Consider the following 143,230-nt stretch of genomic DNA (forward strand, 5'->3'; position numbering starts at 1 on the left):
GAGGTGGCTTCTTTTGTTGTGGAGCACGGGCTCTAGGCGCGTGGGCTTCAGTAGTTGTGGCACGCAGGCTTCAGTAGTTGTGGCTCACGGGCTCTAGAGCGCAGGCTCAGTAGTTGCGGTACATGGGCTTAGCTGCTCCACGGCATGTGGGATCTTCCCGGACCAGGGCTAGAACCCGTGTCCCCTGCATTGGCAGGCAGATTCTTAACCACGGCGCCACCAGGGAAGCCCCTCTTTTTTTTTTTTTAAATAAGTTTATTTATTTTATTTTTGGCTGCGTTGGATCTTTGTTGCTGTGCATGGGCTTTTCTCTAGTTGCAGTGAGCGGGGGCTAATCTTCATTGTGGAACATGGGCTCTAGGCATGCGGGCTCAGTAGTTGTGTCTTGAGGGCTCTAGAGCGCAGGCTCAGTAGTTGTGGCACACGGGCTTAGTTGCTCCGCGGCATGTGGGATCGTCCTGGACCAGGGCTCGAACCCGTGTCCCCTGCACTGGCAGGCGGATTCTTAACCACTGCGCCACCAGGGAAGTCCAATTTTAACTCTTAATATGGCTCCAGATCAGGGTTTAAATTTAACTTCTTTAGGGATGCCTTCTGGTTTAGCAGATTTACAATGTAATTGCATCTTTTCTAAAGAAAACTCTGAAAAAAGGGTGTTTCATACAGAAGGTTGGAGAACCTTTTAGGCCTCAGCATACTAATCAAAGAAGCTAACTACTGACTCTTTAGATTTCTGGGGTTCCTCTTAAATGTATTAATTTATTTGGGGGTTCCTCAAATGAATTAATTTATTGATTTTGATATGTCAAAAGTTCCCTCATGTTGACCATCGTTATTCTAAACTCAAAGTTTTTGCGCTTTATCAAAGTAAGTGCAAGAACTGGGATTATAGTGCAACAGGAAGCAGGAGTTCTTCCAAGAGGTGTTTGCAGATTTGATGTAAAAGAACCCAAGAAAGACAAGAAAGGCTACTTAGTAAGAATGTGTGCCTGTGAATGGTATCTTGGGTTCCCTTCCTATGCAAAAGTTAGGAAAGGGCCATGTAATCAATGACCTGACAATCTTTGACCTCAGAATACAGACTAAAAGTGACCTTCTTTTACACCTTGGTGAGATAGATAGAGAGCGCTCTCAAGAAAATTTTAAGGAGACCCAAAGCCAAGTTTGATCATTTACCTTTTCCTGAATCGGTCACCAATCTAATGGAACTCCAACTGTTGTCCCCTAGGACCAGCTTGGATTGGATTGTTGACTTATTGGGCCATTCCATATGGAACACTTCTTTATTTGTGTATCAGAAATAAGGCATTTCAGTACAAAACAAAAACATATAAAATAAAACTTTATAGTGTAGATAAACAAAAGCAAAAGCAAAGTGAGCAGCAGGGGATTAGCAGTTTAATGGCAAATACAGTTATCAAATGGTATGCCTCCAAAAAAAGAGTCTAATGAACTTAAACAAGACCTATGTCTAATTACTCAATAGTATACCTCCCAGACAAAATGTCTAATGACCATATACAAAGGCCTAGGTATAATTATTTACCAGAATGTACATCTGTAAACTAAAATTTCTATTTACTTTACACAAAGACTGAGATCTAATGATTTTATACAAAGACATACTTGGTTAGAAATTTTAGAAGCCGTGAGAACTCAGTGAAACTCATCAGATTCAGATTACAGTTGAGACTGACTTATCTGGCAGCAGATCTGAAGGACAAATAGAGTCTGAACACAAGGAACCTGGTAAGTATATCTTTTGGTTTTGGGAAAGCAGGAAGTTCAGAGTTTGGTGTACTTTCCTGGTCATAAGTGTGCTGATATCTGTAGAAGCATATTTATTTGTTGATTGGTTGGCACTCTGAAATATATTTATGGGGGTGAGTCACTTCATGGTTAAATGACCCTTAGAAGTGAGGGAGTGCTACTGATTGGTTGGCTTGTAAAAGTGTGTTACCTGAGGAGAGTTGTGATTGATTGAGCCAATGGATTTAAAACTGGTTCTGGTTACCATGATTACACAACAATCAAACTTTTCCTAAGAAAGTGTGAAACTTTTAAATGTTCTCACAGTTGATACCTAGTATCTGTTTTCACTAGAAAGTAGTACAAGTTCACATCTGATATAGCACAAAATGATGTGTATATATTTATTTATGTTAATAGATCAGAGTTTTGTGGTGTTTTGTAAAGAGCAAGGTGACTAATAAGTGAGCTACCTTGGTGGTGCAGTGGTTGGGAATCCACCTGCCAATGCAGGGGTCACGGGTTCGAGCCCTGGTCTGGGAAGATCCTACATGCCACGGAGCGGCTGGGCCCGTGCGCCACGACTACTGAGCCAGTGCTCTAGAGCCTGTGAGCCACAACGGCTGAAGCCCGGGCGCCACGACTACTGAAGCCCATGCACCTAGATGCTGTGCTCCACCACAAGAGAGGCCACCGCAGTGAGAGGTCTGCGCACCACAACGAAGAGTAGCCCCCGCTCGCCGCAACTAGAGAAAGCCCGTGCACAGCAGCGAAGACCCAACACAGCCAAAATAAAGTTAATTAATTAACTAAAAAAGAAAAAAAAGGTGACTTATATGTGTTTCACTATGACTAACTGTGAGGACCATTTGGTTCAACTATGAAGTTAAGGTATTTTCTGAGAGACAAGCGCATGAGTTAAGTAAACTTAATCAGGAAATAGTTTATTTTTAAATTAAGTGAACTTAATCAGGAAATCGTTTATTTTTAAGTTACTTCTAATAGTCACCGAGCAAGAAGGAAAATATTTGTCAACATGCTAAGAAAAAGAACAAAGAAGCATTGAAAACATAGAGAAGGAGGGTGGGTTCTAGAGAAGCAGGCTGGAATGGGAAATACATTCTCTATTTGGTGGTTATATTAAACAGAATCCTAGCATCATGTAATTGGATGGGACCTCAGAAATCATATAACTAACCTCCCTCCAAGTTCAGAAATCTCCTCTCCAGTTTATCCCATCCCTGGCATCCTTTGCTTGGGCATTTTTAGTAATGGGGAGCTTACTATGTATCACAAGGCAACTCATTATGTTTTGAATTACTCTGATTTCTTAATGACCTATGATCTGCTTCCTTGTACTCCTAGTTGCTAGTTCTAGTTCTGCATTTTTCAAGCCACATAAATTAAGTGTATTTTAGTGGACTTTGTTGGACCAATATGGCAGCCCTTCAACTATTTGGAGGCAATTGTTATGTGACACTACTGTATTTTATCTTCTCTAGATCCATTCAATTGTTCTGTATATGGCAGGAGTTCTGGACTTTTATCTGCCCAAGTTACTCTGATCTAAGCAGGTTTTTGTTTGTCAAGGTCTCTCTAGAAATGTAACAACAACTATCTTTGGCTGAAAGCTTACTATTTGCCAGGTACCACTGTAAACACTTTATGTGCATTATCTCATTTAATCTGCAAAGTTATCTCATGTGGAAGGTACTATTTTATAGATGAGGAAAGAATTGAAGTAACTTGAGGCAGAGAGTTTACAAGTAACTGGTCCAAGGTCTTAGAGCTAGCAAATAGAGGAGTCAAACCCAAGCAAATCCAGGCAGTCTGACTTAACTTCTTTGGTTTCCCACCTGCCAGACTGCAAAGTAAAACAAAACCACCTCTTCTTCCCTTTTTCTGGTCATTCTACTTCTACTAATAAGGTGTTAGTTTATTTTAGTAGCGCTATCACAAAACACTTGTTGGGTTATACTGAGCTTGTAATCAGTGAAAATACCTAGGTCTTTTTCACATGATATGCTGCTAGAATAAGTCTAATTTTGTGGTCATGCAACTGATTTTTGGACCTGAATTCTGTGCTGTATCTTCTTCCGTGTTCGGTGTCAGTTGGTTAGCCTCAGTGCATGGTTCTAGCCTGTTGAGTTGTTCTGAATCCTGACTCTATCTCAGCTCTGCATCATCAAACAGAACTGCTAAGTATAAATTCTGTCACTTCTCCTAGGTTGCTGATAAAAATTGCCAAATAGGATAGGGCCAAGGACCATTTTTGTCCCTGTGTTGAGAGAGGGACTTTTGTTTGATCACAATCAGACATAGTCTTTCGAGACCACCTCAAAACCTGGATTCTGAAACAATTAAGCAAACCCTTTTTCTTTACTTTCCTTTAACCCAGGGTTTCTCAATCTCAGCCATATTGAAATTTTGGACTGGAGAATTCTTTATTGTGAGTGGCAGCCCTGTGCATTATGAGATATTTAATGGCATCCTTAGCTTCAACCCATTAGATGCCAGCAGGAGTGCCCCTCTTTCACTACCAGAGAAGCAGAAATGTCTCCAGACATTTTCCAATGTCTCCTGGAGGACAAAACTGCTCCCCTTCCCATTGAGAGCCACTGCTCTAAAGTTATAAGTAGATTAATTGAGAAATCAAGTATATATTAAGAATCTACTATTTGCCTAGGACTTGTTAATTTCCTTCAACACTAAAGAGAAAGACATCAAGAAGATTATACTCTGAGAGAGATGGTCACCTCCATAAAACAACTGGGACAAAAAAGTCCATTACTGCGTGATCCAGTATGAGACCCAGACTGAATGTCCTGTAGGAATTCAGAGAAGTGAAAAGATCAGTGAGGACAGAACAGATTTCGATAGCTTGGATTTGATTGGGTTGGGGAGTTTGTACACGTATAGGTAAAAGGCATACCCTTCGAAACTAAAAATACATAGGCATTTCCTATATATTTAGGCAAATATGTAAAATATATGTAGTTTTACATATAGGCAAACCAAAAAATATAGGCATTACCTTCTAAACCAATAATTGGAGTACATGATTTGATATACAGTTTGACAAGAGGCAGAATATTTGAAATCATCCTTCTCTTGGAGAAGGTCTATGGCTGAGGTCTATGGCTTCAGAAGGTGTGGCGATTGTGGGTGGGCAGGCATTCAGGTGGGAAGAGTAATGTGAACAAAGGTGTGAAAGACCAGAGGGACTAGGAAGGTCCTGGGTTCATGCGGAACATCAGGTGGGAGGGCTGAGATGCAAGCAGATTACGGAGACACTGGGAAATCTGGACAGGAGTCTCAGGCGCTGACATTTTTGAGGGAGGAGCAGCAGGATGACGGAAGGTCACAATCCCCAGTCTGGCAGTGGATGTTTTGGAGTGAATGTGCTAGAGGGTGCAGGAGGTGGTTTGAGATGCTGACAGCTGGACCAGAGGGTGGCTTCATGGGTGGAAGAATAATAGACATAATAGGAGAGGCACTTGGGAAGGAAAACTGAAGAATAAGATGGGGTGAATTCCTGAGAAGTTTTTTGGACATTTAAGGTGAGGTTATGTCACCTTAATATAGGGTCAAGTTTCCCATTTTGGAAACTGCGAGAACAGTGGTTCCACTGATATTCTTCTTTTCCTTTAAATACGTGTCTTTTCCCTTGATTAATCTCACCCCATTCTGACTGCTCTCTTGTTTGGAGTGATAAGAATAGATATCAGAGATGGCACTTGATCAGGGCCAGGAACACTGGGTAGGATTTGAGTTGGCAGAAATAAAATGGAAGGGTGTGTGTGAGGGAAGAGGGTGGTGGTGGAGAGAGAGTCTGGTCAGAGGCGATGGCACGAGCCTTGCTATGTTTGGCAAAAATGCATAGCCATGGATGGAGAGAGGGAAATGTCTGTACCTGGTTAGGGCAGGAGACGTATTAAAATCACTAGGGGAGTGGCATCAGGCCTATGCCCCTAACTACTTCTTTAAGAGCCATTGTTTAAAATTCCCTATGCTGAGCCCTATAGAGCCACTGGACTAGCTATTACCACAGAGCAAGTTCTGTCCCTGGAGGAAGATGACTCAGGACTGTGACAACTGGTCTTTCCCCCTCCTAACCTAGAACTTCTTACTGTGATTCAGTTTGTGAGGAGAAAGGCTTGGTAGAGGTAGACATCCAATTAAATGTTCTTGGGAGACTGCCTTCCCTCTTTTCCTACCAGCTAGCTAGTTTCCTCCCTCCCTCCCTCCCTCCATCCCTCCTTCCCTCTCACTGTCCCCACGCCCCTCCACTAAAATACAGTTAGGAAGAAAGAGGTATCAACCATGAGATCCTCTGGTGCACAGGTGTGAGATGGCAAATAGGCTTTGTGCCCTAGAATTAATCAGTATCTCTCATTCACTTACTCTAGCTCAGAAGTTGATTTATCTTCTCATCTTAAAATGCTGAGTCTGGTGGGACTTAGAAAAGTTTCTCTCTTGCCACTCCTAACACAAAGCAAAAACAAATCCTCAACAGACTTATAAGCATGTAACATCAATACGAGTCCAGAGCCCTGAAGCAAGTGTTGCCTGACCTTCAGGAAACTGCTCTCTCCACTGGGCTCACGTAAGACCCCCCTCCGCCAAAATGCCCGCCCTCCCTGCTGCCCACCCCAGAAAACCGTGCCCCTCAGGAATCAGATGCTAAGATATAGTACAAAACGTTTTTTATTTCAAAATGCAACATGGTGGTCACTGTAATAATAATAATAATAACAATAACAACAATAATAATATAAAAAGCATTTCTCCTCCGTTCACCCTAGTGCAAAATGCTGGATGCAGTCAGATAGCTGGAAGGTTTTGGACATGTCATCCTGCAGTGCTGCACAGCAGCAAAACTCAATCCCAAACCCCTTTTGGTGGATCCACGTGGTAGTTCAGTTCTAAAGTCAGTAGCTTCTCAGAAGCCCAAACAGCACAAGACGCCCACTCGAGCCTGACCTTCGCGCTCTGCCTCACTCTCCTCTCTCTGTGTGTCTCTCTCCCCCTCCCTCCGCCGGCCCCCAGGGTTCCTACGAGGCGTGCAGCCGGTTGGTCTGGGCCCGGCAGCCCTGGACGGCCTCCAGCTGCTTGCTTTTCTCCAGCAGGGCCCGCTCCCGGATGGCCTTTCGCTCCTGGGCGGCCTGCAGCTCGGCCACCGCTGCCTCCCGCTCCCGCAGGCGGCCGGCGGCCGTGAAGGGGCTGCACAAGGTCTCCATCAGGCCGAGCACGGCGCCGAAGAGCGCCAGCACGCCGCCCAGCACGTACAGCCTCACCAGCTTCCGGCTGGGCTTCTGCGCCATCAGCTCCTTGGCCAGAGGAATCAGCTCCTGGACCGTTTCCATCTCGGCTCCGGGCTCTCGGGGTGGGAGTGATCTGCGGGAGAAGCGGAGCAGAAAAGGGGGTTTTTAGCCACCGAAAGACGTTTGCGTCTTCCCGAGCAGCCCTCCCTCACTCGGCTCTCTCGGGGTAGGCCTGCAGAGAGGGGAGCCCACCCGGGAGCCCACCGGGACCCCGCGCCCCGCCGCGCTCTTCCCCGCCGGGCTCACCTAGGGGCGTCGAGCGAGCAGCAGGCAGCGCAAGCCGGATCGGCGATCGCGGTGTGCGTGGCTTCCGCGGCTCTGCGTTCTCCTTCTCCTGCTCCGCCTCCTCCTCCTCCTCCCCTTCTTCGGTAGCCGCGGGTCTTCCGGATGCAGATTCCGCAACTGACACCTGGTCAGCGCCCCGGGGCCACTTATATGTTTTTCTCCGAGCCCCGCCTCCTGGGCTCCTTGGGCTGGGGCCCGTGCTGCACCGGCCAGAGAGTGGAGGGGGCGGGAAGAGGAGGGAGGGGGAGGAGCGGGGCAAGGATACCTTGGGGGAGTCAGCCACGAGCTGTGCACGTCGCCCCGGCCGTGTGAGCCCGGGGTGCGGGGGAGGGCGGGCCTGGATGTACAAGGGTGAGCACCCAGAGCCCAGGGAGGTATCCACGTCCATTTCTGACCTCTTTCTTAATCGTGTGGGTGGGTCACAGCTTCCCTCGTCCGGGGCAGTCTGGAAGGACCCCTTATAAGGACACCTGGGGTTCTACCTAACTGAAACATTAGTTTTTATTCAGGAGGTTTGTCGTCTTCTCACTCGTATAGGGATCCGAGGTAAAAGGCAAGGGGGAGGAATCCGGGTAATGATCAGAACGGGTCTCCAGGCTCTGCATAATGCAGTTTGTGCTTATACTGTTTATTTCTGGTCTGACTGGTTTTATTCATAGGTGCTTGCATTTCGAGGGTCACTTGATAGATAACTATTCATTAAGGGTGCCCTTTATGCACAGATGGGGGCGTGTGTGTGTGTGTGTGTGTGTGTGTGTGTGTGTGTGATGTCAGTCTCTGTGCCTGTAGGTGTTTGTATCTGTACTTTTGTGTATCAGGGAACTGCCATTAAATCCAAATTGTCCCCACTCCCACTTGAGAAGTGAAGTTGGGAGCTAGGGAGAGGTGAACATGGAAGGGGGGACGTTGGTAAAAGTTTGTCTGCTGGTCTGAACTGCAAATATTTCATACTTTCCTCAATAATTATATGCCACTTCCCTGGATCTGGGGGGCAACGCCACCGTACCAGCTCCACTTAGCATAGAAACAGTTTAGGGGCAGAAGAGTGAGAGTAGGCAGCTTGGGTAAGAAGCTAAAGAGTAGAGAGTACTCTAGGAAGCATGAGGAGGGTAGGGTTGATTTCAACTAGGATTAAACTTCATCACCGTTGCGGCGGGTGTTCTGGTTTAGCTTTGGTTATCCATACACCAGAGTTAGTTAGCAAGTAGGGGAAAGGAGAGACATTGGGCTAAAAGCGCTTCAAGCAGAGAAAGGGAGAGGGCAAAGAGAGGAGGGGGAAATTGGACTGGCCAGAAAATTGCAAAAGTCAGTGATGCAATCTTGCAACAGCAAAGTCAGTCAGGCTGAGCCTTGTGGGGAGGGACCAGGAAACGGCTGTTGCAGGGCTCACGTATTTGGGTTGTTGGAAATTTTCACAGTACTCTTTCTTTGGGGTCTGAGGCAATTTCCTAGACAATTAAGTTTAAAAAGGCAACAATTACGTCTACGCTTCACCTTGGCTATTAGTAGTTCAGTTAGTAGGATTTGTGTGTGCAGATTGGGCAAGGATACCTAACAAGCTTATTTGAAATTCTACATTTTAATATGTACACAAGCAGTCAAGGTGACAAAGGGCCAAATAGGGATGATTCCTGGAGGCTTGTGTCCCCTGCTTATTATTCTTTTCACCTCGTGAGGCAGGAAAATTCTGTAATAAGGGGGGATGAATATCAGTCTTGGCATTTTCTTCGAATCTTCCTTATAATTTTGGAGAAGCCTCTAATAACCGGCGGAAATGATCTGTGAGCTTTCTCAAGATCTGTGTGAGTTTCAAATACTACGGCTTCTGAATGAGCGTATGCTGTGCACCTTAATACCAGGGCTTTCACGTGGTTTCTGCTCTGAAGGTGAGTCAGCCCTTTGGAGCTTTGGACCTCAAACTCCGAAATGGACTGTTCAGTGAGCATTCTAGTATTTCTGTAACTCAAAGACGCAAACTGCACGTCTCCCAACGTCAGCAGACTGTAATTTATCTGGGGTTCCCCTTTCTTGTGATTTGCTGTGGTACAGCACGTCACCGTCTCAGATGGGTTCCCCTCTTTCCCCCTCTGATAATCCAACTTTGACCACCGCCCCCAGGCCCTACCAGCTTGCTGGCCAGGGCTGGGGAGAGAGGGTGGCCAGTGCCATGGATTGGGGTCACTGGTGGATTTGGTGTTCCTTGTTTAGGTGGTAGCTGGAGCTCAGTGTGAGATGGTGGGACTAGAAGGCTGAGGAATCCAGGGTCACCACATGCCTAGGAATTTCTGACACAGCTCGTCTGTCTGGGTGGGAAAAAGAACGCAGCTTCTAGGGTAGCAGTTTGGCTCAGGCTTGGGAAACTAAGCACGTGATTTGACTGCGCTGTTGTCTCTTTAGAGATGTAAAGCCTTGTGTTGCATCATGCAGGTCAGACATAGGGTATAGCAGTCAAGGTCATACCAGTTGTAGGGTGACCAACCATCCCACTTTGCCTAGGGCTGAGGGGTTTCTCCAAGATACGGGACTCACAGTGCCGAAACTGGAACCGTTCCGGGCAAACTGGGGCCTATGAGTCTATCCCAACGTTAATTCCTGCCATTTCTAGGAAGGCAGGAGTGGTCAGTTTAAAATTTGTTTATTTTGCTTGCCAAATCCCTTTCTCCCAAACATTAAAACATTCGGAACTATCAGAAGAAGCAATCACAAAGGGGCAACATATGGTCCAAGGAGTCAGTACAGAAGAGGGATAGAGCCATCCCAACAACCGTGCTTAGGGGTTTGAAGGAACAGGGGACAGACATCTTTTGGATGGTTGGTTGTGTATGAGCCTCAATTGTTAGTATTATTATTTTGTTACTAGCTTGCTGCCTATCAAAGTCACTGCCCAATTCCTGAGGTTCCAGGAGGCTGGAGGCTGGGGATCATCACAGGAGATATGATAAAACTATTTGTGTATCTTATACTCCAATTTTTTCAGTCCTTGAGTTACTTTCATTTCATGTAAATTAGTTTTGGAGAGAACGTTCTTATCTCTGAAATAGCAATGGATGATTTTAAAATCTACATGGCTAACCTTTATCTTCCTCTGATCTTGTACATTAGAGTTCTAGTATCCTGACATTTCTGTGTGGATATCCTGCTTTTAACACAACCCTGCCGCACTTGAAACAAGACTCCCCACTTTCTCTGTACTCTTCCAAACTGAGTCACCTTCTCAATATTCTTATTTCTAACGGTGGCATCTCCATTTTGCCTGTTCTCTGGGTTTGAAATATTGTGACATTTCCTTTTAGCGGTCTTCCCTGACCTCTTTATCACACCATTCCCTGCCCAATGCCCTGCTTTATTTTCCTTCATAGCACTTCGTACCTGGCTTTACATTGATGTAATTATTGGTTTGCTTTTGTGTTGTCTTCCACACCCACCTGAGGCTAACCTTTATGAGGGCCAGAGCTTTGTTTTATTCTTCACTGCATCCCCAGGACCCAGTATAATCCTTGGCACATAACAGGTCCTTAATAGGTAACTATGGGATTAATGAATATCTTCCCCTTTGGACTGGCAGGGGATAGACTATGTTTATTAAGTTTGCATGCAGTCAGACTTTTAGTGGATACCCAAGAAGCATTCAGGGTTTATTTGTTTTTGGTTTTGGTTTTTTTGGACAGTTTTTTTTGTTTTTTGTTTTTGCCTTTAGTCCTTTCGTCTCTAATCCATCTCAAACACTACCACCAAATAAATCTTCCTAAAATTAAATTTTTATTCTTAATTGCCTTTTTCAAAGCCCGGATGATTTCTCATTGCCCACGTGACGAACTTTTGGATTCTGCATGTTAAATTTACTTGATCAATATTCTTGGATCCAGGACCTCTATCATCTGATCTTCCCTACTTATCTAACTTCAGATCCCATTCTTCTCCAACAAGAATCCTTTGTTCCACAGATGGGTTTCACACAGCCCAAGAAACAATTCCTTCTCATTGCTGCCGCCTCACCTTTGCTCCCCCTCTTCCTCCTACCCGAAAAGCTCTTCTCTTCTACTCTGTCTTCCTCCTTTCAGGTCATGTGCTCCAAGAAGCCCCCACTGCCTGTGCCAGCACACTCTGCTCTTTCCTTTCTGTGAATTCCAGCTGCCTTTGTGGCTGGGACAGCACAGATTGGCACTGCATTATGTATTGTTTTATACAGCGCTCTCATTGTGTCCTGTGCACTTGCCCTGTCTCTGCAGAAGACCAGGTCTTTGTACCTTTCACGGTGCTAACGTATAATAGGGGTCCAATCAATGCTAATTACATTGACCTAAAAGTCAGAACTGGGATAGTGATTACAAAATGGTCAGTTAAGACTCTCTTGGGAGGTTATTTTAGGCACAGTGGCTTGTGCTTGGCTCAGAGCCTTGGGCTTGAAATTGCCCAAGACCTGGCAACTTGGCTCGATCCCCTCCACTCTGGCTCCCTCACCTTTTACTTCCATTCCCAACTTAGTGTCTGACATTGCAACGACTGGCTTACTCTTCGGAATCCCTCCTACCTGCTCCCGGGACCCCAGGGCCTTGACAAATCAATAGCAAGGGATAGACCCTTCACAGACATTTTGCTTTTGTCCCTCACAGCTTCTGGCCAAGCAGAGCCACTAGCTGCTGGAGCAGGCAGCATAGGCTGGGAGCAGTGGCGCCCTGCTGCCCACATAGCACAAGCCCAGTACTGTCCTTCACAAGTTTGAATCAGTGCAAGGAACTTCCTTCAAGCTCAAGTGCTAGCTGGACTTTAGAGTATGGGGCTCTGGAGTCAAACAGGCTTGGGTTCCTTCAAGTCCTGGCTCCTCTTGCCAGGGTCTGACCTTGGACGAGTGACTTAACTTCTCTAGCCTCCATTTCCTCATCTGTAAAGTGAGGGTGATGCTAACACCTACTAAGGGGTGTGGTGAACCCTGAGCTAGGGCACTGTGAAGGGCTTAGTGGTCTGGCACCAATGAAGCAGTTGATTCAGTTATTCTTTGGTTATGCTTCAGTTGTCTTTGCCTCCTGCTGCATGTCAGCAATTCCCGTGGTCCTTTATCCTAGCCCAAGACATTTGCATTCCCTAGGTGGTATAGGCAGCAATAAGGTCCAGAGCCTTTGTTGAAGCCAGCTGTGTGTCTGATACTATGTCATGTATAGCTATGAAAAAAGCAGAATACAAAGTTCTCCTTGCCCTCAAGTAGCTCATAGTCAAGTAGAGAACACAAACATTAAATAAGTTATGACTATATTGAATACTAGGATAAGCACAATCATAGAACTATATACCAGGTAAACAAATAGAATGAGACATGTATTGATTCAATTTGGGGAGGAGGTGGTCAAAGAAGGCCTAAGAGTGGATAATGTCTGAGCAGCTTAGGGTATTAAAGGATAGATAGTGTTCACTGATTCTGGGAGGGAAAGGAGGGGTTCAGGGTTGGGGATTCAGGAATGAGAGAGGACTTCACATGAAAAGGGGAGGATGCATGAGAATACATTACATGGTCCAAGGGAAGCTAGGCAAGATTGGTGTTAGAGCATAAAGGATGGGTTTGGGGAAATGGCAGAAAATGAGGAGGAAGTAGTATGCAGGAGGCAGGTAATGAACAATTCTGTAAATGATCACGACGTATGCCATGCCTAGGAACTGTTGACCACTCCTAGAAATACATTCTCCTTGGCTTCCATGATATCAGATTCTTTTAGTTTTCCTGCTATCCTATTATGGACACTTCTTAGTTCTTTTTCTCACTTTTGCTTTTTATCTAACCTCTAAATGTCAGCATTTCTGAGGACTAAGTCCCGAAGCCTTTTTTCTTATTCTGCATACTCTCTTTAGGTAATTTAGTTTACTCCCAAGCCTTCCATTACTGCCTCTATGTAGATGACATACAAATCTGAGCTCTAGGCTTGTGTGTCTCCCTGCCTAGTCTACATTTCCATTTGGATATCCTGCAGGTATCAAACTTACCATGTCTAAAGCCAAATTCAATATTTCTACCCCATAAACTTGCACCGTCATCTTTTTTAGTCTAAGCTTTGCTGTTTACCTAGTGGCTCAGATCCTAAGCCTGGGAACCATCCTTTGCTCCTCTCTCTCTGTCACCTCTTATATGCAAACAGTTACCAAGACTTGTCATTCTATCTCTTAAGTATCTCTTGATTTTATTTGCTTTCTATCCCCTCTGCCATCCTCCTAGTCAAAGCCCCTGTCATCTCACCTGGACTATTACTGCGGTCTCATAGCTGATCTCTCTGCTTTGGGTCTTGACCCACCCAATCCAATCCAGTCCAGTCCAGTCCAGTCCAATCCAGTGCAATCTTAAAAAAAAAAAAAAAAAGCAAAACGTGTCACTCTTTTCCTTAAAACCCTTCAATGTATCCCCACATTGCCCTTTGGATTATGTCCCAGATTCTTAGCATGGCTTGTAAGCTCACCCATGATCTTGTCCTTGTCTATTTTCCCAGTTTCATTATATATGTAATTTCCCTCAACCTTTGCTCTCTAGGTGCCAGCCGCACTGTTGTGGTTTTTCACAACTTCAGATCTTATTTCCTAAATCAGCTTCCAGAGTAGTTCAGTTCTAGGGGTATGTATCACAAAATCTGATTTTCTCCCTTCATATCCAGAATCTAGGTCAGAAGCCCTCTTGTGATAAAGTACTCTTTTCTTTTCTTTCTTTCTCTTTCTTCTTTCTTTCTTTCTTTCTTTTTTTCTTTCTTCCTTCCTTCCTTCCTACCTTCATTTTTTCTTTCTTTCTTTTTTTTTTAGTAAAGCCAATACTTTATTCACATTTCCTTAGTTTTTGCCTAATGTCATTTTTCTGTTCCAGGGTCCCATGAGAATATCACAATACATTTAGTCATTATATGTCTTCAGGCTTCTCTAGACTGTGAGAGTTCCTCAAACTTTCCTTGTTTCCATTGACCTTGACAGTGTTGAGAGTACTGGGCAGGTATTTTGTAGAATGTCCTTCAATTTAGGTTTGTCTGATGTTTTTCTCATGGCTAGACTAGGGTTATGGGTTTGGGGGAGGAAGATCACAAAGGTAAGGTGACATTCCCATCACAGCATATCAAGGGTACATGACATCAATGTGACTTATCACTGTTGACATTGACCTTCAGGCCCAGGTAGTGATTGTCAGGTTTCTCCAGTGTACTTGTTAAAAGGAAGTCTCTGTGCATGGCTCACATTTCAGGGGCAGAGAGTTATGTTCCACCTCCTGGAGGGGAGAGTATCTACATTATTTGGGATTCTTCTGTCAGGTTTGTCTGTTCTCTCCCATTTAAAAGGACTCTTTTGTAGTGTGGTAGGCAGAATTCTAAGATGACCCAAAGATTCCTTCCCCTGGTGAACAAGCCCTGTAAAATCTCCAAGACCTGTGAATATGATTGGATAGTCACTCCCATGATTAGGTTATGTTACATGGCACAGCTAATTTTAAGAAAGGGAGATTATCCAGATGGACCTGATCTATCATGTGAGCCCTTAAAAGGAACTGGGCTTTTCCTGAAGAAGAAATTCAAAGTGTGAGAGAGATTCAAAGTGAGGGAGAATCTCCCTTGTTAGCTTTGAAGATGGAGGAGGCAATGTGGCAAGAAATGTGGGTGGCCTCCCAGAGTGGCTCCCAGCTATCAGCCAGTGAGAAAATGAGATGTCTGTCCTACAACCATAAGGAACTGAATTATCCTGCAACTACGTCAACTTGAAAGAAGACCCTGAGCTCCAGATGAGAATGTAGCCCCCTGCATATTAGCCTTGGGAGACCCTGAGCTGCTGTGCCCAGACTTCTGACTTACAGAAGTGAAAGCTTATAATTGAATATTGTTTTAAGCTACTAAGTTTGTGGTAATTTGCTATGCAATAATAGACAACTAATACAAGCAGTATGCTAGGAGCTCCTGCTGGGATGCCAGGAGAAAACCCAATCAAAACTTGATGAGGATTGGGGAAGACTCCCTGGGATGAGGAGAATCTGGCTTTGATTCTATGGTCCATCCTCATAAGCACTTCTTTGAAGACACCTTGTACTTCCTTGTCCTTCTCTGTTTCTTTCATGTTTACCCAGAAAGACTTAACCGTGGTAGAGTCAGCTATCTGCTCTATATCAATCTACACCCAAGAAATTGGAGAAATTTGTCAAACTAGGCTGACTGCTTATTTTCTATAAATTTAAGACCACAAATCTCAAATGAGCAGTTAGCTATAACTTATGTTTTCCCAGGCAATTATTTTTATTATTCTCTAAAAAGACTTTTCCACACTTTCTCCCCACTTCTTAAACAGGCTATATCCTCTTCTTCCCTGATACCTCCTGCCCTGGTAAGATAGAAGGAATCAGCTGGGAGCTACTTCATTTTTCAACCACCAAATCTATCTGCATCAGTACCCACACTCTCTACCTTCTGTCACGTTACCAGGGAGGAAGCATCCTCCGTTCCTTCTATATAGAGGTGCCCCTACATCTCATCCTGATTCATCTATTTAAGGTCTTGGGAATCTACATAAAACTTAGGTTGCTTTGGGTTGCAAGTAAGAATCTAATTCAAAATGATTTAACAATAAGGCAAGTATATTATTTCACAAGACAGGGTTTCCAGGATTAATTCAGTAGTGTAACATTATTAAAAAAAAACAAACCTGGTTCTTTCCATCTTTCTAGTCTGATATCTTCAGCATCTTGTGGAGATTGCCACAGTCTGGCTCACATATGTTTCTAAGATAGCTGCCACTGTTCTAGGCATTGCATTCAATATGATAACATCTAGTGAAAGGAGAGAGACTGCTTTTTTTTGTTTTTTGTTTTTCTTTTATCAGCAAAGAAACCTTTCCTAGAATCTTCCTAGAGACTGCCTTTCATTGGCCAGAACTGCATTAAATGCCCATCCCTAAGACTACTTATGAAGTAAAGGATAACCTTCATGAACTTGGACCGGTGGTTCTCAAAGATTCTTCCTGGGACCAGAGCAGTAACATTACCTGAGAACTTGTGAGAAAAGCAGATTCTTGAGCCCTACTCCAAACCTACTGAATCAGAAATTCTGGATGCAGGACTAGCTGTGTTTTTAAAAGTCCTGTAGGTCATTCTGACACATGCTAAAGTTTGAGAACCACTGGCTAAGGCTAATCTTTGAACTGGGGAAAGGACACCAGCCCTGAAGACTTGAAAAACACTGGGGATCTTTAAGCAAGGAGGAAGGAGGGTAGGGATTTTGGATAGGAAGTCAACTTCCTGCCAGATCCTTCCTCTTTCCTGAATAATCATTTTCTCCTTTATTATAGTATCCCTCAGCATACAAACATACTCTAATATCTGTGTCTTAAAAAACCTAGTCCATGACCCCAAATCACTATCCCGCTGCTGCCAGCATTCCTTGCTCCTTTTCATAACTGAAACTGTTTATTAACAGTTGTCTACAATCACTGTATTTATTTCTTCATTAACCATTCGTTCTTTTACCCACTCCCATCTGGATACCATTAGCACCACCCCAACAAAATCCAATGGGATGCTTATTAAATGAACTGAATTTTAGTATTCAACAGATAGAACCATTTCTTCTTTCTAGAAACACTTTTTTTCTTTTTGCTTCCGGCACACTGAACTCTCTTGTTTTTCATCGTACTGCATTATTTTATTCTTCTTAGCTCTTATTCGTTACACCTTTCTCCTCTATCAATCAGTGGTTCTCAGCCTTGAAGGTCCATTAGAATAAACGGGAGCTTTTAAAGTTTCTGAAAACCAGGCTGCACTCTAGACCAATTAAATCAGAAATCTCTCCAAGCAGGACCCAGGCATTAGTAATATTTAAAGCTCTAAAGGTGATTCCAATGTTCAGCCAAGATTGAGAATCACTGCCTTTAATATCGGGGTACCCTATGGCCCTACCAACATTATTTTCTTAGATCAGTGGTTCTCAGCTCTGGCTCCACTTTAGAATCATCCTGGGAACTTTTAAAAACTACCATTGCCTGGGAGTTCCCAAGACGAATTGATTCTGAATTCCTGGGGTGATTCTAATGTATAGCCAGAATTGTGAACCACTTCATGTATGATTTCCTATAGTTCCATGGATTGAGACTCAGTGCTTTCCTATAGAACTTTCTGCAATGATGGAAATGTTCTGTATCTGCACTGTCCAAGATGGTAGCCACTAGCTTCTTGTGGCTGTTGAGCACTTGAAATGTGACTAAAGTGTCTAATAAATTGAATGTTTAATTTTATTTAATTTTAATTAATCTAAATTTAAATTAAATAACCTTATAATTGTGGCTAATGTCTAGCATATTGGACAGCACAGCACTATATGTTAATGACTCTGAAATTTATTCCTCTCTCCTAAGCTCCAGGATTACATATTAAGCTGTCTAATAGGTATTTCTTCTTGGATATTTAATAGAGTGTCTTTAACTTAATACATAAAAATTAAATTCCTGATTTTCTTCTTCAAAATTTGTTCCTCTCCTTGTCTTCCCAATCTTGGTAAAATGTTACCACGTCAATTGCTAAAGTCCCAAACATGGAAACCATCCTTTATTCCCTTCTTTTCCTCATCTTTGTCAGCCAATTTTCAGCAAGTCCCATTTGTTCTACTTCCAAATATATAATTTGAGTCTGTCTTTTCACCTCCAGAGCCTTCAACCTGGGCCAAGCTGCCATTATCGCTCACATAGAGCAGTCAAAGCTAGAAGTCATTGCATCCTTAATACATGCTTTCTAAGACCGTTGTATGTATTAGCTTGTTAATCCTACAAATAACTCTACAGAGTGGGTAAACTACTGTCCCCATTTTGCTTAAGTAATGTGCTTTGGATCACACAGCTAGTCAGTGGCAGAAATGGGATTCAAAACTAGATTGTCTGATTCTAGGGCCCATATTCTTCACCATTCACTTTTCTGTCTCTCTGACTGTCTATAAGGCCCCATGTCAGTGGTTCTTCATCCTGGCTACAAGTTGGAATCATCCAAGGAACTTTAAAAAATACCAGTTTCACAACCCCACCTCAGACCAGTTAATTCTCTTGGGGTCAGGCCTGGGCATCAGAAATTAAAAAAAAAATCAGGGAATCCTCCTGCATAACCAGTGTTTAAAACCACTTCCTGTTTGAGACCAGGCCCTTGCCCACATGTCCCACCCATTTCAGCTCCCACCTCAATCATACTGTTCCTGTCCCTTCTTCCTACCTCTAGAAGAAGCTAAGCTCTTTCCTGACACAGGACCTTTGCACTTGCTCATTCTTTGCCTGGAACACCCTTTTCACATATCTCCTAGGACTTGAGTAAGACTTCAGAGTTTCTAATCTCTGAAAATATAGAATGCTCTAAATCATAAAGATCAGAGCAGAAATAAATGAAGTAGAAATGAAGAAAACAATAGCAAAGATCAATAAAATTAAAAGCTGATTCTTTGAGAAGATAAACAAAATTGATAAAACTTTAGCCAGACTCATCAAGAAAAAAAGGGAGAGGACTCAAATCAGTAAAATTAGAAATTAGAACAAAGAAGTTACAACTGACATCATAAAAATACAAAGGATCATAAGAGACTACTACAAGCAACTATATGCCAATAAAATGGACAACCTGGATGAAATGGACAAATTCTTAGAAAAGTACAACCTTCCAAGACTGAACCAAGAAGAAATAGAAAATATGAACAGACCAATCACAAGTAATGAAATTGAAACTGTGATTAAAAATCTTCCAACAAACAAAAGTCCATGACCAGATGGTTTCATAGGTGAATTCTATCAAACATTTAGAGGAGAGCAAACACCTATCCTTCTCAAACTCTTCCAAAAAATTGCAGAGGGTGGAATACTCCCAGACTCATTCTACGAGGCTACCATCACCCTGATACCAAAACCAGACAAAGATATCACAAAAAAAGAAAATTACAGGCCAATATCACTGACGAACATAGACGCAAAAATCCTCAACAAAATACTAGCAAACAGAATCCAACAACACATTAAAAGGAACATACACCACGATCAAGTGGGATTTATTCCAGGGATGCAAGGATTCTTCAATATACGCAAACCAATCAATGTGATACACCATACTAATAAATTAAAGAATAAAAACCATCTGATCATCTCAGTAGATGCAGAAAAAGCTTTTGACAAAATTCAACACCGATTTATGATAAAAACTCTCCAGAAAGTGGGCATAGAGGGAACTTACCTCAGCATAAGGTAAGTTTACCTAAGGGAACTTACCTCAGCATAAGGGAACTTACCTCAGCATATATGACAAACCCACAGCACACATTATTCTCAGTGGTGAAAAACTGAAAGCATTTCCTCTAAGATCAGGAACAAGAGAAGGGTGTCCACTCTCGCACCCTTATTCAACATAGTTTTGGAAGTCCTAGCCATGGCAATTAGAGAAGGAAAAGAAATAAAAGGAATCCAAATTGGAAAAGAAGAAGTAAAACTGTCACTGTTTGCAGATGACATGATACTATACATAGAGAATCCTAAAGATGCCACCGGAAACTACTAGAGCTAAAAAATGGAGTTGGTAAAGTTACAGGATACAAAATTAATACACAGAAATCTCTTGCATTCCTATATATTAACAAAGAAAGGGCAAAAAGAGAAATTAAGGAAAAAATTCCACTTACCATTGCAACAAAAAGAATAAAATACCTAGGAATAAACCTATCTAAGGAGGCAAAAGACCTGTACTCAGAAAACTACAAAACACTGATGAAAGAAATCAAAGATTACATAAACAGATGGAGAGATATACCATGTTCTTGGATTGGAAGAATAAATATTGTGAAAGTGACTATATGACCCAAAGCAATCTACAGATTCAACGCAATCCCTATCAAACTACCAATGGCATTTTTCACAGAACTAGAACAAAATTTTTACAATTTGTATGGAAGCACAAAAGACCCTGAATAGCCAAAGCAATCTTGAGAAAGAAAAAAGGAGCTGGAGGAATCAGGCTCCCTGACTTCAGGCTATACTACAAAGTGACAGTAATCAAGACAGTATGGTACTGGCACAAAAACCAGAAATATAGATCAATGGAACAAGATAGAAATCCCAGAGATAAACCCACACACCTATGGTCACCTAATCTATGACAAAGGAGGCAAAAATATACAATGGAGAAAAGACAGCCTCTTCAATAAGTGATGCTGGGAAAACTGGACAGCTACATGTAAAAGAATGAAATTAGAACACTCCCTAATACCATACACAAAAATAAACTCAAAATGGATTAAAGACCTAAATGTAAGACCAGACACTATAAAACTCTCAGAGGAAAACATAGGCAGAACACTCTTGGACATAAACCACAGCAACATCTTTTTTGACCCACCTCCTAGAGTAATGGAAACAAAAACAAAAATAAACAAATGGGACCTAATTAAACTTAAAAGCTTTTGCACAGCAAAGGAGACCATAAGACGAAAAGACAACCCTCAGAATGGGAGAAAATATTTGCAAATGAAGCAACTGACAAAGGATTAAACTCCAAAATATACAAGCAGCTCATACAGCTCAATATCAGAAAAGACAAACAACCCAATCCAAAAATGGGCAGAAAACCTAAATAGACATTTCTCCAAAGAAGACATACAGATGACCAACAAACACATAAAAAGATGCTCAATATCACTAATTATTAGAGAAATGCAAATCAAAACTATAATGAGGTACCACCTCACACCTGTCAGAATGGCCATCATCAAAAAATCTACAAACAATAAATGCTGGAGAGGGGGTGGAGAAAAGGGAACCCTCTTGCACTCTGGGTGGGAATGTAAATTGAACAGCCACTATGGAGAACAGCATGGAGGTTCCTTAAAAAACTAAAAATAGAACTACCATATAACCCAACAATCCCATTACTGAACATATACCCAGAGAAAACCATAATACAAAAAAAAAACATGCACCCCAATGTTCATAGCAGCATTATTTACAATAGCCAGGACATGGAAGCAACCTAAATGTCTATCGACAGAGGAATGGATAAAGAAGATGTGGTATATATATACAATGGAATATTACTCAGCCATAAAAAAGAATGAAATTGGATCATTTTTAGAGACGTGGATGGACCTAGAGAGTGTCATACAAGTGAAGTAAGTCAGAAAGAGAAAAGCAAATATCATGTAATAACATGTATATGTGGAATCTAGAAAAATGTATAGATGATCTTAGTTGCAAAGCAGAAATAGAGACACAGATGTAGAGAACAAATGTATGGATACCAAGGGGGAAAGGAGTGGGGTGGGAGAAATTGGCAGACTGGGATTGACACATATACATTATTGATACTATGTATAAAATGGACCACTGATGGGAACATGCTGTATAGCACAGGGAACTCACCTAGTGCCCTGTGGTAACCTAAATGGGAGGGAAGTCCAAAAGGGAGGGGATATCTGTATGTGTATGGCTGATTCATTTTATTGTGCAATGGAGGCTAACACAACATTGTAAAGCAACCATACTCAATAAAAGTTTATTAAAAAAAGATTGAATGCTCTAATCTGCCCTAGTAAATCAAAATAAAAACGGTATTAAACTTTAAAATATGTGTAAGGGAGACATATAACATTCTAATTCTGCCCAAGGTGTCTATTGCCATGTCTTTTAAAATATATTAGATATAAAATTTTTCAGAAGAAATTTTGTTGCCTCTCCTTTGCTGGTGCCTTAAATACATGTTTAGGCTGCCTTGTAATGTTCAGCCCTAAATCTCTCAGGCTCATCCCAAGGGTCACCTCCTCAGAGAGAATTCTCTTACCCATCCTTTCTAAAGTGGTACTCCCAACATCCTGAGACCCCCATCTATCATGTCATCCTGGTTTTTAAAAATATTTCATAAAAATCATTGAAAGCTGTCATTGTCAGAGTTAGTTTCTAGTTTACTTCTTTGTTGTTTGTCTCCTCCATAAAGGCAGGGTCTATCTAGTCTGTTTTGTTTGCTGCTGTATTTTTTTGTCCTAACCTAGCACAATGCCTGGTATAAAATATATGTTCAGGAATTATTTCTGAAATGAAAGAATGAATGAATGCAGGCTGATGTATGGCAAGTAGCAGTGAGTAGATTAATTGTAAGGTAGATGGGCCATCTTGGGTTGTTACCCTGTAAATGGCTATCTTCATGGGGTGAGATGGGAGAAGTGAGTTCACAGAAAGGGAGTTCTCCTGACTGCTCCCCAGGAGGGAGGACCCTGGTTCCAGCAACCTGGGGAAGGCTTAGAGCTAAGGAGGGAGATGGCAGCAGGAACAGGCTATGATGCTGGACAGATTCTGGAGACAGCAGAAGCTAGTATTTTTTGTTAGGTTGTAATTTCCCTGTGTCATCTTCAAATTTTCAGTAAAATTTCTCAAGCTCAGCAGTTATGTCTTTTGTTCTTAGGAGAACGGAGAAAGGATCATACATTTGTGTTTGGGGCCAAAATAGGCTGGAGAGATCAGGGGCAGCATGGAGAAATGGTAAAAAGGAAGCTAGGATTGTTTGAGGACAAGCAACTACTAGAATGAATTTGCACTATCTGTTAGCATCTCCTTAGAATTCTCAGAATTAGGGTTATTCACATAATAGAGGAAAGAGTGACTTGGATGGCTAAAGAAGTTGAGGTCACTCTGGTTGCATAATTAATGAATTATTTGGCAATTATGTGTTTAATGTCTGTGTTCCATGAGACAGTAGTCTCCCTCTGGACAGGAACATGTCTGACTTGTTTACTACTGGGTCACTGGACGCCTGGCATTGGGTGGGTGCTCAGTAAATATTTATTTTGTGAATGAACGGTTTGGGATGTTTTTGAGTTTCTTGGTCAGAAGTCAGAAGGTTTGCTGAGATGTGAGGAGAAACTGGAAAAAAAGCCCAGGCTCTGAGGATGAGGACCAGGCAGAAGCTGTGGGTGGAGGGGTGTCAATGTGCAGGCTGATTTGCTGGGAGGATTCAGACCTAAGCTCGGGCCTCAAGGACAACTGGAGGGTGAACAGGTCCTGTCAGAGGCCCAGGCAGAAAGGCCAGAAAAGCAGCAGACCAGATACACAGAGGGGTGTAAATGAGAGAAGCCCCTCTCAGTGCTTGTGCCAGCTCCTGGGACACTGCTAATGCCCAATGAATGGACTTAGACAAGCAGATACACCTAGACCCATTTGGCTGTGGGGAGGGTTCTTAGTGTGCCAGGCTTGGCCCTCATTGGCCAAGGGTTGGGGTGGGCCTGAAACTCCTAGCAGGACACATTTTCATTGGCAGCACAAGGACAGGCAAGGACCGACAGACCTTTTGCTACACGTCTCCCGATTATCTGAGAGTGACCAAGAATCCTTGAGCATGTTTAGGAATTCTTGCTTCCCAAGACTCTCTCTCCATTTGTGCCCTCCTCTCCCCTGGACCCACATTTACCCCTTTCCTCACCTCTCAGGCTTCTAAAGGCTGGGGCTTGAACGTCTTGAGGACCTGGATCCGTGACTGACCCCAGAAGTATTTCAGTTCCAAACACCAGAAGTACAGCCAGTTTGATTCCTGGCCTTTCTGTCCCCAAGTACCAGCCACTGTGGATGGAACCGGGAACACAGCCTTGGAAGTCGGCTCATCAGTGGATCAACTTATCATGAATTTTCTCAGGCTCTAATTCTTAAGGGAAATAAAAGGTATTTCTTTTTCTGGATGATTTTCTGTCTATGTTGTCTTGAGAGGGAGTTATAGGTATCAACTCATGGTTGTATAGTATCAACTCATGGCATCGTATGCTTTGAACACTTTTTGGTAGATTTCTCCTTGCCCCAAGGATTCATACTAATAAATCAATATGTGTTTATTGAGCACTTAACTATGTGCAGACAGTGGGTGATGCACTCATTAGCAGATAAAAAGAGTGGCCAAGGGTTGCCCCTGTCCTCAAGGAGTTTGCAATCCAGGTTTGGGAGCAAATCACAAAATAACTAAATGTTGAATAGCTGTAAGTATGTAAATTTGAGGTAGAAGGGATCTACAAGACAGAACAGAACTGGTTGCTACTTGAATTGTATCGGTAAGGTCTGCTGATGGAGTTTGGGAAGAATTTACAGAAAATAACAGAGAAGCCATCACCTATCCAGGAATCTGATCTGAGTCTTGGATTTAGCATTTGGCCAAGTACACAAGGGTGGAAAGGGCGGTGTAGACAGTCAGAGCCAAATGAATCAAGCTTAAGTGTGGTCAAGGGAATGAAATGACAGGATCAGAGCACTTGTACGAAGCGGGGGCTGTGTGAATTAGGGCCAAAAAAGGCAGCTTTTTTTTTCAGCAGGACTCCAAGAGCCTGGCTGTGGACTCTGGACTTTAACCTGGAGATGATGGAGAGTGTATAGGTCAAAGTACTTGCCAAATCCAACTTTGCAAATGGAGTGCTAAGCCAAAATTTACAAGATGAAATGCAATAGGAAAAAGTGCAAAGACATGTGTGTCCTTCTGTGTGTGTGCATTTGTGTGTACATGCATGTCAAGAACAGCACAAATTCAGGACGCCACCAACCTATTTTAATGGCATTTGACTTGAAAAAGATAGAGGTGTTAATGTATCTATAAACTCAATATGAGTCCTTGATGTGATTTGGCTGGGAAAAGCCTCCTGCACATCAGGCTGCAGCAGTAGGAGCAGAGTCATACTCTTTTCTTCCCCCAAGTCCTCGAAGAGGACTACTTTGCTGAGGTGAGCCAATATCCATACAGGAGCTTCCTGAGCTCTTTCCTGTGAGAGAGTTTTATTCTCATGTGCTATTTCCACCCAGGTTTTTCTTGGGCTCAGGGCCAACTTCACTTTCTCAGATCACTGTGCATCTGCACTCAAAGTTTACTGAGCCACTTGAGATGACACCTTCAAAAGTTGTCCGGGCGAAAAAGTATCGATGTACAACCAGGTGACCAAGTATTTGTCTGGGACTGAAGAGTGTCCTGGGAAGTGGAACTTGAAGGGCTAAAGCGAGAAGAGCCCCAGTGAACTAGGCTGGTTGGTCACCTTACAACATACCAGAATCTTCTCCTTGAAGATTTGCTCTCACCACCAGTGGTTTTTCTCTTAAAGACTGGAGTGGTGTATATGTCTCATAGATATTTACCCTCTGGGTACAACTTGCAGAGATCTCACTGTGTTTAAGGTTTTCCATGAGGCAATCTTGTGGTGCTTTAGGCTTTGCAAATTTAAAATATTCACTATGGGCATTTTTCCTACCAGTATCCTTGAGCAGTCATATTCTACACATTATCCTATCATGAAATTTTTTTTTAATGAAAAACAAATTCTCTCAATTTTGGGAGGCCAAATGTTGTAGTGGAAAGAACATAGATTTTGGAAGCTTAAAGATCTGCTGTTGGATTCTGGTTTCACCATATACTAGTTGTGGTGGACAATGCTATGTGTTCACAAAGTCCTACTTCATTTTCCTCTTTTGGGCACGTAGGAAGGTCACTTAGGAGCCCTCTGAGTAGATCTGCCCAGTAGGTTGTAAGCAGCATGACTGTGAACCCTGGAGTAACTGGAGAGAGTTCCTCCGTGCCCCTATAACCTTGCTGCCGAGGCCACTAAGACCATGTGTCCTGGCTGGTGCAGATGCAGGATGGCAGAAGTCCCTGCGTGACTGTGTGGAACAGAGGACCTCTTCCCTCACCGTTGTTCTGCATAGTACTCTGTAGAAGCAACAAATAAGCATTTGTCGGTTGTGTTACGCTGCTGAGATTTTGCAGTTAGTTTTTTACTGCAGCATAGCCTAGCCTAACTTGACTAAAACGCTAGTTCTGTGTCTTCATCACTTCAGGCTGCTCTAACAAAATACCATGGTTGGGTGGCTTAAGCAACAAGACATTCATTTTCACAGCTCTGAAGGCTAGAATTCCAAGATCAAGGTGCCAGTAGTTTGGGCTCCTGGTGAGAACTGGCTTCCTGGCTTGCAGATCACTGCCTTCTGGCTGCGTTCTCACATGATGGAGACAGAGTCCTGGTGTCTCTTCCTCTTCTTATAAGGGCACTAATTCCATTATGAGGGTCCTACCTACATGACCTCATCTAAACCTGATCATCTCTCAAGGCCCCCACCTCCTAAGACCATCACATTGGGTATTAGGGCTTCAACATATGAATTTCTGGGGGTCCATATTCAGTCGATAACACTCGGAAACCTTGAACAAGCTATCAAATAATGCTGAGGCTGCAAAAAAGTTATAATAATAAGTCCTTTCAAAGAGCCACCTTAAAGGGCTGCTGTGATGCTTAAATGAGATATTGTAGATGTGGTGTTTAGAGTGATGCCTTACTTTCTTACACATTTACTGAGGAACTGTGTTAAGTGCTTTCTTGACATAAATCTAACAGCCCCAATAAGCAATACTCCTTAAGAAGGGGAAACCACACCTTACAAAATCTACAATGGTGTAGAAAACTTGTAGAACTCTGGGGCAGTCTGTGGGTTTAGTGGACAGGTTCAGGGTAAAGGAGGGAGCAAAGAGAGGAAGGGTTAATCACTTGTAAGTGGACAAAAATCACTCTCCTCCTCCTGAAACTTTTTGCTTTATTTGTACTGATTATTCTGGTAAAATATCCTCATTGTGGAAGATGAGAGCACACAGAGGAATATAAAGAGATGGGAAATGTAACATTTTGGATATTCTCTCCCTGTCCTCTCTTTGAGTATTATTTTTTTCTTTTTTTTTAAATTGAAGTATAATTGATTTACAATATTGTGTTAGTTTCTGGTGTACAGCAAAGTGTATATACATATATATACATACCTATATATATACGTATATATTTATATTCTTTTTTTGACTCTTTTCCATTATAGTTTATTACAAGATATTGAATATAGTTCCCTGTGCTATTAAGTAAATTCTTGTTGTTTTTCTATTTTATATATAGTAGTGGGCATCTGTTAATCCCATACTCCCAAATTATCCCTCCCCCTTCCTTCCCCTTTGGTAACCATAAGTTTGTTTTCTATGTCTGTGAGTCTGTTTCTGTTTTGTAAATAAATTCATTTGTACTATTTTTTAGATTCCACATATGAGTGATATCCTATAATATTTGTCTTTCTCTGTCTGACTTACTTCACTTAGTATGATAATCTCCGAGTCCATCCACGTTGCTGCAAATGGCAATATTTCATTCTTTTTTCTATGGCTGAGTAATATTCCATTGTATATACATATGACATCTTCTTTATCCATTCATCTGTTGATGGACACGAGTATTATTTTGTCTTTAGAGTTAAGTAGGTTTTATGCACGTTTGTTTTCTTATTTTTTGCCCCCAGGAAACCATATCTCATAAACATTTGCCCAGGCTATTAAAACCTCTTTATCAGTGTTTTAGATCAGAAGAGGGTCAATTTTGAATGACGTTTTAAAGGGAAGGAATTAGATTAGATAAGGTCTCATCACCCTTGTCTGATAGAATATAGACCAGAATTTAATCCGTGTAAGCAGAAGCCCCTGGGAAAGAAAGTGCCTTTTCTCTATAGCCCTCAGACTTGCTGGGCAATTGCCCCGAGGTAAGTAACAAACTGCTGTCCAGACCAGCTTTGACTCCTCTCTTTATCAGGGGTTGGACTCTTGGTTTTGTTAACTCTTGGAAGCCATAAAACAATACGTCTGTCATGCTTCAGCTTGCTCCTCTCCCCTCTGTCCTCTGTAAACACTCCACACCCCGTCTTTCCCTGTCCAGGTAGGCCGGAAGCACCACGCTGCTCTCAAGGAGCTTAGCTTGTCTGGCCCGCCGAGTGCCCCCTCTTCCCTTCTGGTCCAGATCACTGCTCTTCAGGAATTTGCAGCCCTAAGGAACTGATTGGAATGTGGGACCTGGAGCCTCCCTGGGGGAGATGGAGGGGGGCAGCCCAGGTTGGCCCACTGCCTGGTAAGTGAGCTGGATGGAATGGTATTTGCTTTCTGTTAAGCACAGCTGCAAAGACTGCTGCTCATACCCCAACACCTGTGTTCATGTGGTGACAGACGTTTCATAGAGCACGTTTCTATCCAGGTACTTTGCTGAGAGTTATATATGCATTGTCCCCTTTGATCTTTACATGGATCCGTGAGGTAGACTGTTATTACTCCCATTGGATGCAGGTAGCTTTGGCTGTGCAAAGTCATGCGGCTGGTGAGTACAGAACCAAGACTTGGACCTTCATCTCCCTCACTCTAAAGTCTAGGCTTTTAACTGCTGTCCTAAACCACCCCACCCTGAGAGCAGAGCATCCTAAAGCTGGAGGGGGCTTCAGGGGAGCTTTAAAAGCATTTTCAATGTCCCTGCCCCTCTGCCATCCAATTAAATCTCTGGCTGGGACCTGACCTAAGATACTGTAAGTTCTGCAAGTAATTCTGAGGGCAGCTTGGGTTGAGAACCAGTAAAATCCAACACCTTTATTTACAAATGATGAAACTGAGGCTCAGAGGGGGGTTCTCCTAAGTTCATGCTTCTATTGAGAAAGAAAGCTGGAGCTAGGTCTGGGATTTCAGAGCTGTTCAAGTCCATAGAGGCCCTATGTGGCCACAAACATTGCAGGGAGGTGCTGATTCCAAGCCGTTAGGTGGGGTTGATTCCAGACAAGAAGCCAGACTCACCCATGCTTCTTCTCCCTCAAACCACAGGAGGCTCATTTCTCCATACTCAGCCCTCAAATGCCAATTTGAACATTAGGAAATTGAGTTTGTCTCTCGAGTGGCCCTTTTAGGGATGCTATTTGGAAGTTTAAAGTCCCGTGAGGCAGCCCTCCGCTAGCAAGGGGAGCAGACCACCCACCCCCGACCTCCGCCGTCAGGTCCCTCTCAGGCATTCCCAGATGCTCCTGACCTCACCTGTGGCCACAAGTTGCCCCCTTCAGGTGTGTGCCTCTCTCCTCTCAAGCCACATGGCCAGCTCCACGTGGAAAATCTGTGGCCAAAGGTTACGGAGGTTGGACTTAGGTCCCAAGAAGCTAGTTCCCAGAGGCAATGGTAGAGAGGGGGTGTGGTCTGAGCCAGCCTGCCCCCCCAGGAAGGTCGGGAATTTGGGAGGGCAGGGAAAGTAGCAGAATGGTCAAGATATTCCTCCCTCTTTTCTGGGGAGCCACGAGCCAGCGTTTGTTCCCCTCAGGAGGGCGGTGACATTTGGAGGTGCACCCTAGGACCTAGGAGATAGAACAGAAGAAACTGGGGCCCCTGACCCAGAAGTCTGACCTCTGGGGAGGGTATCCCCTTCCTTCAGTGAGGGGGAAGTTGTGTCATCCTGTCATCATGTTCAATCTTTTTTGTTTAATCTTGTCAGCTCTCCGTGGTGTTTGTCTGGTCACCTCCCCTGTCTTCCCACCCCTTGTAGGTTGCTCACATCCTCACTCAGAGCAGCTTCCTGTTGGTATGAAGGGGAAACCCTGCTGGTATGTATGTGCTGGAGTCTCTGAGAAGGGGCATCTGGAGGCCAGCACCGTCTCCATCTGTGCCCACACAAAAGAGGTTGTCTACATGGAAAACAAACAGGAAGGCACCTAATGGTGTCTGTTCTGGAAGTTTCTATAGCATCAGTGTCTCCCCAGGAGTCTCCAGTCAACATTCGTGCTCCAAAAACACCCTTTTTCAGTTATTGGGTCTTGATTAGGTTTGGGAAACGTAAAGTTCAGAGTCTGGTGGACTCTGGTCAAGGATTACCAAGGGTGGAGGCAGGGAGTTTAGGCCATCTTAGGCCCAAAGTAATGGTTAAGAACATAAGTGCCAAGCAAACTGGTCTGGGTTCAAATGACCACTTATTAGCTGGGACCAAGTTCTTGAAAATGTGCCTCATTTTCCTAATCTGCAAAGGAAGGATAATTAAGTGTCTACTGCACAGAGATGTAGTGAGTATTAAATGAGGTAATATGTATAAAGATCTTAGAACAGTGCCTGGCACACTGTGAGCTCTCCAGAGAATGTTAGCTGTGATTAGTTTAGGCTGACTGCCTGATTTCTACCAGACCTCAGGCCCAGGCTGATGTGCACTGCTGTCAGTTGGATGGACATTCAGGATGGGAAGGGGAGGGTGGGGGGAGACGGACTCTATGCAATAGAGTCACCCCATGATGGCAGCCCAGGCTCCCGTTGTCTTTCTCCTGGCTCCCACCCGAGGCTGGGCTCCTGCCTGAGCTCATAAAGCCCCACCTTCTCTCTCTGGTTCTTGGAGAGGTGCACGAAGAGTGACTGCTTGTCTGGGCAGCCGAGCGGTTGTGCTGAAGGAGAGACGTGCCAGCTTTAGTCATGTGACAAATCCCCAGGACCCTTCCTGGAGCCCACCCAGTCCCACAGACGAGGACTCAGCCATGACTCACTGGATCCGGGTGGTGCCCAAGCCTTAGTCACCTGGCGCCCCTTCCTCCAACACCTGGGATTTGGCATCCACAGCCTGGACCAGGTTCTCTTATCATAACTTCTCAACCTCTTTCCTCCTTTCCACCCTCCTTCCCTCCTTTCTTTCCTCCCTATCCCTTGATCTCTCGTTGATCAGATCTTGGCTGATTTCCCTGGCAACATGGATGGTTTGAGCCTGAGAGATGGGTAATGGAGATGGTAGCTTCTCAGGCCACCCTCCCTCCCCCCGTCAGAGATACTGTGAGGGACAACGGACAAGCAGGCAGAGAGGGAGACTGCCTGCACTGACATGGTGCCATTCCTGTAATCTGGGGGTAGGTGTCTCCAAAGAGACCTTCCCCAACCCGCCCTCTGCAGCTGACTGATGCAGGAATTTCCACTATTAGTCATCCATCCTGGTGAGCAAAAGCCCAGACCGTCCCCTTTGAGAATGCAACTATACCTACAGGGCATGAGGAACTCTTTAAATTATATCAATGATTTCCACAGTGCGTGAATCCATTCATTCCACAAGTATTGAGCACCTCCTATGAGCCGGACACTATTTCTAGGTACTCGGAAAACAGTAGTGAACAAAATGGACAAAAATCTCTGCCTTCTTGGATATTACATTCCAGTGGGGGGAGAGAAAATAAACATGATAAATAGATAGATTGTATAGTTGGTTAGAAATTGGTAAGTATTGCAAAGCAAAACAACTCATCCATAATGTAGGGTAGGTGGGGTTGGGAATGCTAGGGGTGGGGGACAGGGACGGGGCAGGGAAGTTTGTTGTCATTTTAAATAGGGTGGTCAGAGTGGGCCTCCTTGAGAGGGTAGCATTTGAAAAAAGAGTTCAAAGAGGTAAGAGAAGTAGCCTTGCCAACGTGGGGGAAGAGTGTTCCAGGCAGAGAGAGCAGCTGGGGCAAAGGCCCTAACTCAGAAGCAACCTGGTAATTTGCAGGCAGAACAAGGAGACCGTGTGGCTGGAGGGAGAGGATTCAGGGGGGAGAGTAGTGATAGAGGTGGAGAAGGAACGGGCAGTGTCAGATCACATGGGGCCTCATGACTCTGACTGAAATGGGAGCTGGTGCAGGGTTCTGAGCAGGGGAGTGACAAGACCTGGTTGTGGGACTAAACAGTTAGGAGTTAGGGGGCTGTGGCAGAAGCCTGGGGTAGACGGGCTCAGGCCAGCAGGATGGAAGTGGATTCAGGTTGCCTTTGGAAAAGGGAGCTAACAGAATTGCCAGATGGATTGATGTAGGTATGAGAGGAACGGGAGTCAAGGATGACCACTTTCCTGAGCACCATTTTCCTTGTTCTAACAAGCCAAGGCTCTGAGGGAAATGAGAGTGGAGAGCTCTGGAGCAGGATGGCGGGCAGCGGGAGAGGAAGGGGACGCGGAGGGGATGGTGTTGGAGCAATGCTCCCACCTTGCCTTTAGCCCTGGCCAGGTCCTACCCTAGCTTCTGTCTCTAGATTAGGCTTCTTGTGTCTGAAAAAACTGGGTTCTGAAGTTCAAACCCTGTGCCCGGGGCCCTGCAGTCCTGGGGGGACTAGATTCCCACTGGGGAGTGCTTAGTGTCCCTGAGGAGTGGGCTGGCTGGGCCCTCCTTGGGGTCTGCAGAAACAACGTCCTGGACTTGGCTGGGAATGTGGGGGTGGGGTGAGGAGCCCACACAGAGCAATTGCCTTTCCCCTCTGTGAAGCCAAACTGCTCTGGGACCTGCCCCAGCCTGTGAAGTCTGAGATAGCTATTTACCTGGGCTCCTGGCCTCATAATGGGAGAGGAGGAGGGGGATTTAAAGGGCCCAGCCTCCCATCACACTCCCGCCCCACCGGTCTGAGGATATGGCATTGCAACGGCTGCTTCTTCTGCTGAGTTAACTATTCATGAGTTCTTTGTCACATCCTCTTCCTGGTGGTGGGCAGAGGATGGACAGCTCCATGAGGGGCAAGCTTCCTGGCAGCCTTGGGTTCAGGGAGTTGGAGAGTTGGAGAGAAAGAGAATAGGTGGGTGGGCTCAAAGCTCGCGGGTGTGAGCAGTAACCTTGCCCTGTCAGGGACTGGAGGGGGTGTGTCTCTGTGTTCTTATTGCAGAGGCAGGGCCCAGGACGGCCAACTACTGATCCCGGTTCATTAAGCCAGATTTCACTGGAATGTTTACAGGGGTCAAGACACTAACATTTATTGGAATGTCCGTTTGCATCCAAACAACTTATTGCCCATTTTCTAATTATAGTATTTTTCCTGCCCATCTAAACTTCTTGGGCTACATTAGAATCTGAGGGTTAGAAATGCCCAGGTTACCGTTTAATCCACAAAATCCTACATTTTCCCCTTAAGCATTCTCAAACCAGTTTCTTGGACTTAACCCTCCAATTGTAGAGAATTTCCTGCTGAGGAGACACTGACAGGCTGGACTGGCTCCTTAAGAGTCTCCTTTAAATAGAAACTTTGAGGCAATAATGTCCAAACAAGGCCAGTGTAGGCTCTCTGGGGCCAAGATCTGAACTGGGTGACCTTCCAGATCTCTCTAAAAGTCCTCTGACCCTAACCTGGGGGGAAGACTGTCCTCCAACAGAAGCTCTCAGCCCAAAGCCCTAAGCCAGGAGCCTGCCCAGGGTCCTACAAAGAAAGCTGTGTTCTCAGGCCTGGCAGGAGGCCAGGGGAAGTTGATCCAGTTATGCCTCAGCCTTCCTTTCCATCCCTTAGGGTCAGGTCTGTTTTCTGGCCCTCCAGGCAGGCATTCTTGCCCGGGGTGGGAGGGGCTAGGAGAGCAGCCCTTCCCGAGCTGAGAGCCATGACTCACAGGTAATTACCTGTCCTTGGGCTCCCTGCCAAGCCTGCGAGAGAGCCTGAGGGGAGACATTTAGAGTTCATTCCTGTTTATTCCTCTTAAGCTTTTCTTGGGTGAGTTGGGCTTTGACCCCTTCCTGATGAACCATAGCGTTTTAATCCCCCAAGAAACAGGGATTTTCCATTTTTTTGTTTTCCCTTGGGAGGGGTCTGGTGCTTTCCAGGGTCCTGGATGTTTGCATCTTCTCCCCTTCCAGCTCAGTGACTGGTCTGGGGCTATAACAACTTATATAGAAGCCCTGACCCTTGTGTTCTCTGCTTGGTCTTCTGTCCAGGGTGGTCCAGGACACCAGAGGAGGCTGACCTCTATGGGCCTTGGGAAAGTACCAAGCGCAGTGCCTGTCACAAATGCCAGTGTCCTTCCCCCCACCACCCCCCTGCCAGGAATCCTGGTCTCCAAAGATCACTAACATTCCCCCCACAAGGCACCCACAGGCAGGCGGGCACTGCTGAGCTTGCTGTGAGGGCTCTGGGACCGACCCACCTGCCCAGTCTTGTCTGGGGGTGAGGGTGAGGGTGCAGTGACTACAGATGGGTGTGCCAGCTGCCAGATTCCTGAGTCCCGCCCTGCAGGGGGTGACGCCCAGCCAGGGCGGCTCCAGAGGTGAGGCCGTTGTTTAAAACCTAGGAGCCAGGAGAGGGGACTCCCACATTCAAGGCGCGCTCTCAGAGAGGCGATCTGGAGAAAGAACCGCGGCAGCACAGAGTGAGGTATGTTACCTGCCTTCACCTGCCTGGTGGGGGCTGGATGCGGGACAAGGGTTGTGTATCTGGGTGTCTGGGGCCTGGTTGCAGGGCCTGATTCATTCCTCTTCCTGGGAGCTCAGCTGAGCCAGCTAAGATCCAAAGGCTAGGTTTAATGTCTGCCACTGTTTGGATTTCTTTTTCACATCTGATAAGCATCTCAGTGACTTAGAAGAAAGCAGGTTCAGAGCTGGGGCTGAACACAAAGAGACGAAGAGAGGGTGGGCTGGCCCGGCTAGAGCTCTTCTAAGGGCTGCCCAGAATGCCTAGTCCCGGGTGTGGGTTTGGTTCCAGCCCCGGGATGGGAGAGCAGAGAGAGCGCTGGAGGAAGCCAGAGGACGGGTCTCCCTCTTAGGCCACAACTGGCTGTGTGACCTCAGGCCACCTGTCTCTTCCCTGGGCCCCTGACTCCTCTGGTGGGGGATTGGAAGGAAAGATTTTGAAGCGTTAGGAGGTAGGATTTAAAGTTGTAGGAGTGTCCCTGGTCCCCCCCTGCCCCTGCCTTGCCAACCCCCCATCCTTCCATCCCGGCCAAAGGAGTTTGTGGCCGTCATTGGAGCAGAGTGAGCAACTGATCCAAGGCAGAGGTGGGCACTGCATGAACAGGGTGGAGCATTTGCCTCTAGGACCCTTCGAGTATCCACCCCTAGCCTCCTTCAGAATCCTTGCTCTGTGGCCTCCCAACCCCCATGTCTCCTGTACAGCCCCAGCCCATCACTGGAGACATTTTGGGTTGCTTCCAGTTCAGATGAAATCCTCACTCACTTTTTTTTTTTTTTATTTTCTTTTTTAAAGACTTTATTAGAGTATAGTTGCTTTATAATGTTGTGTTAGTTTCTACTGTAGAGCAAAGTGAATCAGCTATCCATATACATATATCTCCTCTTTTTTTGATTTCCTTCCCATTTAGGTCCTCACAGAGCACTGAGTAGAGTTCCCTCTGCTATACAGTAGGTTCTTATTAGTTATCTATTTTATACATAGTCTCAATAGTGTATATATGTCAATCCCAATCTCCCAGTTCATCCCACCGCACCCCTTTCCCCTTGGTATCCATACGTTTGTTCTCTACGTCTGTGTCTCTATTTCTGCTTTGTAAATAAATCGTCTATACCAGTTTTTTCAGATTGCACATATATGCGTTAATATACGATATTTGTTTTTTGCTTTCTGACTTACTTCACTCTGTATGACAGTCTCTAGGTCCATCCACATCTCTACAAATGACCCAATTTTGTTCCCTTTTATGGCTGAGTAATATTCCATTGTAGATATGTGCCACATCTTTATCCATTCCTCTGTTTACTCAGTTTTAAAGACTGCTAGGCCTGCCTCTCTTTCCATCATATTCCACTACCTGCTCAGCCCAGAGATGTGGCCACCACAGCCTCACTCTCGGGGTGGCTCTGTGTGGTACTGAAGACCATGCCAATAGCAGGAGAGGGTTCAGCTCCAGGTCCTCAGCCCCTTTGACCCACTCATCGTTGTGCCTGTACGTGGGCCAGGCCCTGAGAAAGGACACTCCTCTTTCCTGGGGAGGCATCAAGGCCCTGGACTTCTCCTGCAAAGGGTCCAGCCCTTTCCTGCTCCCCACGTTGTCCTTCTGACCATGTGGGGTAGGGCAGTGTCGATCCTCCTCCCCTCTATTTCAGAGGGGGAAGCTGGAGTCAGGGAGTGGGTGGCGTTATCCCAGGGCACCCTGGGAGTCACATGCCAGCTGGGACAGGGGGCCAGGTCTCTGGCATTTTCAAAGTTTTTGGCTACAGATGCACCTGCTTCTCAGAAGTGTCCTAGGTCAAGACCCTAGGTAAAGGCTTCTGAGAAAACATGAGGTCCAGAAACAGAAAAGGGCTGGTGCACCCTAGGAGTTTGCATGGTTTCACCCAGGCTGCTTTGTTCTGTCCCAGGTGAGGTCCTGGGTGGGGATCATCCCACTGGCTGAAGATGAGGCCGCTCCTTCTCCTGTATTTTGGTAAGTATCCCTTCCCATCCTTCCAGGCCCTGTCATGTACCAGGGAGGGGACAGCCGTGGGCAGGAGGACAGTCTACCAAAGTGTGAGCATCACCAGTCACCCTGGGGTCTTTAAGTTTGGGACACATGTCTACCGGGATGTCCATGAGGTTTCTCTGTCCTGGGGGCCTTTGAAGAAGATGATCTTGAGAGGCTCCCAAATGTCTTCTTCCTACCTGAGGGTGGTTTGTGGCTCCCCCAGTGCCCTGCATGGTTTATTTCCCATCCTCTCACTCTCAAGCTGGTCCCAGAGCCATCATGGTTTGAGTTCTCGATGTTCAGTGAATTGCAGCTGGGTACTCCCAAAGTGTGGCAGAGTCACCTTTACAGATAAAGGAGCAGACAGAATGCAGGTATCTCCCAGTGTCCCACAAACAGCCAGCAGCCGGCGCTACTCTGGGCTGTTGACAGAGGCCACGCTGCAGGTGAGGAGAGCTGTGGGCCGTGTCCTGGTGGCTGAGCGTGTGTCTGCAGCTCTGTTCTAAAAAGCCACATATGGATGCTACATTTCAGGATCATCCGGGCTTTTTAGCTGCCGGTGTTTCTCCTCCTTTCTTTTTAGATTGGGGGCTACAGACTATAAAATCAGCTTTTTTAGCAAACAGCATCAGGATTGCGATTATTCCCACAACCAGCAGGTGGGAGCATGAAGAAGGTGGAGAAGAGGGTCTAGTCTTGCCGATCGACGTCGGCTTCCCTGGGCACGCTGGGCTGGCCGGCTAGACCCTCTTCTCTCTAGGCTGCACCCCTGTACCCCCTGTGATTTCAGCCCTGCCCAGCGTCCTGTGTGCCCAGCAAGCCTGCTCCCGTGGGGCCTGCTATCCACCCGTTGGGGACCTGCTCATTGGGAGGACCCGGTTTCTCCGAGCTTCATCTACCTGTGGCCTGGCCAAGCCGGAGACCTACTGCGCCCAGTATGGCGAGGTAGGCTCTTCCTCCATGGCCTCCGGGGGCTGGAAGAAGGCGAGCTGGGGTGGGGGTGGGGAAGCCTGCCATCTGTTCACTGAATACTTAGAGTGGACTTGCTATCGGCTTAGATCCATGCGCTGTGGGGAGTGCAAGAAAAGCGTATGACCGGATCTCTGCCTCTAAGGAATTTTCACCTTTGTTGGGCAAGAGAAAACGTACTCAGAACTAGCGAAATAGCTCCCTTCTCTCTTTTGCTTGATAAAGCTGGAGTTTTTCTCAGCCCTTGGGCCTGGGCAGGACAGTTTTCCAAGTCTTGGGAATAAGCAATCGGATAGATAGGGATCCTTTAGGTGTGTGGAGTGTAAGGCGCCATCTCTGGTGGACAGCGTCAAGGCTGGTGGAGCACAGATGCTGGGACGTGTGCAAGGCTTGTGTTCTTGCTGAGGGGGGAACCGAGCTGTGCCATGGCCCCTCTCTTGCTGCCATCTCTTTGGCTAGTGTTGGGGAAAGGGTGTGGCTGGAGCTACCAAATGATTATAGGCTGGAGTTTATCCTTCTATGTTTTGCAGTCGTCACGTACGACTTACCTCTCAGCCTCTGCATGTTTGGTCCACATGTTTTACCACTCTGGAAGAAGTGGGAGACATTTTTTTTTTGCAGAATTTTTTTTAATTAAAAAAAATTTTTTTTTGAAGTATAGTTGACTTACAATGTTGTATTAGTTTCAGGTGTATAGCAAAGTGATTGAGTTACATTCTTTTTTAGATTCTTTTCCATTATAGGTTATTATAAGACATTGAACATAGTTCCTTGTGTTATACAGTAGGTCCTTGTTGGTTATCTATTTTATATATAGCAGTGTGTATCTGTTAATCCCAACCTCCTAATTTATCCCTCCTCCCGGGGAAATATTCAAATTGCTGTTAAAGGACACAGATCAGTGAGACAAAAGAGGAAGTGACTTGAGGTTAGCAAGGAGGTTCAGTGGCTCAGCTGATAAGGAAACGAGCTGAGCAAATCCAGGCACTGGAACTCTTTGACCTACGTCAATTATCATCACCTATTTAGGCAACTGATTTTTTTCAAAGAGCCTTTGTGATTTTTCTTCTACTTTGCCTCTGGACCTTTCTGGTAGGAACTTTGGTTTTCTTTTCTTTTCCCTTCAACAAGGTTGAGGTCTTTCCTTGCTCCTTGTGTTTACCAAGGTGGAAATCACTCAGTGTTTTCTTGTTTCCCAGCTGCCTGTCTCATTTGGCCATTTTTCTGCCCTCAAAACACAGGTATGGACAAAGGGAAGAGTGAGGGAGTGGTTTTCCCTTGAGCCTCTGCATCTCTTGGGGTAAAAAGACAGAGAGAGAAAGGGAGTGATAGAGATTAATGGCCATGAAGGAGGCTTGGGTTGTCTGTGGTTTCCTCTTTCTGGGTGGTCCTTGTCCTCAGGACCATGGAGATGGTATCTGATCCCATCTCCGGCCTCACTGCCTTTCCAGTCCCCAGTGTTCTTTTGGCCACTTTTTAATCATAGGTGGTACTGTATAGTGGCTTTGGAGGTGCTGAGCAGAGATGGCTGTGGTTTCTGCATCTCACCCACTTGGATGTGGGAAAGCCCATTTGACAGTGTTGGGTAAGATGGCCAGCATCAGGCGAGTCCTCCCTGTGAGCCCAGATTACTCCACAAGCATCAGGGGACCTGGCAGTATTGAGCTTTCCAGGCAACAGAATGGTTTTAGTTGCTGCCTTCCCACACATCCTCCAATCTTGTGCCACTGAGCCATGTCTAAAATTTTCAGGGAGTCCTCTGCTGATTCCCTTCCTTGGGCTGATCCGTATTCTGGGATGGGAAGCAAGGAGAGATCGTAGGCCCCTGTGTTGGGATGTTCCTCGGCCACAGCCCTGTCTGGACAGCCTCTTTCCCTCTAGGCTGGGCTTTTGGCTTCATCCTGACCTGCCCTCTGCCTCTCTCAAATGCCCCAGGGAGCCAATTGCTTCCCTTGCTCTTAAGCAGCCCCTTGAGAGAAAAACTGAGTGCTTGCAAAAGAGAAGTCTAGACTTTTGCAAGCATGGGGATGGATAAATCTCAGTTATTTTGGTGCTGTGAAAGTTGAGAAGCATGGTTCTTTTTTTCCTTTTTCTATAAGGGGGAATAAATCCATGTAACCTCTTGCAAGAGTGGAGGATAGGGCATCTTGAGTGCAGTGTGTAGCCCCAGGTCTGCCACTAACTTGTGGTGCGATCGTGGGCAAAATATTACCCCTCTCTAAGTCTTGCTTTCCTCTTTCATGAATGAGTGTTAGAGAAATGGTCTTTAGGGTCGCTCTTTGCTCCAGTTTTCTTTGGGAATGAGCTGCCTGCTGAGAACCAACTTCTCTCCCCCACCTGTCTCCTCTCTGCCTTTTCTGATTTCTCTTTCCTTCTCCCTTCCCTACCTAACCACCTAGAGGCCACTGGTTGCCAGCAGTGAAGATACACGCTAAAGGCACAGATACTCCTCTATACAGGTGTACCCTGAACCCTCACTTGGTGCAGGGGCAGCTGTGTGATGAAAATTAGGAATCCAGATTTAACTCTGATGAGTTCCAATTTCAGTTTTTAAGTTTATTTTATTATTAAATGATATTATAGTAACTATAACTTATTAAGCACATATTATATGTATCAGGCACTATACTAAGAGTTTTATATAAATTATCTCAATTAATTTTCACAATACTCCATGAGGTGGCTCTTATTATCCCCGTGAGCTATTGGGAAAGTTTGGGTGTGTGCTGGGACTCCCAAACTTCTGATGGAAACACATAGGTATTGAGTTTTCTGAGTAGTTAGAGATGGAGGTGCAGTGGCCAGCCCCAGCTGGAAGGGAAGGTGGCATGGTGCAGAGGTGCATTCCTAGGGCCTGCCCCTTCCATCCCCCTGCATCCCTCGCTACCAGCTCCCACCTCCATATACATACCTTCCTTAAGTCATAGCCTCTGGTTACTGCCTCTGTTCTATTTTCATGCAGAGGTGACATGGTGAGCCCTGAGCCCAGTAAAAATCACCCAGCACCTGCTGCCTGCCTGTCTACTGGTATGGCATGAATGTAAGTGCATTAGGGATTTATGACTCTTGGACATTTTAGCATTGCTCGCTGCCCCCTGCCAACCCTGAAGAAACTCAGGAGCAGTGGGGACTCCTTCCTGTTCAAAAATTGTCTCTCCCAGCTCCTGATCTCAGAGTGCGGCTCCTTTCTTGTGGGTCAATCTTAGCCTGTTAGCATGTCACCTCTTCTGCCTAATATTGTCTCACTGGCTCAATCCTATTGTCCTTGAGGCCCGGCTTCTATGGGTTTTGGGTTCATATTGCAGCCTTTACAATGGACATACGACTCAGCCAGCTTTGCCCTGTGCGCCCACCCCAACCCAGCTTTGCCCTTCTGGGCGTACCTGCCTTGACTACTCGTTAACTATCCAGGCTTGAACCCAGGCTGGTCTTTATCAAAATGGCCCGAGGCTGCAGTCCCACCGTGTCCCCTGGCTCTCTCTCTTCCAGCTCCTAGGTAACCTCGGAGTAAACTCACTGCACCATTTTTCCCTAAAACCCAAGGCATGGATGAAAATGTCTGTGATGTCTCTCTGCCCTCATTCTCGTCTGTGCTTCCTCTGAGCCTTAGTTCTTCATTTGAAAAATAGGAGTAATGACAGCACCCACTTCCAACAGTTGTTGTGAGGACTGTATAAAGGAAGGAGCCAAGTGACCACTGGGCTGGTGTCTGGAAGATGCTAAATGTCCCATCCCCCTCTCCCCACCTCCCGGGGACCTGTGTCTGCACGCAGGGGCCTCTGCATCTGTGATTCATGCTCCTGAGTGTTTCTTCCTGGATCAGGACACACACTCGCATACTTATTGAAATCAAACTGCCCTTGGGCCAGCCCACTTCCTGCTTCCAAGGCGACCGCTGCCCATCTGATTTGCAGTGGGCTGCTGGGAAATCTGGAAGTGGTCGTGGTTAACGAAGTCACCCGACTGGGGGTGAAGACTCTCTAGGTCTGGTCCTGGCTCTGACACTTAGAATAGGAACGTGACATCAAGAAGGTCATGGTTTCTGTCTAGACCACCATTTCCCCATTCATGAAATGAAGGAGCTGGGTTAGTCAGCCTTTGTTTGTTCAGCTCTAACATCTCTGCCAACTTCTGGCTGGGCTGTATGTGACCCTGAGGGTTGGCCATCGTCTCTGTCAGGTGGGTGCTGGCAGGGGCTGAGCCATGACCTTCAGTCATCTCCGGGCTGGTGCACGCTCCTTGGGAACCAGTGGGTTTCACCTGGAAGTTTTCCAGCCCTGATTTCTGCTCCTGACAATGTCTTCTCCAATGTTGTGTCTGTTCCCTTAAATGCTTTGTTTATCCCCCAGTCCCTCCCTTTCTGGGGGAAAAACTTAATTACCCAGCTGCCTTAATAACAGTCTTACACAGTGCATTCCTCAGGTTAATTAGCTGTGTAAACCAAACAGCTGTCATTTTTATCTCTTGGAAACAAGCTAAGGAGCAGTAGCCAGTTGACGTCCCCTCCTCCACACACACACACACACACACACACACACACACACACACATGCACAGAAGCACACACCCACAGGCACACACCCCGACAACCCCTGCCTTTCTGTGTTTGAAAGTCATCTGTTTTCTTGACGTTTTGCATGGCTAATGTGTAGGCAGAGGATGTGAGGATGTGAGGATGCATTCATATCCAACCTGAGGTCCTTGTCCTCCGCTCACAGAGGACTTTGAGCCTGTCTCTGACCAAAATATCTGCCCTCCTATTTCCCAGAAGTTCTTAGCATGTATGAAACTTTCAAAGCTCCTACCATTGGGGATTTATTCTTTTGGATGAAGCATCATTGAGCTCTTTGTTTAAAATGCAGACACCCTTGGGAAAGGCATCTTGTTAATCTATCATCATTTATATTTCAGGAAGGGTTTGCTTATCAGAAAATTAGCTGTGGCTTTTGCAAAGGGCCCTAAGAGAATAAGACCCAGAATGAGTACGTTTTGAGAGGATAGAAGAAAATGAAAAGGGACACTTAGAGAAAGAGTTGCTATCAGAGGGGAGCAAAACATGGGGTGTGGAATGTGAGATTTTTGGGTCCTGGTTGTTATGGGTTGGGGATTGTGGCTTGTGGGGTTAAAAGGAGGGAAGAGAGTGGAAAAGTGAGATGGAAACCTGGACACAAATCTGGGTGGCCTCACGACTTTGCTGGCCTGGCTTCTCACCACCTTGCTCCTTGGGTCAGGTCCCTAGAAGCTCTCTGGGCAGTGTCTTGCAGACCTACCTTGCTTCTTTGCTCTCAGGGGCTATAGGAATCATTGTCACTCGTAGAGCTTTCAGAGGTCCAGGAATGCAAACCAACTCTCTGCAATCAGGTCTAGGGGGATAATTCTGTTTCTGTAGAAGTCTGGGCTGAGGGTGAGGCTGCCCTTACTAGGGGAGAAGAGAGGGAACATCCTGAAAACCAACTCTAGTCCCTGCAATTTCCCATGGTTGCCACGTGACTGCTGTGTCCCTTGAAGCAGAGTACGATGAGAAGGTTTGGAGGCAGAGAGCCTGGGAGAGGAATCCCTCCTTCTTCTCTTCCTAGCCCTGTGGATTTGGACACATTTCTTAGCTTCTCTAAGACTTGCTTTCCTAATCTGTCAAATGAGGATGCCCACCATTTAATATAATATACCTACCTCAGAGATTTTGGAAGCATAAAATGAGATAAGGTATGTATAGTGCTCAGGACAGAGCCTGGTGCAGTGTAATTTTGGGGTGTGTGGTATTCATCATCTCTGTCATCAGCTTTAGAATTGAGCTATCTAAATTTAGTTTAGATGGAGATAAGGGCTCTGCTGAGTTAAGGCTTTGGTCAAGATGTTACTTCATGACAGTGACTCCTAGCACTGGGCACCTCCTCCCACCTGGCACCACAACAGGTCTCGATTTTTAAAATTTGCTGGCAGTATCCATTGACATAGAAATGGGAAGGCTTGTGGATCATAGTGCGGTCTAATGGAGGCCTTGCTGACCAAGGTCTGAGGGTCCCCTCTTCCCCTGCCCACTTTGCTGGGAAGAGTGTTTCTCTAGTACAGTGTTTGGCCAATGTCTTATTTTTCTCTTGCTTCTTTTGCATTGTTGTTTGGAGTGTCTTTAACCTCTGAGCAGATAAGCTGGAGTGGGGGAGAATTGTAATAGCATGTTAAAACAAGAAGGAACTTTATTATCTCATCCCACCCCTGCATTTTACCAATGAGGAAGGTGAAGTGGAGGGAATGTCTTTCTTGTAGGCAGCTGCATTTTTTTTTTTTTTTTTTTTTTTTGGTGCTGGCTTTCTTTTGGCCCTGGCTGGCAGCCATGACCCTGACTACAGCTCCTTAGATAGACACAGGCAGTCTCTGACTTTCTTGTGGGAGGGAGTTGGACCACGTATAACCAGAGCCTGTTTTCCTATTTTCCCCCAGAATTAGCTCCATGTTCTGCAAAGGAACAGAGCTTTGATTTGCATTGCTTTCCTTTTTCCATCCTCTCCACTGTGATTCAGGCTCCCACTGGCTCTTGCTCTCTCCTTTGCCTCCCCCATTGCTCTCTGGGAGGGTTTGTCTTCCGGCCAGACTGCCGAGCTTCTAGAAAGCTCCAGGATAAGGGAAAAGGCCCAGTCTTTCCAGACTGAGGGGAGCAGGAGCCAAACTGGCTGGAAGCCTGACAGGCTGAATGGATAATAATGCTGTGTCTCTGAAGTAGCACAGCCAGGGGGATGCTGGCCAAATGACCCCAGAGAGAGAGGCAGCTGCAGCTGGGAGAGACAGAGGAATGTAACACATATGAAAGGAGGAGCCTCATGTTGAGAAACACACACACACACACACACACACACACACACACACACACACTCTTATACACATACTACCTATAGACATACAAGAATAAAATAGGAAGGGAAACTGAGGCCCAGAGAAGAGAGGAAAGAAATTGGCAACTTGCCTTCATGTGGGCTTCTGCCATAAGCCGCACTATTTCAGGCCTCCATCCCTCTAGTTGATTGACAAGCAGAGCTACTTAAAATACCTGTCCCAAGCCTTATGGCTTAGCCTGTCTCTGAGGATTGAGATAATCCCTCCTTTAGCTATGTTACTGTGATAAGCGGCACGTAGATGTTAAGCTCATGAGGCCATCTGATCCCTCCATCATTGTCTGTGCACGTGGAAGGCAGGTGGAGAAGACGTGGGGTACCCCAGACTGACTGTGAAGACAGGGTGGAGGCAGGGTAACAAGCCCATGCTGAGTACCCTGTGCCTTTTTAGTTTGTTTTGCTTTACAATAATGCCTGAATATAAAAGTTAATATATATCCAAGGCATCAAAGTTTAAAATTTTTTATTAAAAAAGAACAAAGAAAAAAAGTTACCCGTAATGCCATTTCCCAGAGATATTAGGTTAAACTGTATGCAGTTGCCATTTTTGTTGGTCAAGATGGCTGAATATCAACCATTTCATTTGGTTCAACCTAATATATTGGTGTATTTCCTTCCACATATTTTCTATTCCTTCAAGAATATATATTTGTGATCATGACATGTATACAAGCTTATGCCCAACTTTTTTTCAGAGAACATGATAATTTTTTTCATAAAACATTATAATGTAAGCATTTCCCCCATGCAATGAAAATCTTTCTTTCAACAGTCTTTTTAATGGTACATAATATTGCATCATTTGGGAATATCAACGGCATTTCCCCAGTCCCAGGTTGAGTTGTTCCAGCTCCTATGTCCCATGGCCCAGGGGGAAAAAGAGAGCCTTGTTTCTGGCATTCTCCTGGCCAGGGAACAGGCTGGGATCAGTTCCCAACAGAGCAAGGGGGTCTCTGGTGACAGGTCGCCAGAAGGCAGCTGGCCCTTGTCAATCTGCAGGACATGTGCTGAGTGCAGATGGAGGTTGGGGAGTGGAAAAGTTTGCCTCTGAGAGGCTGGCCAGAATGGGGAGAAGGGCATGCTTGCTGCCAGGGACCAAAATAGGATTCTGGAGGAGACTCAGATTCCAGCAAGAGGCGTCTTTTGCCCAGACAGGATTATTTTAAGTGCTCAGGTATTTATTTTAGCCACTGACACATCTGCAGTCTCCGAGTTAACTGAACTAGGTTAGCCTGACAAGCCAGCTTGCTTCCCAAAGTGCTTTCTCTGTCTGAGGCTAGGCCATGGTCAGCCTCAGGGTCAGACCAAGCCCTTTGGGTGAGACAAAGATTGTCACCCTTTACCATGTTTCCCACAATGTCTGTGCACCCAGGTGGTTTCCTAGTGGAAATGAGAGGATGACAGAGAAGGAGGGAGGGAGAGAGAAAGAGAAGAGTAAGGAAGGGGTGGGGATGGGAAGGGAGGAGGAGAAGAAGAGAAAGAGGTAAGGAGGGATCCTGTCTGGTGCTGGTGCTGGCACTGGCTATCAATCAACAGGAAAGTCACACAGCCTCTTGGAGCCTCAGCTTTCTCACATGTGAAATGGGAATAATATTACCACGTAGGGTGGTTGTGAGGCTTAAATAGGTTATTGCACAGAAACTTCTGATACAGTACCTGGCACATGGTAAGTGCTCAATCACTTAATACTGATGTTTGTCACCTCCTCACTCCCTCATCCCTCCTTTTAAACTCCCAGGAAGGGAGAGTCTAGTAATAATGTAAATGAAAATGCTAGCATTTACTGAGCATTTACTATTCATTCAAAAAGTATTTATAGAGGGCCTACTAAGTGCTGGGCACTTTGCTAAGCACTGGGATACAGCATAAAGGAAAGTAAGTTCTGCCCTCATGGAGTCTACATTCTCACAGGGGGAGGCAGACAGTAAACAAACACTGTGAGCAAATAAATTGACAGTAAATGAACAATATGTCAAGTGGAGATAGTACTATGAAGAAAAATGTAGCAAGGCAAGGGATGGACAGTGGGTGCTGTTTTATATAAAGCATATGTGCCAGCCATTATAAGAGCATTGAACATCCCCCCAATATTGTTTTTTTATATTTCATAATCATTTTTAATTCTTTTTCGTATTCTTTTCCATTATAGTTTATTATATTTTATTTTTACAAGAGATTGACTCTAGTTCCCTGTGCTGTACAGCAGAACCTTGTTGTTTATCTATTTTATATAGAGTAGTTTGTATCTGCTAATCCCAAACTCCTAATTTATCCCTTCCCCTCCTTCCTCTCCGGTAACCATAAGTTTGTTTTCTATGTCTGAGTCTGTTTCTGTTTCGTAAGTAAGTTCATTTGTATCATACCAAAAATTATTGTTTAATAAAGCACTTTGGGACATGATGAGGACACCTCCAAGTACCAGGAAGGGTGACAATCCTCTTGTTTTTCAGATTGGAGGTGGGAGCTGCAAAGTGGGGTGGGAAGCAGAGGCTCACAGAGCCAGGACTCCTGACTCCCCTCTTGCCTCCTCCACTGTTCCAGGCTTTGTCAACGGTGCAGGGGGAAGAGCGGTGTTGGGTGAGGAGTTTCTATAACTCAAGGCACAGACTCAGCGTGTTAACTTAATCCCTCTGGGACTGAGCTGTCAACTTCACCAGTTCAGCAGACATCACTCGTTCTGAACATCGGCTTCCTTAGCTTAGTGGCTTCCCTGGACAGCGCAGAGGTTCAGGGGCTAGAAGGCCTCAGAGAAGGCTGCCTGAGCTTTCCCCTGGCTCTGGTGGGTGGAGGCTTAGGGGAAAGCAGAGGCAGGAGGTGTGGGGAGGTACACTGGTCCCTACCCAAAGGAACTCACAGGTCAGGGAGGTTCTCGTCCAAGCCTTGCTTTTACATGTGGGTCAATTAGGAGCCCTCTGAACAGTGTTCTTTCTCCTGGGCACAAGGTTTGGGACCATGGTTACTCAGAGAAAATAGGTTTCATGTGTGTTGCATGAGGGACCTGGGGTAAGGTCATGGTGTCTCTGTGAGGTGTGCACGTGTGCGCACGTGCACACACATTTGCGCACATATGTACAAACTGAAAGAACAAGGGCCATGTTCTCTGGTTGTGTTCTTTTTCTTGGTCATCTCTGCCCTGCTCTGGAGCCCATGGGGTTCAGTTCTGTCTCTTGTCTCCCTCCAGAGCATGGGCAGGCCAGGGAAGGTGAGATTTCGAGGAGACTTCCCCAGTGAGGCTGTTTCCTTCTTGGCTGCCCACTTTGACCCAGATCTTCATGGGGAAGAGCCTCTGCCTTCAGCCCCAGGACTGCAGACTTCCTCTGCCCTATGTCTTCTTGGCCTTGGGACACCTACCTACAGAGATCCATCTGTTTGGAGACCCTAGGCTTCTCTCCTGTGGGTAGGGGATGCCAAACCTGGGAAAGATCCTCAAGTCCCTGATGTCAGTGCTGGAAGGCCTTTGAGGTCATCTAACGTTACTAGAATGTTGGCTTCGTGATGGCTGGGTCTTTGTTTTGTTCACTATTATAACTCAACCCAGAGCAGGGTCCAGCATGTAGTATGTGCTCAATAAATATTTGTTGAATGATTGAATGACTCTACTTAAATCTCCACTCAATTTACAGAGGAGAGCTAGGACTGGAACCCCAAATTCCCTTGTTCATTTTTCCTGTCCCCTCTTCCTAACCCTTAGAAACTTGACTTTCCCCAGGCTGCCAGAATTAAGTGAGATGAGCTATAAAACTCTCTAGCCTACACATAGCAGATGTTAAATTAATGTGAGCTTCTCTTTCTTTCTTCTCTTTGCTCTTAGCACCCTTTTCAAATTTCTCTTTGGAGCAATGTCACATACGAAAATTAGTTTTTCTCTACCACCTCATACCACTTTCCCAATCACAACCTCTATTTACTATTTACTTAGCTATGTGTTAAGGGGGGGACCCAAAGGACTTAAATGAAAAGATGAACAGTAACCTTGTTTTGAGAGGTTGATCCTTCCAAGTGTATTAATGAAATCAATGGATCCCCAAGGGTAGCATTTCCATGGAGAGAATGTTCTGGGCTCTCAGGATACAAGGGGGGAATTCTCACTGGTCCCACCACTGAGTCTCTGGCATCTCCTTGTCCCACAGTGGCAGATGAAATGCTGCAAGTGTGACTCAAGGTTGCCTCACAATTACAACAGTCACCGAGTGGAGAATGTGGTCTCGTCCTCGGGCCCCATGCGCTGGTGGCAGTCACAGAATGGTAAGGACCTGCCACAGCCTCCAGGGGCCCAAACATATGGAGGCTCCCACAGGATGGGGAGGGTGCCCGGGAGCCCTTTGGGGTTCCCAGGGCTTTCTTATGGTAGTGGGATGTGGGTGGTTGACAAGCAGAACCTTCTCTCTTTGTATTTGAGGTCTTTCAGATGCTGTAGGTAGAAGAATTTATTGGAGGTTAATGAAAGGGTCAGAAGAGAGAGAAGTGCCTTAATTTCATTCTACTTAGTCACAGTGGGCTTGCTGAAGGAACTGAGCTTTGGGAACAGATTTGTGTTGAACAGAGGAGTTGAAACTCTTTAAGGTTTTAGGGGCATCAAGTGATGGTGGGAAGGAAATTTGGCCAAGAAGAGACAGAATCTTGAATAGGTGATAGTAAGTAGAAACATACTGGTACCACTCCTCTCTGAGAGGGAAATTGGAAAATCAAGGTTAGAGAGTTTCTGATTTCCTAGAGCCTGGAAAGGTAGAAATACTCTGCTCTAAAGTTTCTACGTTTTGTCTTTCCAGATGTGAGCCCTGTCTCTCTGCAGCTGGACCTAGACAGGAAATTCCAGCTTCAAGACCTCATGATGGATTTTAAGGTGTGCTTCCTTGGCATGGCAGTGGTTAGGAGAGGGGGACTCTGGGCTATGTGGGCGTGGACTCATGGGGAGCACAGGGTCCTTGTCTCCTCAGGCTGGAGGTGATGGTACCACATGCTGGGTGGGCCGCCCTTCCCCAGGCTGGGACGACACTTACCCTGAGCCTGTAGCATGGTGACAGCAGAGGTACCACTTACGGGAGAACAGTGGTGCCTCCAAGTTCCCTGTCTTGGCTGTGTAGTGTTTATATATCCTCTCCCTCTTTGCATCCCCCACCCTTAGTCCATCTAATTTATTCAGCTCTGCCAAGACCAATTGTACAAAGCCTGGCCACTTATTATACAGTTGTGTTTTCTTGGTATACTCTGTTTTAATAACTTTGCTGATGAAATTGAATTTAACAAACAGCCAAGAACTGGCCCATCCACATGTAAGATGTGTTTTTGGAGCAATCTGCTCATTCAGTGCTATTACTTCTCAGACTCTGCTTTTAGACTAGCCTTTGGAGATATGCCTTTTGGAGGGAACATTTTCCTTCATTACTGACAGGTCTTTTTTTTTTTCCTTTTCCTTTTCCTAATATCCTATGTGACTGAGGAAGTTGCTCTAAGAACCTTGCCTCAAGAATAGGTCAAAAGTATTTTGAGACATTCTAGTGCCACTTGAACAAATGCCCAGTCTCTAACAGTGACAACTTCTAAGGGCAACATTCATTTGGATGGATACTGGTAGTCTTATTGTTTGTCATCACTCACCCATTCATTTATTTGTCCATTCTTGCTACACACATATTGAACATTGATTATATGCTGTTAAAAAAGATGACTAGAACTAGATCACGATCCTCAAGTTGCTTTGGTATATGTAGGGAAGTCAAAGAACCAGTAGCAAGACAGTGGGTTGTGTGCTCTGATGTTGGTAATAAGAGGTGCTGGGGAGCCCAGGAAGGGGACATCCAGCTTGATCTGTCTTTGGGGGAGTGGATCAGAGAATACACCTGGGGAAGATGAAACTGCCTAGGCCAGTAATATCCAGGTGAAGGTTAAGTTCATTCCAGGCAAAGAGAACAGCAAAGTGCAAAGGCCAGGAGGCAAGAGGCAAGAAGGTATATAATTGGGGGAGGGGGCAAATGAATGCACGTAGGGTCTGGTGGGGCAAATGTGTATACGGTAGTGAGAGGTAGGGATGTGGAAGGTTACAAACTGACGAGAGATGAGTTTACAGATGTAAATGGGGAGGGAGGAAAGTAGGTGAAAGATTCATCTATTCATTCAACAGATGTACTAACTGCCTACTATGTGCTAGATGCTGGGGGTACACTGTGAACAAGATAGACAAGGTGGGGGAATTCCCTGGTGGTCCAGTAGTTAGGACTCTGTGCTTCCGCTGCACCACTGAAGAGGGCACATGTTCAATCCCTGGTTGGGGAACTAAGATCCCGCAAGCTGTGCAGTACGGCCAAGAAAAAAAAAAAACAAAAACAGATAGACAAGGGGGCCTATGGTTTACTGTAGTGCTTCTCAAGCAGGGGATATTTGGCAGTTTATAGACAAATTTTTGGTTGTCACAACTGTCAGTATGCTATTGACATCTAGTGAGAAGAGGCCAGGGTTGCCGCTAAGCATCCTAAAATGACCAGGACTGACCCCATGGCAAGGAATTATTCACCTCCAAATATTAACAGTGTCAAGTTTGGGAAACCCTGGTCTGGTAGGAGGAAAATAAAAAGCAGGAAACCAACAAATAAATAATTGGAAATTGTGTGACATTTACGAAGGAAACAAATGAGATCCTGGAATAGGAAATGATGGAGTGGGGTGGGCAGAGTGTGGGCAGAAGAATGCACATTAGATAGGTATAAAAAGATCTCTGTGAGGAAGTGACATTTAAGCTGAGAACAAAAGATGTGAAGGAACCCACGAGGGGGAGGAGCATTCCAAGCAGAAGAAACAACGTGAACAAAGGCTCTGAAGAGGGAATGTGACTGAGGGCTTGAGGAGATGGAGGTGCACAGTGGCATGAGACGGGGTGAGGGAGCAGGGCCCAAGAGCATGGCCTCTTCAGCCATGGTCAGCAGTTCAGATTTATTCAAGAATAGTGGGCAGAAATTTTGTATCCTGCAACCTTACCAAATTCATTGATTAGCTCTAGTAGTTTTCTGGTGGCACCTTTAAGATTACCTACGTATAGTATCATGTCATCTGCAAACAATGACAGTTTTACTTCTTCTTTTCCAATTTGCATTCTTTTTATTTCTTTTTCTTCTCTGATTTTGGTGGCTAGGACTTCCAAAACTATGTTGAATAAGAGTTGTGAGAGTGGACATCCTTGTCTTGTTCCTGATCTTAGAGGAAATGCTTTCAGCTTGTCACCATTGAGTATTATGCTTGCAGTGGGTTTGTCATATATGGCCCTTATTATGTTGAGGTAGGTTCCCTCTATGACCATTATCTGGAGAGTTTTTATCATAAGTAGATGTTGAATTTTGTCAAAAGCTTTTTCTGCATCTGTTGAGGAAATACTCCCATTTACCACTGCAACAAAAGGAATAAAATACCTAGGAATAAACCTGCCTAAGGAGATGAAAGACTTGTACTCAGAAATCTATAAAACACTGATGAAAGAAATCAAAGATGACACAGACAGATGGAGAGAGGTACCATGTTCTTGGATTGGAAGAATCAATATTGTGAAAATGACTGTACTACCCAAAGCAATCTACAGATTCAATGCAATCCCTATCATCAAACTACCAATGGCATTTTTCACAGAATTAGAACAAAAAATCTTACAGTTTGTATGGAAACACAAAAGACCCCTAATAGCCAAAGCAATCTTGAGAAAGAAAAACGGAGTTGGAGGAATCAGGCTCCCCGACTTCCAACTATACCACAAAGCAACAGTAATCAAGACAGTATGGTACTGGCACAAAAACAGAAATATAGATCAATGGTACAGGATGGAATGCCCAGAGATAAACGCACATACATATAGTCACCTAATTTATGACAAAGGAGGCAAGAACATACAAAAGAGAAAAGATAGTCTCTTCAATAAGTGGTGCTGGGAAAACTGGACAGCTACATGTAAAAGAATGAAATTAGAACACTACCTAACACCATACACAAAAATAAACTCCAAATGGATTAAAGACCTAAATGTAAGACCAGACACTATAAAACTCTTAGAGGAAAACATAGGAAAAACACTCTGACATAAACTACAGCAAGATCTTTTTTGACCCACCTCCTAGAGTAATGGAAATAAAAACAAAAATAAATAAATAGGACTTAATTAAACTTAAAAGCTTTTGCACAACAAAGGAGACCATAAACAGGACAAAAAGACAACCCTCAGAATGGGAGAAAATATTTGCAAATGAAACAACAGACAAAGGATTAATCTCCAAAATATATAAACAGCTCATGGAGCTCAATATCAAGAAAAATATAATCCAATTAAAAAATGGGGGGAAGACCTAAAAAGACATTTCTCCAAAGAAGATATAAAGATTGCCAACAAACACATGAAAGGATGCTCAACATCATTAATCATTAGAGAAATGCAAATCAAAACTACAATGAGGTATCACCTCATGCTGATCAGAAAGGCCATTATCAAAAAATCTAGAAACAATAAATGCTGCAAAGGGTGTGGTGAAAAGGGAACCCTCTTGCACTGTTGGTGAGAATGTAAACTGATACAGCCACTATGGAAAACAGTATGGGGGTTCCTTAGAAAACTAAAAATAGAACTACCACACGACCCAGCAATCCCACTACTGGGCATATACCCTGAGAAAACCATAATTCAAAAAGAGACACATACCACAATGTTCATTGCAGCACTATTTACAATAGTCACGACATGGAAGCAACCTAAGTGTCCATCGACAGATGAATGGATAAAGAAGATGTGGCACATATATACAATGGAATATTACTCAGCCATAAAAAGAAATGAAACTGAGTTATTTGTAGTGAGGTGGATGGACCTAGAGACTGTCATACAGAGTGAAGTAAGTCAGAAAGAGAAAAAATAAATACCATATGCTAACGCATATATATGGAATCTAAAAAAAAAAAAAAAAACAATGGTACTGATGAACCTAGTTGCAGGGCAGGAATAAAGATGTAGACATAGAGAATGGACTTGAGGACACGGGGTGGGAGGGGGAAGCTGGGGCGAAGTGAGAGTAGCATCGACATATATACGCTACCGAATGTAAAACATTTAGCTAGTGGGAAGCAGCAGCATAGCACAGGGAGATCACCTCGGTGCTTTGCGATGACCTAGAGGGGTAGGTTAGGGAGGATGGGAGGGAGGTTCAAGAGGGAGGGGATATGGGGAAATATATATATATATATATATATATATATATATATATATGGCTGATTCACTTTGGTGTACAACAGAAACTAACACAGTATTGTGAAGCAATTATACTCCAGTAAAGATCTATTTAAAAAAAAAATAGTGGGCAGAGGACTTGAATAGGTAATTCTCCAAAGAAGACATACAAAGGGCCAACAGGTACATGAACAGATGCTCAACATCATTAACCATCAGGGAAATGCAAATCAAAACCACAATGAGATGTCATTTCACACCTGTCAGAATAGCCATCATCAAAAAGATAAGGAATTCCCTGGTAGCCTAGTGGTTAGGATTTTGGGCTTTCACTGCTGTGGCCTGGTTTCAATCCCTGGTTGGGGAACATCTTGCAAGTCCCGTGGTGCAGCCAAAAGAAAAAAGATAAGACATAAGTGTTGGTGAGGGTGTGGAGAAAAGAGAACACTTGTGCACCATTAGAAGGAATGTAAATTGGTGCAGCCACTATGGAAAACAGTATGAAGTTTCCTCAGAAAGTTAAAAAAATAAATCTACCGTATGATCCAGCAATCCTACTTCTGGGTATATATTGGAAGGAAATGAAGTCACTTTTTCAAAGAGATATTTTTAACTCCCGTGTTCATTGCAATGTTATTCACAATAGCCAAGATATGAAAACAACCTAAGTGTCAATCAGTGGATGAATGGATAAAGAAGATGTCACACACACACACACACACACACACACACACACACACAGAGGAATATTCAGCCATGAAAAAAGAAGGAGATCCTGCCTTTTGGGTCAACATGAATGGACTTTGAGGGCATTCTGCTAAGTGAAATGAGACAGACAGAAAGACAAATACTGCATGTCTTCACTTATATACACAATCTTAAAAAGCTGAACTCATCAACATAGATCTAGAAAAGGTTGGTGGTTGCCAGGGGCTGGAGGGTGGGGGTAATGGGTGGATGTTGATCAAAGGATATAAACTTCCAGGTTTATAAGACGAATAAGTTCTACAGATCTAATGTACGGCGTGGTGACTATAATTAATAATACTGTACTAGACACCTGAAAGCTGTTAAATGACACACAAAAAGGTCATTATGTAAGCGGATAGAAGTATTAGCTAACCTTATTGCAGTAATCATTTTGTAATATATATGTGTATCAAGTCATCACATTTGATACCCCTTAAACTTACATATGTGATATGTTCATAATATCTCAATAAATCTGGGAAAAAAAAATAGTGGAAAGCCACTGGAAGGTTTTTAGCAGAGGGGAGTCATGGCTCACTTTACATTTTAGAAAGAAAGTTCTCTCTGTGTAGAGGTTGGTTTATGAACCCAAGGAAGTGTTCCAAGCTGGGACCTGTCAGCATAAAGACAACATTTAAAGCCATGAGAAATGGATGAAATCACTGAGAGAAGAAGTAGGGACATGACAGTATGTCATGCTAAGGGGCTTGCATTTTATCTTTAGGCCAACGCAGACCCATGGAAGGGTCTCATGCAGGGAGGGACGTGATCAGATAACCCTGTAGGTGAAGTGGGGAGCGTGGCTTGGAGAGCCTGGACAAAGGCTGGGCTTGAGTTCCAGGCTGTTGCAGGAACCCAGACTCAGTGCAACTGGGACCTGCACTATGGCCACGGCCATGCGAGGAAAAAGAGGAGGGACAGAATTGGGAGCTAGTGGTGTTAAAAAATGGTTGGCTGTGGGAAGTGCAGTGGGTGAATTTTCTGGCCTGGCCACCTGGGTGGTGGGCTGAGCTAGGGATCATGCCTTCTGGAACGCAGATCTGCCTTCTATCACTTTCCACGGCTCCCCTGGGGAAAACCCGCTGGGGCCGGTGGTTTGTCAGGAGAATTGGACCCGAGTACCCCTGAGCCCACTTGTCCCATGCAGCCCCCTTTCTCCCTCCTCACTGTGGTTCTCAGGGGCCACCAGCACCTCTTTAAGAGCCTCTTTCTGTGGTCGCGTCCCCACTGCGGGGTCACTCAGGCCCCAACCCTGTGTGTGTCTCTGCAGGGGCCCATGCCTGCTGGCATGCTGATCGAGCGCTCCTCGGACTTCGGCAAGACCTGGCAGGTGTACCAATACCTAGCTGCCGACTGCACGTCTGCCTTCCCCCGGGTCCGCCAGGGCCAGCCTCAGAGCTGGCAGGATGCTCGGTGCCAGCCTCTGCCCCAGAGGCCTAACAGGCGCCTGGATGGGGCCAAGGTAGGCAGAGGGGACCCTGAAAATGTAGGCACGGGGAGAGGTCTCTCCCATCCCATTGCTCACATGGTCACCAGGCTTTGGAGAATCTAGGAGAACCACCCCCTTCCCCAGGCAGTGAGCCCTGCTGTCTTTCCTGAGCTCCCCAATAATGATCCCTCTGGGCACGTCTTTGCTGCACATCCTCTTTGCTGCCCAGGAAGGATATTTCAGAAACACACTGAGTGTATTGCATAACCCAACCCTGCTCTCTCCTTGAATCTTCCCACCTGGGGTCAAATCCTTTCATTTCTTTCATCACTGCCCCCTCACTCCCACCCACGGGGGCTGTATTTTGTCTCCTTTCTCTGGCTGAGGCTCAGGGGAGCCCTCAGAGCTGCTCGGAGCGCTGCCTTTCCTGTAGGCAGTGCATCTCTTTCCTTCCCTGCAACGACTCCTCCTTGGTTATTGCCGTATCTAGATCCACGTTAGCCACATGCCCCAGACCACACATCAGAACATGGGACTTTTCCCTGATTTGTGGAAGGTTGATGTGAAAACTCTTCCTGGGATATGCAGCTGAACTTACATCCAATGAGTGTTTTTTTTTTTTTTATCAAGTAAGAACAGCATAGTTGAAATTGGGGTTGTCTAGAGTGTGGTGGTCAGCACGTCCATGCATCCTTGGCTCTGGACCCTCTCACTCATCCTGGGTCTTTGGAAAATTAGTATCCCCTAAACCTTCATATGTCTATTATATATCTTACTGTAACTTCTGACCCAAGGAAATCAGGAAATTCTTGGGATAGCTATATTTTCAACTGGAGAGGAGAGGTTGTACACACACACACACACATACATACACACGCACACTCATCTAAGGCCCAGTGATCATCTCCCTCCCCCAGAGTGATTGGCAGACCTCACATCCATGGTCATCTCAGGCTCCAGGTAAGAAAGACCTTAGTATGAGAAGGTCAGGGCATTGAATGGAAAGGAGGACCTCTGGGCTTGGGCCACAGTTCACCTCTACCTCAGGTCTTCCATTTCCCCTCTCTCTGCAGGTCCAACTTAACCTTATGGATTTAGCCTCTGGGATCCCAGCAACTCAAAGTCAAAAAATTCAAGGTCAGTGTGGCTACTCCTCTAGCCTGTGGGACTGTGGATGGGGAGCAAAACATGGTTGCAACCCAGATCATGGACATTTCCTAGTCTTTCCTACCTCTGTCAACACGGTTGGATTGAACACTTGCCCTGCTCAGCCCATAGGGGTATTGTGGTGGCCCCAGAGACTCAGAAGGCCTAAGCCAGAGTGGAATGGGTCTTTTCTGTTGGGGGAAGTTTGAGGAAGACGGAATGGTGCAACCAGAATTCCTTTCCTTGTCATCCTGCCCTAGGAGTCTCTATTTGCCTCTAACTTCCCGTTCTTTATTTTCCCATCTCTACCCCCTCCCTCCTTGTTGTTTGTCCCCCTCAGAGCTGGGGGAGATCACAAACTTGAGAGTCAACTTCACCAGGCTGGCCCCTGTGCCCCAGAGGGGCTATCACCCTCCCAGCACCTACTATGCTGTTTCCCAGCTGCGTCTGCAGGGGAGCTGCTTCTGTCACGGCCATGCTGACCGCTGTGCCCCCAATTCCAGAGCCCCTGCCGGCCCCTCCACCGCTGTGCAGGTGACAGCCCAGGGAGGGGGAAAGGAGAGGGGAGGGGCAAGACCCGGGCAGACTGACGTCTCTGGGGCTCCTATAAAGGAGGGAGGGCACTAAATTTAAGACTCGAGTACTTAATATTTTAGCAATGGTGAAAATGAGTCTAAATTATTGTCATTTCAAAGGTCAGATTTTGCAGCACTTCTTTGGACCTGCTTTATGGTTTGAGATGATTTTTATTCAGTAACATAGAAGTATATGTAAGTATAAGCATACATATAAGTAGAAGTATAAGCATGGGTGTTGGTGGGGGAGCTTAAGGCATTGATTTTCAGCACTGGCTCCACATTGTAATTTCCTGGGGAGCTAAAAAACATTGCCCAGACCCACACCTTCATACACTCCGATTTTATTATTGTTATTTAAAGCCCCGGGTGATTCTAACATCCTGCCAGGGTGGTTCTGACATCCTGCCAGAGAGCCACTGGTTTGGGGACTGTAAAGTCCCATGTAGAGGTGAGATATGGGGCAGGGTGAGAGAACAGAGTCTAACACAGATGCTAAGTCCACCCCAGAGCAGTTGAGTCGGATGCGTCAGGCATGGAAGAGAGAAACTCCAGCTTAACAAGAAACCCAGGGGATTTCGCTGTGAAACCAAGCTTGAGAACCATCAGTAGAGGAGAGAGAGCCTAGGACCAAGAAGCAGAGGGAGTTGTCATTTCACTTCTCTGGGGTTTCGGTTCTTCTATTAACAGATGGGACCATGATATTTGCCCCAGTGATAGAGGCGCACGATGAAATTATGTAAAGTGACCCTTGAGGGAAATACAGGTGACATGAGCATTGGGCAGCTTTATCCTTTCCACTTCTGGGCCAGCGCTTGCCCCAGGCTACAGAGGAAGGCAGAGGGAGACCAGTGCCAGAGATGTGTCATCCATTAGGGTCCATAAACAAAAGACCAGAACACAGGCTGAGCAGGATTGCTGGCATATGAGGATGTAGAGGAGGGCAACGGCCTGCCCAGCCCCTGTGGTTCTCAAATCTGGCTGCACAATGGAATCACCACTTTCTAAAGTACCGATGCCTGGGCCTCGTCCCTGAGATTGGATTGAATTGGGCCTGGGCATTGGTATTTTTTTAAAAGCTCCCCAGATAATTCTGCAGTGCGTGCAGAGTTGAAATCCATGGAATTAGAGGGACAAGGCAAACCTGGTGAAGGACATGCCAGTCTAGCTGGCAGGATTTTGCTGGTGAATAGAGAGTGAGGGGACTTCTAGTCAGGAAGAAAAACATCAGTACAGGCCAAAAGGTGGGGAAAAGTAGGGCTTGTCCTGGGAGCCACTAGTTCAGCTCAGCCGTGCTGTTAGGAGTGAGTAGGGGATGAGGATGGAGCAAACACAATACAAGTCCTAGATGCCAGCCTGAGGGTGGTGAGCTTAATATGGAAGACAATTAGCACACAATTGCTATTCTATTTTTATACCTTAATGAGTCTAGTAACAATTCATCATTGCAGTCTCATTAGCCAAACAACTGCAGTCATAGATTGTTGGAATATAAATCTCCAGAGGGCCCACAAGCTTCTAGAACCACAGTTTACCAACAAGGCTGTCTAAGCACTTTACAGGTGGTGCTTTGGACTGAGCAGCATGGGGATGGCCAAATGCAAGGGCTGAGCTTTTAAGAACCTAACTGGAGGAGCAGTGCAGGTGTGTGTGCATGCACACACACACACACACACACACACACACACACACCACACAAGCCGGCATCTGGGACTGTCATAGGAGCTGAGTGAAGGCTGGAGGAGCTGGGGTCTGAGCTGGACCCTGGGGACAGAGAGGAGAGGGCAAGTCCACCTCTGGGACGCTCCTGTGATAATTATTCATGGTGTCCTATGGCCCCTCTCCTAGGTCCATGAGGTCTGCGTCTGCCAGCACAACACCGCCGGCTCCAACTGTGAACGCTGTGCACCCTTCTACAACAACAGGCCCTGGAAACCCGCAGATGACCAGGACCCCCATGAATGCCAAAGTATGAGCCTGGGATCACCCACCTCCCCTGCAGCAGCTGGGTGGGGTGCTGGCCCATCAGGGACACAAGGAGAATCTAGTCTTTATTATTTAAATCTAAACCTACTTGCATTCTGTAATTTAAGCTCTCCTTGCTCTTTGGGGAAGGAGAGGGTATTTGAGAAAGTATTTGAGTTGCATCTTCCCACAGCTCCTGGCCCTTCTCCTCAGCCAGGCCTGGAGGGACCACGATTTGGTACATGCTTCTGATGCCACGTGCCTTTCGTGCTAACCACAGGTCCTCCTACTTCTGGCCTATCCAGTGTAGGACATACGTGGTTTCCTGTTGTCATTCTTTCTACTTCAGATGTGCATCCAGAGTAGAAATCCATGGAATTAGATTCCTGGAGGCAGGGCCCTTCCCTGCATAAATGAGGGCAACAAAGATCCCAGCCCAGAGAAGGGCAGTGACCCAGCAGGAGACCCAGCAGGTGGCAGTGGGGGAGGGTTGGCATGGGACCATTCAAAGGGCTCTCTCTTTGGCTCAACATGGGTATTATTCTTGGGTTAGTCCCCACGCTGGGAGTCAAGAGGCCTGAGTTCTCTATTTTCCTTTCTTACTGGCTCTATAACCTGAAATAAATTACAAAAGCCTCCCTGGGCCTCAGTTTCCCTGTTTCCCAGACCTGAGCATCTTGCAGAGTTGCTGGGGATGCCAGTGAGTTAGTGTGGAACGTGCTTTGTACATGGCAACGATGCTGGTCAAATGTCAGCCCTAGTAACCTCCTTTTGCAGGGTGTGACTGCAACGGACACTCAGAGACATGTCACTTCGACCCAGCCGTGTTTGCCGCCAGCCAGGGGGCACATGGAGGTGTGTGTGACAACTGCCAGCACCACACTGAGGGCGAGAACTGTGAGCGGTGTCAGCTGCACTATTTCCGGAGCCGGCGGCCTGGTGCTCCCGTTCAGGAGACCTGCCTCCGTGAGTAGGGGCTCCAAGGAGCCAAGCCGTCATCTGTCTGTTAATCCCCATCTGTTCTGGGCTCAACAGAGCACAGGTCCCTAAGGACACACAGGAAGCGTGAAGACTTGGTTGTGTGTCAGGACTTGTGGGCAATTGTTTTCGACTTAGCTGTGCCCTTCTAAGCAAGTCAGTGTGGTTTGCTCTTTATTTTTGTGCTTCCTCCAACATTCAGGACCCCTCCGTGGCAGGGGTTATTCTTGTATCCTTGGGCCCTAGCACAACCACAGACAAATAATTGATGCTTCAGGAATGTTTATTAAATGAACATGTCAGTCACCCAGGAGTGACCCAGGAGGTAAGACTTTCTAGGTGAAGGAAGAGTCTTCATTTTGAAAGCCATGAAAGGGGCTTGGGTTTTGGGGTGGGAGAAAGTTGGTTCACTTCCTGTTGATATTATCTATTTATGGGAAGAGTGAGAAAGTCTTGAGTTTGACTTCTGTTTCCAGCACTCGCTTGCTGTGTGACCTTGCGTATGTTCTTTGAACACCACTGAGCCTCAGTTTCCTCATCTGTGCAATAGGGATAAGCATCCTCACCTCTCAGGGTTATCGTGGGGATTACATAAGGTGAGAGGCAAGAGTGCCCAGCTCCGTGCTGGCCACAGGGTAGCTGTTCAGTCAATAATGCCAACCAAAACTTTTATAGTACTTAACATGTGCCAAGCACTGTTCCACCTGCTTTACACTTACTCATTGATTCCTCGTAAGAAGCCTATGAGTGTTGTATAATTACCCCCATTTTATAGATGAGAAAGCTGAGGCACAGAGGGATTAAATAACTCAACTAAGGTGGTAAGGTTGTAAGCCAGGAAGTGGTGGAACAAGGATTTGAACCAGGAAGCCTGGCTTCTAGAATGTGCTCTCTGCTTTTCTTCTTTGTCCCTCCTGCCGTGGCTGCCTTTGTCTCTCAGCCTGCGAGTGTGATCCAGATGGGGCAGTGCCAGGAGCGCCCTGTGACCCAGTGACCGGGCAGTGTGTGTGCAAGGAGCAAGTGCAGGGGGAACGCTGTGACCTGTGCAAGCCGGGATTTACAGGACTCACCTACGCCAACCCGCAGGGCTGCCACCGTGAGTAGGGGGCCCAGCCTGCCGTGGCGTGGGGCAGGCGGCCTGGGGCCACCAGGTCTGTGACTGGTCCTGCTCACTGAGCTGCGTGCCGGCTGCTTTGCCACTGGCTTCCAGCAGGTGACAGCACAGGCCTGAGGTGGAGGCTGGGACAGAGCCCTCCCGAGGGAGGGCAGGCAGGTGGCCCAGCAGCCAGGTGCGGGCACTGGTGGGAAAGTGTGGTGGCCTTATGAGTCAGCCAGGTTATCTGGAGGGAACGGCCCCGCCTCGTTCTTTTCCCAGGCTGTGCCCCTCCCTGATGCACATCCTCTGGGGGTAAGATTTGGGTGGCCCGGCCCCCAGGCTCAGCAGCCCTCCCTCCCTTGCAGGCTGTGACTGCAGCGTCCTGGGTACCCGGCGGGACATGCCGTGTGATGAGGAGAGTGGACGCTGCCTGTGTCTGCCCCACGTGGTGGGCCCCAAATGTGACCAGTGCGCTCGCTACCACTGGAAGCTGGCCAGTGGCCGGGGCTGTGAGCCATGTGCCTGTGACCTGCACAACTCCCTCAGCCCCCAGTGCCACCAGGTAAATGGCGGGGTGGCCCATGGGCCCCTCAGCAAGGGAGGGCTCCCGCCCACCGGCCTCTGTCTCCCCTCCGCACTGCCCTTCTGGGTCTTTCTAAAGTCAGACTGGGCTGCTTCTGTCCGCCTTCCCCTGGGGAGGCTGCCAAATGTCCCCCCGTCCGTGGCTCTCAGCCTTTGGCAATGCCACATTCGCACACCTTCTGCAGGGCCGTCCCGGGCTTTGACCTCAGAGCTTGTGTCCTCGTGGGAGCCCTTGCTTTGGGGTGCACTGGGGAGTTCTGCTCCCTGACCGGTCTCTCCCCGCACAGTTCACAGGGCAGTGCCCCTGTCAGGAAGGGTTTGGTGGCCTGACCTGCAGCACTGCAGCCGTCCGCCAGTGTCCTGACAGAACCTACGGAGATGCAGCTATGGGATGCCGAGGTGTGCTCACTGAGTGGGGACGCGGAGGGCATGGGGGGGTTGTGTGCTCGGGTGGGCTCGTGGTGGGGACACGTGGGTCTGTGGTGTGGGAGGGCATCCCGTACTGGTGCACGGGGTTGGGGGGGGCCCTGGCAACCCATAGGAGCGCTCGCTCCCCACCGCTGCCCAGGGCTGACACCAGGCCGTCCCCGTGTCCCCATGTGCGCATGACAGGAGGGCTACTTTGCTTCCCACTTCCCTGAGAAACCATTTCCCAGAAGCCATCTGCAGGAAACGTCCTCCTCTCCCTCTTCATAGATGGAGAAAGTGAGTCCTGAGGGGGGTCAGTTTGACGAGTAGTGACAAGGGCATGCAGACCTGAGTCTGTTCTCAGCTCTGTGACCTCGGGACGAGTTGCTCCCCTCTTCAGGCCTCAGTTTCCTCATCTGGGGAAGGGGCACATTGCCTCAGAGGCTTCATCTGTGAAAATGGGAAAACAAGCGTGTTAACTCTGCCACAGAGTGTGTGGTGAGGGTCAGAAGCGTAGGCATGTGCCTGGTGAGTGAGAGGCTCAGAACAGTGCCTGGCACGTCGGAGGTGCTACGTAAGGGCTTGCTGTCGTTACCATGATTTCATTCTGGCCTTGACAGTCTTATTCTAAGTGTGAAATACCCTGAGGTCAGACCTCTTCTTTGGGCTTTCCCCACCAAACACCTGATCTTCCTGCCCCCCCTGCCTCTGACCATCATTTCTCCTGCCTTAGCCTGTGACTGTGACTTCCGGGGAACGGAGGGACCAGGCTGCGACAAGGCCTCGGGCCGCTGTCTCTGCCGCCCTGGCTCGACCGGGCCACGCTGCGACCAGTGCCAGCGAGGCTACTGTGACCGCTACCCGGTGTGTGTGGCCTGCCACCCCTGCTTCCAGACCTACGATGCCGGCCTCCGGGAGCGGGCCCTCCGCCTCAGCAGCCTCCGCAATGCCACCACCAGCCTGTGGCCCGGGCCGGGCCTGGAGGACCGCGGCCTGGCATCCCGGATGCTGGACACAAAGAACAAGCTGGAGCAGATCCAAGCCATCCTCGGCGGTGCCTCGGTCACGGAGCAGGAGGTGGCCCAGGTGGCCAATGCCATCGTCTCCATCAGGTCATTCCCCCTCCCTGCCGAGCCACGTGGCAGAAAAATAACTCCACGTGCGTCCACATGGGGGCGCACTGGTCCTTCCTTACATCGGTTACAGCCCTTTACCGTCTACCAAGGCTTCTCACAGGCCCCTCTCTTTTCACTGTCACAACAGCCCTGGGAGGTTGGCGGAGTTATTCCTTGCGTCTTGCAGATGGGGAAACAGGCGCAGATAGGTGGCGTGATGGAGTCACATGGCCACCGAGGGGCAGAGCGGGGGACCGGGAGCACAAGCACGAGCCCAAGTCCTGAGTTCTCTCAAGTGCCCGGTGCCGCCCGTGGGAGAGTCAGCTCTGCATTAGTCAACCTTGTGGAGGGCATCCGAGAGGCAGGGCTCTAAAAATAACTTGCGTTTGCCTTTGGAATGGGAGCAGTCCCACCCACAGTCCCCTCCTACCAGCAGAGGTGACTTCTCATTGAGGTTTCGTTCTGAAGTTTGTAGGAGTTTGTTTCCCTGAGCACTTGCTGACTGTGAGGGCCTGAGCCACCTAGGTGTGCCATTGACCTCGGTCTCAGAACTGAGTAGGGAGTCCGCAGGCAGTTGGTGGGCTGGGTGTGCAGGCCTGGAGGGGCTTTGCAGAAGGACGGTCCATGCTGAGCAAAGCCTGGCCATGGAGAATGCGAGGCTGGTGGAGGGAATGGTGGTGGGTGGAGCTGCAAAGGGCCTGGGAGGGAGGAATATCTGAAAGCTCAGCCGTGGTGGGTCAGGGCAGGTGACCCCCTTCAGGTGGAGACCACCAGTGGGCAGCAGCTACGGGAGCTCCGTGGGGAGGTGTGGGCTGCAGAAGAGAGGCTCGGGAGCCTGGGGTACAGGTGGTGGCCGATGTCAGCCTGTAGGCAGTGGAGGAGGAGGAGGGGCTCAGGGGATCCTCCTCGTGGAAGCCGACGTGGGGAGGTGGAGGAAAGCTGGGACTGTTAGGGTCACACATGCCAAGGAGGGAGAGATTTTTATGGATCTGCCTGCATAGGGGTGGAGGGAGGTTGTGCTAGCTTTTGCCCAGCAGGATCCTCTCCAGCCTGTGGAGGCTCCCTTCTGTGGCTTTTGCTGATGGCGTCTCTTTTTCCTGACTCGGTAGTGATCTCTCCGAGGGGATGGCTGGCTCTGGGGTGGAAGCCCCCATGCTGTATTTTAGTGGAAGCTTCTCTCCCACTTCAGGCAGACTCTCCAGGGCCTGCAGGTGGATCTGCCCCTCGAGGAGGAGACCTTGTCCCTCCCGGGAGACCTGGAGAATCTGGACAGAAGCTTCAATCGCCTCCTCGTTATGTATCAGAGCAAGAGGGAACAGTTTGAAAAAATAAGCAGTGCCGACCCTTCAGGTGAGGAAGGGTACACAGACGCCACGCCGGGCCAGGCTTCATCTCCGTCTCCAGGCCTCCGGGTCCAGGGCCAGCTTGGTGCCCTCTCTTCTTCCCACAGGAGCCTTCCGGATGCTGACCGCGGCCCACCAGCGGTCGTCCCAGGCTGCTCAGCAGGTCGCGGACAGCTCCCGCTGGCTGCTCCAGCTCAGGGACAGCCGGAGAGAGGCGGAGAGGCTGGAGCAGAAGCTGGGAGGAGGAGGAGGAGCCGGTGGCCCCCAGCTTGCGGCCCTGAGGCTGGAGATGGCTTCCTTGCCTGATCTGACACCCACCGTCAACAAGGTGACTCCTGTCATGGAGCCCTGCTTCCAGAGGCCCCCTGCCCCAGCTTGTCACTCACCAACTGTTGCTCCACATTCCCTCCTGGGGCCACGTGGACCTCCCACACCCCCGCCCATCCCGACCCTTGACCCCACATAGTGTGTTCAGCAGTTACCAAGGAAACAAGTTTCTGGTGCCCAAGTTGCCGTGGAGATGTCTGGCTGCTTGTTTCCCAGGTGTGGGAGGGGAGTGATCACTGAGGAGGCTTGGGGACCCCCTCTGATGCCCCCATCTCTCCACAGCTCTGTGGGGGCTCCAGGGAGATGGCTTGCACCCCGGGAGCATGCCCTGGGGAGCTGTGTCCCCGAGACAACGGCACGGCCTGTGGCTCCCACTGCAGTGGTGCTCTCCCCAGGGCAGGTGGGGCCTTCCGGACGGCAGGGCAGGTGGCCGAGCAGCTGCGGGGCCTCAACGCCCAGCTCCAGCAGACCAGGCAGATGGTAGGTGTGGCTGAGGTGGAGTGGGCCCATGTAGGAGGAGGCAGGGGGGACAGAGCCCCTGAGCAAGGCAGAGCTCCCATTTTGAAGCCAGGAGTCGAAAGCCCAGAGATGTCAGGTGACTTTCCCGTGGCCCTACAGCAAGTGAGAGATGGAGTTTGAGGCCAGTGTTTCTACATCATTTCTTCCGGGGCCAAACCGAGCTAGTTACAAGTGTTTCCTAGGTAGATCTTGGGTAGCAGGTGCCTACAGAACCCTCGGGGGCTGCTGAGAGGCCCTCCTGGGGCTTTAACCACTGCTGACCCGTAGCGTGTGTCAGCAGATCAGGGCAGCCGAGGAAGCCACCTCACAGGTGCAGTCGGATGCTCAGCGCCTGGAGATGCAGGTGAGCACCAGCCGCTCCCAGATGGAGGAGGACGTCACACGCACGCGGCTCCTCATCCAGCAGGTCCGGGACTTCCTCTCAGGTGAGCTGGCCTTCACCTTTCCCTGGGCTGATGTTTTGACTTCTGCCTGTCCTCAGTGCCCCATTCCCTGTCCCTCATCCCATTCATCAGTCAGCTACTTCCTTCCCTGGTCTCCATGCCCCTGGACCAGCCCCCGTCACTCACCTGGATGGCTGCACGGCCTGTAGGTGACCCCCCACCTCCTTCCTGCTCCCTTATAGCCCATTCTCAGCAGAACAGTCTGAAACATCTTTGAAAAATGTGTAAGCGGGGTCACATCCTGCTCATGCCTAAAATCCTTCACTGGCTTTCCCTGGTTCTTGGGATAAACTCTCAGCTCCTTACCATGGCCTCTGTTACCTCCTGGGTATGGCCTGTATCCTCTCCACTTTGCTCACAAACTATCTTTGAACAGGCCAGGCTCTTGCCAGCCTCGGAGGCTCTTGCTGTTTGTTCCTCTGCCTGGGATGCTCTCTCTAAGCCCGCTGATTCTTGCCCTCCAGGTCTGAGTTTAAATATCTCCCTCGAGGGGCCTTTTCTGACCACCGCATCTGGTCATCCCCCTCCCCCGTATTCCCCTCTGGAGTCTGACCTTCACTGCTCTACTCCGAGCCTGTGGTTGTTGAGCTCACCTGTCTACAAGTGTAATGTTTGTCTCCCCACTGGACTCTAAACTCCAAGAGGGCAGGGATGGCTGTCTGTCTTATTCACTGTGTCCCTGGCACTTAGCATAAGTCCAGGCCCAGAAAAGCACCCACTGTTGATTGAATGAATAAATGAACCCGATCTCCTCCCTTGCCACCTGGGGAGTGGGAAGGTCCCTGGACAGGACTCAGGAAATCTGTGGGACTTTGGGCAAGTTGTTTTCCTCTTTGCCTCATCTTTCGCTTCTGCCAACGGGGATGATAGTATTTTACAAGTTTATTCCGGGCGTCAAGCAACTGATGTAAAATGTGTTTTGAAAAATTAAAGATGCCTCAGGAATATGAACTGATATTATTAAATTTCTGGTCCCTGCCAGGGAATTTGCTTGGCTGGGAGCCCAGTTAACATGAGCTGAGGGCCTGGTGTAATGACAGCCATTCTTCCTGCTACTATTGCAGTGCCTTTGCTTCAAGAGGCCAGAGCCCCCTCCTGGGTGCTGGTGGCAGGTTGGAGAGAAGCAGAGACAGGCCAGAGTTTGATGATGGGACTCACAAAGAAGGAAGACTTTCCCTGAGTGAAGCCAAGTAAGGCAGGCTAGGTGGTCCCCCATCCTGCATCAACCCCAGCTAGGGGGTGGTGGGGTAGGAAGCCTGTCCTTGGGGTGCAGTCCGGGCTCCAATGAATAGGCAGGGAGTGGATGGGCTGCGGGGTCCCTGCTGTCCCCTCAGTTATGCTTGTGTCTCAGGTTGAGTCCTTGGACAGGATGAGGGGCAGAGAGAAGGAGCAGGGCCTGAGAGAGGCCTGGCCCCTGGGAGGGACCTGGGACAATTCTTACAGTCTCCATGGCTGTGGATTCTGATGTCCGGAATCCTGCTGCAGGAGGCATGGGTACCAGCTGCTGTGGGCACGCAGGGTCACAGAGAGGGCGGGAGAGTGGAAGCCCAGTGGAGGAGGGAGGAGACACCATCTTTCTCAGGTCATCAAGGGAAGTGACAAAAATAATAGGTCAGGTTTACTGAGTTCTTACTAAGTGCCAGGCACTGTTCTAAGTGCTTCACATTATTTAATCCCGACTGCCTACCACTTTGCCTGTGAGGACTCCAGATACAGGGTGGTTAAGAAACCTGCCTAAAAGCATCCAGCTTGGAGGAAGTACGGGTAGGGTTCACCTCACTCCGGAGTGCACACTCTAGATTATTGCGTTATGAGATGGACCACCTCCCAGCACCCCACCACCCATCTTGCTTCTTTGCCTTCGCTAATGTTTGTCCTCCCCCTGCATTGTCTCCCCTGCCCTGACCCACCCCTCCCAACCTGGCTAATTCCTACACACCCTCTAAGGATCCCCTGGGTATCTCATTCTCCAGGAAGCTTTCCTGGACCTGTCAGACTGGGTTAGGTGCCCCTGTAACAGCCGTCCTAGCACCCTGAGCTTACCCCCGTCACTCAGGGTTGTGCTTCCTTGTCGCACTAGATTTCAAGCTCCATGAGGGCAAGGACCAAGTCCAATCTGACTTGCAGTCTCAGCTCCCCACATCCTGCTGCTCAGAGCAGTGAATGTTTGCTGAGCTCACCCTGAGACTCAGAAGCCCATGAAACTGAGTGTAACTCAGACCAAGCCCACGGGTGCAGCTGAAGTGAAGCAGAACAAAGGAAGGGCAGGTGCTAGGTGAGGGTGTGCTTGCCGTAAGAGGCTTTCTAGGGAAGGCACATACAAGCCGTGTTGAGAGTAGGACTCTGGGTTAGGTGAGAGGATGGTGGTCTCTATGGGGAGGTCCTTGTGAAAGCTTGTAATTGGGGAAAAGCCCACTTCATTCAACTCAGCCGCAATTATGCCTTGCGCTCCTGCGGTGTGCTGCTCTGGCCCCAAAAGGACATAGCAATAAAGAGGCATGGTTTCCACCTTCCAGGAATGTCCTTCCACCTGGCATGGGGAGGGGACTGGGTCTAGGACCTGTGTAGCCAGCTGGTGAGGAAATCTTTGATTGCAGAGTAAGGCTGGGTGGGCCCCAGAGGAGTTAAGTCCCAGGGCAAACTATCTGGGTGGGCGAGTGTCCCCTTCCCTACCATGTCAGTACCAGTGGAATCTGCAAAAGTGACCATGGGGAGGAGATGCCATCTCTGCACTTCTGACCTTACTCTCTGACCCAGAGTTGCATTGTGAAATTCCTGCTAAATTGATTGTGTCATATCATCCCTTGAGGTTGGGCATCGTGATTCCCATTTCACAGATCAGGAAACTGAGCTCAACGAAGCCAGTTGACTTGTCCCAGTTTGCTTGAATAATAAAGAGGAGGCCTGAGACTGGAGCCCTTCAATCATTCATTCAATGTACAAGCAGAGTGCCTCCAAGTGCCACGCACTGTGCTAAGGGCTGGGCTATAGCTGTGGATGAAAGCCAGTCCCTGTCCTCACGTTGTTTACATCCTAGTGAGGATATGACAGAAAACCCAATAAATGAGTTAAGTGTTCAGCACGTGGGTGGTGATAAATGTTAGGGAGAAAGATAAAGCTGAGAAGGAGGATAAGGAGTGTTGGCAGAGGGTGGAGGTTGCGATCCTAGATTGGATGGCCTGGGCTGGCCTCTCTCAGAAGGTGACACGTGAGCAAAGCCCAGGTAATCTTGATCTGCCTTTGCAAAAGCGAGCACTCTGCCCCAGAGGAGGGGCACGTGGAAGGGGTCTTATTGCCAAAGAAGCAGTTGTAGTTCCTGGCTGGTCTCCCCACTTTAGGGCTGATTATATCTGTGCTCCAGGCATTGTTCAGTACCAGCTGCCTGGTACCACCTCCTCCTCCCCAGCCTGCAGCTTCCTGTGGTGCCACTTAGTTGCCACAGCTGTGCCGGCAGCCATCCTCCCGCGGCAGCGAGCCCAGAAATTCTCAGAGCAGGGCGCCTGAGTGTGCCTGGGAGGGAGCAGCAGCTCCTTGGGCAGCCCGGGCAGAGGTGGCATGGAGGTGCTGCCCACGGGGGCTGCTCAGCCTGGAGAGGCCTCTGATCTTCGGGGAGGTGGCTGAGCTCCCCCATTCCGATGGATGGTTTGTCTTCCAGACCCCAACACCGACACAGCCACCATCCAGGAGGTCAGTGAGGCCGTGCTGGCCCTGTGGCTGCCCACAGACTCTGCCAGCGTCCTGCGGAAGATGAATGAGATCCAGGCCATCGCAGCCAGGCTCCCCAACGTGGACCTGGTGCTTTCTCAGACCAAGCAGGACATCGCTCGGGCTCGCAGGCTCCAGGCTGAGGCTGAGCAGGCCAGGTGTGGCCCTGGGCCCTGAACTTCTCCCAGGATCGGGCTGGCGTTTTGCCCCCCAACTCTGTTGCTGGAAGCAAGAAAGGAACGTCTGCAAGTCAGAGGGGTGCAGAGGGCTGGGAGACAGGTGGAGGTGCTTACTGTGGCGGGGGGATGGTGAAGTGATACACAGCATCCAGCTTAAACTTTACTCGGCACGGCCCCGTCTTCCTTATTGGAAACCGTCCCCAAAGGCTGCCTCAGGCAACCTGCTTGGTGGGGTCCTGGGATGGAAAAGCTACTGAGTTAATACTCGGCTTCTTATCTTGGCTGGAAAGGATATTCTCTGGCCTGGGGAGTGAGTTGGACCCACATCTCTTCATTCACTGCGCACCCATTCCACCCACCCTTCCATTCCCCCGGCCCCAGGAGCCGAGCCCACACAGTGGAGGGCCAGGTGGAGGACGTGCTGGGGAACCTGCGACAGGGCACGCTGGCACTGCAGGAGGCCCGGGACACCATGCAAGGCACCCGCCGCTCCCTTCAGCTTATCCAAGACAGGGTTGCTGAGGTAGGCATTACGGCTTCCTTCCCCCACTTGTGGGAATGAACATTCAGACTCAGGCACAAGGCATAGAAGATGCCAGGAAGTGACCTGGGTGGAAACTGAGCTGGGGCCCTAAAGAAGGGAGCCTATGAGCCTTGGGCCTGGCTTCGAACCTTTGGTTTTCTGCTCTTGTGTCCGGTGCGGAAGCCAGGGTGGGCTCTGAGCTGCTGCAGGAGTGGGCGGGGAGGTGGTCAGCTGAGCTGGAGAAGGGGGGGAGGCCTGGATGCCAGGGGGCAGATAGAGGATTGGGATGGTGGTGATAGTGATGTCCTGGTTGTAGAGAGTTTTTGCGGCCTGATGAGTTGGAGGAGAGAAGAATAAAGGTCACTGCCTATGAGACCCACCCCAAACTCCGGGTCTCTTTTTCCACAAAGGTTCAGCAGGTGCTGGGGCCAGCGGAAAGACTGGTGACCGGAATGATGGAGCAGCTGGGTGGCTTCCGTGCACGGATGGAGGAGCTCAGCCGCCGGACCAGGCAGCAGCGGGCACAGGCAGCCCAGGCCCAGCAGTTGGCAGAGGAAGCCAGCGAGCAGGCACTGAGTGCCCAGGAGGTACCTCGAGGGCAGAGTCAGCCCAAGCAAGCATGGCCAGCGGGAGCAGGAGAGGACTCTGTACACTTTATAAGACCATGGGCTGCAAAGCACTTCGAGTAACAGTTATTCTGAAATATCCAGCGGGGGCTTCAGGATTAAGGCACACCTGGCCAGGCATCTGAATTCTCCCTCTGGCTGCCTTTGGTGGAGCTGGTTCAGGGATGCTGGAAAGAGCCAGTCCAATCCCTCTCCTTTCACAGATGAAGTGGTGACTCTGTCCAGACCTAAAGCTCATCTACAAAGGAGGTCTCTTGACACCTGATCCAGAGCTTGTCCCCTGTCATGGTTATCCAGCCCAGACAGAAACTCTTGACTTAGCCCAACCTGAGCCCATCACTGTCAGAATTAGATCAGAGAGAAGGTTGAAGAGCCAGTTTCAGTGTCTCCAGGGTACTGGTGGTCCCGGTACAGTGGCCAAGCTGCCAAGCATACTATTAAGTGACAGCTGTGTACCTGGCCCTGTGCTGGCACTGCAGATGAAGGGAGGGAAATACAGAAGTTAAGGTATGGCTTGTGGCCCAGGGGCTTTTATAGGCAGAATCAACCCATTGGGGATATTAGGAGGCATCTCATCTCTGTGTGCTGATTTGGGTTACATCAAGTCCTTTAGCCAAAGGTCTTCAGGACTTTGGATGATGATGATGTGGAGACTGTTCTTCCTTTTTCAGGGATTTGAGAGAATAAAGCAAAAATATGCCGAGTTGAAGGACCGGCTGGGTCGGAGCCCCATGCTGGGAGAGCAGGGCAGCCGGATCCTGAGCATCAAGACAGAGGCGGAGGAACTGTTTGGGGAAACCATGGAGATGATGGACAGGATGAAAGGTGAGGGAGTGGTCCAGGGGCTTGGACTTCAGGGCATCCCTGAAGGCTGCTCCCAACCCAGGGTTTCTGAGGCCTAAAGTTTGGAGCTAGCAGTGCTAAGGCAGTGAGATCAATTGGGATTTCCTGAGCACCTACTAAGTACAAGGCATATGATGTGGCTTTGAGGCGTGTGGACATGTTCACAAAGACTAGGCCTGCCCTCAAGAGGCTTGCAATCCATTTTTCCTACTGGCCACCAGCTTCATGAAACTGTATTTAATAGCACAAGGAGGACTGTGATAAAAGCCTGAATGATAGGAGCTCTAGGGGCTCAGAGGATAAATAACGTCAGAGAGAAATGTTCAGAGAAGGTAATGTTCAAAAAAGATAAGATTTGAGGTGGGCCTGGGAGGATGTATAAGCCTGGAAGAGGCTGTGCGGAGGAGGAGAGACATCAAGACATGTTCTGAGGATGGAGGCGGGACCACCCAACTGGAGAGGAGGGTTGATGAGGAGAGAACAGGTGGGAGAGAAGTAGCATGGAGCCAGTGTGGCTGGTTCACGTGGCCGGCCCTGATGCCAGGAGGAGGTGGGTAGACTCAGCCCTGGAGGCAGTAGGAAACCATCCAAGGGTTTTGAATATGGCAAACCATAATGAAAGAAGCTTTCAAAAGGGTTCTGAGGTTCCTCGGAAAGGAGAACAGAGATTTCCAGGCTTAGTCTCTGAGATGTGATGATGGGGTCACTGCCCTGTGAATGACAAAACCAGAGTCTCTGAATTTTAGAGAAAGCTTTTGACAAAAATCTGTTTGGCTAGCTAGATGGACACTATGGAGAAAGGTGGGCTGGCAAGTTGACAGTGGCTGTGGCCGGCCACAACTGAAGGGGGAGGCGAGAAGAGCTGACCTAGATAGAGGAGCCCAGGGCTGGGTCAGTGCACGCCCTGGCCCTGTCCATCAGTGTCTTGTATGAAGTTTAAGAATTTGCTAATCAAATCTGAGGATGACAGGTAGTTAATACACTAGATAACAGAACTAGCATTCTAAGGCAGTCTCAGAAGTCTGAAAGGATGGGCTGAAACTAACAGGATAAAATTAAGTAAGGAGAAAAATTCTCTCTCACTCTGGCCTTGTTTGGACCTCAACTCACAAGTGTAGCTCAGGTGACGTCTGGCTTCTCAGTGGATAATGTAGCTAAACACTTGATAACCAGTTAGTGATAAACACGTATGAGTTGCTACTCACCCGAAAAAGACCCAAGAGTTTTGAATAACTGTAAGCTTGATATAAGTCAGAAGTGCCTTGCTCCTGCCAAAAGAGCTAATAAATGCAAAGCAGCCAAGACAAGGGGAGTAATTGCTCAAGGATGATATTAAAAATATTTAGTAACTGGTGTGTCCTGCACCTAACCAGCCAGAAAGGCTCAGGTTGTAGCATCGGAGCAAGCATTTACCTGCACCTACCACCCAGAAAGGCTCAGGTTGTAGCATTGGAGCAAGCATTTACCTGCTTGCAGGAATTTACCTTTAATTGCAGGGTTATGGGGAGGAGCATGCTGAAGGAGCCTCTGGGGATGGGGGTTGGGGAACAGAACAGCAATTGTAAAAATTTCAGTATTTTATTAACCCATAGGTCCATGTGGGTACCCACTGGCTGAATGTCAGTCTGTTAATAACCCTGTTACACTCTGCTGATCTCCCAGGTGAGATCGAGTTCAATGGAGGCTACTACATCTTCAAAAAGGATATTGATGAACCCACACACTTGAGAGGGAGGGTGGCCAGGGTTGGGATGTAGGGAAGGCCTGGTGATTATATCAGATGAAGAGTGGATGAAGGAACTAGGGCGGTTTCATCTGGGGAAGATGGGGCCTCACACATGTGAAGGACTGCCATGTAGGAAACAGAAAGAATAGATTCCTACACCCCAGGAGACAGACCTGGGACAATTGGGTGGCAGCAAGATGTGCTCAGATTCTGGCTTAATGAGAGGACTTTTTAACAAGCAGAGCTGCCTAAAGTTGGAGCCTTGTGAGACAGTGCCCCCTGGCCCTATTCCTGGAAAGTTCAGGCTGAGGCTGGGTACCAGCTCTCATGAATGTGGTACAGGGGGCTCCTGCCTAGGATGACAGGGGGGACAGGCTAGATTAGATCACTTTGGAGTCCTTCACATCCTCCACACATAATCTGGTGGCGGTATGCGGAATGGACCGGAGGGGGAGGAATAGGTTTATCTGGAGTGGCATTTTTGGGGAGAGACAATGGGGAGGAATTCTGGCCACCCAGCTATTTTGCCCTGGTGCCCACCTGAGGAATCATTGGTGGGATGGCAGCTGTCTGGGTCCAACATAGTGGGTTTCTAATCTTGGTGCCCGTGGCCTCCCTCATCAGCCTGGGACAACTCTGCCTAGAGCAGAGGAGAAGAGTAGGGGCAGAGGATCCTTGGGGTAAGGCCTTCCTGGGTCTGGCCCCTGCCATGTTTCTCTAAGAGTGGGATGGGGGCTGGAGAGGCCTGAGGCTGGAGAGAGCTGCCTTAGGGGCCAGACTCCCTCAAGGTGGAGGTGATTTCTCCCGCAGATGCTGCGTCCGGGTGGGTGGGAGGAGAAGGAAGGGTTGGGAGTCTTCGGGTTGGGAGTCTTCTCCCCAGCTCCTCTTCCTCCCCCTGCTGTTCCATCTGCCCTCAGACATGGAGTCGGAGCTGCTTCGGAGGAGCCAGGCCATCATGCTTCGCTCGGCGGACCTGACAGGGCTGGAGAAGCACGTGGAGCAGATCCGCAACCATATCAATGGGCGCGTGCTCTACTACGCCACCTGCAAGTGATGCGCCAGCGTCCAGCCTGTGGCCCTGCTCATCTGCCCTCTTTGCTTCTGGGGGCCAGACTGGCTTGGAATACTTTCCAGCTCCAGGAAAATTTTATGCAGCCTAAAGCACAGCCTGGACCACCCTGTTGTGCAGTTGTTAGGATTACTCTGGGCTGCAGCTGAGCCTGGGCTGGTGGGACAACTACCGTTGAGGGACAGAGATGGTGGAGGCGGGCCACATCATTGTAACCAGGAGCTCTCAAGTGGAGGGCGCTTGGCTGGGCAGTGTCCTTGCCCTTCATTCTCCGTTGAGGCTGAATCCTGGACCAACACAGAAACATAACTAAAAATGATGTACAAGTGAGAAGCCCAATAAAAATCTATAGAAAGGAGCCTGGAGTTTCAAAGAGGGGAAAATAGTCTGTCTCCCTGGGAAGTAAACATTTCTCATTTGTTTCTGTCTCCCATCTGGGGTTCCTGGGTGCTCCTCTGCTCAAGCCCGAGGCCTGGTGGTGGGTGAAGAATAGGCTGCCCCCACTCTGCTCAGTCTAGCGACTCATCACCCAGACTTAGGGAGATGGGGCCCCTTTGCTCCAGGAACTGATGGATTCTATCCTTGAGAGACCAGAGGAGGCGTTTTCACCCCTGAACAACTATGCAGTTTCTCGTTTACAGAAGAAAATGTACAAATCCAGAGACGGGAAGCAAGCTGTTCAAAATCACACAGCTCCTAGAGGCAGAACTAAGACCAGACTCTGTGTCTCTAGAGATCTCAAAAAGAAGCTGTAAATGGATGTGTGTGTGTGTGTGTGTGTGTGTGCCGACAGATATGGAAATGGCACGAACGTTTGTGTGCTAACTGTGGCCCGGACACTGTTAGCATTTTATCTACATGAACTTCTTGGTCTTTATTGATCATAGTAATTATTTATCGAGCTTTATGCTAGATACATCATCTGCATTATCTCATGATGTAGGTGGCACTGTTGTCCGCAAGTGAGGAAACCAAGGCACAAAAGGTTGAGTGACTTCCCCAAGGTCACAGATGTGGCAGGCAGGGCAGAGCTAGGCCTCAAACCCAAGTTCATCTATTACAGGCATTAGGAGGATGGCTGCTCGGGCTGGGCTGTCTGGGTTCCGGGGCACCTCCCCCAAGGGGTTGTTCTGAGAAGGAAATGAGTTGATGCGTGTAGCTCATGTCACCAGGTGCCTGGCCCACTGTGTGTCCCCCGACCACTCCTACCGTCGCTAGGTCCTACCTGACCTCAAGCTCTCCGTGCATTTTCCACTCCAGAAGGCCCAGAAGCCCCTGAGCTGCTTCTGACTTAGAGAAGAACCAAAGGAAGCCTCATAGAAAAAAATATGTTCATTTTATTCAGCACAACACAGAGCATGAAGCTGGAGGGAGCGGGAGACAAGAAAACTGGGAAGGGAGAAGAACAATGTGCCTGATTTTTCAGGGAGGGAAAGGGGAGCAGAACCAGGATTTGAATCACTGGCTGAACGAACAGTCAACTTCCAATTTTTACTTAACTGAGTGTGTGTGTAGAGGGCATCCGGCCAGGATAATAATTCCTTAGGGTACCTTGCCTCGGGTTTCTTTCTTTTTCATCTTGGAGGGTGTGGTCCTGCTTTTGGATGGGGGCAGGGAGGGAGGTGATCAGAAGAGTGCTGGGCGTAGACTGGCCGGGTTTGGAGCTAATCCCGGAGTTAGGATTTGAGCTTGGAGAGCTCACAAGCAGACCACGAAGCTGCCTGTCATTCATGCAGATGCGCAGGCCACTCCATTAACGAGCCCGTTCTGGCTGTGAGGACGGAGGCTGGAGAGGCAAGATCCAGCGTGTGTGCTGAGCGGGGAGTCTGGGTAGATGCTCCATATGGCTTTGCTCGGAGATGGTGACGCAGCTTGGCCAGCCCATTAAGCTTTTCACGACAAACGACACAGACCTGGGTGACAGCTATCTACGGACACTGTGCAGAGCCACGGCACGTAGGGTTGGGGGCACGGAGCGGGCAGGCCAGGGAGACCTGGGAGCCTCGGATGCCGCTCCTCCCGCCCACAGCTTCGGTGAGGCCTCCACGCTTGGAGACTCACTCCTGGGCCTTCTGGGAGGGTCTGCCCCAGGTGGCAGCTGCCTGCTGCTTCTGATCAGGCCTTGCTCGGCTGGCTCTCCCTTCTTCCCACTGCAGCGTAGACTCCAGGTTTGGAAAGGCAGAGAAGAGGTGAATAGCTATCTCTCCTGCAGAAGAAGGGGGTTCAGGGTGGGGGGGTTGCTGTCGCCTCTGGTACCCCTCGGACCCCATCACTGAGACTCTGTGACTGCGATTTCCCCCTGAGCCCACGGCCCTGGCCCTCCTCCCTCTAGTTCCCTCACCTGAAAATTGTAGTGACACAGACTCAGGCCCCAGGGATCACATAATGAGACAGACTCCCGTCTGCCCCACCCGGCAGTGGGAGCTGCCGCTGGCTTTAACTGGCACCATGACCTCCGATTTGAAGTTCCTGGAAAGGAAGTGGAGTAGCAGGCTATAGAGTATTTGAGGAGGAAGGAGAGCCGGGATAATTCTCTGTGCCTGTGGCTGCCGCTCAGCACTCCCTTTATGAGCTTCAGAAAGTATGAGCCTTTATAGAAAAGATGAATGAGATAACCAAGCCCCCAATGTCCCCCCAAAACACAGAGGCCCTGGAAACTCAAGGGACCTAACGCCCACCACTCACACCTACCCAGCTTTCTGCAGGCATTTATAATCCCTGTTGCCTCACTAAACTTTGACAGTACCTCTGTGGGGCAGGCTGAGCAGGTATGATCCAATCAACCCATTTTACAGATGAGCAAACTAGAAACAGAGATATGGATTGAAATGACAGTGGCCACACAGCTGGTGAGGGGTGGGGACAGGACTGGAGGCGTTTCCCTTGACCCCCTCCTCCTCCCGCATCCAGAGCTCTCCCACCCTACAGAGCTGCCCCCAAATGGGAGAGGCTCTCTGGTCAGTTTCTTTCAGCTCCATTGCCTGAGTTCTTTCAGACCCAGGCTGAGCAGGGCTAGGCCTTGGGCTTTGGCTGAAAATACGTACTGTTTTCTGTTGGCCCTTTTGAGGAGCGTGGGCTCAGAGCAGTAGGAGGACTTCCCTTTGGTCCCGACACTCAGGCAGCTGGAACAGCAGCCGCAGGGCCCGACAGCCAGGGGCCCCTGCTGCATGGGCACGAGGCTGCTGCTGATGCGGAGGGAGCCGTGGATCAGGCAGTTGAGGGACCTGCCCCCAGGGGCAGTGGGCAGGGGGCCATGCTGGCAGGGCAGCCGGGTCAGGGCAGGGAGGGCCACACTCTGGTCCAGGGCGGGTGCCTCCGTGATGGTGATCTCAGGGGAGCTGGGTCTTGAGGCTTCAGAGGCTTGAGTGATGGGTGGCCTGTGCTCCACCTCCGGGCGGACACCTGGGCTGTGCAGGTTCATGTGCAGCTTCCTCATGTGGTGGACCACGGCTGCCGCGTTGAAGGCTTGCTGAGGAGATAGGAGACCAGTCTCTGGCCGTCTCCATCCTCAGAGGGCCGTGAGGCTTAAGCTTTCCCTTTGCCCTGCAACCTCTTGAAACCGACGTGTGCACTTCTCATTTCAGAGAGGGTTCAGGGAACTCCAGGGTCTGCTGGGAGACCCCAAGGAAAGCCCCTACCCCAGCTGCCCCAGCCCAGCCTCCAGGGCCTAGACAGCCTGCCCGCCTCCAGGAGAGGACAACTCACCCTCCACTTGCTCTTGGCAAAGTTCTTCTGGATCTGGAGGCTGACTGATGGGTAGATGTCCCGGTGGAGGGCTGTGTTTCCATTAATCCTGTGGACGTGGAGGGGACCCCTGGCTAGTGGTGGTTACAGGGACTCAGCCAGGGGTTGGGCAGGGGGCTGGGCATAGGGTAAACTGAGTGGACTGCCTCAGGACAAGGGCACCCGGAGCTAGGAAAGGGGTGGAGCCAGGGCTCCTCTTTCCGCCAGGCAGGTCATAGGGGGCCTATGCTTTAGAAACTTGCTTTAGAGCTGGGTGGGCAACCTATAGCCTGTGGACCAAATCTACTCATTGCCTGCTTTTGTAAATAAGATCTTGCTGGGACACAGACGCGCCCATTCATTCAGCTATGGGCTATGCTGCTTCCGAGCTGCAATGGGAGGATTGAGTAGTTGCCATGGAGACGATATGGCCAGCAAAGCCTAAAATATTTACTATCTGGCACTTTACAGAAAAAAAGTTTACTGACCCTATCCCCCCACCCCATGTCAGAGGGCGTTTGGGCTGTCACCATCCTTTGGCTCAAAACTTTGCTCAGAACCCACATTCTCCTGCAAACTTTCCTCAGTAAGGCCACCCAATACAGGCTGCCCTTTTCTTGTCCCCTCAGCCTGTTATTCATCCATCTCTAAGTGTCCCTCAGACACTTGCCACATACACAGTACTTTCTAGGTACTAAGGGACCCAGAGAAGTAACAGACGTGGTCCTGATCGCTAGGTGCTTACAGTGTAGGTTTGAAGCCTTGTTTCATGCCATGAACTAGAGTAATTCATGGTAAGCTGTGTAATGGATAAGGAAAGATGGGAGGTCTGTCTAGATTGCAGGAGGCAGGGCTTTAGAGAAGGACAAAAGCTGCTCTGGATCCTGAAGAATGCTACATCTAATGCAGGGCATTCAATGTGGTGAGAATGGTATGACCCAAGGTGTAATTTGGGAAAAACTTGGTTTAGAAAGCGGGGGAGGGCAGGGAGAGAAATATAGCTATTAGGCCTTTCTGGAATACAGAAGGTACGCTGGGAATCCTGAGAAATGAAGTTGGAGGTAACGGGTAAGGCCAGATTAGGGAAAACCTAGGCTTGCTGTGGTGGGAATTGGGGAGCTTGTAAATTTTCCAGCAGGGGTGTAGCATGAAAAACGAAGTGTTTCAAGATTTTATTTACCTGCCTTACCAATTGGTTGCTTTGGGATTGTTCTCAAAGCACCTTGCATGGAACAGACTTTGACCCCAGGGTAAAATGATGCTCTTAAAGACAGGGTAAAGTTACCTGTCTAGCTGCATCTGCCTCCTGAACTTGACTAGATGACCCAGCTGCCACCATTGGGTCAGGATCCACTTACTTAAATGCTATTTTCTTCTCTAGCTGGATCTGGTCTGTACCCTTTGGATGTCACACAGTAAACAGCTAGGGCAAGCAGACTCCAGGGAAACATGCTGTGAATGAGTCAGCATGGTGTTTGCGGACCGACAGGTGAGGGTCTAGAGCCCATCCCCCATTCCTCACTCACCAGGGGTGCCTCAAGGCCTTCTCACAGGTGTACCGCTCATTCGGGTCCTTCTCCAGCAAGTGGCAAATAAAATCCTTGGCTAGGGGGAGCAATCAAAGATACAACAGATAAGGACCAGATTTCATGACTGATGGAAATTCACTTCCAGGCTGGTGGGTGGCACTGAAAACACCTTTAGCTCATCTTCCAAAGAGGCAATTTTAAGAGTCTTGAAAGAGAGAAAAAACCAAACCACCTGACAACAACCCACCACAAACCACCAGAAAGGCTCTATGCAGCCGTGTCACCCACCCAACACTGTAGATACATCTCTGGGCACGAGGCACCAACGTGCCTGATGCCATGTGGGTGCACATTTGCACCAGTCAGGGGCCAGCACCGCACATGGGCACACGTGTGAATGCTAGCTTATCCCAGCTCTGATCCCCACTTAATGGACCCAACAACAAATACTGATAACCTTCCCACACACAGACATTGCAGACTCCTGATCTTGATATGTGAAAGGCAAAACTTGGCCTTGGTTTTGCCACTCCTGCCTGGAACACTCCCCTGTGCCTGGCTCTGCCCTCCTGGCCCCTCATCTGAGCCACCTCCCCAGCTTTTACCAGACATACTGCGGTTCTGCCTCCAGGAAAACAAAAGCATGAACCTGAGATGCGAATCACTTCCTTGGCCTTTGACCCAGATGAAGATTTCTCCACTTTCCTTGGAGGCTGTTCTGTTAGATTCCCCAGGGACTGTCAAGAGCCAGGACTGTCATCCTTTGTTAAGCTCTTGTCTCTTGGCAGCCTCTGCCTTGAGCCTGTTATTTTGTCCTTCACACTGGCTGGTCTTACCTGACTCAGAAATGTCATCCCAGAACGGAGACTCAAACTCATAGTAGCCCTCCTTGATTTTCTCAAAAAGCTTAGACTCAGTGTCTTCATAGAAGGGGGGATACCCACACAGCCTGCAGTGGAATAGGAAGGTACATGCTGCTGAATGACCCCATCCTCCCTGGGCCAACCTCTCCCCTCTGTCCAGCCTCCCACTATATACACAGGCAGGCAACATAAAGGTCCCCACCAGCAGTGTGACCAGGACATGGGTCTGTCTCTGATTCAGGAATGATGCAGGTTCTATCAAGTGTTTATGCAGGAGTCAAAGCTTGGAACAGGCCACCCTGAAAGGCCTCTTTGTACATTATATCCCCCAAACCCTCACCACCTCTCCACATACTTCCCCTGACTCTCAGATGATATATAAAATATTTTTAAGAAGGATGGTAGAAATGTCCACTTGAATGTAAATTTCATGAGGGATGTTTTAGGCTCCTTTGTTCGTCATTCTTCAGTACCTAAACCACTGATTGGCACAGCAGACAGTCAATGAATATTTGTTGAGTAGATGAATGAAGAGAAGCATTATTCAAAATAAGCTGAGGAAATAGAGAAATGCATCCACACTAAGGCGTAAATGACTAATCGCAGATTATTTTCCTAAGAGCAAAGTTTGCTATAAGTGAGAAGGGATGCTGGGGAAGAGGCGGTGAGCGGGTTTGGAAGGGAGAGCCTGAGAATGTGTGGAGAGGAGCGGTGACAAGGGTCGGGTCCATCCAGGCCATCATTTTGCCTTGGGCTGACATTGCCAGGAGAGAAATCTGAGATGTGAACATTTTGCCCACTTGGCTTCTAAGCTTAGCTTGGCTTCTCCCTCTTTTATTGGTCATTCAACAGAGTGGGACTCAATACATTTATATAGAGTAAATGGGGGTGGGGTGCTTAAAGAGGGAGTGCCACGTGGCTGAACAGTGGGTTCACACTGAGCTCTTTTTTATAACCTGGTGGAGATCAGGACAAGAGCCTTTGGAGCTGTGTGCATAAGTGTGTGTGTGTGTGTGTGCGCGTGTGTGCATGCATGTGTACATGCACGTGCTTTGGGGGTGGATGCTGCTCAAGGAGCTGAGATGGGGAGGAGAGAAGAAAGGGTGAGCAGGCTCTGAGGTTCCTCAGGAACTGAGCCAATGCCAGCTTCTACTCACAGTATGTAAGTGATGACGCCAATGGACCAGCAATCCACAGCCTTGCTGTAGGGTTTCTGGGCCAACACTTCTGGAGCTGCAGCAAACCAAAGGCAGAGTCAAAGCTGAGCAGGGGTAAGAGAAAAGGCTGAGGAGTGAGGGACAAATGTCAGGAAGCAGCTTAGCGAAGAGTACTAGGGTAGCGCCTGGGATAGTGTTGATTTTTAAGACTGAAAATTCCCCTAGGGGCAGGGACTGTGTCTTTCCCAGCAGACTAAATCTTCCTCCATCAGACTGAAAGTTCCCATGACAGTGCCTATGACTCCCCCATCAGACTGGGGGTCTCCAGGGCTATGTTTTCCCCATTACACTGAGTACTCTCTGGAGGCAGGGCTTATATCTCCCCACTCAGATGGGGGACCCCCAGTACAGGCACCTTGTGCCTCCTTTCAGACAGGGAAATCTGCAAGGTGAAGGCTGTCTCTCCCACTAGATTGGGATCTCCCTGAAAGCAGAAGTTCCATTAATTGAGGACTTCCATTGAGTAATAACTGTCCCATCAGTCACTGTTACCTTCTGAGGGCAGGGCTTAGTCTACCTCATCAGATCAAGAGCTCCGTGAGGGAATGGGCCATGTCGTCCTCTGATTGGGAGCTCTAGGGCAGTAGTGAGCTGCCGTCTGCACTTATCCCAGATACCAGGGATTTGTATCCAATGGACTCAATACGTGCTGGTAAGTGACCAACCTCTCTTTTGCTGAGAGAGAAGATTCCCTCTGTTGAGTCAGGGTTCTGCTTCCCACTCCCAGCCCCAACCAGGTGATGAGTGGCTAAGAGGGAAGGGGCAGTAGTGGATGCTCTGAGTTTTGGCTTTCTCCCTCCTAGATCCCATGAGTGCTCTCTCCTGGTACCCTGACTGCTCTCACTTTTTGGGGGGCCCTGGGAGCCTACAGGGCTGTTAGGCAGGAGGCCCCACTTCTGCCAGTTTCCTAGGGTATTTTCTTCGGTGTATATTTGGGGACCCATATTTGAGTTCCTCACATTCAAACACAACACTCTGCCTCCAGGATACCACCAGTTGGGGGGCTGAGGTCTTCTCCAGACTGGGAGAAAGTAGAAGGAGGTCTAGTGGCCAACCTCTCAGCAATTTACTGATCTCTGGGTTTGTGATCCTTTCTCTGTCCCTGGTCTAGATAAAGGCAGGAAATCTGTCTGCAAAAGTGAGAACAAAAGTATAGACAGGAGGAGTGGGAAGGCTCAGGGGTAGGATGTCTTTGAAGATGTAGGATTTGTGAGCAGGAGGGGTAGTTCCAGATGGATTGGCTGGCCCTAAACCTCATAAGTGACTGTACTACCAGGATCACCCCTGAAATTGAACCCTGTCTCCTTACAACAATCCTTCTTCATGAATAACATCCATGTGGTGGAATGTAGCCAACTGGTCAACCACCCTCCTGTTCCTAGACTCACCCACGTAGCCTGGGGTCCCACAGGCAGTGGACATGACACCATTCTGCTCCATCTTGGAGAGACCAAAGTCTGTGATCATGATCTTAGAATTCTCCTCAGGGGTGAGGTACAGCAGGTTTTCAGGCTATGGGAGAAGAGAAATATCATGTAATGCAGGATATAGTCACCTGAAACAAGCATCTCTTTCCTTCCCCTGATATATAATTTCTTAGGAAGCTGCATCCTGTGCTCTTGACTTCAAAGCCAGACTAATCTCCCTCCATTCTTCCTTCCTTCTTCCTACCGGACCTTCAACCCCTCTAACCCAGCACCTTGAGTTTTGGTTTTGGCCATGACTTTGATTAGCTTTATAACTATTAATGTACTAACCCTTCCCTCTTCTCATCCTTAACTACCCTAAGACTGTTTTGCTTGTTGAGGAAACCAACCCTTAGTTTACTTTCTCTGATCTCTCTAAAGTCTGGTAAGTGTCTGTTGCAATGTTGACTTTCAATAAGTATTTATTAAATTTGACTGTGGCTAAATTCAAGAAATGTGTGGATTATTTTGGTATCCTAGTAGGGTGAGGCTTAGTAAAAAGTTCAGGAAAAGGCTGAGGTGCAAATGAACAATGATTGTTCAGTCACCCAAGATTTGTTTTAGAATCTGAGGGATGAGCTAGTCTAAGCCTCTCATTTTACAGAGCTTAGACTTCCCATGACTCATGCAGCTTCCTAAAGGGTCATTCCCTGTTTCCCACTGAGGGCCCCGCCTTGGCACCTTTAAGTCTCTGTGGACGATGCCATTCTCGTGGAGGTATTTCACTGCTGACAACACCTGCTGGATCACCAGGCTGGCATCCTTCTCTGTGTAGACACCCCGTTCCAGAATCCGGTCAAAGAGCTCCCCACCAGAAACACTGTGGGCACAGGGGCAAGTGCGGGAATCCAGTACTTATTTCAGGTCAAAGGGACATGAATTCATTTGTTCTGTAGCCCTGGGGACACAGCTGTGGTGGAACAGGCAAGTGCCCACAGACTGTGATTCAAGGGGTGCAGGGAGAACTACTCCAACCTCAGAACACATTCTTTGGGTACCTGGAATGATGTCACTAGGGAGTCATTTATTTGGGCCAACCATTGACCTCTCCCTGGGAACTCTTTTGTAAAATGCAAAATGCCTCTGGTTAGGGTTTTGCAAGAAGCCAATAATCAACTAACACAACATTGTAAATCAACTATACGTCAAAAAAAAAAAAAAAAAAAGGAAGCCAATGATTGCTTCCTGTGGACACATTTCTTAGCTGCTTTCTTTCCTGGCCTAGGACACAGGAAGCCATGATGCAAGGGAGAGGTGAAGCTAAAATCAGACAAAGTAGGAAAGAGAAGGAAGTGCAGATGAGGCTAACTGGCCTTATGCCAGGATTTCTTTCCTCATTTTGGAAAGTTGAGCTACCTAAAGCTGAAATTATGAGGTAGAGTCATATAGTGACTCTGATAGTAATAGTGTTTTTAGGCTCACATGGTATGGTATCTGAGGATTCAGGGGAGCTTTAAGGTCAGGTCCAACCCCCATGTCCTGAATGTTCTCTCCACTATTTTTGCCAAGTTTTCTAGACAGTACTGGAACACATCAGTGGCAGAGAACTCACTCCCTCCTAAGACAGACTGTTTTATTTTTTGTCACTTTCTTACTATTTCCATATATTATGATGCAACCTGATTCCCTGTAGTTTCTGCAAGTGACACTGGTTGTGAGTATGCACACATGACAGCACCATGCAGCAATAAGGAAGTAGAATTTCTCTAATCAAAATGCACACCATCCTACTCCTTTTGTTTCTGTCCTGAAGCTCTGGGCTCTGCTATGGGAGCTAGAGGCCTATGAGAAAGATACTCTTTGTACACAGGTATGAATTCCTGACTCAGACTGGCCTGGGTCCTGGTGCTGGTGCTCTAGGAGGCTTGACGTACTTTGGTGACATCTAAACCTGCCCACCTTCCTACCTGGATGACTGTGTGCTAATTCTGTTGACTTGGCCTCATTAAGGTGACACATGGTCCCTGCTTACTTGTTAGTGCTGCTCTGGGCCCCTCCAAGCTCACTCCCTTGACTGCTTGCTACCACTATTCACTGGGCCTCAGGTGAGCCCAGGAGTTAATAGCCTGAGTTAGCTCATTAAAATTTCTGAAGAATCAGCCTATCAGTCAAAAACATTGCATCCAGCTGTGCTGAGATTGCCGGGTGATGTGCGTGTGAGTGTGTGTGTGTGTGTACTTTATACACAGAAGCATCTCTGAGCCTAAGGCTGAGCCCTCAGGAGCACTGACCAGCCCTACAGCAGTCACTCTCAGGCATCGCTCTTATTTGGATATGACAGTGACATGGACAGCTTTCTAATGGGGTACCATATCTGTCCTACACGTGGGTACACACACAATATCAGCTTATTGTTAATATTGGGTGCCTCTCTTTTGAGAAAGTCTTCTTTCTATTGAATTGATATTGCTCTACCTCTGGCTTCTCCTCCCATGGTAATTTTACCCTGGAGGATGTTAAAATATTTAATGCCCGGTTAAGAGGACATAGACTGACTGGTCAAAATGGACTCAAGCTATGGTGCAGAGAAGGGTTCTGGAGGCCTCCTGCTATGTCAGGCATTACTCCTTCAATTGTAGGGTTGTGGGGAGGTCCAGAAAGTTTGGGGTATAGGGAAGCAGGGTAGGATGGACAGGTTAGGGCCACAGCTATTTGCTGACCAGTAGGAAATATTTTAACGAGTGGTAAGGTTACATTGGTACATACCAACTCAATCATCAGGCCTAGTTTTACCCCTCGGCCCACTCAGAACACATCCATGACCAGAAGGAACTCTTGGCATTTCAGGGTCTCTTGCACTAATTCTTGATTTGTCTTTTAACCACCATCCTTCCCTCATCACCGACCAACCTCTTCTAGTCCCCTAAGGCCCCGCAAGACATGTGTGGAGAAGCAGGTCACCTTCTACTTACAGCTGCATGACCAGGTAGTAGTGAGTGGTGCTCTCATAAATGTCCTCCAAGGTCACGATGTTTTCATGCTTGATCCTGAGGAAGAGTAAGGGTAATGGAGAAAGGTATATGGTTCAGGTTGTCCAGACAAAGAATGCAGATCTAGCCCAGCTGGACTTTTATTTCTTTCAGAGACTATTGCTGACAATGTTTAGGAAGATAAGGTCCTTGTGAAGCCTTCCTAATAAGTAGGCAGTCACAAAGAAATTCCAGAGAAAAGATTCCCAGAATGGTGTTCAGTTCATATTTTTGAATGGGTAATTGATCCGCGTGCCTTCAGGGAACAAATAATTCATTGTTACTCCAGGAATCTCTTTAAACTTTACCAAAAGAGAAAGTTAAAAGAACTGAGGGAGGCTAGGGGAGCATCGATCACTAGGTTATTCTACAAAATGGGTATGCAGGTCTCCTTCAGAAACATCGCGTGAAGTGTGATCCCTCAACGGGTGGGATTTTGGTTAGCTAAGCCTCCTCATGGGTAACCACGGAGGAAGTGCTGCAAAATTATTGTTCCAGGATATTGTGAGAAGTAAGACAGATGCCCATTTTGAGGGTCAGTTCAGTGGGATGCCTTAGATCAGTGATTCTTAAGCAGGGGCTCTTTTGTCCCTAAGGGGATCTTTGACAATATCTAGTGACATTTTTGATTGTCACGATTGGGGAGGGGAGAAGTGCTCCTGGCATTTAGTGGGTAGAGACAGGAATGTTGCTAAACATCCTACAATGCTCAGGAGAGCCCTCAACACAACAAAGATTAGCTGGTTTAACATGTCGAGCAAAGTAAGAGAGTAGCACTGACATATATACACTACCAAATGTAAAATGGATGGCTAGTGGGAAGCAGCTGCATAGCACAGGGAGATCAGCTCGAAGCTTTGTGACCACCTAGAGGTGTGGGATAGGGAGGGTGGGAGGGAGACGCAAGAGGGAGGGGATATGGGGATATATGTTTACATATAGCTGATTCACTTTGTTGTACAGAGGAAACTAACACAACATTGAAAAGCAATTATACTCCAATAAAGATATTAAAAAAAAAAATGTCAATAGCACTGAGGTCAAGAAACCCTGCCCTAGATTACCTTTGTCTGGGATTACTCAGAGGCTGAGGCAAGCAGAATAATCATACTAGCTATGGGGTTGGTTTCTAGGCAGCATCTCTGTGCATGCCCATCCAGGAGAAAAGTCTCTAAGAAGTTTTACTCAAGGCTGTGCAGCACAAGAGTTAACTTAGACTCGGAGTCAGTTGGACCTGAGTTCAGGTCTGACTCAGGCACTTACTAGCTGGGTAACCTTGGCTGGTTTACTCAAATCTTCTAAGCCTCGCTTTCCTTGTCTGTAAAGTACGTCTTTCCCATAGAATTATATCAGGATGAAAAGAGATAAGACGTGTAAAATGCTTAGTACAGTGTCTAGGGAAATAGAAAACACATAATCAATAGTAGCTAACATCTTTAAGATATTTTAAAAAAATACAGACCCCATGCAGTGGCTACATAATGGATTCAACTACATTTATAATCTGACGATGCTAACAGTAATTTATCGATGATTTACTCACTGAACAAATATTTATTGAGCACCTATGCTGTTAGGGACTGTTGATACAATGCAATGATAAGAAAGACCATCTTAGTCCTTGCTCTCAACGAGTTTACAGTCTCTACCCTAATCTCCCTGAAGCCCAGACCTACATCTCTAACATCCTACCAGACACCTACCTCTATGTAGAGATAGGTGGATATTTATTCAATATATGTAGAAGTAGGTGGATATTTATATTCAATATACTGCAACCAATTTCTATTTCCTCTCAGCCTACACATCCTTTTCATTTGCTATTCCAAGCAATGATATGACTGTACACATAACAGCTCAATCTCAGGGACTTATTTTTTTAAATTATACATATGTATTTTATTTACACTTTGATATATTTCATGATAAACATTTTTTTCCCCATCTTAACCATTTTTTAAGTGTACAGTTCAGCAGTATCAAATACGTTCACATTGTCGTGCAAAAATCACCTCTGTCCATCCCCATCACTGTTTTCATCTTGTGAAACTGAAGCTCTATGCCCATTAAACAATAACTCCCCAGTATTCCTTGCCCCCAGCCCCTGGTAACCACCAGTCTACTTTCTGTCTTTATGATTTTGACTATTCTAAGTACCTCATATAAGTGGGATCATACAGTATGTCTCTTTTTCTGACTGGCTAATTTCATTTAGCATAATGTCCCCAAGGTTCATCCATGTTGCAAACATACTGCAGAATCTCCTTCCTTTTTAAGACTGAACAATATTCCATTGCATGTATATCCACATTTTGCTTATCCGTCCATCCACTGCTGGACACTTGAGTTGCTTCCATGGTTTAGTTATTATGAATAATGCTGCTATGAACGTGGGTGTACAAATATCTCTTTGAGATCCTACTTTATCAGGGTCTTTTTAATGCTTTTCTTTTTTACACTCCTACCAGCCAACCCCCAAACCTAATCACTTCTCTCTCTGAAACATTTCTTGAACCCAGTCTTCTTGCCACCATGTGATCTTGCCATTACCCTTGCTTGCATCCTCATCCCTTGCCTTGATTATTGAGAAAGTCTGGCAATTGCTCTCCTGTCCTCTAGGCTGGAATCCTCCAATCCATCCTCCACCACCATGCTTAAGAGGGATGGCTCTAAAATATAAATCTGATCATGGGACTTTTGACTTAAAATCCTTTGATGACTTTTCTTTGCCCACAGAATAAAGTCAACATTCTTTATCATGGCATCTAAGACCCTTTATTATCAGATTCCACTTGACCATTTTAGTTTCATCTCCTGTCCCTTGACGGTACTCACTCTCAGTTCAGGGGCTTCCAATTCTAACTCTCCCCTAACATCCCTTGCCCGTCCATGATTCTATGTTAAAGTTTATGCTACTCTTGGCTGGACTTCCCTTTCTGTACTGCCCCTCCTGCCTCCACAAAATTCTACTCATCCATTAAGGTCTGTCTTTGAAAATGTACCTAAAACACATACTAGTGAAAACACACATATAGGCAACCTGAATCTCTGTCTCCTCTGAACTCTGCCTTTTGCTGTGTGGCTCACATCCAATGGGACTGGTGCTACTTATGGGCACCTTTGACTCTGTTCACAAAATGCGAGCTCCTGAGGGTAAGGAATTTTATTGGTTTCATCCTTGTGGTCTTGATGCCTAATAAACTTTTGGCTCACCACAGGGGTTCCACAAGGGTTTGTTTTATGAGTCCCGCTCTAAACATTTGATGATTTGTTAGTGTCAGCTCCCTCATGATAGTTGGGGTGCTGAACCTGCATTTGCTTTGGAAGAAACTGAGGCGTATTTCCAAATCTTGTGCTGCTTCCTGAATTATTGATTCTTCCTGGTGTTGGCCCTCAATTGATTTTTGGTCCTTTGAGCTAATTACCCTGTGGTTTATGTACACAAACCAACTCTGCTATCAGTTGATCACTAGTTAATTTGCTGGAAAAAAAAAAAAAGAAAATCAGCCAAGACGGCTGTCTGGCTAATATAGCTGATGGTTCAAACTGACCTATTAGCTCAATCGAAGGGAGTAATACTTTTGGGTGTGGAAATTCAGCCCCAGTCCTTCTCGAAGGTAATTTGTGAAGGAAATGTTGTGATCCCACTGTTGCACTCGACCAACCCTAGGACCCACTCACTTTTTCAACACGGCGATCTCATTCTCCAGGCTGCTGTCCCGGAAGGCAGGCGACTTTTTGATGCACTTCAGGGCAAAGAGCTTCCCAGTTACCCTTTGCTTCACCAGGAAAACTTCTGAAAAAGCTCCTCTGAGTAGAAGACACCAAGAGATAGAAATTAGTACTGGCCGGTAGAGAGCATTGCTGGAGGCAAAATGGGTAGATGAAAGAAGGTGTGACGGGTAATTCGTTTCATTGTCATTGTGGGCCCCCCGAGGAGCCATATCCATGGCAGACCCCACCTGACATGCCCTTGTGTGCTTTCTTTCACCTATCACGTGGGAAAGAAAATATTCTATTACAGACTCAGGGTCTAGGCGGCTGCTCTTGCCTAGTTCCATAATTTGGGAATGATGCCCAGAAACTGCTTTAGCTCTGGAGATTTCTCCACTTGGCAAACCCATTAAAGAGAGGCCACTGCTGATCTTAGCGAGGCGGCAGTGATAGCACTTGCTCTCCCGGCTTCCCCATGCTGCCCAAGGATGACAAGAAGAAGAAAGATGCTGGAAAGTTGGCCAGGAAAGACAGAGGCCCAGTGAACAAATCTGGGGGCAAGGCCAAAAAGAAGAAGTGGTCCAAAGGCAAAGTTCGGGACAAGCTCAATAACCTAGTCTTGTCTGACAAAGCGACATATGACAAACTCTGTAAAGAAGTTCCCAACTGGAAGCTTATAACCCCAGCTGTGATCTCTGAGAGACTGAAGCTTCCTGGTTCCCTGGCCAGGGCAGCCCTTCAGGAGCTCCTTAGTAAAGGATTTTTAAGCTGGTTTCAAAGCATAGAGCTCAAGTAATTTACACCAGAAATACCAAGGGTTGAGATGCCCCAGCTGCTGGTGAAGATGCATGAACAGATCCCACCAACTGTACATTTTGAAAAATAAAACTTTATTAAATCAAAAAAAAAGAGAGGCCACTGCAGAGTCAATTTACTTGGCTTCTCCCAACGTGGTGTGCTGTGTGGTCACTGTGTGGCAGTAGGAAGTAGCACTGGGAGACAGGGCTCTGACAGTGAGAGAAAAAAGACTCTTGTATCTGTTTTAGGTAGTGATGATTGCCCTGAACAAATGATTAGCGGCAAGGGAGGTGAGCATCTTCTGGCTCAGTAGGATCTGTGAGGACAAAACGGAACTCAGCAGCTCTGGGCAGGCTGTCTGAAGACAGAAAGGATGGAACCCAATGGGAACACAGGGTAGGATTCCAAATTGCAGGCTTCTTGGTTCAAGGGGGTCCTCTGGAGACAAGGCCATAACAGCAGTTAGCAAATAGGTGATGCTGGAGCCTGATGGCCGACGTTAGAACCTCAGCTTTTTGGGTAACAAGTCACTTAACTTCCATATGCACAGTTTCTTCATCTGAAAAGTGAGAATGTCAATAGTATCTGATTCATAGGGTTGTTTAGAAGAGTACTTGAGTTATAGATATAAGTGCATAAATGTTTTCCTGAGATCTAGTAAACTACATGTGCTAGATACTATTATTCTTATTAGTACTATTATTATTTGAACACCAGTAGGGAGAACACCTGATCGTAACAACAGGCGATAGAGTTTAGGTGAGGAAATAGCTGAGCCATCCTCTCCCCTGCCATCTGGGGATTTTAGCATGAAACCCCAATAGCAATCAAGCTTGTGTAAGGACATTCAGAATCTGCATTAGAAAATACTTGGTGTTTCCTGTTTCCCGCAGCTGCACTTGGAACTGAGTTAATTAGAGACTTCAGAGCTTGCTCTATTCATTCATTCATTCATTCACTCGTCCCTCTAATCAAGATTTATTGAGCACCTACTGAATCTTAGACACTAGAGATAAAAAGGGAAGTGTTTCTGCTCTCAAGGAGCCTGTAAATTAGTGAAGAGCGCAGACAAATGAGCAATTAACATTCACTTTGAAAAATGTTATTAGGCATTACGTGAATGCTTGTTGAGCTGACAGAACCTCTACGTGTTAGGCACTGGGATTAGTTTTGGTCTAGCTTAGAATCTAGTGTAAGAGACACAGATGAGCGGGAAATATTATGAGACCACAGAAAATGGACGCTTAAGACAGGGCCTCTGCTATGGTTGGGCGGGTTACACACTGTACAATTCCAGCAGATGCCATCACCTTGGAGCCACTGTGCCTTTTCATACAATAATTATAAGAACATTTTTGCTCTGGACAGCAAGCTAGAGAAAAGGGCGCTTTTCCCTAATGTGTCCAAACTGACCACTTGGGATGGCGGAGAAGCACATCATTTGTGGCCCTCTGACTTAAGAACACACTGAGCTCAGTTTTAAGGGATCAATGAAAGTTAGCCTAGGGAAAAAACAAGTTGGAAGTGATGTTTCAGGTGGGGGTGGGGAAGAAGCATGAGAAAAAGCCTAGAGGTGCAAAACAGCAGGGAGAGGCAGGGCTGCCTCGGGTAATCCAGCCCCTTTTGCTAGAGTGTGAGGCAGGGAATGAGGGAAGACAAATGTGGATGGGCACCAGGTCCCGTGCCTGGCAGCATATGGAAAATAGTCAGTGTTTGTGTGATGGATGGATGGGTGGATGGGTGGACGGGTGGATGGATGGGTAGGACATTTGGACTGGGATTATCTGTGTGTTCTACTCATCTTGAGACCCCGCTTTCCTTATTGTAAAAGGAGAGTTGAACCACATGGCCTTAAAGGTTCCTTCCGCCTGTGATGTTCTTGGGTCCACCTTCAGATTTCTCCCTTTTCACCTTTATCTTTAGAACCACACATGGATGGTCCCCTGATTTCAAAGCTGACACCCACTCTGGGTCCACTTGTAAAATGAGATCAAACCTTCCTGGGGGATCCTGCAGTGTGTGGTATCTCCTAGGGTTGTGCAATGTTGTGGTAATTACTGCTCTTTTGGCTCAGGCTGCCTTACGCATTGTGTGTGTGTGGGGGGAGGTGGGAGGTGTGGTGTGTGTGTGTGTGTGTGTGTGTGTGTGTGTGTGTGTGTGTGGTGGGGGGGTGGGAGGTATGGTGTGTGCACACGCACGTGTGTGTGTGTGTGTGTGTGTGGCAGGGGCGGGGGAGAGGGATTAGAAGACTTAATTGTGCCATCTGTCAGACTGGGGATCAGAGAGCTAGTTTTGAGTGGCCAAGGTTGCTTGGGTCAGAAGGCAAGATGGGCAGAGGCTTCAGAGCCAAGAGCAAGCGCTTGCTGCAATAGATCTTGATTTGTGTTTCCTGCTCTGAATAGCTCTCTGCTCTTGCTGGGAGCCTGGGTGATGGAGGAGGAAGGGAGGAACCAAGAAGAAAAATCTCTTCCTTGGCAGTGAAAGGACGAGGCCTGGGACTTGGGTGATGTACCCTCTGTAATGGACGAGTTTTGCCCAGTGTCCCTACAGCTGCCCAGGGCCCTGGAATTGTGGGTGGAATCTGGGCAGATTTCACAAAAGCCTGTTTTCCCTGGTGGGTTGTTCCAGAGGAGCTGAGGACTAGAGGAAAGGGGCCTTTGTCATGGGATTCTGGTGCTTCCTGAGCAGGGGAATCAGCTCTGTCTAGCTGCCCCCTCTGTGGAGAGCACCTCACCTGGGTAACTCTGTGGAGTCTGCAGCCTGGGGCTGCCTGTCCCCATCCTGAGCATCACAGAGGTGACTTCTTCTTAGCTTTTGTTCAGCCTTAGCTGCTGCAACAGCTGTGACTTGCCCTGTCTTGTCCACCTGCTTCCCTCAAATTAGTGCTGGGCTGGGTACATTAGAGCCACCAGCAACACTTAAAATATAGATGCCTGGGACTTCCCTGGTGGCACAGTGGTTAAGAATCCGCCTGCCAATGCAGGGGACACAGGTTCGATCCCTGGTCCAGGAAGATCCCATATGCCGCAGAGCAACTAAGCCTGCAAGCCACAACTACTGAGCCCATGTGCCACAACTACTGAAGCCCACACACCTAGAGCCCGTGCTCCGCAATAAGAGAAGCCACTGTAATAAGAAGCATGCGCACCGCAACGAAGAGTAGCCCCTGCTCACCGCAACTAGAGAAAGCCCGCACGCAGCAACGAAGACACAACACAGCCAAAAATAAATAAATAAATAATTTAAAAAATATATACATAGATGCCTGGCCACTGGGTCCTAGCCCCTTAAATTCCAGCTTAGTAGTCTGGGACCAGGAACCTGTATTTCTCAAAATTCCCTAGACTAAAATGATTTTAGAGAATTATTCATTTTCTTGAGTGTGACAATGATATTTGTGAACATAGAAGAAAATGCCCTCATTCTTAGGCAGGGCCGACAGGCGACTCAGAGGTGTTGTGCCATGATGTTCGCAAGTTGTTTACAAATTGTTCAATGCAGTGTGTGTGAGTGTGTGTATGTGTGTGTGTATGTAAAACAAATTAGTAAAATGTCAACCACTATGGAATTTAGGTGGTGGGTATATCGGAGTTCACTGTACTATTATTTCACCTTTTCTTTACTTAGACATTTTCACAGCTAAAAGTTAGAGGCATAAGCTCCCCAGGTGGCTCCAATGTCCTCCTGGGTTTAGAAGCTGCTTGGCAGACCTCACTGAACTCTGTAAGGGTGGCATGTGCTGCCTCTCACAATCCTATAGCACAAATCTGAGCAGAGGGTGAATATGTTCTTGTCAACCTGGGCTTATTTCTCTCTCTTTCTCTGGATTTTTGGGCTGCTTAGCAAATCATTTCGGATTCACTCATGAGCGTTGTCTCTCTCTCCTGCCCAAAACCCCCTCTCTAGCCCACCCCGTCTTGGCAATGGCCCTCCATGGAGGGTGGAGGCTCTGATGACCAGGGCGGCCGCTGACATCCTCCTGCGTGCTGAGTGTCACCCTCGTCTGGGATGGGAGGGCTCAGATGCCTCCTATCAGGGCTGAGCCGGCTCCTTTACGGCTGCAGCGAGAGTGTAGGCAGCTGTCGCTGCCTTAGGTCACTGCCTCCTAGCCAGGCGGAGGGGGCTAAACTTAGCCAATTTGGCTAAAGGGAAAGCTGGCTTGAGTGGACAGCCCACTAAGGGCCCCTCATGTCCCCGGCCCAATTAGCCCAGACTAATTAACTGACCAGCTTGGGTTCTGAGGCCCTGGGAACCGGTGGCCTGGAGTGGGTGCCAGCCTGCGTCAGAGGCTGTGACCTCTCGGAGGAGGGGGTAGGACTAAGCGGAGAGTCAGTTCCAGACAAGCTGTCTCTGCTCCACCAGCCATGTAATCATTGTCAAGGGGGAAGGAACAGACACCCCAGAGGCTGGTAGGAGTTTGGCTACAGCGTGACTTTATTTTTCCAACATGATACTTAAATATGGAGCAGGGAGGATGGTGGTGGTGGTAGCCGATTCAGGTGTGTGTAACCCATCCACGCTCCAAGCCTCAGAAGCTCCTTTTTCTGTCTATAGCAGACAGTGGGTTTGACCTGTTCGCTGCAGGGGGGAAATGAGGAAGCTGGGTGAGGAGGCCCAGGAAGGTTCTAGGGTCACTGTGTCTCCAGAGGTGTTTCAGAACTCCTCTTTCCTGCAACCAGGGCAGGACTCACAAGTTGTCACAGATCTGGAAGCAGGGCGGGGGCCTCTGGGAGTAAGGAGGCAGAACCCTGGGGAAAGGGCTGGATTGTTCTCTGTATTACCCCAAGGTGCCTTTCCCTAATCTACCCCCTGAAGCCCCTACTCTATTCCCTGAGAGCTATTGAGATAGTGTTACAGCAGCCTCAGCCCAGTTTATCATTCTCTGCTGGTCCAGGATGACTCTTTTCTGACTCCCCACAGCAGGCAGTCCAGCCACCCTATCCTCAGCCCCAGGACTCACGATCCCAGCACTTCCATGAAGATGAACGTTTTCCGGATGTTGGTGGTCTGTTTCTTCCAGGAACTGCAGTCATCTTCTTCCTTCCGACCCATTGCCTCCAGAGTTGAAGCTTCTGGGGATGCTTGGTTTGAGGAAGGAAAGAAAGGGTCTGATCAGATAATTCCTCCAATAGGATGAGAACAAGTTGTAAAAAGAATCTAAAATACATCCTGCATGTAACAACTGGAAGGAAAGACTGGGAGCAAAACCTGGGTAATTGGCAAAAATAAGACTTATTCTCTCCACTTGCTTTTGAAACTACCATGACAAATTTTATTGACCGTCTACTGCATGTCCATTGTGCTTGCCCCATGTTCATGGAGTTTAGAGTCTAGTAGTGGAAAATCCGCTTTGTACAAACATACGTAAGGGCAATAAGACATACACGAATGATTAACATGGGACTATCCACCTTGAAGGCATCTGGGCTGTTTCTTAAGATACCAAGTGATCGCCCAGGTATTTATTCAGACTACCGGGTCAGCCGCCCTTCTTTCTATTATCACAGCTCTGACGCCACCTCCAGTCATTACTGTTCTTAACTTATGGGTTAAATGAATGAATATTAGATGAATGAGCATTGTGTTTCCTTTGCAACTCCCATGACATTTAGCACAGTGCTGGAAAAACAGTTAATCGTTAAAATCTGAATTGAATTGTGTCCTGAGCTTGTATGAGTTCTCTCAATACCATATGTATTCAACAGTCAACACCTATGATGTGCCAGGGGCTGTATGTACCCTGACTGTATCCCTCTAAATAATACCTTCGGTATACTCTCCTTGTCGATCGATGTATGTCATCTGCTTCCTGTTGGGACTCTGATTGATGTAATGAGAAATGGGGAACCAGAAAAGTGGTCTTAGCTTCTAGTGAGGTAGATAGAGCAGATCTCAAATCTTTTATAAGGATGATTCAGAATGATTATCTGAAGATCAGATAATCTAGCCAAGGTTATAGAGCTAATTGTTTACAGTCTAGATTTCTTAGTCAAGACTAGGAACAGAAGCTATGCATCCCTCACTGTATCACACTGCATTCTAGCCTCCTGACACCTAGTTCTAGTGTCTTAATTAATGTTTTTCAATACGTTTTTAGACAAATGAGTTCCTGTTACATTTCATTGCAAGGTAAAATTGCTTATGGTACTTAGTGTATAACCTGGCGGTCAGGTGAAGAACACAGGTGATGGCTCTGCCTTCCTAGGTCCAGGAGGCTGGAGGGGTCAGTAAGCGAACAAGTCAGCTAACATGTATACAGTGACAAAGTGTGGGTAGATCATAAAAGAACAAAACCCGAGCTTGTTAGAGGGATAATCAGGAAGGGTCTTATTTAGATGAAGGTCAGGGGAGGACTCACATCATAAAATAGGTTCTGTGATACAGGGGGAAACCTTTTCTGCCTTTAAGTGACAACTGTGAGGCCTAAGACCTTGGAAATAAGAAGAATGTGACACAAGGATGGTCCTTGCTAGGAGGAAGAGGTGTGGAAAGACTGACGATTTTGGCCCAAGTGGATCCTGAGAAGGAGATGGGGAGACAGAGGGTGTAGTTGTCAGAAACACACATCTTGCTTTCACCCGCTTGTAGTAAACATCCATCTAGGAATGCGGGAGATCGGTGACATGGATGGGTGGGCTCCCCAGGGCTCTCCTGGTGGGAGACCCTAAGCCTTGGAGGAACTCTGACTTCAACACATTTAACAGTCATCACGGGACAGGCCCAGATGGGGGAGGTGAGTGAGTCAGTGTCACATGACCTGCAGGGAGTCCAGAAGTTCCTCAGGGCCTGTGGGGGCTGGACCCACGGCTGACCAAACTCCATGCTCAGTGGCTTCATGTTGTTAGCTTGGAATTGACAGCAGTGGGAGTATTTACACCATGGGAACAGGCAAATGCTATCATCAGGGCTTCTCCTCCACTCCTCGCCCCATCCCCCAAGAACCAGACGTTAAACGTTTACCAGCTCACCTCTGCCCACGGCCCTGGTGAGGGGATATACAGTTGCTAGGGCTCCTGTCAACCAGGGTCCAGAAGAAGAGATGGCTACGATCAGGGCTTCTCATGTGGAAGCAAATGTCTGGGGTCAGGCCTTTAGTGGAGGATGTCGGCCTGATGCCCCAGGGGCCAGATGGGACCAGGCACACCTCAGAGGTCACTAGTCAGCCTCTGTGAGTTCTCAGAGAACTGGGATCTGAGGTCCCTGATAGTATGGGGGCCCCCTTCTCGCCTGCCACAAACAGGTCAAGTAAGTACCTTATAACATAAAAGGCTACCTTGAAAATGGAACAGAAGGAGAAAAGACCATCTCAAGGCTGTGTTTTCCTGAAAGATACTGGATCAGCCAAATGAGACTCTTTATTAAACCTGAGATGCTATAATGGACAAGTTCAAATGTAAAGTTGCCCTTTGTACCCTTTTTGCTGCCTGGTAGGGTGGGAATTCATGGGGAAGATTTTACAGGAAATAAAGAAGCTACATCTTCTTTGTACATTTTAGTCTAGTGTGTAAATGTGCAACCTGGCTATATAATAATTGGTGGTTATTATTATGAAAAGCACATGTGGGAAATGTTAAGCATTCTTCAGCATTCGATACAGCTGAATGTAGATCTGGTGTACTCTTGTATCTTCAGGCCCATTTGTTGATTTGTTCCTTTTGGCAGGATGGCAGCCCAGAGGGACCACAGCAGTTCAGGGCCCAGGCACCGGCCAGAGGAGGACTCGCCAGGCATGCAATGGTGGGCTGATCTTGAACTTCGAGGGCACAGTCTACAAGGTGGAGACAAATGAACCCTGACTGGCAGAGATTGCTTTGGGGAAGATGAAATATTAGAACAGAGGGCTATCTTTAGCCAGATACTATTCTGCAGATTCTTAGCCCCAAATCTAGCAGCTTCCACTTATCAGAGCTGTGCTTGGACCAATTGCTTCTTACTATATAGACACAGGACAGCTGAGAAGTCTTGAAGGATGTAAGGGATGAGGGCCAGGGGCTGGACCTTAAAAGGAGCCTATCAACAGGATTAGTTTGAGTGACGCCCTCTCTGTCTCTCCCCTCCACAGAACAACTGGGCTGTAGATGCCCATTTTCCAAATAAAGAGCCAATCAAGGGCCTTCTTTCCAGCACAGGCCCATCAGTGGGGCATGCATCACTCCCGCTTCTGAAGCCCCCGCGGAATGATGGGTCCACTTTCCAGGAAGCATCACCACCTCATTAGCAGATCTGTACTCACTGTTCCTTCTTTCCCATTGCTCTTAAATAGCTTAAAAACATAGTATTCTTAGCCCAAGCTCGGCTATAAGAAAACATCTTTCCCGCCCACCCCTCCTCCCATACACTCAGCCCTAACAATTTAGTTCCATCTTCAGAGCTGCATGGAAAGCTCAGGGACCCTGATCTGAAACTCCACTTCATTCCCACCCCTCCTTGACCTTGGAGAAACCTCAGGGCCCCGGTGCCCTCTGTGCTAGGGGTCTAACTGTGGGCTCTGAGGTGGGGGGCGGGGGTGTTCTATTGCTACAGCCTGGCTTCTTTCCCTGAAAATCCTCCCTCTCCTCTCTCGACTTCTGTAACTGAGGCCCTTTCAGAGAAAAAGAAAAATTCCGAGAAGGTTGAAACTCCAGTATTGCTCTCACTTGGTTCTAAAGTAATCCCCACAGGGCAACACCAGGCTCCTAGTTCCTGCTCTGTTGTGTGGTCTTCCATATGACAGATGGCCTGCCTGATCTCTTGGGAAAAAAAATTCATAGCTGGGGAGGAGACTACAGCGGGAAAAGTTATTCCTAAAGGGCAGGCTGCACAGCCTTGAGGTGGACGCTACCCCTGAGTGTGGTGCTTTCTGAGCTTCTGGGAATAGGCGGGTGGCATCCAGCCTGCCTATTTATGACTTGCTGGGGAGAGATGCTCAGGCTGTGAGCCCAGGAGGCAGGCACGCTTCACATGCTTCTTTCACGGAGCGTTGCTGTCCTTCTCTCCTTCCCAGGCTCCAACTGGTCACAGGGGCAGCAATTAGCCCCAGGCAGAACCCGAAGGCACGTGACATGTATCTTCAGGGCCCTCCTCATTGCCATCACCATATTATGTAGGTACCAAGTCATGTTATGACCACACCCTGCCCAGGACCCTCTCTCTGGACACTCACTCCTGCCTGCCCTGGTCCACATGGCCTCTTTAGCCAAAGTTTACTATCTTGAGTCATAGCCACTTAAGACTCTGCTCTGAGGTGCTTTTAAAAAATTAATCAGCAGGGCTAATTGCTTCAGAGTGTCACCCTACCTGAAGAGACGTCCCAGAATCTCGGGGGCACCATGTTTGAATCCAGAGGCGTTCAATTCAGTCCAATCCAATGTATGTTTCCCAAACCCACAGTAGATTCCTAAGCTGGATACGAGTAAACTAGAGGAGATGGACACATGGAAGGGGAGAATCTTCGAGTAGCATCCCTGCAGCCTACAATTCCAGATAACGGCTCTCAACCCTGCCTATGGGAAGAGCCTTCTCCAGTGCTCTCACTTGAGGCTTCTGAGCAAGGAGGCATGAATGATTTGGAGGCATGGTGGGCAAGCCTCAGAGCCTTCCTGCGGGACCAGGTGTGGCTCCTTTACTGACCCCAGAGGAATTAGCCCACCCTAAGACCACATCTGGGGTTCTCCATTCCTTGAGAGCATGACTCAGAAAGGGCTGTGGGTCTTGGGAGGGAGGTTATCAGTTGTCTTATAAGCACATAAGAACGTGCTCCCTGTCTCCAGGTTGGGACACACAGAATCATGGCAATATATAAATTGTTTGGTTATAAAGGGGCCTAAAGACTAAAGCTGGGACATTTTCTTTCCTGGGTCCCACAGTTTCCTGGACTCTGGACTGTACTGGACTTCTCATCATCCTCTGGATTGAGAGGCACACTTGAAAGAGGTCAAATTCTGGCTCCAGTCTTGGCTCGGCACCAAGAAGTGTGCAGCCCCAGGCAGATCACCGTACATCTCTGGGCTTCCACCTTTCTCCTTAGTAAAAAGAGGAAAATGGACTAGATTAGGGTCCCTTGACATTTGTTTTTTAGAATATCAGTCCTAGGAGACTCTCTGTAAGCAAAGCAGATTTGCTAACTGCCCCTTCTTGGAGATTCATGTTCCGTGTTAGCGTATTAAAGGCTCTGGGGGCTGCTAAAGACACCTGCTTAATGCTCTTTAACCTAGTGTCCCTCAACTTTACTAGACTATAACTGTAAATTCTTTCCTTTTGCGACACCTACTAGCATCCAGAGGATCTATGGTTGCTCAGAGCCTACTGGGGAAAGTGGGGACTAGGCCAGCTCTGATGTTGTGTGATTGTATAAATGAGCAATAGATGAAATTTCCAGCAGCCTGCTGTCATCACTCACAGCCCTGCTCTCCTCCTGGTGCACAGGCACGTGGCTGGGTCTGTGTGTGCCATCAGAACCTATTTCCAATTCATAGGCTGCAGCTGAAGTGGCTGGTCAGCTTGCCAGAGCTCGGGCCCTGGACCTGAAAGGTTCCTGGAGACTTCTGGTTGGACAGACCCTCCCAGGAATACCGGCTCCATCCCCGGCCCTCCCCCCTAGTCTGGCATCTCCAAGGCCAACTCTGCATGCCAGTTTCTGTTCCCAAAATCACTGAGGAAGGTCGTTTTTAAATTGCCTCCTGCAGTTTATTTCAGGCTCAAACCCACATTTAAGTTTAATCAAACCCTGCTGCAGTGACAAGCCAGAATTCTGTGCTGCTTTGTTTGGTGGCTGAGGGGTCGACACATAAGAGTCACTGGAGAGAGCTGGGTGTGTTAATTATTCTTAATGTGCTCATTTTCCTCATCTGCTGAATGGGACTAATGATCCCTGCTCTGTCTATTTCCCAGGATTCCTGTGGGCTTCCAATACATCAACAGGCATGAAAGCATTCTGTAACCTCTAAAGTGCTGTGCAGTGAGCCCACTTCATAGGCACATGGATTAAACACTGGGCAGAGAGAGGGGAAACAAACAGTTTAAATAGGGGTGAGCACACAGCAGGAGATGTGAATCTGCTGTTTCCTCAGCTGGTCTCGGCTCTCAAGTGTGTGCCACATGCCTCTCAAGTGTGACCCGCATCTCACTCTGATTCTAAAGTGTTTGAAGACGTATAATTTTTCATACATGTAGCCCTGAAATGCAAACCAACTACTTTATCTGCTATTCAACCAAGAAGGCAGAGATCTGTTGGAGCACAGAGTTAACACTGCCTGGGTTGGGTTTCTCCATGGGCTGGTCTCCACTGGGGTACCTTTCTAAGCAGGGTTCAAGAGTCATAGGTTTAACTGTGTGTCCGCCACACGCTGCCTTTAAGACCCACTCCCACGCAAGAGGCTCACTGTACTGCGCCCCTTGGAAGGTGAGAGGAGGGACCTCCACCTGGGGAGAGGGAGCAGGAGGAAGGACAGGCTGAGCTCAGAATGGCTGTGGCAAGAAGCTCTGAGTGCCCAGCCCCCCCTCCCCCTCCCCCTGCTCCAGGACACCGGTGTGACAGTCATCCACAACCCGTGCAGCTCCCCGGCACCATCACCAGCTTGCTTTCCACGGGGGTAGCTGCTCACCCCCAGTCCCCTCGCCCTTGACCATGGCCATGCACCAGCACTTGTAGGGCTGGCTCGCAGCCCGTTTGCAGACAGCTGCCCACTGCCCCCCCCCCCCCAATTCATGCTGCAGCCCATTCACTCCGCTGCCTCTGACAGGCTGCGGCTGGGCCCCGTCACTCAGGGATGGCAGCTTAGTTCTGGCCGCATGTGCGTGCGTGAGTGGGGCACAGGGAGTCAGGGAGGTGCTGGTCTCTTGGAAGGGGATTCTTTGTAGTCGCAGCCAGAATTGCAGAATTGCTGCCAGACCCTAAGGTATTCGCTGCCTCAGACTGATCACCTGGGTGATCCCTGTGCTGGGTGCTTTACCTGCCATTATCTCGTTTAATGTCTTTGAAGGTAAGTATCAGGTATTGTTAACCCCATTTTATAGTTGAAGTACTGATGGGTAGAAATATTAAGAAAAATGCCCCAAATCAAACAGATAGTAAGTGACAGAGCCGGACACGAGCCCCAGCCCATCAGACCCCAACAGCAGTCTCCCTGACCCCCACCACGTAACCTGTTGCCTCTTTCCTGGGGGTGGTTTTTGGGATTTCACTTACCTCCGCCCTCATCCTTAGGATGCTCTCCTGTAATCCCACCAACAAATTAATTCCCCCTGGAACGCATGGCTGGCTCGGATGATCTGGGAAAGGCTGGATCCCGGGAACACTCAGATTTCTCAACATTGAGTCTGGGGCTGGCCATCTGTCTCTTGCCTAAGTGGCTCCTGGCTCCAGCTCAAACCTTTTCTCACTCTAACCTTGAGCTTCTTTCCCAAAGTTTTGCCCTATCTTTCTAAAGAGTGCTCTTAATACACATAAAAACACCCACACTCACACCTGCACCATAGCTATCTGTAGTATCATGGAAAGGTCACCGATTATGTCAGAAGATCTGGGTTCAAATGCTATTGTCATCAAATGGATTTCGCCAGTATCCAGCTTTGCCTTGTGGAGTCTCAGTGGAACCACTATTTGCCCCACCAGCCCAATGGGCTTGATTAATTAAAAGCACATTACTCACTGTAGAGTGTGGTTCCCATATCAGGTATTACTAAGCACTTTGTGTTATGGCCTATTGGGTCTTGTCTTTGGCCCTAGTTAAGCTTAAGTCAGTAGGACTGCCAGGGGCCAGGCTGCCTCCAGCCTCTGATCTGGGAAAGATCATCTCCTCACCCAAGATGGAACCTGCTTGACTTTCTTGACCCTTCTCAGAGATTTTCCTCCTCATCAATTGATCTGGTTCCAGAACAAGCCGCTGGCCAGCCACGCACTGCTGTCAGAACAGCAGCGAGAGCCCTGGCAGCCGTCCCCGGGAGCCTCAGGGTTAATGTTTGTGCGTCAAAGTTACGTGGAAAGAAGGGGCCACAGTGCGGATGGGGGTGGTGATGAGTCCAGACCTCCTTTTACCATTTTTACCTGAGAACTGAACTAGGGAAGTTTAAAGACAGAAGGGAGAGAGACCTGCCCCTGGGGAAGGTGAAGGAGGGGGCCTCGTGACTGACAGCGGTGTCCCTGCTGAGTTCTGCATCCTAACGCGGCGGGGGACAGGAGCGGGAGCTGGGCCATGGACCCTGCCAGGAAGGACTGAGGCTGGTCTGCCTGCCTTGGGTCTGCAGAGCCACTGACTGCTTACAAACCTCCTTTTTGCCCACTGACTCTCCTAATCTTCACAACAACCTAGACAGGTAGGCAGAACCAAAACAGGGCATTGCCCCATTTGACAGATGGGGTCTGAGAGGTTAAGAGATGAAGGCTGAGCAGGAGGGAGGGGTGCAAGGGCTCTGGAGGTCCTGACACCCTGCAGATGGACAGCCCCTCCCAGGTACAGAGCCCAGAGGGCTGTCCCTAAATGCAAGCAGGCATGGCAGGAGGGGCACATACAGATATTTTGCTCCCTTTTCTTTGCCCAGGAGTGCGAAAGGTTCCCACTCAAGCCAACCCTGAAGGGATGGCCAGATAATCCCCGAAGAGGTCCCACCCGGACACCCATTCAGACTTATCTTCCAAGGCAGCTGCAACTTCCCCTTGATACCTCGAGAGTCAGGCAAGACAGGAACTGGGGCTGAAATAAACACCCAAGTTGCTTGCAAGAGTGGCTCTTCAAACCCACTCTCTTGGTGCCAGGAGCCTCCCGCTAAACAAAGAAACCTCCCCAAACCAAATAAAGAAGCAGGTTCGTCTTACCCAGGGAATCCGAGAGAACGGTGCTCGTGGTCCTGCCACTCCAGCTCCTACAGGTCTGTGAGGATTAGCTGCTCCAGCACTTCAACAATAAGCTGAATTAAAGGGGAGGAATGCAGGGGTTTTCTTTCCTAGGACTGTAACCAGGCAGCCTTAAAGGGGAGGAAAAGTAGCTAGGGCGGCTTGCATCTCTCCTTCCTTTCCTCTGCCTTTACTTCCCTCTGAGCAGATCCAGAAAAATCCTTTTGCAAAGGGGCCCTTTTATGCTGTGTGTGTGTGTTTGTGTGTGTATGCGTGTGTGTGTGTGATTGTATTTGCATGGAGGTGTGTGATGGAGAGAGGGAAAACATAAAGGGCAAAAACAAAACATCAAATTAAAGGTTTCCATTGGCCTGAATGGGGTGATGATAGAAAATCAGAGACTGCCTGCCTCCGTTTCCCTCTTAACCACTCAGATGCTGGTGTATGTTGTTTAAAATACCTTCCTGAGCAATAGGATATCTATACTGGCTGAAAGCAGAGACTACAGAACCCTCAGTGTCTTATAAAATGGGAGAAGCACTTGGATGTCCCTCGGGGGGCCCAATGCTACATGGTTTCACCCCTCTCACCTGTTTCTAGAAGCAAAGCATTCTGATCCCCAAATCTACCATCCTCTTCTCAGTTCTAACCCATTGGACCCCAGGAGACCATTCCCCTCCTTCTGGAAACTCTTAGCTTTTAAATTGTGCCTTTCCATTTTTTATCGTTTGTGTTTTTTTGAATAAACAACACATTCATGTGGGTCAGAAATCAGAACTCTATTGAAAGCCATACATAGAGGTGTCTCACTCCATCCACTCTGCACCCACCCCTTCCCCCTACCCTGCCCTCTACAGGTGGCCACTTTTATTAGTTTCTTGTGTATCTCTCCAGTATTTCACGCAGAAACAAACAAAATAATATATATATTCCCTGGCCCCCTTTCTTACACAAAAGACAGTAAGTAAATGCTGCCTCGTTTATATTTTCATCTCTACAATCTTAATTCAGGCCCCTCTTCTCTTCTCTTGGGTACTATTGTAATAGACTAGACTAGACTCTAATTGGTTCCTGAGTGAGGTAGTCCTCTGGGATAGTTAAGTGAGGCTTTGGAGAAGACTTCTAGGCTGGACTCCTGGGCTGTCTTTTAACTGGGTGTATGGCCTTGGACAAGTGGCTTAACCTCTTTGTGCCTCAGTTTTCTCAATCTGTCCAATGGGATAATCACTGAATTTATTTCACACACTAGTGGGGTGGAGTGAGACAGAAGGCAAATTGCTTAGAACAATGACTGGCACTTGGTAGGTAGTCAGTAAATGTGAGCTACTATTATTCTCTCTCCAACTTTCATTTTTGCTAGAATTATCGCAATAAGAAAATTGCCTCCACCTCAAAAATATCCATTCCCTACAGAATAAAATCCAAACACTTCATCCCATCATTGAAGGCATTACAGGATCTGGTACAAGAGTATCCTCCCTCCCCTGAGTCCCTCCATCCACCCAGCTGACATTCCAGCCATATCACAGGAGGCACTGATTTCCAACATGCCACTTATTTCCAAAGCTCCTGACCTTTGCTTATGCTGATCTATCAGTGTAGAATACCCTTTCCTCATTCTCTGCCTATGGAAATACTATAGGTTTTAAAAGTTCACATCAAATACCATCTCATCCATGAAGCCTTCCATGATTTCTTTGCCCCGTTAGAAATAATCACTCCTTCCTCTGTGCTGTTCTCAAAACTCTCTGTCTACAACTCTCCTTAGTTCTTAATCTTTTTCTGCCTTGAATTCTAGTTTGTGTTTCCACTGCTGTCTCCCTTCTTGAATTGAGAGTTCTTAAGGCAGTGATTTTCGCCTCTCTTCCTGCCCTCTTGTCTTCCTTTCCCTAATCTTCCTCTTGTGTCCAGCACAGGGTAGGCACTCAACCAATGTTTAGTGATGAACCAGATAGGTTCCACCAGAAGTGGAAGGGCCTCTGAGAGTCCAATAAATAAGAAATGATTTGCTCATGGTTGGTATACATAGTAAGTACTCAATAAATGCTAACTCATTAGTATTGATAACAAGAATAATAACATATTATTGTTATGGGTCTAACAGCTTGTTTATTGCTTAGATTCTCTGGGCATAGCATCCCTGACCTGACGAGCAGCTGTCCTCTTCCTGTTTAGACGCAGGAACTGGGGAGTTTATCACAGCCTGAAAAGGTCAAGTAAGGCTCATGGACGTCAACAAATGTTAGAGAGTTTATCACCATAGGGAGCTGAATTCCACCTCTCTGAAGTCGCCCCCAACACATGTGTATGTACACTCATTCCTTAAATATTTATCAAGCACTGACTATGTACTAGGGGTTGAGGATAGAAGCCAGGCTCAGACTCAACACTCATAGAACTTCTACTGTCCAAGTGCAAGGAATAAGTCAGTTCTGTACTCTGTAACTCAGAATGTGTTACTTTGTGATGCAGAGTACTTTGTATTCTGTTACAAGTTTGAATTGGGCAAGGAACTGTCTGTGAGCACCAACCCACCAGCATCCTCTTCCCTCCTTCCCCTTCCCTCCCATCCACTGGCACACTGCTTGTCCTGGAGAGCCACAGTGCAGAGAATGAATTCTCAGCTGTGGAAACAGAAGTAGGTTCAGCAGATGTTGGGTGGCATGGGAGAAAGTGTTGCCTCTTTATGCTGAATTCAGAAGGCGGATGTTTTTGCAGGTACTGACTGGGTCATACGCCAGACATCAGAGGCCGGAGCGGGGAGCAGCCACTGCTCCGGTATTGATACAGGTGACTAGAAAATGTTTCCCAAGGAGCTGGAAGAGAGCTTTTGGCTTGATAACACATGCACACTCATGCACACACATGCGTGCTCACATACACCCCTGTGCTTGCATTTTGGCTTGGTTCAGATTCTTGTAATGGCCGTATCGCTATGTATTCTCCAATCAACAATTCAACCAAATATTTATTACACATAAACTAAAACACAGAGAACAATCAGAGATCAATCAATAGCTAAATAGGATGCTATTAACTCATGTTGTCATCAGAGATGAGGCCATGTGGAGCCGGCTGTGGGCTGGAGATGTCAGGAAAGGTTTCATGGAAAAGTTTCATGGGAGTCAGCCTGAGCCTTAAGGATGAGTAGGACCAGATTTGGGAGGTGTGGTGGGTGGGATGGGATTAGGAAAAACACAGAGCTTGGAACATACAAGATGTGTGCTGGATACGATGACCTGCAATGCAGTGAGAGATTAGAGTGTCTAGTGTTGAGGCAGCGAAGGGCTTTGGACTTGCCCGCAAAAACAGTAGAGTGTCATTGCAGGTTCTTAAGCAAGGATGTTGATGGGAACCCAGTGGTGATGTGCCTGACGCTGGGAAAGTTGGAGACTGGAAAATCAGCAGACAACCTTGCAGTCACCGAGACCTGAGGGGGTGAGGGCTGGCTGGAACTAAGAGGGAGCAGGAGTGGAGAGAAGAAGGGAGTGGCCTGAAGGGGGTGCCATTGCCCATCAGCTTCCTCCTTTCACCCCAAAATGATTGGTGTGGGTCTGAGCTTATCAAGCTATTATTTAGTTCACAGGTGATGCTGGCAAAAGGAGAAGTGGCTAAGTGTATTCACCAGGTCCTCCCCTCTGCTGCTCCCGTGTGGTCATACTTATCCCCCAAATAAACAAAATAAGGGGTCTTCCTGTGGTTGGGGTAAGGAGGAGAAAAGGGAGGTGCACTTATGAGGACAGAGCAATCCTTTGTCTGTCAAAGAGCACATTCTTACCTCCCCTTGGTCTGTGCTGTCTTTTACATTTAATTAGATCTCAGATTGAGCTTTCTGGATAGGAAATGACAAGACATAATGAGGTGCCAGGGTGGAAAAGGGAAGGGAAAACAATATCCATTAGTTCATTCATGCAACAAATATTTGTGAGCACCTACTGTGTGCTGGGCAGTAAGCTGGACTCTGAGCACACAGTAGTAAACACAATAGGCACAGTCTCTGTCCTGGTGAGTGTTGTGTTCTAGCAGTATTGTCAGATTTTAAACAAATACAGATCATTACAATTGTGATAAATACTATGTACAGTTTAGGGCATTAAGAAAGTATATGATAGGGAGATCTTACTAGCCCCAAGGAAGTGACTTTCAAACTGGAATCAGAAGAAAGGAGAATTAGCTACAAGAACAGTTGGAGACACCAAAGAACAGCAACTGTAAAGGCCCTGGGATGGAAAGGAGCCATACCTATTGGAAAGACAGAGAAGTGCACTGTGGCTGGGCAGTGGGAGCAGGAGAGAGAGGAGCCCCAATTGCTGCTGGTGAAGCAGGAAAAGGAGAAAATCATGCAAGGCCTTCAAAGTATCATGGGAAAGATAATGAGAGGGGGAGGGGCCACCAAGGAACAAATCCCACTGTTGTCATAACACGTTTCCCACTGAAGTTGGTTAATAGAGAATGGAATGGGCACAGGGAGTGAGGATGGAGGGAGAGAATGGAAATGACAAGATAGCAGAGACAGGCCGGCACAATGTGATACTTGCTACTTTAGTATTTGTTTTAAAAATAAGGCACCAGATTTCTAGTGCTTCCAGGAATAAGCATGGTCTGCATTGTTCCTGCAGCCTGTGATGTACTCATCTTTTTATTTGAAGTGAACCTGTAAAGAGTCTCCTCTCCTAAGCACCCTTCCCTGGGTCCACAGGCGAAACGGACCACCCTCTCTTCTCCCAAAGCCCGTCTCTACAATGGCGTCCACCCTGCTCCACTGAGATGGAAATTGGTCTGATGCATGTCAAGGTTGCCCATAAGTGACAAGTTCTCTAAGGATACAAACCATGCCTCAATTACCTCTATAACCACCGTATTGCCTGGCAGAGAGCATGTTCCACAAAAGTTTGCAAAATCAAAGTCCTGAATAAAACCTAAAAGGAGAGTTTTCTGGTGTGTCCTGAGTTTGACACCATTAACGGTAGGAGCAGGAATTCAGTCCATTAGTAACAAGCTACCATGGGCTACCCCTCCCCCCAGAGAATCCAGAAGAATATATAAAAGAGTTCACTTCTTCTGGTTTGCGTTGCATCTTCCAACTTCTTTAGAGTCTGCAGAGTTGCGTGTTGGGAGGGCCATTCAGTCAGCGTCTCTGGCTGCTTCCCCATGGCCCCTCCACCTAGGGAGGAAGGTATCAGCCCATGATACCTGAACTTTCTCTTTCTTCTCTTCTTTCCCATGATTCATCCTATATACCCTTCCTGCACATCTTCCTATCCTACTCAGTCTCTGCCAAGGTTCAGCAAGCATTCAGCTATATCCAGCTCTACTCTGGGTGGGACCGGGAGTGGCATTGGATCCTGCAGGTTGGATGACCTACAAGGTGAGTAGATTTTCACCTGATCCCCTCCTCTTGTGTTTGCTGTGTTTCTATGGCTAGGAGAATATGTCACCTTTGTTGCCTTGAGTCACATTCCCAAATGAGCCCAGTCTTGGTATATGCCATGTTCCAGGAAGAAACGGGGGGCAGAATAAGCCTATCACCCTGGGCTTTGGATTTTTGGCTGATGACGTAGTCAGTTTCTATGTGGGAACCTGCTTCTGGTCCTCGGCAGAGATTGCTGTACCTTTCTCCTCCGTGTCCATCATTATCTGCATGTATTTCTGTATCCATAGCTGGTGGAATCAGTCATGACTCTCCAAGGTCACCATTATGAACTTGAAAGACAGTGGGGGGGGGGCAAAGGTGTTGGGTGGGCGCTCATGAGTATCACTTGCCTGATCCAAACTTTTGTTAAGGCTACTTACAAAGTACCTGATTGTCCAATTTGATTTTAATCTCCTTTTTCTGTTTCTTCCTAACCCTCCAGGGAATGAACAAATAAAGAGACTGGCCTATAAAGGAAAAATTATGATGGTGAGAATTTCACTAAAGAATTTAGCCCACATCACCATGTTTACAAACATATTCTCCCCAGACAGGGGTTTAGGTGACCTAGCGTTTGTCCCCATAACATTTTTTCTATCTAAACAAACTGGGATGAGTCGAAACCTCAAGGATCTTCCTGTTCTGCTCTGTCAAATTGGGCTAACAATGTCAGTCTACCCCACAAGTCTACTGGGGCCAAATGACATGAAAGGATGTGTATGAAACATGAACAGTAATGTTGCATTTATTCCCGGTTGAAATCATGTGTCTGGCACCCGGTCCTGCCCCCGCCTCGGGCAGAGTTACAATGCTCAGGACTGTTCTTAGCTTCTCCGGATAGAAAATAGGCTAGCAGGGATTCCTCAGTCCCAAGAAGGAGCTGCCACTGCCCTCTAGTGACAGCCTTCTGCCCAGACCTGGTTCCTGCGTCCACCCCTCTGGCTGATGGGGAGAACAGACCTTCTTTCTGGCAGGACTGTTTCTGACCAACCCTTCCTCAAAAAAGCCTGGCTTCGAAATTCTCCATATTCGTGCTATAGGTGGTGAGTGCTGCTGTTTTTTATACTATGCTAAGAACTAACAAATATTTGTCAGGGGTCTACTATGGTGGGTGGGAAGTGTGCCAGGCATGGAGGGGACCCTCCTCCCCGCCCCCCCTGACTCATCTGTCTCAGGAGGAGAAGATCTCACACCAGTCATCTGCAGGATGTCAACCTTCTGGAAACTTTCCAGCGATGATAACTGAGCCTCCCACCCTGTCCCCTCACCCCCCAACACTGAAAGGACCCGACAGGACCACAGAGACAGCCTGCTAATTATCTCTGTTCCCACGGTGCCCAGCGCAGAAAGACATTCTGGAAGGATCCACCTATTGAAGAATTTGTCTACTGAATGCATACTTGACCTTCAGAAGTGCCTCCCCTGATAGATGCTGAAATTCTGTAATATGTATACATCTCTTTGAGAGTCATAGTGAAGAGGTTAGGAATCAGACAGGAGAGCAGACTTAGGATTGAATTTGGGGTGTTCTATTACTAGCGGTGTGATCCTAGGCAAGTTTCTTAACATTTCTGAGTCTGTTTCTCACACGTAAAATGGGCCTAAGGGAACATCTTCCTCAACAAGAGGGTCCTAAGAATTAAATGAGATAATGTACGTGAAGTGCTTGAGAAACAATCTGCACTCAGGAAGTGGACACTTTGGGGGTGTGACTCAGTTTGAGACACGGCAGGGAACAATACAGAGAGTAAGGCAGCTCCAGAGAGCTAGATGGAGGGGTGGAGGCAGCAGATGGGGCCGGGGAAGGGGCAGCGTCCACATGGATGGGGAGTGTGGGTACGTGTGTGCATGCCTGCAAGTGATGTCTGGGATAGAGGATTTCCATGTACAGTGAGGTCTCAGCTTAAGATCCTAAGGTGTAGCAGTGACAGGTCCTCTCCTCTCTTGGGATAACTCTCTTTTCCAGGAAGAGGAGCAGTGTGGAGCTCCAGAGCACTCTAGTACCCAGGCAAGTCAAGTGCACGCCCTGGTTATGGACTTAGTCACAAGTAGGGGGAGGGCAGTGAAAGGACCCAACCTTTCCTTAATAATGGGTTAGGGAGAGTGAAAACCAGGACTCTTGAGCAACAGAAATGTTAGGAACTAAGAGCTAGACAGTATTCTGGGGACACATCCACCTCTGGTGCCCCTGGGGAAAGTAGCCACAGTGACCCTCCCACCACCCCTCCTTCCAGTGGCCCTCCCTCCACCCCTGCTGAGGGCAGGTGAACCCCTCCCCTGCCATCCAAGTTTCCAGGACGAGGAGGGCTCCTGAGGCTGCTGGTAGCATCACCACCAAAATGGTCTCATGTCCAATTGTTCCTGAGATAGAACATTTAAATAATAGAACTGATGATAAGTAGAAATCAGCAGAAATCATTTACTCCTGAGGAAGAAAACAACTGCTTGATTTAGTTACCAGATCTCCTGTCTGACAGTTCGCAGTGCTGTGGTCCAAATTTGACCTTGGGAGATGCATTGAAAGAACCTTGTGGAGGGAGAGAATGCAGGCACGAGGCCTCCAGGGCCAGGTCTGTGGGCTGAGAACAATGGCCTGCATTGGGAACAGACACAATACACTCCACGTCCAAGGCTAGTTCCTGTACCTTGTATTGGAGGCGAGTCTGCAGCACCAGGATGGGAAGCAAGCTGGCATTGACACTTCAGGTTATGCATTGTTTTGATCTCAGCTTTCAGCATTGCTACCTCCCCCAAAAGGTGGGAGGAAGCAGAGAGAAAATGGTCTGTCGAGGCTTTTCAGAACCCTGGGGAAAGCAACCAAGCTAAAAGATTATCAAGAGAACCAGAGATTATCTTCTTGCAGTGGTGGCAAGGCCAGTGTACTCGGTAGCACTAGAAAATCATTGACTGACCTTGGGGTGCAGAGGTCCTAGATGAGACTACTGAAAGGGTCATGTTTGGAGCTCAGACCTGCAAGATGGTGTGTTTAAGGGAGAGCAAGGGGGAGGAGGTATTTCTTCTATTCTCCTCCTGGACGAGGGCATAGCAGATACCAGGGACAGAAGGAAAGAGCACCAAAGGCAGACCCTGTTCCTTTTCCAACCTTAGGAAGCTTTGGAAGTATCAGGTCAGTCATTCTGGACATTTCTCTGTAAGGTAAGGTTGACTTTATGGGAGCCTGTAACTGGCTGAGAATGGAAAGATTAAGGGCCAGACGGAGCTCAGTATCTGGAGAGAGGGCTGATGGGTAATAGCTGGTACATCATATCCCGCAAGAAGTAATGGGGTCATCGCAACAACCGTGCAGGAAACCGCAGTGGGGGGCCCTGGACAAGGCAGTATTCTGAGACTGTCCTGCCATATGCCTTCGCGTGGGCCGCCTCCCCTGCCCGGAGTGTCCTCTCCTTTTCTGATGAGATTACTCACTGTGCTTTAAAAATAGCTCACATCTTACCCCTCTATGAAATCCTCCTTGACAAGGTGATTCACTCCCTCCACAGTGTCTGGCAATATCTTATTCATTTTGCCATCATTTTCAAAATTTTAAATTATTAAGTTAATGTATTTTGCGAAATACTGAGCCCTTAGAGTAGATACTTGGTCTTTAAGTGCCTCGCATATAGAGCTAGTAATTTATTAATTCAAGAAATATAAATTAGGATTCAGGGAGGCAGGCTGGTGGGTAGCATGGGGGTGAGATTTGGTGGGGGGTATATCAGGGTGAAACCCCAAACTCAAATTAGTGTAGAAACAAAGGCAAGGAAGTGTCCTTGTCCCAGAGGAATTGGGGACTGGGTGGAGTTTTAATGAAGGGATCCCAGCAGAGGAATCCAGGTTGGAAATGGGATTCAGCGAGGACAATTCATTGCAGGAATAAGGTGTGGACTCAGTCACAGAGTTGAATATTCACCCTGAGAAAGGCTAGATGCTGACCAAGTCTCAGGAACATTGAGCAAAAGGGTCTTCTAGGCTCCTTAATGGAAGGCAGTCCTGATGTCCATGCTGGAATGGGGCTGAGTCTGCATCTGGGGGCACAGGGTTGAAGGGGTCTCTGTTGTAGTTGGAGGACTGATGATGCCATGCATCAACAAGGCAACAAGCCAGAGACCTGGACCATTGCTTTGTCCTCTCTTCTCCACAAAGGGCAGAGCAGGCAGCACTAGCACACCTGATGGGATCTCCAGAGAATCAGCCTCATGCCACCATTAGATATTAGACACGCTCTGTGCAAAATGTGGAAACGAAACTTGCAGAGATGCAGATGCACCATCCATGCACGTACTACCTGTCCATGTCTTCCACAGAGCCTACTTCTAGTTTTAAAATTCAAGAACAGTTCTGTGGCTTTTCTCTTCCCATGGGGAGCATCACACGGCTTCTCACTCCAGGAAAGCCTCCTGGGAGAGAACCTTTTTCTAACCCATGGATTGGAGAAGGGTGGGTTACAGCTTAGGTATGATAAACATGTCTATGGGGGGTGTTCAATCATCACGAAAACAACCAGAAAGTGAAGTGCGAAAGTCAAGTAATCTTAGGTCTTAGAATAATGACAGTTCAGGTCCTAGCAGCCCTTTGCAAATTCTCATCTCATAGAAGAGGTTTTCATTCTAGATTTGAGTCCTTCTGGGGTGACTTCAGATAAATCTGAGCCTCAGTTTTTTCAACTCTATGATGGAGGAATAATCTTGCAATTATTGTAAGTAATCTTGTAAGTAAGTATTTGTAAGTAAGTAATCTTGACTGCATTTGGGTTCTTATAAGCATAGTGGATAACTCCTGTGGGGTCTACACAGCCCTCTTTCCCCTTTCTGGGTACATGCTTCCACCCCTTTTCTGCTGGGAAATACTCATTTTCTTGTCACATGGCTCCAATGGGAACCATCATGTCTATGTAGAACCTACCCTTGGCCACAGTTGATGGGTCAAAGGTGAGCTCTGTTTAGTTTTGTTGTCAAATGAACTTACTTCAAATTTATTAAAACATTTTTTTCTTTTGGATTTTCTGGGCTTTTTGGATTTTGGAATTGTAGATAAAGGGTTGTGGAATTGTAGGTAGTCGAGTCTAGGCATATTTAGATCATGCATGTCTATTTTCTCTATTAGAATGTGAATTCTTTGAGGACAGGAATGAAGACCTCCTCCAGGGATCCTAGAGTCCCCTCAAGTTCAGCATGTCTAATGTGAAGTTGGGAGTAGGAAGGGTCAGGGGTGAGGTGGAGCCAGAAAACTGAACATGACATGTTCTCCCCATACTGGATCCTCCACCTGTATCCTGTGTCATCCAACCTGGAAGCCTGAGTCACTCGTGACCCCTCAACCTCCTTCACCCTTCCACATCCAGCAAATCTCGTAGTCTTACTGATTTAATTTCCTAAATATTTCTTGAACTTGCCCCTTCTTCTTCATTCCTTCATGGTTTGACTTCATCATCTCTTGCCTGGATTATAATAAGAGCTCTAAATTGGTCTTATTTCCTCTAGTTTTGTCTCTCTCCCATCCCCATTCTTCACTAGCCTGGCTAAAATGATTGATCTGTAATGCAAATCTGAACATATCACTCATTTAAAATCTGCCCAGGGCCCCCCTTGCTTGCAGGATCAAATCCAAGCTATATGGCACAGTACAGATCTGGCTAAACTCCCTGCATACACCTCGTTTCATGCTTCATGGGCTTTTTCATGCTGGTGCTCTCCTTTTGCTTAGGAATACCATCTTGTATTTCTTCACCTTTAAAAGCCATCTAAGACTTCAACTGCTTGAGAAGCCTTCTTTGGATTGGGCAAAAAAAGTCCTGTGACACCCTATCACTCTATTTATGTGCTTTTATCACTCCGTACATAATTTTGTGTTGAAAATATTTTCTTAACGACTGTCTCCTCAGCTAGACTGCAAATCCTTTGAGAACAGAAACTGTGTCATATTCACCTTTGTAGCCTTAATTCTTACTCAGTTCATGATTAGAACTTAGTAGATTCTTAAGAAATGCTGAGTGTGAGAAAGATTCTTCTGGGCTCATCTAGGAAACTGAGGAGGTGGACCTGCCAGAAGTCTATTTGCATGGATGTTGAGTAGTCTCTGGGAAAGAACCTCAATATATGTCTGCTGATGGGGTTTAGATACAAGAGGCCAAGTCTTAGGAAACCAGGGGTGTTCTATAGAAACCAGTGTGCAGGGGATCCAAGGAACACTGTGGGAGAAGTCATTCTGAGGCAAGATGAACCTGTTCCTGGGGAAGACACTACCTGTTAGATGGGAGGGGTAGAGCTTGCTGGCAGTTACTTGAAATCACCTTTGGCTCAGTGCTAATACGTTCTCTCCAGGAGAAAAAGTGATTCTAACTAAAACAAGAAAGTGTTGCTTCAGGAAACCCTGTAAAGCATTAGGGCACAAATAGCCTCTTAACAGTGTTCCATGAAGGGGAAAAAGACATTTCCACCTGACTCTACTTCATTCTCAAACTGGCCACACGCAACAGTATAGGTAGTGAGAAGGTCAGGACATTGGTGGTAGCGCATGATGGATCAGTGACGGTCATCAGGGAAGAACTGCACGGCTCCAGAGAAAAGCAGGTGAGATCAGAGTGGCAGGTGGAGAATCCCGAGGGATCTCAGGGTAGCAGCAGAGAGACTTGCTCAAGGGCAGACATGAAACAGCTCTTGAGGATTTACAATAATACTTGGGGCAACTTTGCAGAAGGCTCTAGGTTGGATGTGAATTCAAGGGGTGGGGTGGAAGAGATAGGGACATTTGGGTTATTACTCATTGAGATTTTCAATCTATACTGATAGGCTAGAAAGCTGAAGAAATTAACTCTAGAATCTAGTTAATGAATTATTTCTTTTTCTCTTTATACCCTGGACATTGGCATCCCCATCTGGCCTGGCAGATGGGTTGGTGGTTGTGAGAGGGTATAGCCTCCTGTTATAGGTTGAATTGCATTTCCCTCAAATTCATGTGGTGAAGTCCTAACCCCCCAGTAACTCAGAATGTGATCTTATTCAGAAATAGAGTCATTGCCAATGTAATTAGTCAAGATGAAGTCATTAGGGTGGGCACTAATTCAATATGACTGGTGCCTTTATAAAAAGGGGAAATTTGGATACAGATATGTACACAGAAAGTGAAGATGAAGGCAGAGATTGGGAGGATGCCTTTATAAGACAAGGAACACTAAAGATTGTTGGCAAACCAGTGGAAAGTAGAAGAAAGGCATGGAATGAACTCTCCCTCGTGGTTCCCAGAAGGGATCAACACTTCTGACACCATGATTTTGAACATATAGCCTCCAGAACTGTGAGACAGTACACTCCTGTTGTTTACGCCCCCCAGTTTGTGGTAGTTTGTTACAGCAGCCCTAGCAAACTAATACACCTTCACAGAGATGGATAGGACTGAACTGGGGATAGGAACCTTGTGCAGCTGGGCAGTGCTGCAGTAAGGAAGTGCTGGGATCAGCTTGCCTCTCACACACAGGCTGGAATGTGAGCTATGGAAGATCCCATGTCAAAATTAGCTGACAAGTGAGTGGTTATTGCTTGTTTTTCACAGCACAATTCCCACTGCTGGTCCATCTGACTCCTGCAAGAAAGGAAAGACATGTTTCCATGTCTATGACCACCTGTAGACTTGGTCAGAAAGAATTGCTTTAGTCACTGCTCAACAGCACTGTGCCTTGTGAATGCCAAGTACACCCCTGGGCAAGCTGAGACCCTTCACAATACAGACCTTCAATACAGAATAACAAATCTGAGCATTTAGTTAATTCCCAGTCATTTGTCTTCTCAGTCAGACCCCAGGTTGCAGACAAAGGTTTGAATTGTCAGCAGAAATTGTGACTGTTGAGTGAATATGTGGGTGTGTATCTCTCTCTCTCTCTCTCTCTCTCTTCTGTCTCTCTCTCTCTCTTTCTCTCTCTCTCTCTCTCTCTCTCTCTGTGTGTGTGTGTGTGTGTGTGTGAGAGAGACAGAGAGAGAGAGAGAAAGAGAGACAAATGGATGGAATAACTGACCTTGGATCTTTGATAGCTATCTAAACAAAATAGCCAGTATTTTTAGATTGCCTTGAAAACTGTACTGTTTCAAAATCATTGCCAGGGAGATTTTGAACTTTTATCAAGAAAAACAGGAAAAGAGAGAATTGTAAACCCCAGGGAAGAAATCTGAAATTTTGAGACCAAAGACTGACTCCCTTTGATGCACTAACAAGGATCATTGAATATCCTGTGTTTCTGGTTAAACAAATCCCTCTTGATGATGTAACATTCCTCCAGGAATATCACGGAATGACCAGAGAGATAACACACCAAAGCTCATGATTTGAAGCTCTCTAAGGCACTAGACTAGCGCCCTCTGCTGGCCATTTTGGATCAGCCAGAGGCCCTTTCCGTAGCTAAGTCCTGCCCATTCCCGCTGATGACGGAAAAAACAAACTCGTTGGATTTCCGTCTCCCAACTGTATTTTTTTCTAGCTCCTCCTTTCCTAATTTCTTGTAGAGTGTGGGTCTTTGATAAGACACAGTAAAGGAACAGTTTTCATTAGCATCACCCATGGACATTCTGAGAGTCTATTACTATCAGTGGGAGAAAGGCTTATTTTTCATGTAGGTGTCCTAACCTCAAGAGGTGTTTTAGTCACTACTCACTGGGGCGGCCCCTCAGTCATGCTAAGACTTAAAACCTGTTCCTATGACATTGTCAGATAAGAACCTGGCAGTAGCTCACCAGTAGTGAGAGGAGGTGCCGAGATATCAGGTGGAGGCACTGCAGCTGGACATGTTCCTCCAGATGCAGTAGGGTCAAGGGGAGGGGTTGGGGGGGGAAGATGGAGGGAGTGAGCTTAAGGAGATTCCTGGGTCCCCATTTAAGGAGGACCCGTAAGATCTGGGGAGCAATTCTATAAGAAAAGTCGAGAAATGTCTTGTCCCATCCTCCCGATTGCTGATCAACTACTACGAAGATTGTGTTCTTTCTTAGAGGCATGGACACTACCTGCATGACCTTCTGGTCATTGCGGGGCATCAGTGAGGGGCCTTAAAGACCCTCTGCTGGAACTGGATCCCATTTTAAATATCTGGCTTGAACTAATTCCTTCATAAATCAGTAGAGTTATTGGTGTAGGGTTACTCTCTGTAGAACTGTTTATATTTAGAATAACTAGGTCTGAACTACCAGCTTATCCAGAAACCAGGCCTTCCCACTACAGTCTCCTCTACTCTCTCTTCAAAAATAAAATTAATTGCACAATGATTGAGCAGAACAGTGGTTGAGAACATGGACTCTAGTGTTGGACTGGCTAGATTATAATCCCAGCTGTGTCTCTCACTACCTGTGTGAACTGGAAAAACTGCATAACCACACATTGCTTCAGTTTCCTCATTTGTAAAATGGGAATGTAAATGGTACTTACCATTAGGGTTGTCATGAGAGATAAATGAGTTAATACACAGAAAGCACTTAGAACAGTTCCTGGCACATAGTAAGCACTCAGTGGTTATTGCCTATCATCATCATCATCACCATCATCACCACCATCATCATTGCTCTATGACCAATATGTAAGAGGCTGAACGTGTGTCCCCCATAACCACCATACCATTTTGACTTGGTTGCACTTGTTCCTGTGAGTGAGAAGAGATATGCTTGGGTGGCAGGGTTACAGTACAAGTGCTCCAACATCTAGTTCACCTCTCTCTCCTAGGGACATGGAAGGCTTCTACCTGGAACGTGGGCAGGGCCGTGTGAGTAGTTGTGGTAGGTGAAATGTGAATGGATATGATTAGTGCCATCACTTCTGGGCTGAGACAGTTAAAAGCCCAAACGTGATTCTTCACTATCTTTTCCTTTGTCACAGCAGCTTAAGAAGGTCAGATGTTCTAGAAATTGCAGCTGTAAGATGATGGGTCGTCTGTTGACCTGGGTCCTCCAGTGACCGCATGTAACACAGATGCACTACTCTTATTCCATATGCAGCATGAACAAGAAGTAAACTCTTATGGTGTGAAGCCACTGAGATTCAGGAGTTATTACTGCAGCACAGCCTGGCCCAGGAGTTCTGTCCCGTCTGCTTATCTGGGATCATGTTAGAAATGCAAATTCTCAGGTTCCACCCCACACATACTGAATCAGAGACTGAGGGTGGGACCAGCAATCTGGGTTTTAACAACTGCCTCAGGTGAATATGACACAGGTCAAGTTTGAGAACCACTGCTCTAACTTATCTTGAATAAAACAGGTGACATTATCTTGAATAAAACAGGTGACAAAGGCCAGGGAGAGATCTTACTCTCTCAGCTCCCAGTTACCCAGGGACTTTGACCCCATAGGTGGCCACAGTTTGGGATGATTCATCCTGCTTTACCCCTTCCCGTTGGTTGAGATATTTAAGCATCAGCTGTCTTAGAATAGTTAACATCAAACAGATCAAGGCCCAGGGTTTTTACTTGAAGTCAAAAAATCACTTGGAAATGGATTCATGGTTGCTTTAAGAAGGCTAATGCTTTCTAGTTCTTTTAGGTGTGTCTGAAACCACAAGGGTTTATTGCTCTCTTTCTCACTCTCTGCTCTATAACCCCTCTTTTTCCCAGGGAAGACAGTCTGATGGTCCCCATTTCACCTAGGAGGAAAATGAGGCTCCGAGTGGTCAAGTTATTTATCCATGGCACAGAGCCATAGCTTTGCACTACAGCCCTGGTGCTTGGCCTCACGCAAGCAGGTACTCAGCAAACGACTGTAGAATAATGAAGATATAAGGACATTAGCTGGCCTAATACATTGCTTAATTGTCTGAGCTCAGCTGAATCTCAGTCCTGGTACTCACCCCTGTGCCTGGGTGGGTCCCAACAGCACTAAGGAGGCATCTTGGCAAAGGGCAGACACAAGAGGGACAATCTGATCAAGCCCTTTCTGAGCCGTTTGCAGAAGAGCTGTTCCAGAGAAGTGAGAGCCTGTGGTCAGCAGAGGGCAGTATTGTTTTAACAACCACTTTGTAGGGAGCAGGATGCTTTGGCTGGCAATACTGACGGAATTGACAGAGGCCAGAGGGTCTGGTCCACTTAAAGAACAAAAACAGCCAAAAAAAAAAAAAAAAAAAAAAAAAAAGGACACCTATATACCTACCATATTATTAGACGATTAGCATTTCCTATATAATTCAAATTTTCTCTCTGAAAATTTTCGTATTAAAATGTTAGAAGAAGAAAGAGGATAAAGCTCTAAGCTGTGCCACCTCAGTCCTAGGGCTAGTGAGTAGCTCACCCATCTGGACCAGTTCCACAGCCACTGGATGTGTGCGTTGGTATCAATATTTATTAAGCATCTTATTCTTAATATTCATCATATTCTCGCTGCTCAGAGACCTGCCCCCAAGAGCTCCCTTGCTCTCTTTCTTTCCCTGTCTTTTCTTCCTCTTTCTCTCCTTTCTCCCTCACACTCTCTCCTTTACCCCTGGTGTGAGTCTAGGTGGATGGCTGATGAGTTAGCAAGGCCAGGTACTGGGACCAAGGGTGTAGATGTGAAAGACACAACAGATCCCTTCCCTTAAGAATTTACAGTCTTGGCAAGACAGACCCACAGAAGCAGAACTTCGAGGAGAAAGGCAGGAGAACATTTAAATTATGTTCTCTGAGCCACAGGAAAAACACAAGTTTGAGCCTTGGACTCAGACCTTGGAAAGAGGCTCTGAACTTCTTCAGGACTTCTTCATCATGAGCTTTCGAGAATGCACCTCTTCTATATCTCCACATATCCTGCAAGGTCTTCCAAGGTAGAGCTCATCCCTATATCCAAAGGAAAAAGGGACAGATTCCTTAATATGGCTGTGAGAGGGCATCTGAACTCATCCAAGAGGTTGCAGATACCCCTCCCCCTAGTATTGCTATAATCCATTCTTAGGCCCACCTGTATCATTCCAAGGCTCTGTGACCCATGTGTGACCTAGAATTAGGTCAGGCCTCCTAGGACCACTCTAGCCAGAGGCAGGGCTTAGCCAGGTTCCAAATCAGCCTAGCTCCCCGTCCCCAGGCACTAGCTGAGACTTCTGAGAAGGACGCTGTTTCATACTGCTCTGCTGCCAGAAGGAACCAGGATGTCCCCTGGGAACTGGGTGCTGGGAGGTGAGAGGCACCATTAGCAGCCGCGGCTGCACTAGCATTAGGAGATTAATGAGCCTCATTGAATAACCAATGTAGCTAGATCCAACTGTTGGCAATTAGTTAGAGCAAAGCCATGCTGTGCTTCGGATCTGTCAGCTGGGACCCCCAAAGAAGCAGAACAGCAGGAAGGGCTAGACAGAAAGGAAGAGATGAAATTCCACCTTCCCCCTCTTAGGCTAGTGCTCTAGCTGTAATGACCCTGAGCTAAGCCTTCCATGATCATAGCAATCTAATATAGGCCATGTTGATTTGAGACACAAGTAAGGCTATGAGGGTCTTTAAGAGGTCATCTTGTCTACTATCCCGCCGCCACTTAGGACCACATAGCAGCACTTTTCAGAGTCGAATCTGGGTCTAGATCACCTGGGATCCCGGAAAAATTGCTCCCAGGTGACTGCCGATGCTTCTGATGCAGGGACGGCCCTTTGAGTAGCAAGGCCTATAGCAAGGGAGGGGGAGAGAGAACACTTATTAAGTTGAGATCTTAGTGTTTATACTTCATTCATCATTTATTTGTTGACTCAACAGTGTCCACTCTGTGCTAGGCAGCTGGATTCACGTATAGGCACAGAGGGGAGTAAAAGTACCCTGGAGTAACCAGCATGATGCCCTGGGACTAAGAGGAGGAGACTGGGTCACACCAGGGTGGGCTGTTGACTCTACAAGAGCCTGTGCCCATCCTCCCTTCCGAGAATGCCTTCCTAAAGTTGCATTGACTGCAGTCAACAGCCAGGCAGGCAGAGGGGAGAGAGAAGTGATGCTCACATCATCTTCTCTTTAAGAGAGAAAATGCATCTTAAAAGCAGTGGGAGTGGGGGCCCTGAACCAAGATGGTGGAGTAGAAGGACGTGCTCTCACTCCCTCTTGCGAGAACACCAGAATCACAGCTAGCTGCTGGACAATCATCGATAGGAGGACACTGGAACTCACCAAAAAAGATACCCCACATCCAAAGACAAAGGAGAAGCCACAATGAGATGGTAGGAGGGGCGCAATCACAGTAATATCAAACCCCATAACTGCTGGGTGGGTGACTCACAGACTGGAGAAAACTTATACCACAGAAGTCCACCCACTGGAGTGAAGGTTATGAGCCCCACTTCAGGCTTCCCAACCTGGGGTTCCGGCAACGGGAGGAGGAATTCATAGAGAATCAGACTTTGAAGGCTAGTGGGATTTGATTGCAGGACTTCAACAGGACTGGGAGAAACAAGAGACTCCACTCTCAGAGGGCACACACAGAGTAGTGTGAGCATCAGGACACAGGGGAAGGAGCAGTGACCCTAGGGGAGACTGAACCAGACATACCTGCTAGTGTTGGAGGGTCTCCTGCAGAGGCAGGGGATGGCTGTGGCTCACCATGGGGACAAGGACACTGGCAGCAGAAGTTCCGGGAAGTACTCCTTGGTGTGAGCCCTCCCAGAGTCCGACATTAGCTCCTCCAAAGAGCCCAGGTAGGCTCCAGTGTTGGGTTGTCTCAGGCCAAACAACCAACAGGGAGGGAATCCAGCCCCACCCATCAGCAGTCAAGCAGATTAAAGTTTTACTGAGCTCTGCCCACCAGAGCAACAGTCAGCACTACCCACCACCAGTCCCTCCCATCAGGAAACCTGGACAAGCCTCTTAACCGCATCCACCAGAGGGCAGACAGCAGAAGCAAGAAGAACAACAATCCTGCAGCCTGTGGAACAAAAACCACATTCACAGGAAGATAGACAAGATGAAAAGGCAGAGGGCTAAGTACCAGATGAAGGAACAAGATAAAACCCCAGGAAACAACTAAATGAAGTAGAGATAGGCAAGCTTCCAGAAAAAGAATTCAGAATAATGATAGTGAAGATGATCCAGGACCTCAGAGAAAGAATGGAAGCAAAGATCAAGAAGATGCAAGAATTATTTAACAAACACCTAAAAGAATTAAAGAACAAACAAACAGAGATGAAAAGTACAATAACTGAAATGAAAACTACACTCGAAGGAATCAATAGCAGAATAACTGAGGCAGAAGAACGGATAAGTGTCCTGGAAGACAGAATGGTGGAATTCACTGCTGAGGAATAAAATAAAGAAAAAAGAATGAAAAGAAATGAAGACAGCCTAAGAGACCTCTGGGACAACATTAAATGCAACAACATTCGCATTATAGGGGTTGCAGGAAGAGTAGAGACAGAGAAAGGACAAGAGAAAATATTTGAAGAGATTATAGTCGAAAACTTCCCTAACATGGGAAAGGAAATAGCTACCCAAGTCCAGGAAGCGCAGAGAGTCCCATACAGGATAAACCCAAGGAGAAACACGCTGAGACACATAGTAATCAAATTGGCAAAAATTAAAGACAAAGAAAAATTATTGAAAGCAGCAAGGGAAAAACGACAAATAACATACAAGGGAACTCCCATAAGGTTAACAGTTGATTTCTCAGCAGAAACTCTACAAGCCAGAAGGGAGTGGCAGGATATACTTAAAGTGATGAAAGGGAAGAACCTACAACCAAGATTACTCTACCTGGCAAGGATCTCATTCAGATTCGATGGAGAAATCAAAAGCTTTACAGACAAGCAAAAGTGAAGAGAATTCAGCACCACCAAACAAGCTCTACAACAAATGCTAAAGGAACTTCTCTAAGTGGGAAACACAAGAGAAGAAAAGGACCTACAAAAACAAACCCAAAACAATTAAGAAAATGGTCATAGGAACATATATATTGATAATTACCTTAAACGTGAATGGATTAAGTGTTGCAACCAAAAGACAGGCTTGCTGAATGGATACAAAAACAAGACCCATGTATATGCTGTCTACAAGATACCCACTTCAGACCTAGGGACACATACAGACTGAAAGTGAGAGGATGGAAAAAGATATTCCATGCAAATGGAAATCAAAAGAAAGCTGGAGTAGCAATACTCATATCAGACAAAATAGACTTTAAAATAAAGAATGTTACAAGAGACAAGGAAGGACACTACATAATGATCAAAGGATCAATCCAAGAAGAAGATATAACAATTATAAATATATATCTACCCAACATAGGAGCACCTCAATACATAAGACAACTGCTAACAGCTATAAAAGAGGAAATCGACAGTAACACAAAAATAGTGGGGGACTTTAACACCTCACACCAATGGACAGATCATCCAAAATGAAAATAAATAAGGAAACAGAAGCTTTAAATGACACAATAGATCAGATAGATTTAATTGATATTTATAGGACATTCCATCCAAAAACAGCAGATTACACTTCTCAAGTGAGCACGGAACATTCTCCAGGAATATCACATCTTGGGTCACAAATCAAGCCTCAGTAAATTTAAGAAAATTGAAATCATATCAATCATCTTTTCTGACCACAACGTTATGAGATTAGAAATGAATTACAGAGAAAAACATGTAAAAAACACAAACACATGGAGGTTAAACAATACGTTACTAAATAACCAAGAGATCACTGAAGAAATCAAAGAGGAAATAAAAAAATACCTAGTGACAAATGACAATGAACACATGACGATCCAAAACCTATGGGATGCAGCAAAAGCAGTTCTAAGAGGGAATTTTATAGCTCTACAAGCCTACCTCAAGAAACAAGAAAAATCTCAAACAATCTAACCTTACACCTAAAGGAACTAGAGAAAGAAGAACAAACAAAACCCAAAGTTAGCAGAAGGAAAGAATTCATCAAGATCAGAGTAGAAATAATGAAATAGAAACAAAGAAAACAATAGCAAACATCAATAAAACTAAATGTTTGTTCTTTGAGAAGATAAACATAGTTGATAAGCCATTAGCCAGACTCATCAAGAAAAAGAAGGAGAGGACTCAAATCAATAAAATTAGAAATGAAAAAGGAGAAGTTACAGCAGACACCACAGAAATACAAAGCATCCTAAGAGACTACTACAAACAACTCTATGCCAATAAAATGGACAACCTGGAAGAAATGGACAAATTCTTAGAAAGATATAACCTTCCGAGACTGAACCAGAAAGAAATAGAAAATATGAACACCAATCACAAGTAATGAAATTGAACCTGTGATTAAAAATCTTCCAACAGGGCTTCCATGGTGGCGCAGTGGTTGAGAATCTGCCTGCTAATGCAGGGGACATGGGTTCGAGCCCTGGTCTGGGAAGATCCCACATTCCGTGGAGCAACTAGGCCCGTGAGCCACAACTACTGAGCCTGCACGTCTGGAGCCTGTGCTCCACAACAAGAGAGGCCTCAATAGTGAGAGGCCTGCGCACCGTGATGAAGAGCGGCCCCCGCTTGCCACAGCTAGAGGAAGCCCTCGCACAGAAACGAAGACCCAACACAGCCAAATAAATAAATAAATAAATAAATAAATAACAATTAAAGGTGCTAAAAAAAAAAAAAATCTTCCAACAAACAAAAGTCCAGTACCAGATAGCTTCATAGGTGAATTCTACCAAACATCTAGAGAAGAGCTAACACCTATCCTTCTCATACTCTTCCAAAAAATTGCAGAGGAAGGAACACTCCCAAACTCATTCTATGAGGCCACCATCACCGTGATACCAAAACCAGACAAAGATACTACAAAAAAAGAAAATTACAGACCAATATCACTGATGAATATCGATGCAAAAATCCTCAACAAAATACTAGCAAACAGAATCCGACAACACATTAAAAGAACCATACACCATGATCAAGTGGGATTTATCCTGGTGATGCAAGGATTCTTCAGTATACGCAAATCAATCAATGTGATACACCATATTAACAAATTAAAGAATAAAAATCATAAGATCATCTCAATAGATGCAGAAAAAGCTTTTGACAAAATTCAACACATATTTATGATAAAAACTCTCCAGAAAGTGGACATAGAGGGAAACTAACTCAACATAATAAAGGCAATATATGACAAACCCACAGCAAACATCATTCTCAATGCTTAAAAACTGAAAGCATTTCCTCTAAGATCAGGAACAAACAAGGATGTCCACTCTCACCACTATTATTCAACATAGTTTTGCAAGTCCTAGCCACGGCAATCAGAGAAGAAAAAGAAATAAAAGGAATACAAATTGGAAAAGAAGAAGTAAAACTGTCAGTGTTTGTGGATGACATGATACTATATGCAGAGAATCCTAAAAATGCCACCAGAAAACTACTAGAGCTAATCAAAGAATTTGGTAAAGTTGCAGGATACAAAATTAATGCACAGAAATCTCTTGCATTCCTATACACTAATGATAAAATATCTGAAAGAGAAATTAAGGAAACACTCCCATTTACCATTGCAACAAAAAGAATAAAATACCTAGGAATAAACATACCTAGGGAGACAAAAGACCTGTATGCAGAAAACTATAAGACACTGGTGAAAGAAATCAAAGATGAAACAGACAGATGGAGAGATAAACCATGCTCTTGGATTGGAAGAATCAATATTGTGAAAATGACTATACTACCCAAAGCAATCTACAGATTCAATGCAATCCCTATCAAATTACCAATGGCCTTTTTTACAGAACTAGATAAAAAAAAAATGTTAAAATTTGTATGGAAACACAAAAGACCCCGAATAGCCAAAGCAGTCTTGAGGGAAAAAAACGGAGCTGGAGGAATCAGACTCCCTGACTTCAGACTATACTATAAAGCCACAGTAATCAAGACAATATGGTACTGGCACAAATACAGAAACATAGATCAATGGAACAAGATAGAAAGCCCAGAGATAAACCCACGCACCTATGGTCAACTAATCTATGACAAAGAAGACAAGGATATACAATGCAGAAAAGACAGTCTCTTCAATAAGTAGTGCTGGGAAAACTGGACAGCTACATGTAAAAGAATGAAATTAGAACACTCCCTAACACCATACACAAAAATAAACTCAAAATGGATTCGAGACCTAAATGTAAGACTGGACACTATAAAACTCTTAGAGGAAAACATAGGAAGAACACTCTTTGACATAAATCACAGCAAGATCTTTTATGATCCACCTCCTAGAGTAATGGAAATAAAAAGAAAAATAAACAAATGGGAGCTAATGAAACTTAAAAGCTTTTGCAAAGCAAAGGAAACAACAAACACGACGAACAAACAACCCTCAGAATGGGAGAAAATATTTGCAAATGAATCAACGGACAAAGGATTAAGCTCCAAAATATATAAACAGCTCAAGCAGCTCAATATATGTTTTGTTTGTTTGTTTGTTTTTAAACATCTTTATTGGAGTATAATTGCTTTATAATGGTGTGTTAGTTTCTGCTTTATAATACAGTGAATCAGTTATACATATACATATGTCCCCAATATCTCTTCCCTCTTGCATCTCCCTCCCTCCCACCCTCCCTATCCCACCCCTCTAGGTGGTCACAAAGCACCGAGCTGATCTTCCTGTGCTATGCGGCTGCTTCCCACTAGCTATCTTTTTTACATTTGGTAGTGTATATATGTCCATGACACTCTCTCACTTTGTCCCAGCTTACCCTTCCCCCCTCCCCGTATCCTCAAGTCCATTCTCTAGTAGGTCTGTGTCTTTATTCCCGTCTTAACCCTAGGTTCTTCATGACCTTTTTTTTTTTCTTTTTTAGATTCCATATATATGGAAACCATTATATATGGAATAGCCATTCCTGGCTTGCTGTGGTGTTTTTGATTTCCATCCAGGGTGATTGATTACAGAAGAGCAAATTAGCTCACACTGCTTTTAGTTTACATTTTTTTTTGAATTTTATTTTATTTATTTTTTTATACAGCAGGTTCTTATTAGTCATCCATTTTATACACATCAGTATATACATGTTAATCCCAATCTCCCAATTCATCACATCACCACCCCTACCCACCGCTGCTTTCCCCCCTTGATGTCCATACGTTTGTTCTCTACATCTGTGTCTCAATTTCTGCCCTGCAAACCGGTTCATCTGTACCATTTTTCTAGGTTCCACATATATGCGTTAATATACGATATTTGTTTTTCTCTTTCTGACTTACTTCACTCTGTATGACAGTCTCTAGATCCATCCACATCTCAAAAAATGACCCAATTTCGTTCCTTTTTATGGCTGAGTAATATTCCATTGGATATATGTACCACATCTTCTTTATCTATTCATCTGTTGATGGACACTTAGGTTGCTTCCATGACCTGGCTACTGTGAATAGAGCTGCAGTGAACATTTTGGTACATGACTCTATTTGAATCATGGTTTTCTCAGGGTATATGCCCAGTAGTGGGATTGCTGTGTCATATGGTAGTTCTATTTTCAGTTTTTTAAGGAACCTCCATACTGTTCTCCATAGTGGCTGTATCAATTTACATTCCCACCACATGCAGCTCCATATTAAAAAAACAAACAACCCAATCCAAAAATGGGCAGAAGACCTAAATAGACGTTTCTTCAAAGAAGACATACAGATGGCCAAGAAGCACAGGAAAAGCTGCTCAACATCACTAATCATTAGAGAAATGCAAATCAAAACTACAATGAGGTACCACCTCACACCATTTAGAAGGGCGTCATCAGAAAATCTACAAACAACAAATGCTGGAGAGGGTGTGGAGAAAGGGGAACCCTCTTGCACTGTTGGTGGGAATGTAAATTGATACAGCCACTATGGAGAACAATATGGAGGTTCCTTAAAAAACTAAATATAGAATTACCATATGACCCAGCAGTCCCACTACTGGGCATATACCCAGAGAAAACCGTAATTCAAAAAGACACATGCACCCCAATGTTCATTGCAGCACTATTTACAATAGCCAGGTCATGGAAGCAACCTAAGTGTCTATCAACAGCCGAATGGATAAAGAGGATGTGGTACATATATACAATGGAATATTGCTCAGTCATAAAAAGGAACGAAATTGGGTCATTTGTTGAGACGTGGATGGATCTAGAGACTGTCATACAGAGTGAAGTAAGTCAGAAAGAGAAAAACAAATATCGTATATTAACGCATATATGTGGAACCTAGAAAAATGGTACAGGTGAACCAGTTTGCAGGGCAGAAACTGAGACACAGATGTAGACAACAAACGTATGGACACCAAGGGGGGGAAAGTTGGGGGTGGTGGTGGTGGTATGAATTGGGCGATTGGGATTGACATGTATATACTGATGTGTATAAAATGGATGACTAATAAGAACCTGCTGTATAAAAAAATAAATTAAATAAAATTTTAAAAAAGAAAGTAAGCTAAAAGCAGTGTGAGCTAATTTGCTCTTCTGTAATCAATCACCTGGACAGAAATCAAAAACACACCACAGCAAGCTGGGAATGGCTAAGAAGAGATGCAAGGCTGGCAGGCAGGGAGGGGTCCCTATGGAGAGGATATTTTTGTCTTGATGGGTTTTAAATAAAATGAATCTTAAGGGCATTTGGCATATGTGTGTGCATGCGTGTGTGCATATGTGTGTGTGTGTGTGTGTGTGTGTGTGTGTGTTTGGGGAGCCATGTCTAAAGTGGTGTCAATCTTTTCCAGACTTCTAAGCAGTCTCCAGCTTACCCCGTTGTCCAGCCTCTTTTTTGATACATATGTGGGCAGTGGGAAAAGATAACTTCAGGGAAGTCTTCTCTGTACTCCTGTCTCTGCTAAAGGTACCATGGAGGCAAGGAGCTTCCCCTTATCTCTGTCTTTAAGCTCATCACTGGATAGATTCTGTTTCCTCCTGAGCCTTAGTTTTCTTCCCTGTAGAATGGGGAGGCCCACATTGCTGGACAGAGGAAGGGAGCAGGGTTGTGACTAAAACTGGTGTAAGATAAACTCCAGGAGGATCTGGTGCTCTGGCTATTTCCATCTGGATCTTGTTGCTCCTATGAGGGTGGGAACAACAGCCTAAGCTAGTCTCAATCTAAAAAGCACCCGCTCAGGAACACCACGTGGTACAGTGTGCTGTCTCCAGCTGCCCTGTCTCACTGCTCAGAGATGTGCCCCCAACAAGCTCCTTTCCTTATTTGCTGTCTTTCCTTCCCTGTCCTTTCTTTCCTCTTTCTCTCCCTTCTCCCTCAAACTCTGTCTTTTACCCCTGTATCTAGCACAACCATATTTTTCAATTTGAAAGCCAAAATATAGTCTGACAATGGTTCAGAGTATTTGAAATCTGGACATTTATGAGCATTCTAGAATGTGTGATCACTCTAACCACCCTTATTTATACTTTCTCCTTTGTTCTACTGCTGCTCTGGGCTATAACTCCATGGCCATAAGACAATCAGTTGGGGTCAACGAGATGCCAAATATCCAAATGTTTAGAAATGTCCAGATGGTAGATTTAATTATTACAGTTTTGCTTATTCTGGGTGCTTGGAGCCCTGTGGACACAATTCAGTAAAAAGAAATAGAGGAATAAATAAAGATAACCTCTATAACCCAAGCAGTGAGTTGTTTAGCATCTTGTTTTCAAAATCACTGGTAGACAGATGGGGATTTTTTCTTTCTGCTGGCATTGTTTGGGTGGTGTGCTGTGCAGACGTCACATAAGCTGTCTCTGACCATGCTCTCTGGGGACCTTTCTAGAAAAGAGATTCTTCCAGTAGAAGAACAGTCTGAGGAAGAAACACCGTGGCTCAGTTTTCTGGAGCCAAGGGGACTGTGTAATAATGAGTGGAGTCCCTCATCCAAATCCTTATCACATCATCCGTCCATCCACCCATCTACTCATCTACCCATTCATCCTTCCTTTCATCCATCTAGCCATCCATCTGTCCATCCATCCAGCCACCCACTTCCTCACCTACCCAACCTGCTTTTCTTTCCTCCCTCCCTTCCTCCTTCCTGCCTTCCTTCCTTATTTTCCTCCTTCAAAACTATGTGCCTTGCACTGTGCTTGGTACTAGTCCTTGCCTGCTAGGACTCACAGTGTACTGGGTGAGACAGATGTGCACACAGCTGTTAACACACAGTGGTAGAGCATGCACCTTTTCCCCCAGATCCATCTCTGGACAATCCCACCTTCTCCCCCTGGCCTCACACTTCCCCTCCTCTCTATAGTGGGAAATTGTCTTCAAGAATTCACAGAGTCCTAGAGAAGGGCTGCTCCTTTGTTAGCTAGCTCTCCTTCCCAACAAGTATGCGTGTCTGGAAGAAGGAGCGATTTATACATAAAAGTTTGAATGGTTTCCTTTTCTCTCCTTTCCCTCTAGAGTTCTTAATTTATGTTTCTGCACAGAACAGCAGCCCTCCCATCAAAGAGTGCAGCAAACCTGTGCTGAGGTGAAGGACATTTCTTTCCTCTGAATGTCCTGCCCGCGCATCACCACCCCCCAAGAGGAAGCAGATGGACTGGGAGGCAGAGCCATTTATTTATTTCAGTTCTGGATGGGGTCTGGCCTGGTGGGAGAGTGTAACCAAGAGGAGAGAAGGCTTGTGGCTTTTGGAGCTTAATTAAACATATTTACAGAATCCAGGCTTGGCCAACTAGGGAAGCAGAGAGACAGAGGCTTGTATTGCCTTATAAGATTAATAAACCAATTAAATAAAGACTGCAGCAGCCTGGCAGCCCCATTGGGGCAGGAGGCGAGTTTGACAGCTGCTCTTTTCTGATGATTGCCACACATTTTAGAAGAAAAGACAGCCTGGGCTTCCCACCTTCCATAAGAGAATACCCCAGGCTGTTGTCTTATCTAATCACTCACACTGCTAGTCAAGTTGTTTTCTAAGCCTGTAGGTCGAATGTCATGGTTAGCCAACTGGGAAAAAAGAAAACAAAAGCTATTTCTTCGCTTCTAATCCTTAAAAAAAAAAAAAAAAAAAAAAAAGCACCAGTATGAGACCATTTATTTCTCCCTGTGATGCACCATTCCTGGGAGCAGTGGAGTGGGGTAGGCAGGAGGATTCTGGGAGTATCAGCAGGCAAACCACAGAGGAGTCTAGTCTTGCTTCCTTTCTGTCGATGTTAGCATGCTGCTCCATGGCTCAGGCTCCCTCAGGAGCAAATCACTGTTTGGATTTTTGCATGTGTTATATTAGGTTTAAATGCCCCTCTCGCCACCCCCCCCCCAGCCATTGCCTTGGGCATAATTAGTGGAAAAAGGCCCTTTTGCAAAGTCCAGTGAATACCCTTCCTTTCTGAAGCAATAAACCAAGTACCCCTATTCAGGGAGTTGCAGTGAGGGGTGAACTCCACACGCCTCTCTTTTCCGAAGACCTGTAGGCCCGCCCTTCGTGTCTACTCCTGGCCCTGGGCCCTAAGGCTTCCCGATTAAAACTGTGAGTGAGACTGTGGACAGACAGGTCCCTCCTGATGGGACGTGTCAGTTTGGAGCCCTCTCCTGCATTGATATCCAAGAGCATGAAGAGCGTGAAAGGCTTCTTACCCAGGCTCAGCTGTGCGAGCCCTGCGTGTTTTGGGGGCCCCGGTGTTGCATCAGCTGCCTTGGCTTAGTTTTCACAGCTGTCAGACATGCTCTGATCAGGAGTCTGTAAAATGCTGATGGGGAGGGGCAAGTCTCAGGAAAGATTCTGGACATTTTAGTTTTCTCATTTAAAATTAAAAAAGTGAGGGATAGTAATTATATAATTATGATAATTTTAAAAATCAATTATAATAAAACAATTATTATAATAAAATCAATTCTGTCTGCTTTATGAAATTGACAAAGAAGCATGGTGAATAATGTATTTGGAGAATTCTAGGAAAATATGAATATCTATAGTTATCAGGAAGTGCTTGGATGCTCTTCTGGAACAAAATAAGGAATCAATCAATCAGACTGACCTGGGACTTACCAATTTCAATCTTCCCAAGTTGTTTAACATCTCAGAGCTTCATTTTAAGCGGGCATAACAACACTTGAGATAAAAAGTGTGGACTTTGGCATCATAATCAGGCTTTCTCACTTACTAGTTGTTTAACTTTGAAAGATTTCTTTGAGCCTTATTTTTCTCATCTGTAAAATGGGAATGATCATAATTCTTACCTCATAGGATTATTGTAAGGACTGATTACCATCATTCATATAAAGTTATAGCTTAGTATCTAGTACATAGTAAGTATTCAGCATAGTAAAAATAATTATATATCATAACCTTGTTTTTATTAATAAATGAGATTATGTATGTAAAGCATCCTGCACAGTATCTGGCACATGGCAGATGTTCAATAAATAAATGTTCCCCACGTTCTCTCCTTCCTAAACGAATGAACCAGACTATGCATTAAAAACCTGGCCCAACTGGGTTTCCTGTTGAACAGAAAGGCTGTTGTAACATTGAGTGGACAGAGACGGAGAGGGTCCCAAGCCTTTGATAGCTCTGGTCCACAGGGTCACTGCTTTCTCTAGGAGAAAGAATGGCCCTTAAGGGATCAGGTAGAAGGAAAAGTTAGGAAATCACGACTCTGCAGGAAGCCCGGAACTGGCCTCTGCTGCCAGGACCCCTCGTCACTTCCAGGCTCAAAGACAGTGCCCTTCCATTTTGCTCATGTGCCTTCCAATGTATCCTAAAATCTATGTAGCACCTCAAACATCCTTAAGTAATTATTTACAATTTTCTACATAAGTTGAAATCATTCCAGAGGATATGAAACTATGAAACTCTTTAAAAAGAAACTATCATCACTCATTAAATGTATTCAGTGGAATCTAAATACCATAGTGATTTGATATCCATCATCATCCATTTGAAAAGCCTGTGAGCAAACTGTTTCTTTAACACTGAAAACTTTTATTTCATTCTTTTTCTTAAACTTGTCTTTCTATTTTGTTTCTCACAGAAATTTATTCTAATGTAGTATATTTTTATGTTTGATAATCCTTTATTGACCACTGAATATGCATTTCTGAAATAATATTATGTATGTATTATGTAAAATGTATGTATCAGAAATTTTAAAAAATTATTTTAAATTCTGGTTAAAAAACAAATAAGATCATACTTGCTCTGCTCTGGAACCTGGAAGCACCTTCATCAAGAACTAAACTTTCTTGAAATGCGGTTTGGAGGAATCTAGCAACTCAGCTGGGTGTTATCTCTACTGCAAACCCAATGTTACCTGGCAACTTCCAGTGACATGAAAATATGATGTTTTAGACCAATCTGCTTCATTCAGAAAGAGAAAACAAGAGAAGGACATGCTCTCACTCCCTCCCTCTGGGAGAACACCAGAATCACAGCTAACTGCTGAACAATCATTGACAGGAAGACACTGGAACTCACCAAAAAAGATACCCCACATCCAAAGACAAAGGAGAAGCACAATGAGATGGAAGGAGGGGCGCAATCACAATAATATCAAATGCCCTAACTGCTGGGTGGGTGACTCAAAAACTGGAGAACACTTATGCCACAGAAATCCACCCACTGGAGTGAAGGTTCTGAGCCCCACATCAGACTTCCCAACTTGGGGGTCCGGCAATGGGAGGAGGAATTCCTAGAGAATCAGACTTAGAAGCCTAGCGGGTTTTGACTGCAGGACTTTGACAGGACTCGGAGAACAGAAACTCCACTCTTGGAGGGCACACACAAAGTAGTATGCACATCGGGACCCAGGGGAAGGAGCAGTGACACCATAGGAGACTGAACCAAACCTATCTGCTAGTGTTGAGGGCCTCCTGCAGAAGTGGGGGGTGGCTGTGTCTCACCATGAGGACAAGGACACTGGCAGCAGAAGTTCTGGGAAGTACTCCTAACGTGAGCCATCTCAGAGTCAGCACTAGCCCCACCAATGAGTCCGGGTAGGCTCCAGTGTTGGGTCGCCTCAGGCCAAACAACCAACAGGGAGGGAAACCACAACCCCACATCAGCAGACAAGGGGATTAAAGTTTTACTGAGCTCTGCCCACCAAAGCAACAGCCAGCTCTACCCACCACCAGTCCCTCCCATAAGGACACTTGCACAAGCCTCTTAGATAGCCACATCCACCACAGGGCAGACAGCAGAAGCAAGAAGAACTACAATCCTGCAGCCTGTGGAACAAAAACCACATTCACAGAAAGATAGACAAGATGAAAAGGCAGAGGGCTATGTACCAGATGAAGGAACAAGATAAAACCCCAGAAAAACAACTAAATGAAGTAGAGATAGGCAACTTTCCAGAAAAAGAATTCAGAATAATGATAGTGAAGATGATCCAGGACCTCGAAAAAGAATGGAGGCAAAGATCAAGAAGATGCAAGAAGTGTTTAACAAAGACCTAGAAGAATTAAAGAACAAACAGAGATGAACAATACAATAACTCAAATGAAAAATACACTAGAAGTAATCAATAGCAGAATAACTGAGGCAGAAGAATGGATAAGTGACCTGGAAGACAGAATGGTGGAATTCACGGCTGTGGAACAGAATAAAGAAAAAAGAATGAAAAGAAATGAAGACAGCCTAAGAGACCTCTGGGACAACATTAAATGCAACAACATTCGCGTAATAGGGGTCGCAGGAAGAGAAGAGAGAGAGAAAGGACGAGAGAAAATATTTGAAGAGATTATAGTCGAAAACTTCCCTAACATGGGAAAGGAAATAGCTACCCAAGTCCAGGAAGCGCAGAGAGTCCCATACAGGATAAACCCAAGGAGAAACACGCTGAGACACATAGTAATCAAATTGGCAAAAAGTAAAGACAAAGAAAAATTACTGAAAGCAGCAAGGGAAAAATGACAAATAACATACAAGGGAACTCCCATAAGGTTAACAGTTGATTTCTCAGCAGAAACTCTACAGGCAAGAAGGGAGTGGCAGGATATACTTAAAGTGATGAAAGGGAAGAACCTACAACCAAGATTACTCTACCTGGCAAGGATCTCATTCGGATTCGATGGAGAAATCAAAAGCTTTACAGACAAGCAAAAGCTAAGAGAATTCAGCACCACCAAACCAGCTCTACAACAAATGCTAAAGGAACTTCTCTAAGTGAGAAACACAAGAGAAGAAAAGGACCTACAAAAACAAACCCAAAACAATTAAGAAAATGGTCATAGGAACATACATATCGATAATTACCTTAAACGTGACTGGATTAAATGCTCCAACCAAAAGACACAGGCTTGCTGAATGGATACAAAAACAGGACCCATATATATGCTGTCTACAAGAGACCCACTTCAGACCTAGGGACAGATAAAGACTGAAAGTGAGAGGATGGAAAAAGGTATTCCATGACAATGGAAATCAAAAGAAAGCTGGAGCAGCAATACCCATATCAGACAAAATAGACTTTAAAATAAAGAATGTTACAAGAGACAAGGAAGGACACTACATAATGATCAAGGGATCAATCCAAGAAGAAGAAATAACTATCATGAATATATATGCACCCAACATAGGAGCACCTCAATACATAAGGCAAATAAAAGAGGAAATTGACAGTAACACAATAGTGGGAGACTTTAACACCTCACTTACACTAATGGACAGATCATCCAAACAGAAAATTAATAAGGAAACACAAGCTTAAAGAACACAATAGACCAGACAGATTTAATTGATATTTATAGGACATTCCATCCAAAAACAGCAAATTACACTTTCTTCTCAAGTGTGCATGGAACATTCTCCAGGATAGATCACATCTTGGGTCCATATCAAGCCTCAGTAAATTTAAGAAAATTGAAATCATATCAAGCATCTTTTCTGACCGCAACACTATGAGATTAAAAATCAATTACAGGGAAAAAAACATAAAAAACACAAATACATGGAGGCTAAACAATACATTACTAAATAACCAAGAGATCACTAAAGAAATCAAAGAGGGGGCTTCCCTGGTGGCGCAGTGGTTGGGAGTCTGCCTGCCAATGTGGGGGACACGGGTTCGAGCCCTGGTCTGGGAGGATCCCACGTGTCACGGAGCAACTGGGCCCGTGAGCCACAACTGCTGAGCCTGAGCGTCTGGAGCCTCTGCTCTGCAACAAGAGAAGCCGCGATGGTGAGAGGCCTGCGCACCGTGATGAAGAGTGGCCCCCACTCGCCGCAACTGGAGAGAGCCCTCACACAGAAACGAAGACCCAACACAGCCAAAAATAAAAAAAAAATAATAATAAATAATAAATTAAAAAATTAAAAAAAAAAAAAGAAATCAAAGAGGAAATCAAAAAATACCTAGAGACAAATGACAATGAAAACATGATGATCCAAAACCTATGGGATGCAGCAAAAGCAGTTCTAAGAGGGAAGTTTATAGCTATACAAGCCTACCGCAAGAAACAAGAAAAACCTCAAGTAAACAATCTAACCTTACAACTAAAGGAACAAGAGAAAGAAGAACAAACAAAACCCAAAGTTAGCAGAAGGAAAGAAATCATAAAGATGTGAGAAGAAATAAATGAAATAGAAACAAAGAAAACAATAGCAAAGATTAATAAAACTAAAAGCTGGTTCTTTAAGAAGATAAACAAAATTGATAAACCATTAGCCAGACTCATCAAAAAAAAAGAGAGAGAGGACTCAAATCAATAAAATTAGAAATGAAAAAGGAGAAGTTACAACAGACACCGCAGAAATACAAAACATCCTAAGAGACTACTATGAGCAACTCTATGCCAATAAAATGGACAACCTGGAAGACATGGACAAATTCTTAGAAAGGTATAATCTTCCAAGCCTGAACCAGGAAGAAATAGAAAATATGAACAGACCAATCACAAGTAATGAAATTGAAACTGTGATTAAAAATCTTCCAACAAACAAAAGCCCAGGACCAGATGGCTTCACAGGTGAATTCTATCAAACATTTAGAGAAGAGCTAACACCCATCCTTCTCAGACTCTTCCAAAAAATTGCAGAGGAAGGAACACTGCCAAACTCATTCTAGGAGGCCACCATCAACCTGATACCAAAACCAGACAAAGACCCTACAAAAAAAGAAAATTACAGACCAATATCACTGATTAATATAGATGCAAAAATCCTCAACAAAATACTAGCAAACAGAATCCAACAACACATTAAAAGGAACATACACCATGATCAAGTGGGATTTATCCCAGGGATGCAAGGATTCTTCAGTATATGCAAATCAATCAATGTGGTACACCATATTAACAAATTGAAGAATAAAAACCATATGATCATCTCAATAGATGCAGAAAAAGCTTTTGACAAAATTCAACACCCATTTATGATAAAAACTCTCCAGAAAGTGGACATAGAGGGAAACTACCTCAACATAATAAAGGGAATATATGACAAACCCACAGCAAACATCATTCTCAGTGGTGAAAAACTGAAAGCCTTTTCTCTCAGATCAGGAACAAGGCAAGGATGTCCACTCTCACCACTATTATTCAACATAGTTTTGCAAGTCCTAGCCACGGCAATCAGAGAAGAAAAAGAAATAAAAGGAATACAAATTAGAAAAGAAGAGGTAAAACTGTCACTGTTTGTGGATGACATGATACTATACGCAGAGAATCCTCAAGATGCCACCAGAAAACTACTAGAGCTAATCAATGAATTTGGTAAAGTTGCAGGATACAAAATTAATGCACAGAAATCTCTTGCATTCCTATACACTAATGATGAAATATCTGAAAGAGAAATTAAGGAAACACTCCCATTTACCATTACAAAAAAAAAGAATAAAACACCTAGGAATAAACATACCTAGGGTGACAAAACACCTGTATGCAGAAAACTATAAGACACTGATGAAAGAAATTAAAGATGACACAAACAGATGGAGAGATATACCATGTTCTTGGATTGGAAGAATCAATGTTGTGAAAATGACTATACTACCCAAAGCAATCTACAGATTCAATGCAATCCCTATCAAATTACCAATGGCACTTTTTACAGAACTAGAATAAAAAATCTTAAAATTTGTATGGAGACACAAAAGACCCCAAATAACCAAAGTGGTCTTAAGAGACTAAAACAGAGCTGGAGGAATCAGGCTCCTGGACTTTGGACTATACTACAAAGCTACAGTAATCAAGACAATATGGTACTGGCACAAATACAGAAATATAGCTCAATGGAACAGGAAAGAAAGCCCAGAGATAAACCCACGCACCTATGGTCAACTAATCTATGACAAAGAAGACAAGGATATACAATGCAGAAAAGACAGTCTCTTCAATAAGTGGTGCTGGGAAAACTGGACAGCTACATGTAAAAGAATGAAATTAGAACACTCCCTAACACCATACACAGAAATAAACTCAAAATGGATTCGAGACCTAAATGTAAGACCGGACACTATAAAACTCTTACAGGAAAACATAGGAAGAACACTCTTTGACATAAATCACAGTAGTATCTCTTTTGATCCACCTCCTAGAGTAATGAAAATAAAAGCAAAAATAAACAAATGGGAGCTAATGAAACTTAAAAGCTTTTGCAAAGCAAAGGAAACTACAAACACAACGAACAGACAACCCTCAGAATGGGAGAAAATATTTGCAAATGAATCAATGGACAAAGGATTAATCTCCAAAATATATAAACAGCTCATGCAGCTCAATATTAAAAAAAAAAACAACCCAATCCAAAAATGTGCAGAAGACCTAAATAGACATTTCTCCAAAGAATACATACAGATGGGCAAGAAGCACATGAAAAGCTGCTCAACATCTCTAATTATTAGAGAAATGCAAATCAAAACTACAATGAGGTATCACCTCACACCAGTTAGAATGGGCATCTTCAGAAAATCTACAAACAACAAATGCTGGAGAGGGTGTGGAGAAGAGGGAACCCTCTTGCACTGTTGGTGGGAATGTAAATTGATACAGCCACTATGGAGAACAGTATGGAGTTTCCTTAGAAAACTAAAAATAGAATTACCATATGACCCAGCAATCCCACTACTGGGCATATACCCTGAGAAAACCATGATTCAAAAAGACACATGCACCCCAATGTTCATTGCAGCACTATTTACAATAGGCAGGTCATGGAAGCAACCTAAATGCCCATCTACAGACGAATAGATAAAAAAGATGTGGTACATATATCCAATGGAATATTACTCAGCCATAAAAAGGAACGAAATTGGGTCATTTGTTGAGACATGGATGAATCCAGAGACTGTCATACAGAGTGAAGTAAGTCAGAAAGAGAAAAACAAATATCGTATACTAACGCATATATGTGGAACCTAGAAAAATGGTACAGGTGAACCGGTTTGCAGGGCAGAAACTTAGACACAGATGTAGAGAACAAACGTATGGACACCAAGGGGGGAAAGCGTGGGGGTGGGGTGGTGGTTGGATGAATTGGGCGATTGGGATAGACATGTATACAGTAATATGTATAAAATGGATGACTAATAAGAACCTGCTGTATAAAAAAATAAAATAGAATTCAAAAATTCAAAAAAACCCCATAAAATTTATCATCTTAACCTTTTTTAAGTAGTGTTAAGTGTACACAGATTGTTATACATAATAAGAGTTTTTAATATTAAAATATTTCATAAAGTTCTAAATGTTAAAATTACTTCTTGAATGAGTGATCATTATAATTATTATCAGTGTACAAATAATCAAAACAAAATAAATATAATATAAATTTTGTGAATACTAAATTAAAGAGTAAAAATTTATTGTGATTACATTTCTTAATGAGGTTAATGGGATTTTCCCAATTGGATAACAAATATTACTTATTTTTAGAGTGGCAAAGAGTTCTTCGTCCATTCTATTCTTTTTTGAAAACGATTTTTTTTTTTTTTTTATAGATGTGAACACTGGCAAATCTTGCTAACATGAATAAGTTGATAGGAACAGGAGATGTTTTATTTTGTTAACTTCATTAATTATTTGAAATCTTTTTGGGTTAAACGCCCTAAATCACACAGTGACCCATCGTCAAAAATTATTTTCTCCTTCAATTTTGTTGAAAGAGAAAATGCTTTGTAAGGGATTTGTTATCCATAATTAGAACCATTCACTTTCTCAATTTCTGGGAATATCCAAGATTTTCTAAAATTTATTCAATGACTATTAAGTACATCTGTTATTTTTTTCACCTTGTCTCTTTCAATTTATTTAAAAAAGATTGGAAAATTAAAACATTGTTAATTTTAATCCACTTTTCCCAATGCAATTTTAAGAAATAAAATGCTTTTATTTTATTACATGCTTAAGTACCTTTTGGTTAAAACCTTAGAGTTCTGATTTAGTCCTTTCAGTTTATGGAAAATGCGTAATCTATTTAGCAAAGCCTGTTTTTCTTGTCAAGCCAGTCTGCAAAACAGATTTTCTCTAAGAAAAAGTGTGACAAATTTTTAATTCAAATCAACATTACAATACATTTTGGAGAATATTATGAAACCCACCGTGTGAAGGATTACTTCTAATCTTCTAAAAAAAGGTTACTAAAAGCAAGATGAAGATCATGAAGAATATAATATAATTAATCTATTTCATGAAAAGTTGTGGAAACAGGAATAAATCTATATGCTGTTTTTCATCAGTTTGTCATAATTCAATGTTATGTGCTCAAAGTGAAGTTATTTATGAAACAAAAAGCATGATAAAAGGTGTGGCATTTTTTGAGTAAATGTGTATGTACTGAACTTTGGAATTAGCTTTTGGGAAAAATTAAATAAGAATCTTTTATGAAAACACAGAAGTAACTCCTTTAATTTCTTTAGACATTGAGATAAATTCTCTAACACTTTAATGAGGGAGAAAGGTATACATTGCTTAAAATGAGTTTGTCCAGCAGCTAGCATTGAATTTTCTTTCTTGATTAATAGGAGGTGTAGGAGGGAAAATATTTAAACATTTTATAAGACGAAGTAGTCTCAGGATTGATTGTAATTGGAATACATATCTCACTATATTACTTGATAAAATAGATTTTAACAACCTACTGAATAATGCACACTGCATTCAAAAGAAATCACATAAAACTTTATCTGTGGGTTATATCCAGTACAACTTAGCAACTTTAGTAGCCCCTGAAAACGTCTCAGTTGTGTTTAAAAGAATCAGTGTTACAAACCTCTGCTGTGCGGCTGTTCAAAGGTTTT

The 143,230-nt window shown here is 46.3% G+C and overlaps 3 protein-coding genes and 1 pseudogene across 6 annotated transcripts; 2 read left to right on the forward strand and 2 right to left on the reverse strand.

Moving 5' to 3' along the window:
* Positions 1-6,438: 6,438 nt before the first annotated feature.
* Positions 6,439-7,499, reverse strand: G0S2 (G0/G1 switch 2). The gene is made up of 2 exons (XM_059938973.1): positions 7,320-7,499; positions 6,439-7,146 (listed from the first exon to the last, which is right to left on the reverse strand). Exon 2 carries the CDS (start codon positions 7,113-7,115, stop codon positions 6,804-6,806), a length of 312 nt encoding a protein of 103 aa, XP_059794956.1. The 5' UTR covers positions 7,116-7,146; positions 7,320-7,499; the 3' UTR covers positions 6,439-6,803.
* A 23,054-nt stretch (positions 7,500-30,553) lies between these two features.
* LAMB3 (laminin subunit beta 3) lies at positions 30,554-75,027 on the forward strand. 4 transcript variants are annotated; one of them, XM_059938935.1, is made up of 24 exons: positions 30,554-30,745; positions 34,169-34,251; positions 36,192-36,256; positions 37,065-37,219; positions 48,260-48,374; positions 48,899-48,972; positions 55,343-55,534; positions 56,575-56,638; positions 56,988-57,181; positions 59,071-59,191; positions 59,965-60,153; positions 61,106-61,261; positions 61,627-61,823; positions 62,131-62,242; positions 62,985-63,363; positions 64,556-64,716; positions 64,817-65,037; positions 65,319-65,516; positions 65,836-65,980; positions 69,654-69,861; positions 70,264-70,405; positions 70,816-70,992; positions 71,703-71,856; positions 74,518-75,027. In XM_059938935.1, exons 3-24 carry the CDS (start codon positions 36,229-36,231, stop codon positions 74,652-74,654), a joined length of 3,519 nt encoding a protein of 1,172 aa, XP_059794918.1. In that variant the 5' UTR covers positions 30,554-30,745; positions 34,169-34,251; positions 36,192-36,228; the 3' UTR covers positions 74,655-75,027. The 4 variants fall into 4 exon arrangements, with proteins under 4 accessions (XP_059794918.1, XP_059794925.1, XP_059794941.1 ...); XM_059938949.1 differs by lacking the exon at positions 30,554-30,745 and adding an exon at positions 35,195-35,234 and having other exon boundaries at positions 33,854-34,251; XM_059938942.1 differs by lacking the exon at positions 30,554-30,745 and having other exon boundaries at positions 33,767-34,251.
* Positions 75,028-77,047: 2,020 nt separating this feature from the next.
* CAMK1G (calcium/calmodulin dependent protein kinase IG) lies at positions 77,048-96,015 on the reverse strand. The gene is made up of 11 exons (XM_059904455.1): positions 95,909-96,015; positions 90,118-90,246; positions 86,380-86,454; positions 84,149-84,287; positions 83,390-83,513; positions 81,942-82,017; positions 80,758-80,870; positions 79,919-79,997; positions 78,375-78,462; positions 77,714-78,138; positions 77,048-77,138 (listed from the first exon to the last, which is right to left on the reverse strand). Exons 1-11 carry the CDS (start codon positions 95,998-96,000, stop codon positions 77,048-77,050), a joined length of 1,431 nt encoding a protein of 476 aa, XP_059760438.1. The 5' UTR covers positions 96,001-96,015.
* On the forward strand, positions 90,626-91,059 carry LOC132353321 (small ribosomal subunit protein eS25-like; annotated as a pseudogene).
* Positions 96,016-143,230: the final 47,215 nt, after the last annotated feature.

Source organism: Balaenoptera ricei, chromosome 1 (genome assembly GCF_028023285.1).
Source record: "Balaenoptera ricei isolate mBalRic1 chromosome 1, mBalRic1.hap2, whole genome shotgun sequence".
In the NCBI taxonomy this organism is placed as follows: Eukaryota; Metazoa; Chordata; class Mammalia; order Artiodactyla; family Balaenopteridae; genus Balaenoptera; species Balaenoptera ricei.

What these genes read in the sequence shown, in the direction of transcription:
- LAMB3 (XM_059938935.1), top strand. Translation starts at nt 36,229, where the DNA reads ATGAGGCCGCTCCTTCTCCTGTATTTTG. An exon ending in GGTCCGGGACTTCCTCTCAG is followed by an intron (nt 65,981 to 69,653) that starts GTGAGCTGGCCT and finishes TTTGTCTTCCAG; the next exon opens with ACCCCAACACCGACACAGCC. An exon ending in AGGCACTGAGTGCCCAGGAG is followed by an intron (nt 70,993 to 71,702) that starts GTACCTCGAGGG and finishes TTCCTTTTTCAG; the next exon opens with GGATTTGAGAGAATAAAGCA.
- G0S2 (XM_059938973.1), bottom strand. Translation starts at nt 7,115, where the DNA reads ATGGAAACGGTCCAGGAGCTGATTCCTCTGGCCAAGGAGCTGATGGCG.
- CAMK1G (XM_059904455.1), bottom strand. Translation starts at nt 96,000, where the DNA reads ATGGGTCGGAAGGAAGAAGATGACTGCAGTTCCTGGAAGAAACAGACC. An exon ending in TCGTCCACAGAGACTTAAAG is followed by an intron (nt 83,514 to 84,148) that starts GTGCCAAGGCGG and finishes CTTCTCCCATAG; the next exon opens with CCTGAAAACCTGCTGTACCT. An exon ending in TTGCCAAGAGCAAGTGGAGG is followed by an intron (nt 78,139 to 78,374) that starts GTGAGTTGTCCT and finishes CTATCTCCTCAG; the next exon opens with CAAGCCTTCAACGCGGCAGC.